Raw genomic sequence first — 144,179 nt, 5'->3', positions numbered from 1 at the left:
AATCTCTTTCCCCCCGCCATTGGCTGCAGTAGTACAATGAGAAGATTGATAGGAATCCTACACAAACACAGTACTTGGGGTTTGTCTCATGTCCATTTGCCTGGTCCAACAGCAAGTTGCACCTTTGTGCGTAAAGCTAATTCCTTCTTATTAGCCAGAATCCATATTTCTGGGTGGATTTTTTTTTTGGGGGGTGGCTTGTTTTCTTCTTCAATGAAAGTTCTTCTATTATCACTGGCTGGGTAATGCAAGTGTTGTGTTTTCTTTTGTTTGGATCATTGGAGCAAAGGATGTTTTTTCTGCCTCGGGCCTCTACTCCGGTATGTTTATACAGATACTCTATTCTGCATTTGGACTGTATTTTGGACCTCCCTGTTTTTATACCCCTAGTTTCTGGTTCCTGGATCTGCTGTCAGCAAGGGCCTCCTTTCCTCATCCATTTCTTGTCTCCAGTCATGGCCAAGCCTAACAAGCGAATAGAGTGGAGGGTCTCTTATTCTGGAGAGTGCCACATTCCAGGCCCACCGCTCTGCTCTTTCCAGGAGGAGTTGTGATGGGAGCAAAAAGGGACCAGGCTGGACTGGCTGTGGGATACTAACCCTGTAAATCTCGCAAAGGCTTTTCAGTGAGGGCTGTCAGGAAGAGGTGCCTCATAAAGCCAAATAGTGATTTCCTGCTGCAGCCGGCAGGAGTTGTTTTCTTTACAACACGCTGCTGAAACCGGAGAGGAGATGGTGTTTAAATATCTCAGTCCTGGAGGAGTTGCTGTATGCTTGAGACGGAGCCAGCAGCCAAAGTGCACAAGGCAAGGACAGATGCCAACATTTGAAAGCCATTAACCGAGAATATTTTGGGAGGATAATTAAGAGACATACCTTTAACCCACTTCGAAATTCACTGAATGGGCTTATGTCTCTGTGAGTTATGGAGTGAAAATATGGCAACTTTTTTTTTTTTTTGCCTTGAAAAAGGAAAGAGAATGGTCTGCCTACATTCCTCATACAACTTTGGCAGTTTGCTTACACACGCACACACCCCTCAGTTCTAAAAAGAGAGAAGCTCTTGCGTCTCAGGGTCTATCTAGAAGCCATGCATTTAAAACCTTACACACACACGCCTTCCAGCTGCGGGTGGAAGAGCTGCAGTTACTCACTGAGTGAGGGAAATATACTTTGCCTGTGCTTAGAAACCTAACCTCTGCTTTCTAATTAATGCCACCTCTACCAAGGCTGAGACTTGCCTGGCGTTGAAAACACAGGCACCAAGGCTGAGCCCTAGTAAACTCACTAGTTCTAAGCCCTTTGTTCTAATAGTAGAATACTTCTGGAAGATAAAAAAAAGGAACCACCTAAGCCAACAGCAACAGCAAAAGTCAAGGGAACAGTTCGAAAACCAAAGGGGGAAACATGCCATCGTAATCAACCAAATGAACAACAACAACAAAAGGCCTAGCCCTGGCACGTATGTATCTCAGACATCAGTCACAAATCAAATAGTGCAATGTTCAAACAGTAACAAAGTCAGAGAAAATTGTATTAAAACTGAACACATTTTCTATCCCAAATGGTTCTCCTCAGTGGTTAAACAAAACAACACAAAATCCCAGGCTGTGTACACATACCATTTACTCAGGCTCCAGCGCACTCCCAGGGCTGATGCTTGAAGCAGAGCACACATGACGTTAGCCACAAGCTATATGTATTCAGTAGTTTCTTGAGTTTCGGAAACATAGGCCACAGTTAAGCTTTGGTGTGTACATTTGAGACACCTGTTGTGCATGTGCAGATGACAGCACATGCACAGATGATTGCTTTGTTGAATAGGAGTTCAGGGGGGTTGCAGGTGTGGCGAAACAAATCAGGTAATGGCGTGAAGTAAAATGTGGTTTGAAACACAGCAGGGGAAACGACCTTGCTGCATTTTAAGGTGCTAATGTCTGCACACCCTCAGACTCCCTAACCAGCATGCTTGCTGATAACATGAACAAAGAAGGTTAACAATAATGGAATATATGGCACCTGGCAGCAGGAGGACCCAGTTCAAATTGATATAATGTGCAAGAGCCCAACCTGTGGTCCCTGTGAGGGTGTCGCAGGAGCCGCAGAATATTACTGACCTCACTGCAGGGGGAAAGTGGGGTCTGCCATCCAACACCTCCTCATTGCAGGTACAGAAAGCTCCATGGCTGTCCCTCTTCCAATGCCAGGGCTCCGGTGGTGCTAGAGTTGGAAATAAGGTGACCATGAGTGCTACGTTCAAGAGAACTGCTCTCTATTTGAAGGGTTATATGGACAAAGTCCAGTTAAATGAGAAAGAACCACAGGAAAGGAGAACAGGAAGCACTTTGAAGCTGCACCTAGATAGCAGGTTGAGCAGGAACACAGCTCCCATGACCATAGTCTTCCCCACAATTGTGAGAGGTATTATTTTTCTATTTTAATAATAATAATAATAATAATAATAATAATTGCTTTTTTCTGGGGGTATGCAGGGGTACACATACCCCTAAAATTTTGTGAATCTAAGTTTGGCCTCATTGAGGGGCAGTATTTTCAATATGAGTAGTAAAATGAGAGTAGCCCTAAACATTTTTTAAGAAAAAGAAAAAAAGCACTGATAATAATAATAATAATAATAATAATTTATTATTTATACGCTGCCCAGCTGCTCTGGGCGGCTCCCAACAGAATATTAAAAACATGATAAAACATCAAACATTAAAAACTTGCCAAACAGGGTTGCCTTCAGATGTCTTCTAATAGTCAGATAGTTGTTTATTTCCTTGACATCTGATGGGAGGGCATTCCACAGGGCGGGTGCCACTACCGAGAAGGCCCTCTGCCTGGTTCCCTGTATCCTCACTTCTCTCAGTGAGGGAACCACCAGAAGGCCCTCGGAGCTGGACCTCAGTGTCTGGGCTGAGTGTCTGGTTGTAGCCAATGTTAGCCCTACTCAGAGTAGGCCCACTGAAATAAATGTGCATGATGACTTTTATAGTGAACATTATACCCCAAGAGTGCCTCTCATTGTTCCCTCATAGATTCAGCAAGCTTGGGTCCAAAGTAGCAGGCTTCCAGGGTGCAGCAGCCTCCTCCAGCCACCAGCACCTCATGGAGTTTGGCTACCTCCTCCTCCTTGTCCCCAGAACATCTTTAGATTTCAAAAAGGACACATTTTTCTGTGACATCATCCCCTATTGCCTTGGCAACCTCCCAAATCTCTTGTCTCTGTCTACTTCTCAGAGCAGGAGGTGAAGGATGGCTTTTTGCATCACCAATTGCACTTAATGGCCCAGTACCTGGTTTCCCCATAGTTTCTCAATGGCTCTGCACTTAGCTGGCCTAGCCAGACTGATTTTCATAAGCAAACCCAGGAATTTCTTTCCTAGTACACTTCTGCAGCCTGTATTTTCCCTTCATATCTCAGTTATTACCTTAATACTACAATTTGTTGATTTCTACCATTCACCAGCAGCTCAGAACTATGACATTATTAAGGATCCAACAACATCTGGAAGGCCATGGCTTCCCCACCCCAAATCTAAGACTCAAAGGAAGATAGGGTGCCAGTAACTTTCATAGTCCTTAGAAGGGCTTTTTTGAGGTGGGGGGCAGAGTGTGAAAAGCTGCTCCTTCCTCTTCAACACGGCTGAACAGGGGTCTTGTCCTCCTCGGTGCTTAGGTTTACATTGTTCACTCAACCAATTTGAATCCCTCTTTTCTTTGGAAGTGAAATACACTGTTGCTAAGCATGTCAAAATGCATAAAATGCTTTAAAAGCACTAATAAATTAAAGCTGGGTCCGCTCCACTCCTTGACCTTGGGTTGCTATCAGTCCCAAGCACTTTGATAGTTGTCTGTGCTGCACACCTGACCTCCATATTTCCTAAAGCAGAGTATCTTAAGGAAGCATGATATCCAGGATTGAGGCACCCTTGGTCACTGAAAGATGCAGAAGAAAGAATCCAGTTGATTGGTGAGATCCACCAACCTCCTCTTGGGGAAACAGGGTCCTAAGGTCTTAAAGTACCCTTGTTCATGGAAGCTGAAGTCCTCTGGAAATTCTGCTCAGAGAGAGAGAGAGAAGGAGAGAGAGGAGTTTTCGGATCTCTTGGGCTGAGGGTAAAGCTCAGATGTGGTCTGAAATCCTGCCAAGTGGTTGAGTCTGGGGAGTGTTTGTTTGCAGTTGTACAGCCTACTGGAGGCTGTTTCCACTCTCTAAATAATTGATTGTTCTCCTTATCACTTCGGTTAACATTTGTCAATGAGATTTCTCTGTGAAACTGGATTATTTACAAACCACCCCCTGCCCAAGGAAGGATTTTAAAGACCACCCCAGACAGCAGCTCTTATCCCAACACAAACACGCCATCAGATTATCTTCACACTGCATGCTGGCCCTGTCCCCAACAAAAGGTGAGTTTTATTGCTGCAGAAATATTTGATACAGCAGTTTGCTCCTGCATATCCTAGCTTCCCTGGTGTTTGATAGTATTCGGATCCCTGTTACACTACATTAGTTTCATAGACGCTGGAAGTTTCTCAAGAGCAATCCCAAATTTGGGAGTTCGTAGTTAATGGCCACATGCAAAATCATGGATGCTCTGTAATACAAGTTCCAAAACACAACAAACACACCAGAATACCTGTGATTCCTATAATCCTTGTAATAAATCACTTACTGGAAAAAATTAATCAAAACTGGGAATAATTGTTCCACAGTTTCAGTGGACTAAGCAACCTGGCCATTGTTAAATGAAAAAGAGGGAACGCGGGTTATGTACACATTCCCACTTACTCTCCATCCAGTGTGTTCCCATCCCACTACTGGTTTGGAAAACAGTGTACACAATGCATTGGCCACAATTGCCTGTTGTTTCTTATGAAATATACTATTTTTGATGCATCTCCCTCCAAACCAGCTTCAATGTGAACTGAGAGAAAGAACAACCTAGCTGTGTCTTTCAGCTGGTACACAGCCTAATAGAGTGATCCAGACCTTTGATCAAATCGCGACATTTTGCAATGTATGTTTCTCACTTAAATCTTAATCTCTCCAACCTAATTGTATGCAGTTACAGAATTTTCCCCCTTGTAGATGCTCTGTGCCTCTTCTTGGAATCACTCTCCCAGCAGTGAGCTAAGATGGTGAGGGCCAACAAAAAATAGAGCCACCAAGAAATAACAGAGAGGCATTAGCATGATTGACACAAGGGGGCAACTCCCTCAAGAAAACAGTTCAGTGAGCAACAATCTTTTGAGCAGAAATAGGGGGAGGGGAGGGGAATGGAAGGAGGCCTGGCTGCCCAGCACTCCTGTTAGGAGGGAAGCATACATGGCAACGTTTTGTTGCAAGTCTCACTTTGTCATTTCAAATTTGCTGATGTCTTCTGCGAATGTTGCAGCCCAGAAATGAATACTGTATTCCAGATTAGGCTGTGGAGCCTGGTTAGTTAGGATGGATGGAGCACTGCCTCACCAACCTCAGTCTGCCTTCAGCCAGTCTTGTCTACCTCCACATTTACAGCCAGTCCAGCACTGCTTATCCTGTCCGCTTCCTCCTCCTTAGACTCAGAGCTGCCCCTGTAGAACTTAGCAGGCAGAAGGAAGGGGATGGAGCTGGAATTGGTAGTTGGTCACTCTCGCCTGCCTTTGGTTCTGGCCTACTGTTAAATCCATAACTGTTCCTGAACAGAGTCCTGTCCAAATAGGTTCCTCCAACGCTGCCTTTCCTGACCAGCTCAGCTAACATAAAAAACTGCCATGTTTCTCTTTACTTGACTTTTCTACCTAGCAAGAAACCTGTGTTTTGCTCACAATTGAAAACTGGATGGCCATTGGATTTTGGATTTTAAAAATGGGGGCGGGGGGAATTGGCCATTCCTTATTTGTTTCTTTGCCCCAGCAGTCCTGGGTGAAAACTGAACCTTCACTAGGTCCTAATTAAAAGCATTGTGCAATGGTGGATTTTGGAGTTTTTGTTATGGACCAACACAACTTCCGTTGCTTCCCCCACCTCCCTGACCATGTATTTGACCACTAACACATAAAGCTCTTGTGAAATCAGATTATTGCCAGGACACAGTTTAAGAGCTAAGTCCCTGCAGACAGCTAAGGGCCATTTGGATCCTTTGGAGCTGAGCCATCTTTACCCAGGGAAGTATTTCATGGGTTTCTTTGGCTTCCCATTCCTCTTTACTCCTGAGCTCAAATAGAAGTAGTTTATAGTGAATTGCAAATTAGATTTTGGAACTTTTTTTTTTAACCAGGGGGAGTCTCAATGCAGGAAACTTTGTGAATGACGCCCTGCTCTGTAAAGAACCGTGAAGTTGGGACTGAAAGCAGACAGGACTTGTTGGGAGAGGAAGGACACTGAGGAGTGAGTGTGTATTCAGCTGCTTCTGAGGTTTGGATGGGTTTTGTAATTAACTTGGGCTGTATCTTGCTTATTCAAGGCAGCTGGCCAAATCCTGCCTTTAATTGCATTATTGCAACCGCAGAGGCTCAAAAATGGCTTGCATGGGTATAAGCAAGGGCGAGAGGTGGCTTGCTGTGTGGTATTTATGCCTACATAGGTATTTATACCTATAGCAGCCAGCTATTTTGTGAGGTTCTTTTAAATAATGTTTTCATCCGACTTGAATGCCTGCTTTATTGACACCACAATAAGCTGGTGAGCAAGTGTGTGGACCAGAAAGACACACCACTGCCCTCTGCTGGCGGGAATGAAAAGCCTGGCGCTGGCAGCGGAAGAAAGGTTAGCTCAGAAAAAGCCTGAGAAAGAAACTTAAGACACATTCAGTCTCCTCACCCCCCCTTTACCATCAACTCTCTGGCAAAGCTTGAAAAAATATCTTCTTTGAGGTCTCAGTTCACACACACATGTATATACAGCAAAGACACAGCATAAGAGCATCTTTGCTCCTCAGCACAGACCTAGGAGACTGAATTGAACTCAGACTGGACGAAAAGGGGATGTTCAGTGTCTAGAGCAGCCCTGCCCAATCTGTTGCCTTCCAGGTGTTGCCATGCCTTCCTCCATTCCCCTTCTCTCCCTCCTAAAGCTGATGTTACCAGGATGCACCTAGCAGTCATGCATTCATGTGAACATGCAGAGGCTTAAAATGGGTAAGGTGTGGGGCATGCATGCAAGCCATATCCCCAATATCCCAGCATTCACTGGCTTTGCTGCAAACCTTTCTGTGTTTACTGGGGATGTCTTAATTAAGGGGAATTCTAAGCACATTGGATGAACATGCTTAGAAGTTCCCCTCTGGTTAGGAGTTTATGGGAAGCCTTCTAAGCATGATCATCTGAATACCAGAGCATTGGCTCTTGCTGTCCCCAGGATCAATGCCCCCTCATTATAACGGTGTTTTGTGTCTCTTCATCCTGCCCATGTACAAGGATCTCGGGGGCTGGCAATTTCAAGAGAACATGTTGTATCAGGTTGCCATATTTCAAACAGTGAAAATCCGGACAGAAAGGCTGCTGAGCTTCTTTGAGCAAAGTTGCCACGCTTTGAACTGCATTGGCAGACATACTCTAGAAAGGCTTACTGCTCCGAATGTTGCTTATTCTGTTCTACGCAGCTTCTGACTGGTGCCAGCACATCTCACAAGCCTTGGACATAGATACTTGAAAACAAATTTCCACAAAGCTACCTCAAATATGATCCATAAATTATTCTTAGTTGCAGCCTCGATGGCCCTCACTGGATCTCCAGGCCCTGGTGAAGCATAGTCTCTGCCCCATCCGATACTTGGGCCCTGGAATCATTTGAGTTTATTATTTCAAGTTCACTCTCTCTTATTTCTTTTTAGGTATTGGCAATAGCAGCACTGCTAGCGGTTTTGTACAGTAACTGAGTGTGATGCACCACAATTCTCCTGGCACAGGAGGTTAGCATTTTGGATCCAGAAGCTGCAGATTTCAGTCTCACTAATTACCTCTTCAAAGTCCCACATGAACTCTGTGTTCTTTTAATGCCCTGAGTTCTTTCCTCCCAAAAACAAACAAACTACAGTTTCTGCTTTGAGGATGAATCTGGATTTCATTTACTAGCTTTTTGGATTCATGTGTATCATGGGACAGGTTGTTCTCTTAGGACTGAAAAATGTTCCCTTTGTCTTAACCCCCAGGGATAGATTTCCCAAGGCCAAGGTGAGGCCTATTGTTGCTTGATAAAATCAAAAAGCTTCTTGAACTTCTTGTAACATGTATTTGTTGTGAATTGATTCGTTGTGGCGCTTCCTGTTGCCAAAAAAAGGCAGCACACTATTCTAATGGCCTTGTTGCTGTGGGGCAGAGGACTTCAATTTGTGGAGTGCCAGAGAACATAAGAGCCCTGAGGAATCAGGTCAATGGCCCATCTAGTCCAGCATCCTGTTCTCACAGTGGCCAACCAGATGCCTGTGAGATGCCCAAAGGCAGAAACCTGAGTGTATCAGCCTTCTTCCCACCCCCTTGTGATTCCTGGCGACTGGTCTTCAGAGGCATACTATAATAATAATAATTTTATTATGTATATGCTTGCCATCTGACTGGGTTGCCCCAGCCACACTGGGCAGCTTCCAGCAAAATATAAAAACACAATAAAACACCAAACATCAAACACTTCCCTATACAAGGGCTGCCTTCAGATGTCTTCTAAAAGTCATATATTTGTTGAGCTGTTCGAAATCTGATGGCTGGTGGTGGCTCCAAACCCCTCTGCTCTTCCTTTCAAACCCTCCCTGCATTATATCCAGTTTTAGAGTGCATACGCAAAAAAAAGGGAAATTGCTGAATGTGAATATAAATGATTTAGATTTAGATTGATTAGTAGTGCTTTGGCTGCCTGTCTTCCTGAGACTGAAGGCTCAGGAGTGACTTCCCCTTTATACACAACCCTCAAAGAAAACTCCATTGTTGGATAAGAGTCTCTATGGATGCTAGCACATTACAGTTAACAATGAAAGGAATCTTATATTCTGCCTACTACTGAAGGTGCCTCCCCTTTACTTTGTGGCCCACATAAGTGGGCCCTCTTACAGAAATCAGCCTAACTGCTGTGCTAATTCTACACCTCAGTCTGACTGGGAATATTGTTCATAAATGGCTTCCAGATGCTATCAAATAATCAGCTCTCTCCTTCCGCCTGCATGCTATTCTTCCACACGCCATTTGGGTCAGCAACTTTCTCGGCTCCTCCTCAGCTGCAAGAATGCAGCCGTCCTTTCCAGCATTTAAAAGATGGCCTGTCTCACATCTGACTATTAATCCAATCATCCTCCATCCAGAGGGCAGACGACTGACCCTACCATTTAATACATGACCTTGAGTTGCCAATAATACCCTCTGCATGTACTCGCCAGAAAGGAATCGAACCACAAAGCTGGGAGAGTGAGCTTATCTTTGAGGGAAAGTAATAGGCAGAATTTGGGGTAGCCCTCCTCCATGGGGAAAAATGGACTCATCTGTTCTGAATTCCATACAATAATTTCCAGTTTATGGCAGCTGGGGATCTGGGGACAATCTCAGACAAGAAACGTTTTGCCGAGGCAAGAGAAAACAAATGTTCTTGAATTTGAGACCAATAATATTCAAAATGGTTGTGTGGCAAATATGCTTCTCCCCTCTTCTGTACACTCAACATACACACACCACACAACACTTCACTCTCTCCACATTCCTGTACCAGTCAGCTACTCAATATTTCTAGGGACTATTATTTAACTATGATTTGGGCCTATCTCACAGCTGATGAATCCAGCTCTGGTCTGTCCCCGGCGTGTGGCTGAGTTGGTGTTCCATTTGCAGAACTGGAGAGCTACGCAAAGCCTACGCGATTCGGCAGCATTTCAGCTCAGTGTGTGAAAAGTCTACCTCTCCCTATAAGCAGCAGCAGCTCAAGCTTAACCTTAACCATTAAGTTATTTAAATAAAATAAAAACCCCAATAGCAACGATCTTAATACACTTTCTGGAAAATCTGGTTCTGTGTTACAGAAATGGCAACAAAATATTATTCACGGGCTTGGATTTAAAAGGCAGCAATGATATGCAGCATCTCTCAGTGCTAGTTAAAAAAAAAAAAAAGCAGCCGTTACAATTATCTGTGGTAAATGGTAGTGTGCAGACTGCTATGTTATGCAGAGTTTAGCTGAAGCGCTTTCTAATTCAGAAGCACAGAGACCCCTTTCCACTTTTTTGTTCTGAAAGATCAAGGACAATCAAAATACTGGGAAAGGTAGATTTTAAATTATTTTAAATTGATTTTTCTCAAAGATTCTTGAGTTTAGTGGCAGTAGTGATGTGGATTTTCTTTCAGAGCCTCTTTCACCAACCTTTTCCAATAGGGAACACAACTCCCAGAAGCACCTGCAACCATAACTGTGCTGTCTGGAGCTGACGGGAGTCCAAAACAGCTGGAAAGCATTCAGTTGATGAAGGCTGCCTTAAACCTATCACAGAACTACAGTTCCCAGGGTTCCCTGAGGCAAGGAATATGATGATTAAATCAGTTTTCATTTAGTTTAAGCATGCAGGCTTCAAGTATGCCACTCAAGAGTGGGAGCTGGTACTGCTGCAGGCCCCTAGCCACTGCTTTAAAACCCACACAATCTTATAACCCTTGCTGCTGTCAAAGGAAATTTCTTTTGCGTGCTGTGCTACTTCAGGAACTATGCGGAAAGAATAAAACGGTATCCTGAATCCAAAACAAAAAGCTCATATTGTTAAATTTAATTGTATCATGTGGAAAAACAAAATCATGGATCTGATCACTCCAGGATTTGAGAACCTGAATTATGTCACATACTTCCAGCATTGCTTGCCACATAAGTTTGATCCAGAAAAAGGTAGAGTTCATCCACATTAAAATCAAGGGGACGGTAAGGCAAAGGGCTCCAATTCATCTGGCTTGGAAACTGCAGGTTATCTCTCACACACACTTGTATGGGGCATGTGCAATAGAAACAAAAATTAGAAACAAGTTTCCCCATGCAAAATCTCAAGCTCTAATGTTTCCATCAATTTATTTTTGCTGGCTTTTTAGTATATAGATGTTGCAGTCATGTTAGCTCTGTTGATGTACCAGGAAACCGATGACCCACAGTGATTTCGCACAGACTGAAGAGGGGAACAAGGAGGAGCAGTGGGAAACAAAACTGAGAAATCCTGTTCCCGGCAGTGATGTCCTATTATTCCGCTGAGCCAGTGCTAATGGGAGGTGGTGTGGGATAGGTGGCTGCTTCAATTGTCTCATCTGTGGGATGGGTTTTAGAGAGCTAAAGATGCTGGTTCTCACTTGGTTTGTGCCCATGAGCCATGCAAAATAGAGAGCAGGGTTCAGGTGGGAAGATGCTTCACAAAAACTCAATGAATTGTTAAGATCTTCTGCTCTCACCTTTCTCAGCCGCTGTTTCAGAACATTTACTGCTTTGTGTGCCGCATTAAAGAGGCATCTGCTTCAGAAATCCCATCAGCCTATACTTGACTTTCAAGCAGCAGTTAATGACCAAACTTCAGGAAGAGAAGTAGCTGAAACTTTGCACAGGTTCCTAAACCAGGTCTACACTTAAGTCACTCAGTGCTCAGAGCGAAAGGGAGCCCTCACACCTGAAGGTGCATATACTCACTGAATCAAAGCAAAACTGACCCTAAACTTCATTAAATGGCAAACTTGTCAAGCTGATAAGGCATGGGTTGTTTTCTTCTTCTGCATGGGTAGGCAAACTAAGGCCCTTGGGGCCAAATCCGGCCCAATCGCCTTCTAAATCTGGCCCGCAGACAGTCTGGGAATCAGCGTGTTTTTACATTAGTAGAATGTGTCCTTTTATTTAAAATGCATCTCTGGGTTATTTGTGGGGCATAGGAATTGGTCCCCCCCCCCAAAAAAAAAAATATAGTCTGGCCCCCCACAAGGTCTGAGGGATAGTGGACCAGCCCCCTGCCGAAAAAGTTTGCTGACCCCTATTCTACTGCAATAAGTCCAAATAGAATGCAATTCATCTAGTTCTTAATCTGAACAAAAGTATACTGGATTGAGCCCATGGAAAAAAATCCAGCCCAAATACTTAGGCTGGAATCAGAGTCTGACAGTTCATGTATTTAGGCCACGTGAACAGGCTGTGAGACCTGCAAGACCAGCTCCCTATCTTGCAGGCCCTTTTTCACCAAGAAAAAAACTGACTGACTCCAGCTACAAAAACTTGGACTGCTGAAGAGGCCAGAGACCATCTTGGCCATCAAGCCTGACCTTCCACAGTCTCTGCCCATTAAGAACCACCATTGGCAGGACTGGCAGCAACAGCAGCAGATACCTTTAATGCTCATGACAATATTTTATTTTCTTGCTAACTATGCTGTTTTAAATGTGTATTTTATATTTGACTTCCTTTAGTAATGTTTCTTTTGAAACATTTAAAATAATGTTTATTGTTACCTTTGCTATGTTAAATGTGCATTCTGTAGTTAACCTCCTTTGTTTTATTTTGAAATCTTTAAGACAATATTTTAGTTTTGTATTAATGATTCTGCTTTGGATATATATTTTATATTTGACTTCTGTAACGTTTTCTTCTGAATTGTTTTATTTGATGTTTTAATGCAAGTTGTAAACTGCTTTGAGGGTTTTTTCTTAAAAATATAAAGCGGTATAGAAATGAAATGAATCATCATCATCATCCCTATGTATCTGGTGAGAACATGTGCTAAGCTTCCTGGCCTCATAATCACTAATTGCACACAAATTATTTCAGACGTCAGAGCCCATTTTTCACATTACATTGTTCCTATATGGAAGTATCCCCTGCACTGTAAATTACATGAATCCCCCAATATATTGATTACAGCACTTACAATGTATACAAAGTATACAATTGATGTATACTTTCGCCTAATATTTGCGTTTGTTTGTTTGTTTGTTTGTTTGTTTGGTGAGCTACACCACAAAATTTGGAGAAGTGTGAATTAGGTAGGTTTTCATTAAAATGTGATCTGAGCTTAATTTCTCCTCCGTCGCTATTGAGTAGGAGCCCTTTGCTGCCGATCTCCGTGGCTGCAGATTCCATGTGGGCTGGAGTCACAACTCTGCTATTTTATGTATTTTTTTAACATTAAACTCTGAGATAATCTGTAGCAGTGCTTCAGACAAAGCTGTGTGATCTCAGATAAATCATTCTTGCTCCGAGACCTTAGGAACCAAAAGGTGTTTTCTTTTTTAAACAGCGAGATATTTTGCAGCTGAAGAAATAGAGAAATAAACCGATATGCCTTGATCTGACAATATTTGCACATTACTACTGAGCTGGACTGCTGCCAAATATCTCAAGCAGCCTGAACGGTTCAAAATAGTTTTGGATTTTCATTTGCAAATGTGAATCCCTTGCAAAAATAAATTGTTTTTTAAAAAATCTCATGAGGATGTTGACTTTGTTCTTCAAAAATCTTCTTAATCAACATTCACTTATTGCATATTTAAAATTTAAAATTAAACTGGCCCACCAATCCAATTCATTCTTGGGTGAATTAAATGGATCGTGATGACTGCTGTTGCTATCTGTGGATCTGGCCTGCAAGCAGTGCACCACTCAGTGTCTCCTGTACTTGTCTGCTGCCTCCTCCTCCTCCACTGTTGCCCACCTCTTTCCAGTCTCCTTTTATTCCCCTGCTGACTCAGGTGGCTGCAGAGGAAGAGGAGGTGTTGGCGTTGGCAAGTGGCAGGTGACAGGGGTAGTGGGAATGGGAATTTTTAGTTTTGCCTCAAGTACCAAAACATCCTAGGACAGCCCTGCAGGGAGTCCAGCGTTATCTACAGGAAATCAGGTTCCCCACTGCTGCTGATAACAGAAAAGAGAAAGCCTGGTCTGGCCCAGTATACACTGAGGTTCCAGTTAAGTTGTGGGTGAACATATCAGACGAAAAGCAATTCTTCAAACAGCTCTTATTTATTCACAGGCCAGAACAGAACTGAACTGAAGGGTTCAGCCAGTCTGCTTATATAGAGCTCCAGTACAACGTAACTGTAACCATTTTCTGTAACTATCCAATCACTGAACGTCATTTTCAATCCCTTATTTGCATGTGTGGACCTGAGTGAAAACTATCTACAGTATCCCCCCTTGCTGGCCCAGGGTGAGAACTTCAGTACGTAACAGTTCCCATAGCTGAAGATGGATTGAAACAACTTGCATTTCCAATGGACTCCTATAACTCTCCCTCAGCTTTGTATCCTAGATATCCTTCTCAAATGGGTAAATAAACAGTGAGTCACTGAGGCTCACACAGCTCTGTGGCACAACGGGTCAGTGCATCTGGCTCTTAACCAGAAGGTGGGTGGTTCGAGCCCACGCAGGGACGGTTGTGGACAGGATTCCTTCATTGCAAGGGGCAGGACAAGACTGATCCTCAGGATCCCTATCCAGCTCTACAATTCTATGATTAATCTATGATATCTTAAGTATTTAATGCTTCAAAAGTATCTTCCGTGAAACAGTCCACCACAGAAATAATACGTCTAGTAGGCCAACAGAGGGGCTGGACCTCTCTGAAAATCTTTCTAGGCAAGCTACAATGGGAGCAACTGGGTGCTCAGCACTTTTTGAAATGTGTAACTTTGTAGTACTATCTAGGCGGGAACCAAGTCCTTGAAAACTGATCTTGAGTCCTTTTGAAACCCTATTCCGGCTTGCTCCGGGATGAGTCCAGGCCTCTGATTCATAAAGAAACCCAGAGGAGAGGTTTATATTCCTGAATAGAAGTAGAAGAAAGAGATTTGGGGGTGGGGGGTGGGGAGCCAGCGGTTAGAATTCTTCTTTTTGCCAGCATTGCTGAGTATAAAAGGAAAACCCTTGTCCTTTTGTCCCTACACTCGCCCTCTAAAGATGCACATGCAAAATCTAATTAAAATTTAGCAGAAGAGGAGGAAAAAAACCTGACATGGGTTTTTTAGTTAAAAAAAAAAAAGAGCAGTGAACGAGAGAGAGAGATCTTTAACAAAGGCCATAATATTAACGGGGCCGATTCGTCAGCCGCTACCTGATAATATAGAGTCGGGAAAGCTTTATTAACGTTGGAAGCCTGGGTTCTTTGTTAATTACGGGCTTTGCTAATGATTTGGAATATTGGCCAGTTCCGGGGGATGTTGATGAATAGAGACCTCGCTAAGATTTATTCCTAATTATCTCATTTGTCTCCCTCCATTACTTTTTATGGCTGAAATTTATGGAGCTATTACTGGGGACATCGTTGCAGCTCAGAGATGATTTGGGAGAAGAGAGATGTTTAATAATAATAACAATAATAATAATAATAATGCCAGATTAATAGGAAACCGATTATGCTACAATGGGCAGAAGGGTCTTCCATGCTTCCCCCCCCCCCACCGCCCTGGCTCCCCTCCCCACCCCACACTCATTGTCTCTTGGCTGGTGTGTAAGAAGTCATGTCCTTGCTGAGGAGGCAGAGGGGATGTTGAAAGAGCAGTCTGGAAATTCCTTCTGGCACTTGCTCAAGTCCCTTCCATGTCCCTTTGGCTCACTCATTCCAAAGAAGATAGAGGAAATCCATCATATTTTTAATATTTTGCCTCCCACACCCCCACAGCTGCCTACCGCCTTTATTCCTTTCTCTCCCCCTCCGCCCCCAAACTCATCGTTAGGAGGCAGTCTGTTCTTCTGAGATTCTGTTGGTGGGTCAGATCAACACATTTACGAGGAGTGGAAACGTCAGATTTGGAGAAAAATGTGATGTTTGGAATAGAGGCATCCATTGCTCATTGACATCCCAGCAGAGATATACAAGAATGCAGGCACACATATACACATGATAGAAATAAGTGAATGGTAGATAATAACAAAATAATAATAAGAAAAATAACAAAATAACAAAAAAGCTCCCCCCCCCCCCTTGCAGTTAGCTCATGGTAGCGATCTACAGTATAAGGAAAATCACCTTATAAACACCAAGTGCATTCTGGATAAGTGTAAAAAATAAATCCAGTACAGTGGTACCTCGGGTTACATACGCTTCAGGTTACAGACTCCACTAACCCAAAAATAGTACCTCGGGTTAAGAACTTTGCTTCAGGATGAGAACAGAAATTGTGCGGTGGCAGCGGGAGGCCCCATTAGCTGAAGTGGTGCTTTAGGTTAAGAACAGTTTCAGGTTAAGAACGGACCTCCGGAACGAATTAAGTACTTAACCTGAGGTACCACTGTATGTGCTATGTGTATTAGCACATGGGGCTGCGTGTTGAATTATTTACAACACTAGAATTTAAATGGGACTGTCTTGCAAGGATGTCTTCCAGTGAGGAAAAACAGCCATGTGAATTCTACCCAGCATTAGAGTTCTGTCTGTTGACAGCGGTTTGTAGTATTCATGCAGGCTGATGATGTGCACTTGTCATCTGGCCCTCAGCACACATTATAACAGTGAGATGCAAGTAGTCTGTAGATGGGAGATACCGTCTGACCACATCCACTTCAGTCTCTCTCAGGTTTCTCAAATGGAATGTTGCTTCCCACATATTCATTGGCACATCCTACAATGGGGTAAGGAGGGACGCGGGTGGCGCTGTGGGTAAAACCTCAGTGCCTAGGACTTGCCGATCGTATGGTCGGCGGTTCGAATCCCCGCGGCGGGGTGAGCTCCCATCTTTCGGTCCCAGCTCCTGCCCACCTAGCAGTTTGAAAGCACCTCTAAGTGCAAGTAGATAAATAGGTACCACTTTATAGCGGGAAGGTAAACGGTGCTTCCGTGTGCTGCGCTGGTGCTGGCTCGCCAGAGCAGCTTCATCACGCTGGCCGCGTGACCCGGAAGTGTCTCCGGACAGCGCTGGCCCCCAGCCTCTTAAGTGAGATGGGCGCACAACCCTAGAGTCGGACACGACTGGCCCATACGGGCAGGGGTACCTTTACCTTTACCTTTACAATGGGGTAGGGTGGGGGGATTCATGCTGTCCCATTGGGCTGATGAGAACATAAGTAGATCTAATGAAACTCAGCATGTTTGACAAAGCACTCGGGCTGTTGGTACAGTTTGTGCCTCACTGACATCCCAGCCCATAGTGCCAACATAGATGCATTTTCTTTGGGGAAACCCAATGGATTTTGTTGCAACAGCTGAGCAATGGCTTCACCATGTGCTGAGCTGATTTTCACTGTCAAAAATCTACACTGTAATATCTGATGGAAACAAAAATGCATCTATCAGTTCCTTTCCAGCACTGGGCTTCTATTTCATTTTGAACGGACATTCGAGATCCCTTCCAACTCTACAATTCCATGATTCTGTGTGTCAAAATCTTGTTTGTAGACTGTTTCAATGACCTTTAAGGTTTTAAGACCTTGATGTCTTGAGGCAAAGTAATGAAGTAATCCAAGGTTGTGATAAATTCAGATTTATGTCCATGACAAGAGAATGTCCTAATGTATGTGAATCCAAATTCCTTGTCCAATGGGTGTTATGGCTCAATGGAAAATCAGCAAAACATCACAGAATGGAAGGTGCTTCTAGATGTGGGTGACTTAGCAGCATCCAGACATTGTTGCTTGAGTTGGAAGTCGAATGGCAGACTTCTTACACTTCCAGAATTCTAACACTCTGAACAAGTATTTAATCCCTCTTTGCCCAGCCCCAAATGTTTTTTGGGGGGGCAAGGGGGGTGGCAATTCTCACTGGGACCATTGTGTGGAGGGAAAGTGTTAAATATTCCTTCTACTCCACACTGCACTACCATTCATGATTCTCCCTCTCCATAGTAGAGAGATGTTGCGGGGGGGGGGGGACGGGGAGAGAGGGGGGGAGGCAGGCAGGCAGGCAAATAGAGAGGAATGTATATGGAGGCAAAGCTATTTGGAAAGTGAAGAGTTAAAGCAATTTAGTTTATTCTTAGAGACCAGAGGACTGACTATTGAGAAGGAAATAGCTAAAGCAATCTAGCAAATGACTTGAGTGAACTATACAGGCTGGAATGAGCCAGAATAGCAGTGGGACGGGCCATCCACACTTGAAGAAATTTAACTGTGTTTAGAAAGTTGGATTTTCGAACTCTTGAAAAAAATGAAGCTGAATGGTTTATAGAAATTGAGTGAAGAAACATGGATGTTCCACAATAAATGATCAGCGTGGAAGCAAGCAGAAAGTAAAAAATTCACACTCTGAACTGGGTCATTTTTGTTAACTAATTGAATTTGCCACAAGTTTAGCAGGGGATGGTCACTTAAATCAGATATTGCACTCTATAGAAAACAAGCAGTTAACCTACTTGGGCCTGCAAATACAGCTACAATTCCTGGGTGTCATGAGAGTCCACTTCCTTGTATCCATAATTTCCTCACTTGCTATGTGACTTTTAGCCCAAACATTTGGAAGCTAATCTGAGCTATAGAAATCAATGCCAACAGCTCTGCAAGTCTCCACACCTTTCCTGGCATATAGATAAACTCTTAAGCTTTACCCTGCTCCAGGGAACTGTATGTTTTTCCTGCACATAAATATGTCCTGGCCCAGACAAAGCCTTTATTCATTGCACCTCGTAAGGGAGATCTGTGAGGGCCCTAAAGGCCGCCACCACAAAGGGTGAAGCTGCTGTCAGGATCGGGGAGCTGACAGTGCCATCTTCCCAGAGCAATGCAGCTGAAACAGACGCGCTCCATGAGCTTGTGCTGCTTTTATTGAGGGAATAATTGAGCTGGCAGAAGGATACCATGCTTTTGTATGGGACGTTATTCCTAAAAAGCAAATTCCTCCTTGTTGCTGCTATGTCTGGAGTGTTAATCCAGCATTGGCAGCTTTGATACCACGACACCAGGGCTGAGGGAGCCACAATCCCTCATGGACAATCTTCCATGAGGCCACATGCCAGCAGTGAGAAGAGCCAGAGGTTAAAAGTCAGAAGAGCCACACAGGAGACCCTTACTTTTCTACATGGCAGCTACAAAAAACCCCAGATATCCCCCCCCCCCCCGCACACACACTTACATCCAGGCAAGCAAGAGCATCATCACCACAAGGACACAAGCCAACCAGGCAAAAGTACTTCAGGGGAGTGCAGGGCAGACCTGTGAGGTGCATAGCCAGCCCATAGGCCTGGCCACCTGAGAAAGTCCTAAGACCGGGTTGGCTGGAGAGGGCCTGAGGTTCCCCATCCCCTTCTCTGCATCATAGATGTCTACCAGCATAATGCAGGGATGAGGTGGGAAGTCTTGTTGACGTGGCAAAAGACCGAACACTTTATTTTCCTAATTTGTAATTACAGCAGGATCATCAATGCAGCGGTACCTTTTGTTAGAGCAGCTTTCAAGCGGCCTCTGCTGTATTCAGTTTCACCCTTAAGGGAAATTCCGTACACATATTAATATGGGGATATGGATACATCCTATCACATAATGGAGGTTCTTTTTTATTTAAAGAATAACTTTTGATACAGTTCCAGACCGCTTTGAGCACTGGCAGGGGATGAGAGCTGGAGTTAAGTTAGAGTGTATTCCTTGTCCTGCCCACAGCAGTCAATCCAAAACATAACATGTATTATTACAGCAGTACCTGTGGGGACCAGTTTTCATTTTTCCAGTGCACAGTTGAAGTGATATGAAAACGTCCAACAACAATTTGACCAGCAACTGCGACAGGGCATGAACAATCAATTCCCCAGACATTGTTAAACAATGGTTCCCATCCTTACTGACATTGGCTTTGCTGGTTGAGGCTGGAGTCCACCCTCATCTTGAAATCCCTCAGATTCCCTGCTCCATGACGAACACTAATGGGTCCAGTTTTATGAAAAGCTGCCTATCTTTGTTAGACTGGCCCTTTGTGGATCAACTGGACGTACAGTACAGTAATGGAGTGCAAAATGTATTCAAGACACACTTTCAGTATCATCACAACTCAGGCTTCTACCACTAAAATCACCTCAGAGTAATAGGCCCATTCTCTCCTTCAGGCCAAACATCTCTGGGTAGACAAATGCTATTTATTTATTTATTTATTTATTTATTTTATTTATATTCCACTGCAGCCTCTGGGTAGCATTTTATTTAGTGACATCTGCATGAAAGGCAGATGAGACACCTAAAAAAGGACAAAAGGGAAAGGATGGTTTTTGAAGGATTCAGCTGAGGCCCTACGCAGGGAAGCCCTTCTAAGTCAGGCAGCTAACATGGGGGTTCCTCTCCCCAGTGCTTGCCATGGAAGGGGGGGGAATTGGGTTTTTGCTAATGAAACCTGCCTGGGGTAATTATTTTAATCTGGGTTATTGGGATGGAAAGCAGCTCTTTCTATGTCTGCAAATTTATAATAACATTGGGGGGGGGACACCCTTCTCTCCATAAGAGCCTTGCTTCCTTTGATCCTTTGTGCAAGGCCTCTTATCGGCAGGCGAGTAGGTTTACATAGTGAAAGATAGAGGAATAATACTCAGCTGAGATAAGCTGCAGCCCCGTCTTGCCTTTGTGTAGCAAATTTGATAGCACTGGGAAAATGTTTACTGGGAGACTTTGGGAGGGAATTAGTCCCCAATGCAGCTGAGAAAAATAATTGACTTGAATTATAATTAGAGGGGTGTCGGGTGGGGTTTCTGCCACCGTCTGAACTGCTGCATGCTCATCTTGGTTACCCCACTTCCTGTCCTCAACTGTGAGCTGCATTTGAAGTGAGGATTTTTAGGAGCAACCACTCTAATTTAAGAGTAATCACCTTCATTAGACTGGAAGTGTTTCTTTTCCCTCATAGCATGCAGATGGTGGCTGCTGGTGGGATTTAAAAAACAGAAACGACAGATAGGACAGCAGTTTTTAAGCATAACTTGGGTTCTTTGTGGCATTGTTTGAGTGGCTCTCTCTTTTAGGCTTGCAATTTAGGAAGGCTCTTCCAAGATGTGTTCATATATATATATATATATATATATATATATATATATATATGAGAAATACTTCATGGTTTTAAATGCATCTTTCTCTTTCTGAAGAAAGTAGGCATCAACTTTGGGGGATCTGCACAGTAGTATTAGACTACCCAGTTGTTGTTATTGTGGTAACTAGTAGAGCTGGTGGGGCAGCCAAGGGGGTCACTGGAGACAGGGCAGGTTTGTTCTGGTACCCCCCCCCCTTCCTCTCTTCCAAAGGATCCTGGTTGAGCTCTGCTCCACCTTGCCCTGGTGAGCAGCCTCCCAAAGGTGTGTTTCACAGCCTTTTTTCTGCACAAAAACCAATGACCTGTGTGCAGGAAATATGGGAGTTTCAAGCCATATTAGAATCTTTGGATTTTAAGCTTCAGTCAATCCCACCTCTTCATTAAACAGTGAGGGCTATTATCCTTTTCCTAATGCGGGGATCTATTTCTAGAGGATATATTAGAATCCATCCATGTTATGAAGTAGCTTCAAACATTTTGTTTGGTCTGCACCTTATTGTCTTCCTGTTTGCTCAGTTGAAGAACACTTGCTTGTGTTACTTTGCTGCTGTAGTTAAAGGCAGAAACGGAAAATCTCAGCTTTAACAGCGTTATGTTGTCGGAAAGGAAGCAAAACACCTTTTGATGGTACACCGACTTCCGAATGCCTTCTCCAAGTTCTCCTCAGAGTTCTACTCATTGAAGTTAATGGAGCCAATTTAGTAACACCCATTAATTTCAATGGGTCTGTGCTGAGTAGAACTAACATTGGCCACCACCTCAATAGTCAAGAGCTTCCCCACGGAGTGTTAGACCACTGCTTGAATGCCAGTTTAAAGGCATTACTGATACAGATTATGTTAATGATTGAAGCAGAGCCCAAATTATTCCAACACACACACCTGAATAGGAATCCAAATGTGTACTCGTACACACACACACTTTAAAAAGTTTTGCTGCAACATTTAAACACCAAGTTGTTTTTTAAAGATGTTGTTGAAGTAAATCAAACAAATAGAAATAATAGACCAGATTTTGCCTTCTTCTTTTCCTCTCTCATTCTGACACCTGAAGCAGGTCAGGTCACCCTGCTGAACAACTGGGACAGCTTTGTTCCCAAGCTGAACCCAGCTGCAAGATCTGAGCACTCAGCCATTATGACACTTGGACTCTTGGGGGGGGGGCAAGCATGGTATGGGGCACTGTCTGGCTTGCTAGGGTGCATGGGCCACAACAAATGCTTCTGTATGCTGGCTTGACTATCGATTAATATCAGAGTGCAAATCCGTGTTTACTCCAGTGCTAAATATTCAGATATTCAGATTACTTGTTTGGAGAACTGCTCTGCAAAATCTGGAGAAGTGCAAATTTTGAAGGATGGCTGTGTTTCCTGTTTGCATATTGTTTCAGAAAGTTCAAATTAAATAGGTTTTGTCGTAGTCTCATTGCAGAGTAACAACAGTGGAGTGGGAAGCCAGCCAACCAGAAGAGTCTCTGAAGATGTACTTACCTGAAATCAGGTCAAGTCCTAGGGTCGGCCAAATAGCAATCCATGTGGTCAGATGGTCCAGGGGTCAGAGAATCTGATGATCATGGGGCCAAGGATCAAGACAAGCAGGAAGCAGCAAGGTAGTGCCAGAAACTACAAACATTGTTACCAGCATCTGACTGCTGCTAGAAGCTCTGCTTAAGGAGACTGAAGCCAGCTGGTTTTCATCAGGGCCTTCTCCTCTGAGTCCTTGAAGGCTGATCAGCTGCAGGTGGAGTCACTCTGCCTTCTCCCCCTTCAGGCTGCTCTTCAGCAGGTGAAGCTGACTCCTAGCCCTAGACAGGTTTGCCTTTAAACACAAACTGAATCAAATTTCTTCCCATAAACACTCTTGGCTTACTATTTGTGTTTGGGAAACAAAACAACAGCCCTGTGTTTAGATGAAACAACAAGCCAGGATCTGTTTCTTTTCCTAAGCAACAAAAAACTGACAATACTGTTGATATAATTTGTTGCTAATGCCCATTTTTCTTCTCATATCTATACATTTTGGTATCATTCATCTGTGGTGTCGCAGAGGAGCGCTGTGGGAACTTTTGAGCAGCATGTGCCAGCACGCTGCTTGTTTGCATTAAACCATAGTTTGTTTTAAACTATGGTTTAATGTGATATGCAAACTGCGTCAGTGTTGTGAACGCAGCTCCACCTTCTGTGTTCTTATAGAGGCTCCACAGCTAAAAGTCTGGGCATCTCCTTTTTCACTGCTCTGGAAGAGATGCCAATGTACACCACCTGAAGGCCAATTCTACAAGCATGCCAGTCAGACAAGGAAAGATCTTTAAGCCTCAGTGGAAAAGTCCCACTATTTCCACCCCTGCCATGGCTTGTCAGCACAGATGGCAAAAGCTAAATGTTATGATAAGGTATTTCTCCCAAATTTCCCTCTTAATAGAATTACCAGCCTGTAATTACCCTACAAGCCTGAAAAACTGCCAGAATCCCAATTAGGAATCTGAGGATATAATTGGCCCCTAATTAGAAAGATTTGTCAAATGCGAATAATTTCCTTTGCTTCTTTATTCCTCCACCCTTCCTGTTGAAAATCTAGATATTTTCTCTCCCTCACCTCACCATCCCCTCATTCCTCAGAAAGCGGGAGCCACTTCCCCCCTTTTGCACTCTTGTTCCAGAGCTGCATTCTTTCGGATTCTTGTGAAAGTTGAACCATATGGCAGGTGTTAAGCCGCTTTTATATTTCCTGGAAAATGGTGCTTTAAAAGAGAGAGAGGGAGTCAGGCAGAAAGAAACTTTCAGTACCGGTGCCTTGGGGTTTTCATTTTGCAAAGGCGCAAGGACTGGTGCTGCAGGACCAGAAGCAGTGAGTGGAAATGAAAGCAACTTAATAAGAGACTATTGTAGCTGATTTTTTCGGCTGCCGAAGGAGGAAGAGGGTGTTTCAAAGGCAATGTGAGTCTGAAGTAGATCAGAGAGAGAGAGAGAGAGATAGAAGTGAGGCACATAGTAGAACATGGGCATAGTTCCTTAGTGCTATATACTACCAACACAGGAGTAAATCTAAGGCATAGGCACATCATGCACTTAAAACAGTGTTAGCAGAACAAAATGAACTTTAAATAAAGGTTGCTTCACACATCACAGGAGGCAAAAATGTATTCTTAAAAGGTTTTTTTTTTATATTAAAAAAACCCTCTTTGACCCACAGATTCCTGACACATCTCCCTCCCAGGTTACAGCTTTCTTGTGTGCACTGTATGTACCCGCTAAAAATATTGTATATGAAGCATCCCTAAAAGATGGTATTCTAAAGGCTTCGAAGTGTCCACTGTATAGAAATTACACAAAATAAAAGCAACCTGGTTGTAAAATCAGTGGTCATCTTCTAGGCCAATCCCTACATTAATAAGGATCTAACCTGGCATTTTTAAAGATACAGCCAGTGGCTCTTTAAAACTTCTGTTGATAGAGATCACATAGCATTTCTTATTCTGGTGTTGTCCAACAGTTCTTATATCCTGGGAAAATTCATCCTAATATTTAGGCTGGGCACAATCTAGCTAAAGTTGAGGATTTTACACATCATTGATTTCCAACAGGAGAATTAAGCATATGTCTAAATCTCTCCTGTTAAGATCAATGGGCCTTAAAAGTGATTCTCAGTCTGGTTCATGCCCTCTGAATGTATCTTTCTGCGCCTTAGGCCGTATCCAGATGACAGCTTCCTCCGTGATGCTGGTGGCAAACTAAAGTCAGGATGGTAAAAGAGGAAGCCACTTTCTTCTTTCCTGAGGAAAGGTAGCAGTGCAGGAAACAAGAGAAGAGGAACCTTCAAAAAGGTACGCTGAAAACCAATTGGAATGGCCACTTGCAGATATCAAACAACAGAATCAAGATGAAGTGGCCCTTGGTATGCTGTTTGAGACATACCTTTTGAAGTCCCAGCGCCACCATTAGCCTTGCTGAGGCAGTTGCTTCAGGTGGCACTCTGGGGAGAGCTGTGAGGGATGACTGATTTTGCACATTTGTTGGTGGAGGCAAAAAGGGAACTCCAGAGCGTAAGGTGTTTCCACTTCAGACCTCCCATCGCTTCCTGTCTCAGCATTAGCCCTGTTGTCCCTCGTGCCTTTGCTGCTCTTTCAGCCATGGATACAGCACAGCAAGAACCTTGGTTTATTTACACAGATATACATCCTGAGGGTCTCACAGCAGTGAGGGCCTCTTCTCTAAACTAAGCCCTTTTTATCTACAGAGGGGGGAATGTCTTTGTGAAATCAGCATGTTTCACATGCAAACAAAATGTGGAGAAATATAGAATGGCCAAATTTATTGAACATACTGTGCTTCTTTTTGCCCTGCAAACATTTTAGAAAGAAATGCTGTGCTAGGCCTTGCAGCCTGATAGTCCCACCTCACTCCCTTCTAATGTAGCTTTTGAACAGGAAAAGTAGACTTGTTGGTATTTATTAAAACAAGGAGTTCCTATAGGAGGCAGGTAGCTTTTTTCTCTTCCCTCTCCCCACCATACTACGAGATAACAAACAATTTCATTTTTTTCAAAAGGATTATTGTGTCAGCTTCCTCTAAAAGGTATAGCCACAATTTGTTCTAGTGCATCTTGTCACCGTAGCTGATATGGGTTGCCATGGAAGGGATTAAAGATTTAACAAGTAAAAACTTTTTAACCCTGCTCCCCTCAATCTTCAAATAAATAAATAAATCACAGTGCTTAAGAGGCTGAGTAGCATTAAACATCAAACACACATATCTACCCCCTACAATGAGTAATACAAAGTATGGAGACTATTTTTATTTATTAAATTTATTAACTGCCACATACTGATTATCTACAAGTGATTTACAATACCAAAAAAAACCACTCTCCAGATGTAAAATTCAACAATTTAAAAAACACAACAGAAAATTTGAATCTGGTGACTCTATGGAGGCAAGCAGATAATCTTCTCGCCAGATCAGAGATTTTAGCAAAATGAAAAATCTGGCATGTGTGAGGGTTAAACTGCTGAGATCTGGAACAAAAAAAGGGAGTGTTGGGTTGAGAAAGGCCTCAATACATGGGGTACTATCAGGACTGAGTGCAAACCCGGCACAGGAGTGGTTAATTGGCTGGCTCTCCAGATGGTAGACTTATGTTCTGTTTCTGACTAATAACCCTTCAATCATTCAGGAGCAGCTGGCAAGTGTCACTAGTGGTTGGAGCACCTTTCCCTGGAAGAGCTCCAGCTCCGTACAAGTGAGGCGCCTTCTGAGCCCATCCTCCCAACTCCCATCCTTCAGCGCAACAGCAGCGGAGCTGGTACAGCAAAGGCAGAGAGACCAGAGCAGCAGCTCCTTTCTCTGTAGAGGGATTTACCAGTCCTATTGTTCCTCAAGCCTCTCTTATACAAGAGGCTCTTTAGTTAAAAAAGACAACAGGGGGAGTGGGAAGGGGGGGGAGGCCTGGTTTTCCTAATTAACAATTAGTGCAGAGTGTGCTGCTAATTATGTGGTTCCATGTAATTAAGAAGCTAATTAGTGCAGTGTCAATTAAGATTTAATTAGTACCCTTGTCAAAAATACTTGAAAGAGCAGTTTATATGCAAGTACTTCAATATTTCAATGGCCGTGATCTCTCCGACGCAGGGAAGCAATCTGCTTGCCAACCTCCGATTTGAGTGTGTGAACAGCTCTCCAGAGTTTATTGATATTGTCCTCTAAAACACTGCGGCTTGTATCTCTGTAATAGACACTTTTATTGATTTCCGTGGGAAGCTGCTTCTCTCTGATGTGCCCAATCTCCTCGGCACAGATCCATTGGCATCTGTGTTTTCCCATGACAGATGGAATTAGTAGAAAGAGGGTTTCATTCTGTAATTGTCCGGATAAGGATCTCGGCTCGCAGAACCTGGAGGTGGGGAGACAGTGGTTGCCCAAATTTTGCCCCTCAGAGAGGTTTGACTGGCAAAATGCCAAGGCAACTGGAGCGGCGTGCGCCACTGACATAAAAAGAGCTTGCGGCTGCCCAGGGATGTCACTGAGTAGTTGAAGGGAGACCTTGGTCTAGTTCAGGACCCCCTAACCTGCTGCTGTTTTGGACTACAACTCCCATCAGCCCCAGCACAGCCTTCCTGGTTTGTCTTTCCTGTGTCTTTAATGGAATGAGATATTGAAATTCCTGGGATCTGGGCAGGTGAGCATTTTGTTTGGTTATTAGAAGCAGGAAGAATATGATCCATGTGATGTGGCACTCAGAGTCAATTTTTAAGCAGGGAAATGTGGTTATTCAAGTCTGCCTCCATGCATTTTGGATTTTAAAAGGAAACAGTTTTCTTGGGCGGTACAGGTGATAATAGGGGAAGATGTGTGAATAATTGGCTTAGCTCTTCCCTTGCCCCATGAGAAAAGTTGCTGGAAGAACAACCAAGAGAAAACTGCCTTTTAAATGTGATGTGCTGCTGTTGATGTCAACCAGGGTTGCATGACTGTGACAGCTCCTCATTTTGGGGGGAGCCTAGGGAAAGGAGAGGCACCCCCAGTGTCAAATTATTAACATACACAGTGGGAAGATGATCTGTTTGTAAAAATCTGCACCAGAAATCTTGGGAGAATCTGATAAACACTAGACATATTGGACAAGAAATGAACTTGCATCTCCTGCCACAAATATGGCAGCATCCTATATCTGAAATCATATGCTACATTCACAACATTATAATGTTGAATCTTGTGGGTCTCCGGTCAGCCATTCCAGAAGGGAAGCCCACACCCCACCAATTTATATATTAAATATAACTATAAAGAGGAATGGAAATGCCACCTTTTAACACCTGTCAGTATCATCCCTTTGATGTTCCTTTCTGACTTAAGCTGGATAATATGAAAAATTCTGCCTTCTTTATGCGTTGTGAGTTGCTAAATGGGTCATCAGTGTGTGGTGTGTTCTTTTTCCTCTTAGCTCAACCAACATAAGTGTCCTCTCTTTGATCTTTGACCTGGCATAGGGCAACTTCTTATGCTCCTATATTTTTATTGGGTTCCTTGACAGCAGTAACAAATGATGGCAGCATTTTCAAATTTCCAGGTAATCTTGTAAGTCTCTTTGGGTCACTTTTGTGAGGAAAGTGACTAATAAATCAGCAGCAGCATCTTGCTATAAAGTGGCCAAATCCCAGACTCAGGAGTGGTTCATGTGCTTTTATGTCTTATGTTCATGTCTTCATATGCAATCACACTGAACTTCGCTTGTTGTTGCTCTACACCAAGAGGTCTCTTCTAAGACCTAGATATGTAACCTGTAACTTTTGGGTATCATCATAACAAAGTCAGGCAAACCTACTGTTGATGCAAACAGCAGCCTATATAGACCTCTATATTGTTTTTGTAAATGCTTTATTACTTATAATAATGTTCCTGACTTGGTTTGAATCTTAATACAAGAACTTACTCTCATTCTTACAGAGGAGCTCTGAGGCTCCTCAAAAGCTTAGTTGGGGGTTCCTCAATGATAAATTAGTGGAAAAGGCAGCTTGCCCATTCATGACTGGTCTTCCTCTATAGTGTTCAGGTGCAGAAGAATGCTGTGTATGGTCTAGAGCACACACTTGGGCCTGACAGGTTTGACCAGTACCCATTATGAACTAAGGTCATACCTGATGATGTTTCCCAGAATACTTTGCACCTTGTAGGAGTTCTGTGGCAGGCTGCAAGGATTTGTCAGCTGGTGTCTAATCTAGTCTGCAGATGAAATGTAGCAAGACAGTCAGCAGTAGCTGGAGTTCACTTTGTGTGCGAGAATGAATGTTCAGTAAATGGCTGGTGTCCTCTTAAATTCCCTGCATTCTTTTTGCAAACTAATCATGCTAAATGCTCAATAAACAGGTCGTCTGGAAGTCACTTGTTATCAGAAGCATGAAACCAGGTAGGGAAATCATCTCCCTCTGGCATGTGACTGCTTTGGCTTGCTAAATTGAATTGTAGTAGCAGAAGACATCTCTCCCAAAGGGTTGTGTAGAGGTTAGGCAGACCCATCTGCAATCATAAGGTGGAGGAAACTGTTCTGCACTTGTTTTGTGAAATATGGAAGGGTTATAAGTTGTTTTCACAAGTGACCGTTATACCTGCTAGTCAAGAATGTGTTTCTTGTGAAAGTTCTTAATGGCAGCATAGAAAGTAGAAATGGGTCTTTTGAAAACTGTATGTACATTTTAGTCAATGTAACTGTACCATTTGATTTAGAAACACAAAAAATGCAAACGCTGATTAAAGCATCGTTTGGAAAAATGGATAATGGCTACAGTACATCTGTTGGGGTCAACCAGAAAAGCAGGTCACAGCATTGCAGCCAGGATGGAAGGGAAGCTCTGCTATCACAACTGGGTGTGTGTGGGGGGGGGGGGGGTAGGGTGGATGGAAGGAGAAAGGAAGGCAGAAAGCAGAAGAATCAAACTTTCAGCCTTTGTTCCAATAAATTCCTATTCTCCTAGCCTTTCTATGGACTTGGTGTCCTTTCAGTTCAACTGATCTGTGGCTTCTGGTCTTTGTCCTGATGCGACTGACCATTCTTCAGGAGGTGTAGAGTGAGAAGAGGGTACCAGCACATTCATAAGGAGTCCCATCTTCTCAGGAGACAAAACCAGAAGAGAAACCAAGAGAGATATCCAAGGCTGATTCTTCCAGTGGGCCAAGTCCAGAAAACCTGCTTATTGGAGAGGGGTAGGAAGAAGCAAAGGCTGGCCCTAGAGATGCAGAGAGTAGTACAAGGAATCTGTTTCCCCTCTTTCCCCCTCCTCCCGTGTATATGACTGAGCCGCCTGTTCTCCCACAACGGCTGCCAAAATACAGCGAGACAGGGTATAATTACAGACACTTACTGTGGCCATTACACCACCGGCGCGGGCTGCGCAAAGTGACACACGACCCGTCAACTCCTTATTCACGCCATTAAGGAGACTCATTAGCATCTTCACTCAGAAGCAAAATTACCCTCACTGCTCATTTCAAGATGTCATAAATTTTAATTTAGGACCCAAAGATAGCACAATGGGAGCGAACAGGCTCTCTCTGGCACAGCCGCACAGGCAGGGAGGGAGGAGGGAGGCCAGGGGTGGGTGAGGAAGAAAGAGCTTGCCTGAGGAAAGATGGTGGGCTTTGTTTTTTAAGAGGAGAGAATGAAGAACATGGAGCTGAGGAGACCCAAATGGAGGTATGCTGAACCCAAGAGAGGGAGGACACCATTGTTGTGTGGAGGAGGCAGCCTGCGGTGTGAGGCTTTATGGGTGAGGCTTGAGTGATCAGGATTGTCCTTAAGTGTCAGAAGATTGACACACATGCCAGATCCAAAGGGATCTGAGATCAAATGATCTCTGCCTGTTTTTTCACCTCATGAGCCACATTTTGCCCAACAGAGCTGCTAATTCCCCTCTCCTCATCTGAAATTATGTGGGCTTCATTATTTTCAGTGTGAAATACTTTACTATGAGAAAAACATCTATTTCATCCATTATTTTTTAAAGGGTAATATTATGGAAATGAAAAAGTTGTTTCATTATCACTTATCCCTTCCTCCCTCCCCCTCCTGTTTTTAAGGAATGGGCATACAAATGTTGATCTACATTTTGGTAGGCAACAATAATTATATTTCCTGATCATTTGCTCCATCATGATTCCTGTTCACTGTCTAGTGCTGTCAAGCACTGGTGCCAAATGTGCTTTGGTTCCACTTATCTGGGTGAACATGGAGGTAACCAGACCAGCTCCTCCCTGTGTTGTTCTTATTTCAAAGGACAAGGTTAAGTAGCAAAGCATCAGTGGGCTATGCAGTCAGTGTTCCCTGAGAATAAAGGAATCTGAACTGCACCCAAGGGCTAAACTCTTGAGAATCAGGAACCCTACAGGAATGAACATAGTCTCCATTACCATTGGGAAGCGCTCGTCCACACTTCTGCCTGCTCTGCACCTAGAAAGCACAGGTCTGAGCAGTTTTCTGCTTTCTAGGCCATTTTGCCTTTGCCCCACCACTTTCCCCCAGAAAACCACTCTTTAGTGCTAAATCAGAGTAAACAGCAATTGGGTCAAGCACTAAAGATTGGGTTTCCCTAGGGGAAAGCAATGGAGCAAACGGAAGTGTGGATAAGCCTGAAGACCCAAGCTGAGAGGACTTATCAGGCTACTGATATGCTTAGAGGCCATGCGCCAAATCATTGAAAAACTTTGTGTGCTTGTAGAACACACAGCTCAGAGTCTCTGCTGAATGTAGCAACTTGAGTCAAATTCAAGATCATTCAAATTAGCTCTCTTGTAATACCTTTTAACCTTCTAAGTGTACTCATTGGATAGTTAAAGTCTGGGCATTTTTTCAGCTGGAACTCACCAGAACTCAATGCCATTATATAAGAGAACAAGGGAGGCATTATTGGTGAGTTCCAGCACCTCCTTTTCTAGAAAAATAGTACTGGTTATAGTGCAGTCAAAGTGTAGGATTTTGGTACTCTTTGGGGGCATGCTTAAGGTGCATCTACTTTAATATGGAAGTACAGAATCAGGGAGAATTGGTGCACTTGCCATACACATCATAACAACATGGCATAACAACACAGACCCCTCTCCTGCATTTCTCAGGCCCTTGGAGCCAAGAGTGCAAATGTTCAGAGGTAGATTTCTACATCATTGCTTTGCTTATACCCCATGATTCGCTTTAGACCACAACATGCAATTTCTGCTCTTACTATGAGATTGCTAGAATTTGATTCCACATGTTAAGGCTGCAATCCTTTGCCCACTTACCCTATTGAACTCAATGGGACTTATTTCTGAGAAGACATGTCTAGAACTGCAAGGTAATTCTGAAGCTCACTCTCCATCTCATGCAAGATGCAAGAATTAGGGTGTAAGAGAAGTGCTTTCATATGTATCTATTATTATTATTATTATTATTATTATTATTATTATTATTATTATTAGCAAGTGTAGCAAGAAAGAAATCCAGAGGCAGGCAGGCAGGCAGGCAGGCAGGGAAATAAATGTAGGGGAGAGGCCTAGGGAGAGTACAAAATGAAAGTGAGGGTAGGCTTGTGAGTATTAATAAAGGTAAAGGGACCCCTGACCATTAGGTCCAGTCATGACCGACTCTGGGGTTGCGGCACTCATCCCGCTTTATTGGCCGAAGGAGCTGGCGTACAGCTTCCGGGTCATGTGGCCAGCATGACTAAGCCGCTTCTGGCGAACCAGAGCAGTGCATGGAAACCCCATTTACCTTCCCACCGGAGCGGTACCTATTTATCTACTTGCACTTTGACATGCTTTCGAACTGCTAGGTGGGCAGGATCAGGGACCGAGCAACGGGAGCTCACCCCGTTGCAGGGATTTGAACCGCCAACCTTCTGATCAGCAAGTCCTAGGCTCTGTGGTTTAACCCACAGCGCCACCCGCGTCCCTTGAGTATTAATACATTAAAGGAAAAAGGGGTTTTCAGAGTGGTTCCTCCCTTTCTGTCAAAAGTTGAAACATCTGCCAGATTATCATATATCAGTCTTCAGGAAGTATTTCAAATACTCATCACAACTGCAAGACCTCCCGCCAGCTCACAGCAGAATATATGAAGCTGGCTTATACTGAGTCTGGCTATTGGTGCCCCTAGCTCAGTATTGTCTTTACTGATTGGCAGTGGCTGTTCAAGATTTCAGGTTGGGCTCCCTTGCAGCCCTACTTGGCCATACCAGGGATTGAAGCTGGGACCTTCTGCATTCAAAGGCAAATGCTCTGCTACTGAGCTACAGCCCTTCCCATTCAGTCCCCTTTAAAGACTCCCCTTTGCTGTGAGAGACTTGTGCCTAAATTGCATGTAGACTAAACAGAGCCATACCAATTCCCCCCCCCCAAAAAACTCTTATTGTAAGACTGCGGCCTTTTTGGAACACAGGGGTGTGCAAAAGATAGTCAGAGGGTGTTTTATAATGCCACAATCCTAACCTGCACAGCTGGTTTAGTTGCTAGGGGGTACTTTATCTTTATTTGTTGCTGTGTGGATTGAGCTGGAGGTTCTTTCCTAAAGCTCCCATGACAAATGCGTAACAGTTTGTGAATGGTGATCATGACTGCAGGTAGCTAACTTCCCACCCACACAACCAAGCATTCCTCTTTGTATGGTGATACTACAAGATAACTAATCATATGTTCTTCATTGAAGGGTGCGAAATAGGCCGTCAGCCTTGCAGACTTCTCAGAGACCCACCATATTGTGTAACCGGAAGAAAGCCTTTGTTTGACAGGTGGTCTCCAAGCAAGGCAATTGATTAAATCTCAGAACCCCCCTCTGTTTATATGCATATTTGAATATTCATGAGGAAAAAGACACACCTCCACTTCACCCCCACAGACAGACAGTTTCAGGACAGAATGCAATTACAGGCTCTTAAACTTTACCAGTTTCTAAGGATCCATGATTAATGAGTTCAAATGTCCACATCTTTAAAAAGAGAGAGAGAGAGAGAGAGAGAGAGAGAGAGAGGTGGTGGAAGAGGAAGCTTTAAGGGGGGGAAAGCAACTCCAATTACAGTAGCTGAGGGAATCCAGCATGCTCCTCTGCTTATAAGTATATATATCCGGAAAGGTTATGTTAATTTTTAATGTACGAGGCTATAATTAATTTCAGTGGCTGGGTGGATTAGCCGAGAGTGTAAATTTCAGGCTTGGCTTGGGCAGCAGATAAACTAATGCCAGGGAACACCATGGAGCGAGGCACTTGGGTCTTAAGCATTTTGCTAGGCTCGTGGGGATGCTTAGAGCTGTTGCATGTGAGAGATAATAAAATAATAAAAAACGCTGGACACTTTATCTGCAAATCTTATATCCCTCCATAAAAGTGCCCCTCCTCTCTTTTTTCAGAAGAGGATTTTGAGGTATATAAGCATGCTCATACCTCTAGGTTCTCCCATCAGACCCAATTTCAGAACTCATTCCTATTCTTGAAACATGGTCAGAGAAAAGGCCAGTACTGAACAGTGACTGGCATTCAGAAAACTTGAAAAGGTGTTTCATAAGAAAGACGCGCACAAGTCCCTTCACGTTATAGGTGGGCAAAACAAATCTCAGACAATCAGCTGTATAAGTAGAGAAACTCAGCTTGTCAGCCTCACTGGCCCTGTTCCTTTCTTTCCAGCCAAAGTGAGCATGAGGAGATAAGGGGACAGCGATAGCTTGCTCTGCCGCAGAACTGCTGTGCAACATTGACCATAGCAGTTCTCAAGCCACTTATTCCCTGCAGAGGTCCAGGGGCTGCGTCATAATAATAAGGCCTAATGCTTCAATGGCCTATCAGTAAAATGATACTGATGTATCATTTGTATGCTTCATATGATGAATCCATATCATATAGCAAGATACCCCGGCGCTTGGAAAACAGATTTTAAAGAATAGATAGCCACCTACTGTCAACATGCAGAGTTGACTTTTCAGTAGGGTAGCCAACTATGCATTGCAAGACAAGAGGATTTGCATCACCAGAACAGGGTACACTGATCTCCATACGGTGATTTAGATATAATGGCTATAATTCAGATATAAATACAGTACACCTCACCATAATGAAGAAGAGACTTGGTGGCATGTGTGCCTGCTCAGTCTGTTGCCTAGGTGCTGCTAACTGTTGGTGGGCAACTTCAAGCCTCTGTAAACCAAACTAGGACTGGACAGCCCTCAAACAGAGGACAGGGCTGTCTTCTGTAAGGGAAGGCACATGATCACCTTATTCATCAGATCCTACTTACACAGCCATTAGGTATTTTGTGGATAAGGAGGAAATGCTGGAGAAGCCTACATATGGTGCCCCTCAGACTACGGCAGGGATGCGGAACCAGGGGCTCTACAGATGTTGATGGACAACAGCTCCCATTAGCTTCAGCCAGCATGGCCAAGGATGATAGGAGTCGTAGTCCATTAACATCTGGAGGATGACAAATTCTTTAACCCTGGCATAAATAATTGTTTTCCTGAATAAAACAATGGATATATGCTTACAGACAACTAGGAGAGGTTTTCTTCCAGGACCACTAGGAGAGACTCCCCCCCCCCCAGGTGAATCAGAATGTGAAGCAGTAATGAACAGCCATCAACTTGCCCAAGGCTTTCAGGAAAGATTGAGATGCTCCAGAAAATGAGACTTCATTAAAAGGTGCATCCTAAAAGCTAGATTCCAGTCATCTTGCTTACTTATTTACCTATAGAGCAATCCAGGCCTTGCTTGTTCCAGGCTGGAGGAGATTGGATTGGGTGGAGCTGTCCCTTGACTTGGCCCTGACAATGTCCATTGGCCTTGTGCCACCTGTGGAGTGATGTGTGCCACTCTACTGGTGCAGAGCTCCCTCTTTTGACTGCTAACTCTGTGTGAACTCTAAGAGCATTCCAGCCAGAGTTAATGGTCCAGAGTCTACTGGCTTCATTCCACTGGAGCAATAAGGTTAAAGATGATGCAAGTTCCATATGACTATCTCAATGGGAACTTTCTAATGTGCACAGCAGCTCACTGGCAGAGATTAATATTGTTATTAATCAGTATTATTATCCCATTCTTCTATTAAAATACCCAGAGTAGTGTACAAATTATCACGAAGCCATATAATATAATAAGTAAAAATGCAAATACAACGGACAGTTTCTAAAGCCAGTAGTAACAAGATGCACCCAAGGTTTGGAACAAAGCAAGAGTAAAATGTGCTATATATTAAAACTAGCAACAGCAAAACTAAATGTTGCACATTCAAAGCCCATTGAAATAAAAACATAATCCGTTTCTCATGACTTTCAGATTAGGAGGCTGATGTGCTGCCTGCTGCATCAATGAAGCTCCTGTGTGTTCAATTTCTGGCAAGAGAAATCACCAGAGAACAGGGACAGAAAACCTCAATGAGCAAGATGCACAGGTGGAGAGTAGGACTGCAGGTTGTACAGCTCTGCCAGACATGCTTACTCGGAAGTAAGCCTTACTGAGTTCAATTGGATGTATTCCTTAGGAAACAGGCTTAGAATGGCAGCCTTAAGTGACTCAATTGCTGGATTTGTCAGCTGAAGCTATGCAGCCTGGTCTTGTACCTTTTCAGCGGAGCTTACTCCTCAGTATATGTGTTTAGGATTGCAGCCATACATAGCCAAGTGGTTAATGACCACAACTCATTAATCTGCAGGGCTAAGAATTAAGTACACCCCTGTTTATTTTTTAAGCCTGTTTTAGTTTCTGTAATAAATGAAGATGAAAGCATCAACAATACAGTTAACATCTAATGCGTGACAGCTTTTCTATTAAATAATGGATTATCGCATACTTCCTTCAGTATCTCAAAAAAGGTCTATAGTCTTTATTGAACTGTTGTCAAGATGCACATTTATTGAAATGCAAGCAAGCAATTAGTCAATTAAAAGGGAGATAATTAATCAGCTAAAATGGTTTAAGAGCTCCACTGTTCAACAAGGCTCATGGAAGTCAATATATATATATTCCTTTACCTTGTGCTTTTGTCTGCGACATATGTATGCATATATATATATATATATATATATATGCATACATATCCTCCACATTCTGCTTTTGACCCTCATCCTAAAGGAATAATGGCCTCTGCTTTCTATGGGCTTTGGTGCAAGCATGATGAAAATGCCTAGCCAAAGAGCAGAAAGAAACTGGCCCAGGAAGGCAGGGAGCGCGTGGCCTTGAAATACAGTAAGTTTTTAAAGGAAAGAAAAGGCTCCATTATTCTTGCATTAAAGTGTCTCTCTCCCCCCTTTTCTCCCTCACTCTGTCAGTCTCTCGCTCACTTGCTGACTCCCCCAGCCTCTCCGAAGACAGATCGCTCCCTTAATCACTCTGGAAAAGAACCCCAAGCCGATATAATATTATAATTAATTAATTCACTAAAAAGGTATTAAATTTCTTTTCCCCCCTGTGGATATTATCTGAATTCATTGACCTTTAGAAAAATCACCCTCTAATTGTAACCAGGTTCAAGTGCATTTCCAGCCTGTCCCTTTTACATTAATAATATCTTCCAGGACTCCGCTATGCTACTTAAATATTGTATAAATTTCAGTGCCCCCTTAAAAAGGAGAGAGAGAGAGAGAGACTTGAAATGAAAACTGTGAGAAATCTGAAATGGCTTATGAATGGGGGGTGGGGAAGAGACCTGGTGGATTCCAGTACAAACTGAGGTGATCTATATAATGAGAGAGTGGAATGAACCCCAAAATGCAGAACCACTGTTCTCCCATACTGTCTAATGTGAATAGTAAGCTCCCAGTATACCTCCATTAATTATCTATTGTCCTCATGATGTTCCCCTCCAAATCACTGCCTTCCCACACTTCCCCCTCCCTCATTTCGGATTTTCTCATACCATCTCCTTTCGGAGTATCCTTGGTATCAAAAAATCTAGACTGAGGAAGGGGAGAGTGTGGGAAGGAAGTGATTTGACGGAGAATGTCATGTGGACAACAGAGAAAGAAGGTACAGGAAGTTTACTGTCTGCATTAAACAACAGTAAGGAAGAGCCCTTAGATTCCTGGTGCCTATTTCTGGGAAGTTTGGTTTAGTTTTCCAAGAACCTGATGGAAAGATGGCTGAAAAGATGACACATATCTTGCGACTTCATGACTGCTGGATGCCATCTATGGCCAAACTATAGGAAGGCATAAAAATGCTGAACATGACAATGGAATCCCTGTGGCTCTCGTCATCCCAGCAGTAGAAAAGCCAGTAGATTATCTCTAGAAATCTAGTGCTGCTGGCATAAGAGTAGATCCTGACTATTGTATTGATCTAGCATAATGCAGAGCAGCTCATTCTGAGTTGGAGAGCTGGGCTGGTCCAGCATTTAGGAAACTATCATCTGACCGAACAAATGCACATTTAAGTGCCTGTGGAATACAAGCCAAGACATTTGGAATATCACCAACTTACAACCTTAGAGTTCTCATCAGTGCTAATGTTGAAACAGGCAGGAAGCAACTCCTGGAATATATAGGAAAGTAGAATCATATATTACTGAAACTGTGGCAATAATACTGGTTGCCAGGTAGTTTCAGGACCCAGTCCAAAGAGCTGCTTTTGACTTTTAAAAACCTTTGTGGCTTGGGAACTTGTTATAGCAAACAGTCTCTCTTCATAAGAATCCCATCCTAGTATATTCATCAAAAATTCTTACCCAAGTTGTAGGGAGGAGCAGGATCTTTTCAGTAGTAGCCCCAAGACGATGGAATGAGACAATGAACTGACTCAGGAGGGAGAGTAAAGTCTATCCACTTGGGCAGACTTTGGGAGTAAAAATGCCGCAATAGGGCGGTAATATCTGTGGGGATGTAATATGCTGTTTTATTGTAATGTAGCATTTTAAAATAGTTTCAGTGCTTGGTTTTATGATCATAGTGCTTGCTTTACTTATTTTAATGAGGCCAGAGACACCATGAACAGATGGAGAGGCAGGATAAAACATTTAAGTGAATAATCAACTCAATTTGGGTGGTCTCTAGTGGTTTCGCGTATATTTGAAAAAGCCTGCAAACACCCTGTTCCGCTATCCACCCCTTTTTGTGACTTTTTGTGATGTTTTGAGGTCACTTCTGGGTTCAGGGCAATGCATGTATCTGCTGTCGCACACATACATTGCACCAAAACCAGAAGCTGTTGCACACCTATTGAACGTGTGTAAACAGGGGGTTGCCTTTAAATATATAATAATGATCATTTCCAATGCTCACAGAGGTCATTGCATGGCCCTTGGGATTATAAGTCTACCTTCTTTCATTTGAGGAACCCCAAGCATTAAAATGAAAAAAACCTGACTCCACTGCAACCTGCCAGGAAAGAGTGTACATGGTGGCCTACACCCTCATGACTCACACAACTGCTCTGGTATGTGGTGGACCTTTTTAGTTTCTGAGAATGGGAGTGAGATAAGTAGGTTTCTCCTGAGGAATAATAGGTGCCACCACATTTTTATATATGTAGGCAGGGATTCCTGTCTATTACAAACAGGCAAAGAACTGATAAGTATGGCCACCAAGTGATTGAGGATTGGCAGGCAATGTTCATATGAAGCAACTTTTGAGCTGACCATCTAATCCCATATTGTCTACTCTTATTGACAGCACATCTCCAGACTGCTCCCTTGTTTGTTTTTAAGCAGAAATTATGGGGGGTTGGGACCTTCCACATGCAAAGCTCATACGCGACATACTCCGTGGTTGAGCTGTGGCCCTCTCCTCTAAGTCTGTAATGACTTAAATGCAAAAGAAGAAATTACTTTAAAGGCAATAGTTATTTAGGGGTGGGAAGAAGGGACATAAATTCAGGCATTCGAGAGAACAAAAGAAATTGAAAATAGTATTATATTTTCACCAATTCAACTCAAGATATTTTGGTGTGTTTTTTTTTTAAAAAGGAACTCTGGCAGGCAAATTGCTTGAGAATTGATAGAGCCTATTTTACCTGAACTAGTGCTGCCAAAAGGAAATATCTGCCTCTGTCTTGAGACTTCTCATCCAACCACCCTAATTTCTGGCCAAAGAAATCAAGATACACTAAACACAATTGTCCTACTGGTAAAAAGAAAATCTTTTTATGGCGAAAAGGCTTTCACTTTCCTTAGCTTTAGCAGATAAACAAGCACATAGTCCATGTTATTTAATATCAGTTGAAGTTCTTCCCCCTTCTCCTTGTTACATTTACAAGTTACCTTTTCAGAAAAAATTGCCAAACATGGCATACAGGATAAAAATGAAAATATCAGTGAAAGCGCTGAAACATCAAGGAGGTGGTCTGCTTTTCTTTTAATCCCAAACAGGCCACAGCCATGTTGACACAACTGTCCTCTTCTTTCAGAGAAAGACCATAGCTTAGCATGTTCAGCATGCAAAAATTCCCAGGTTCAATTCCCCAGAATCTTTGTATGGGGCTTGGATTGTCCCATGTCTGAAACCCTGGAGGGCCACTGTTTGTTGTTGTAGACCAGGGTTACCCAAACTTGGGTCTCCAGCTGCTGTTGGGACTACAACGTCCATCATTAGCTAGCAGGACCAGTGGTCAGGGATGATGGGCATTGTAGTCCAAAAACAGCAGGAGACTCAACTTTGGGGAATCCTGCCTGTGGACACTACTGAGCTAAATGGACCAATGGTCCGACTTAGAATAATGCAATTTGCTATATATTCCAGGTTGTTACTGTGATATGCTGGGTATAGATTACTTTAAACATGAATTCCATGTCCAGGCCAGGATTTTGTACCTACTGTTTAGGAAGCTTTGTGAGGAGGAAGTAAAAGAGAGATTGAGATGACCCTTTCATCACCAATACAATGCAATTCAGCTGGGGTGAGTGGCCACACACTGTGGATTAGCTATTGGCAAAGGGGTGAAGGATATAAACTGGGAACACCGTCTCATTAATTCAAATAATCCAGTCCATAGCAAGGAGCAGTGTAGCCACCACTGCCTTCACAACCATGCTGCAGATGCCAACCAAGACAGAAAGTGGTGACTGGTAAAAAATGCATCTACACTTTGACAGATCCTTGGATTGGGCCTGCAGGGTTGGCTCAGGATCCAGATCTGTCCCCTCCTCCTTTATGATGGCTATCACCAGTAGTGATACATACTACCAGTGGCCGCTTGTTGTTGACCATGTGTTGGGCAGGTGCATCGAGGCTCTCCTCAGTCTTAGAGCACCCCCAGTGGTGGAGACCAACAGAGCTAAGGAGGCTACCCTGGTTCATCCAAACCCCCTTCAACATGGCAGACTGGGGGACTGGATTGCTCTGCCAAGTGTATGTTAGCACTGTGAATAGCAGTCATGTTGTCTTTGGGCTCCTGCAGTGACATGCATCCCAAACAAGCATTATATTGCAGCATTTCCCCAGCACTGCATCCCTTCTCCTTGGAATCTGAGATCTGAGCCAGCCAAGTCTTTCCCCAACCACACAACAGAGATGTCTGATGAGTCACAACTTTTGATGTCTCCTGTTCTGTCTTTAATGACTTGTGGCATTGGTCTCTGCTTGGAATCTCTCTCTTTCCATATAACCCCCAGTTGCAATTAAACTGTCTGAAAGGACCCCATCAGCAAATGCCTTTAAAAGCCAGTGATGGAAAATCAGCATGCCAAATGCACACTTGGCCTTGCTCCCCCAAAGCCAAAGGTTTGTCACCTGAGAGAATCCAGCCCTTTTCCTCTTTGGACACAGCTCTGGTTTGGAGAGACATCAGATATTTCTGGGTTCTTCACATTTCTCCTTCTTTTATTACTCAATGAGATTTACATGAAAATACCATTTTTTCCCCTGTCTTAAAAGCTGATCTGGCCTTACTGCATATCCCCCCACCTCGAGCTGCAGTCTCCATTGTGTGATCTCAGCTGTTTCCACAACAGTTTTGCAGATGAAACTAACAGAGAATTAGGCATTTCAGGTAGGGCAGGAGGAGGTGGAATAAATAGCACAAGGACTTTTCCTTACCCAGAAAGAAAAGGAACAACCTAGTAATCTGGAAAAGCACTTTTCACAAGATGCTTGAGCATTTTATAGAGCTGAATCATAGGGAGCAGAACAGGGAATGGGGGGGGGGGACATGGGGTACCACTTGTCCTTTTTGCTCTGCCATCGCCCCCTCTCCCACTTCCATGCCAAAGGCACTGACAGAATCTGAAAAACTAGAGGAGGGGAAACAGAGAGCAAACTCCATCCGCCACAACCCATGCCCCAGCAATCCTCCACCCACAATCCGTTCTTCAACTGCACCATGACATGAAAGAAGAAACTCTCCACCAATTATCATGAAGCACAAGAAGAATGCTTTAAAATAAGATGAAATCCCCCTCCCCCAATCCTTTCACCCTTTCCAGCACCTCCCCATCCCACTCACTTTACAAGCCTTCTTTCTCACTTTTGAGTAAATGAGGATTGGCTTCAAATCCAAAACATTAGAATTAACACATAACTTTTATTTAGCCACATTTGCTCACCAAACTGCAAGATCAGTGTTGCACTGGAAACTTTTTTGAAATATTCCGCATGCAATTTATCTTTCTATCAACTGAAGCAGAAGCCTTTTCTAGCCCTATTTGCAGGAAGCTTGTGCAACAGTTGCTGATTTGCAGTGGGAAAGAAAGGGGTTTCATCTAACCTACTCTCTTAGAGGCATAACTACCTAGAACACTCCTGCTGACATTACCTTCCTTGAGTAAAACAGGGTTCTTTATCCTACCACACAATTACCAGACATATGTGCATTTCATCAGCATCCCCCAATTCTCTTTCCCTCAAAACAGCTTGTATCAGGGATGATCCAATGCATTGTACTATGTGAGGTGGGGGTGGGCCATACCAAAGGCCCACACTAACTTGGAACCCTGATCCATTTAATCCCAGTACAGTGGTACCTTGGGTTACTAACTTAATTCATTCTGCAGGTACGTTCTTAACCTGAAACCATTCTTAACCTGAGGTACCACTTTAGCTAATGGGGCCTCCCGTTGCCACCACGCTGCCAGTGCACAATTTCTGTTCTCATCCTGGGGCAAAGTTCTTAACCTGAGGTACTACTTCCGGGTTGGCGGAGTCTGTAACCCAAAGTGTTTGTAACCTGAGGTGTTTGTAACCCAAGGTACCACTGTACTATATTGTATATTCTGGCCAGTACTGTAGATTTTTCTATAATAGTGCAAGCCAGTATTTCAACTATCCTCTCCCCATTAGACGAACCATGGACCGAGCTTAGAACACAGGGGCTGGAAACCCCCCTCCCCCCCCAAAAAAACCCAAAACAATATGAATCATCTTGTGGCACTATAGCATTAAAGTATTCCTAAAAGAAAAGCAGGTAAGGTGGAAAACTCCACAACAGTGGCATCAATCAGCTCTTTGGAACTGAAGCTGCTTTCTTTTATCTCCAGGGTCAAAACCCACCCAGAAATTCTCCTGTGGAAGCATTCATTCCAGAGGTGTGGGTTTCCAGTAGCCTGTGACCCACATCACTAAATAAGTGAAGGCAAAATTCCCAATTGTTTTGTTCTGACCAGCTTTTGAAAATTATTAGCCGTTCACATTTTGCAATTGAAATTCATATAATTAGGAGTTTCGTGTCCAGATTGTCACTAATGCAAATCCACTAAATCTGTCAGATACAAATGTCTCAACAACCATTCAGTTCAGCTCTAATAGCAGTGGCATAGTTAAAAATCAATCAAGGCACTATGAGTCCTCAGTGAATTATTTCCAGTAACTATCTGGCTCTCTCTTGTGGTCATGTATGTCCCATACAAGCTTTCTCCTTAACACCTGCCTTCCTTGCAAGATGCAAGGAGGAGGATTATTCTCCCAAGAGGAAACAGGCTCGACATCTGTCCCTATCAATTTCCGTATCCTGTTGGAAGTGGCTCCTGCCAAAAAGGAGCAATCCTGTTTGGGGCTGTGATGGCAGAGAGGCAACTGGAATTGTTTTCTGTGTTCGCTTATGAGAATAACCATTTCTTCCCTACTTGCAATTTCTGTGGGAAACAATCTGAGCTAAAGTGTCACTCATCCTCAACAAATTTTGCCTGAGCCAAGCTGATCAGATTTTTTTATCTTGTTACACTTTGGAACTTATATCACAGGGATTCTACAAATGTAAACAGGTAAATGTGCCATAAGGACCAAACTGCACATCAAATACAAATATATATAAGAATAGTCCAACAGGGGGGGTTTAATGAAAAAAGACATGTTAGGAGGATATGTTTGAAGGTGGGGAAGGAGCAAGAGATAAGAAAGCAGTTCCTTATCTGCTGCTTCCTGTTCCATATACCCCACATTCGCTCACCCCCTCCATGGCATTTCAGATGTTTTTGTGTGTTATTTTCTTTCTTTTTTGATTGAGCTGATATTGCTGTATTGGTATGCATGTGAGCAACTGAGGACAATTTTCTCATTCAGAAGTAGCATACAAAGTCAATACCAATCGAACCTAATTCTAATTTGGAACACCATAAGGAGAAAAGTTGCTGGACAGGGGAACCGGAGTTGAGAAATGATTGGAGAAAAGAAAGCTAAATGCCCTCCTGGCAGCCACCCACATTCGTCTATTCCTAACTGCCCCCTTCCAAGGCAGCATTTCTGCCATTTTAAAAGGGCCTTTGGGCTACTCTTATACATGGTTGCATGCAGTTAATTTGGCACTCCTGCTTCTTTAAAGTGATGGAATACATATGAAGCAAAACAAAAGCTGTTAGTTCCATGAAAGAGGACATGGAACAGGTAAGGGTACCAAAGCATGGAATCTGTCAAAGCAAGGATCCTCCCCCAAAGCCTACATTTTGAAGCCACAAGTATATTAAGAAATGAACTTTCAGTCCATGTTACAAGAAGACATTCAGCATTATAAAGATTTGGCTTTGTCCATATACAGACATAGATACCAGATATTGTGTAAAATGGGAGATTCGGAGCAAAGTATGGATAGAGGAACCTAACATTGCTTGTGATTGTATATCTAATTCACTAAACTATTAAAATCCATCTGTGTAGACTTGAGAGCACAAGCATACATTATGGTTAGCAGGTGGTATTTGACATCTTGTGAGTTCACCTTGTCTTAAGGCAAGGCTCAGATAAGTGCTGAGAAGAGTGAGAACAGAAGGACACTTATTCCCATCCATAGTGGATGCCATAAACTGCAGAAGTACTGGAGATCTATTTTGGCAAACATCAGGTCCCCAAAGTTTCTTCCTGAATCATTTTGATGATTCACATGTCTTAAGATGCTCCGGAGAGGATATCACCTGCTTATAGTTGGCAGTTATCTATGTGAGTAATGGTTCATTTAACTACTGCACCTCAAGTGCCAAAGACCAGCTAAAATATAGGACCGGATCTTTACAGAAAGACAAATTGACAAAATAGGAAATAGGACCTTAAGACTTAGAAAAGCCCATCAAGATGCTTTTGCTTCATGAGTGTAGCACAGTGTATGGACAGTCATCTATTGCTTGCTCCATTTTGCTGCTTTGATGGGTCTTTGGATTGGGTCCAGTCATCCTGGTACAGTGTAGGGTAGCATGTGCAGCAGTAGATTTTCACACTCTAGTTAGAGGAGGAAGCACAAGCTGGAACACTGCAATCATCACCTGTTAGTCTGGGCTATGCAGCATTCCTATTGCTGTACTGGGAACCATAAGGCTGGAACCACCAACTTTGATAGCATTGGTCATCTTTTGAAGGGAATCATATTGGCAGTACCACAGTTGACTGGCCACCTGACCAGTAGGTACACTCAAGGAGATACAAAGCAGTGCATGGGCACTTCAAAGCTATGTACACATATCTCAGAGCCATCTCAGAGAAACTATTAGCAATAACAAATTATTTCATTATCTGTGTTATTTAACAGGGGGAAACATTATTGTTAATAAATAGCTTAGACACCACACACACGACAACATTTAATTGAATAATCAATCAATCGATGGAACTACTGAGATAGTTAATAGGTTACAAATATTCAATAGATTGAAAAATAGTTAATAAATGGTTAAAATGAACTGAGTTCCAGTTATAAAGGTCCACTGGAATAAGTTTAACATGATGGCTAGAATCCCTACGCCTTTGCATGTAGGAATTTCAGGGATGGCAGAGAAATGTGTTTGTCTAGCATTCATGCTTCAGAAACCAATGTGGAAACTGAAAACACAACTATCCTTCAAAGATCCCCACTTGTCTGAATTTTGGTGGTTATTTTTCAACCCCCAAAATGTATACAGAAATGTGTATTAGGGGAAGGTTTACACAAAAACACTTCTATTAAGTGAAAATAATGTACAAAAATGCATTGTCTTAAAGGAAAGTGCTTGCAAAAATGTGTATTATCAAACTAAATTGTTTACAAAAATGTACTGATCTTTCTGTATAGTGCACTGTCAACAATCATATATGGCAACATATCAGCTGTTGCATATCAAATACTGAAATCAAGTAAGATTGTTGGCAGTAATAGATATACTGTAAAATAGTAATTAAATATTTCAAAAATATTTGAGCACAGAGAATAAACTGGGAGAATGCCCCTATATTCTCATTTGCAAAGGAGATTCTGAGGCGTGTGGGTTTTTGGGGTGTTTTTTTTTTAAGGAATCACAATTTTAGCTCTAACCCAAAACCATCTTCAACAAAGGATGTGTCATGGCTTTAAACAAAATAACTAATTCTTCTCAGAATGTAAATTTTCAAAAACACCCATATATGGCTCAAAGGTAATTATTTCAATAGCATGAACAAGTCTTTTCACAAAGCAACAGTGTAAAGAGGAGGAAACTCGTGGAAGAAAATCTACATCGCATCCAAGCTAAATTCTTTTTCAAATGGGGAAACAACCTTATTTTCAGTTTGGCCAGTACCTAGCGTAACATGGCAGAGAGTTTCAGAACATTCTATAAAAAGTAAGTAATAATGATCTAAATGTTAACTTCACTGTTCTCTCTCTGGGGGATAAGGACACTGTGTTGGGGATCTTAATGTGCCGTATACGTGTGACAGACTCTGCAGGGAAGTTATTAAGAATCTCAACCCCAAGCAACCCCTTTTTGGCTTTTTATATCCCACTTAGGGCCTTGACACAAATTTCCTCCCTTCGGGTGGCTTGTATTCTGTAATCAACAGCCCTTTCCAAGCCCTGCCTTTTGTGGCAGCTGTTTAACGGAAGGAAACCCCTTTCGTTCTCTCTTTCTCCCTTCTGATCGCAAAGGGAAGCCTGTGCTGTTAGATTGGTCTTTTGCATTTCTGAGTTGGTTCTATTAATTGGAAGGAGGGTTAAGAATTTGCAAGGTCGTTTCAATCTACATCTGACCTTCAGAGTAATCCTCTATACCAACACCAGAGCATGTCATTAAAATGAGGCCCTCTACCATCTCCCAGCATTCTTTTATTCTCTCCTTGTGCACATTAATTGCTCATAAGTTGATTTGATCTCCCTATTCTGCAAGAAGTAAATTGGCCTCTTATTTCACCATTTTCATCCTGTTTTCTTAATTAGGCCCTTAAAAATCTCTAGGGCCTCAGCCAGGCCGCAGGCCTCATCCTGGGAATAAATTTTGATCTCCGCCTGATAAAGAGTGAGCAAACCCTGAGATTGAACAATGTCATTCTTCCCCTCCTCCCCTCCTTGCTATTCTCCTGACATGAAAAGGCTATCAGTTTTTCCTCTGTGTTAATATAGGAAATAATTCACACTTCAGGCGTTGTTCTCTATTTAGTGTTCACACTCCCCAGATAAATCAGGATGAGGGGTTTTTTCCCCTTAAGTGTCTGAACTCTCTCTTTTCACTCTCCTTTTCTTTTTAATAAAGTTTCCAAGATTAGTCTTGGTAATTTTTTGCCCACATCCTGATGAGTCTATTTTAGGGGCTTTGTTGCAGCTGAACAATCTGAGATGTAACTGCATCTTTTCATAGGAAACTGACACAGTTCCCTGGACATGGTTCGCCTCAGCACATGTGTGAAAGGGGCATTTCTAGAAAGGAATGCCATCACTTTAAACTTTAGAACTGTGCTGAGTATGGCGGAGCATGCAGATCAGCACACTGCTGGCCTTACAATAGTGTTTAAACAACCCAAACCACCTTTTGAATAAAATAGAAATGCACACGGAAATAAAGAAGTTTTAATATGTTCCACAAATCCCAACAGATCTTCAGTGTGTTGCCATGAAACCAGAAAGATGGAAAATGTTCTTCCATTTCTGATACTTAACCTGGTCCTCACTAATTTAGTATAGCGCATATATGAAGTTTGTCAGGGAATCCTTTGCAGAGCAGAGAATCTAACTCAGCTGTTTCCAAATTCCATGGGAGGCCAACTAGCCAATAACAGAACAGAATTCCAGGGACAGTCCTGGAATTACAAAAGCTATCCCGGCTTCTGGTTTGAGCCAGGAATGTCCCTATTTCCCCTGCCAGTGCCTCTGCTGCTGAGCTTGGACAGGAGGAGCCAGTGCTTGTTCTGAATGACGACAGTGGCGGCTGTGAAGGAGCATCCCGTTGCCTCTCCACAGCCACCCCTGCTTTACTCAAACTTTGCTCAAACTTTTGCCAAGGTTTAAAACAGCCACCTTTCCCCTTCCAGTGCCTTTCTCGTCTCACTGCCCTGAAATTTCTCCCTCTTCATCTCATGTAAAAGAGATAAAGAATGAGGAGCTCTCAAATATCGCATAGCACCTTCATGCAATTCCCAGAGTGGCTTAACAACCAAGGCCTCTTCTCAGGGAATGCTGGGAACTGTAAGCTCCGCACTAGGAATAGATGTTTCCTAACAACTCTCAGCAACCTTAACAAACCACAGTTCCCATGATTCTTTGTCAGAAACCATGGATGTTTGAAGTGGTCCGATACTACTTTAAACGTGTAGTGCAGATGGGGGCCCAAAGCAATGACTTACGTACTTTAGTTTTAAACTTCCCATGTCCTCAGTTCACCGTTCCCATTTGTGCCCTTCCAACATGATGCTATGAGTCAGAGGACTTCTGAGTGAGCCTAGGTAGCCTGTAACCATGACGACACCTTTTCAGCTGCAGACCTCTGATTAGCTGCCTGGCTCAGTAATTAAACCCTCAGGGAAGGTGGTAGGTACATTTCTGACACAAACAATTCAGATAGGAAACTACCTGAGGAGCCATGCATGTGTCGCATACCCTTCAGAGTGTGTGGGTCTTTGCTGAGGAGAGGGATGAAGAGAAGGAGAAGATCAGTTTGGTTCAACAGTATGATGGCTGTACTTTTCTAGAAAAAATAGCTGCTGGTACTCAACATGAAGTTGTTACAGTAAGTGCCACACTTTTTAACAACAACAGAAAAGAGGTGCAGGTACTGCGTACCCCTGGAAGAAGAAGAAAACACTGGCTGCGCTCTTACACCCCTTGGAATAACAGCCATTCTATAAAGGTATTAAACTAAACGGTTGAGCCCACTTTTTACATAATTTTGCTGCATAACGGAGGTAGGGAACTTGTGGGCCTCCAGTTGTTGCTAGACTCCATCCCAGCATGGGAAGTTGTTGTGGGGGACAATACCCCATTGCAACCTCTCCACATTGCTTCTACCACAGACTACCCTCCACTGCAACTTCACCCCACCATTCCGCGCGCGCACACACACACACACACACTGCAAACCTACACAAAGAGGCAGGAAGATTTCTCTAGCAATACAGTAAGGAATGAACCTTCATAAGGCAATAAAGGGCAACGTGGGGTGTCTGCTGTTCTCATCCTCCGCAAATTGAGGCTGAAAGGGAAAGTGTAACCTTATGGAGGGTCCGCTGTAAGCAAGCATTTGTGACATTGCACACCATCACTATTACTTGCAGGTCACAATTGTTGCAATTAAGGCATTAGTGTCAGAATCAAGACTCTTGCTGTCATATTCCAGAACTAAAGGAAGAGCCAATGCACATAGCATCCACTAGGTGGCTCCCTCTGCAAACACCGAAATCCTGGTAAAACTTCGCTTCAAAATTTAAAATACATGCATATTTACATACAACTTTTTTTTTTTTATTCCAGCTTTCCACCTCAGATGTGGGGCAGGTAAAGCTGTGGCTGCAAAGGAGCAATCAGGAGCCTTAAAGTGCACTCACACTTGTTCCTTGGCAAGTGGGGGCTTAAATTTAAAGGTAAAGGTAAAGGTAAAGGTACCCCTGCCCGTACGGGCCAGTCTTGACAGACTCTAGGGTTGTGCGCCCATCTCACTCAAGAGGCCGGGGGCCAGCGCTGTCCAGAGACACTTCCGGGTCACGTGGCCAGCGTGACATCGCTGCCCTGGCGAGCCAGAGCCGCACACGGAAACGCCGTTTACCTTCCCGCTAGTAAGCGGTCCCTATTTATCTACTTGCACCCGGGGGTGTTTTTGAACTGCTAGGTTGGCAGGCGCTGGGACCGAACAACGGGAGCGCACCCCGCCGCGGGGATTCGAACCACCGACCTTTCGATCGGCAAGCCCTAGGCGCTGAGGCTTTAACCCACAGCGCCACCCGTGTCCCTGGGCTTAAATTTGGCACCTTTTAATTCTGGTGCCAATCGCAAGATTTGTGTGGATTGGTTAGGAAAACAGGCAATAGTGGTTAAAACTTCTAAAGTAGCTGCTGCCAAGACCCCACCCTGCACAGCCAAATCAATTACAAAGAGGATAATGAAGGAGTCTTTAGCCAGATCAGCCCTGCACTGAGAAGGGTCCTCAGTCAACTCTTTACTCAACAGCCACTTGAGCTGCCATCTCTGAGGCACGTGGAGTGATGTGATTAGCTTATGTTCTGACAAGACTGGCGATTAGACAGAGCACATCACATTAAGGGCAGTAGTAGCAAATGCCATGTGAGCAGAGGGCAGCTTATGAGGGGCCTCAGAAGAACTGCAGTGGAAGAGTCTGATGTTAAATCGACATGTCTTTGGGACCTCATATGTTAAACTCAAGCTGGAAACACTGAGGATGCAGCTCTATGAACCTGTGACCATTTTCTTTGGCCAGGTTTGCACTTAGGGAGTGGGAGACTAATCATTAATTGCGCTTGTGAGTTTGCATCAACAGTTTGGCTGAGGACTTTATTAAAGCAAGATTTTCCTGCCCTCCTATCTGAAGAGACCTCCCACCCCCTGCATTGCTATGTTGGTTCCCTGCATATCAGCATGGAGGACCCCTACTTTACTAATAGAGGAGTAACAGAGATATTCATTCTGTCGCAGCAGAAATCTGTTTGATTTAAATGGCTTTCTACCCTTTTATACTAAAGGGAATACCCAGAGATACCATTTAGAGAGTGGAAGGCTTCTCTTGCACTTCAAGCTAAGTGAGATTATTCCCCAGGGGAGCTATAGCTCTGATCATTAGAAGGGGGCAATTAATGCTCTTAAAACACACTTGGGTTGTTTGTTTACTTGCAATTTAATTGTCGGTATATCCTTAATTGTGCACTGAATGTTTCATCTCTCTCACTCACGCTGAAACCTTCTCCCCCCCCCACCCAAGGAAAACCTGATGAAAATGATGCCCTCTAGAATATCCATCACCTAAAACACATAGGAAATATAGCTGGCCAACTGCAATATGGTGAGCTGGAAGGATGTACTAGGTTAGGGGAATGCTATCAAAAAAGAGACCTTCTGGTAAGTGAATGAGAAACGTCAACATTTATGTATTGTGGGCTTTGGTGGGAGTGGCACCTCAAACTCTACCCCCTCCATGCCCCACAGATACAGGAGAAAATCATGTATTGATCTCCAGTGCCCAGTATTGCTGTTTCCTTATCCCACAGGGAAAGAGAGAAAGTATATACATTTCTTCTGTACCTCAATGATCAGGGTTTTTCCAAGCGTTACTAGTTCCATAACCACTGAATGAATTGCCATTTCAACCACATTAAACAGGTGGCTCCAGTCTTTCGTTCCACTCTTTGGGGATGTGTGTTGGGCTTCCCATTAGCCCCAGCAGAGCATGGTCAATGGCAATGGGTGATCAGAGTTGTAGTTCAGCAACTTCTGGAGGGTCAAAGTTTCCCTGCACCTGCACTTTATCATCACTGATGACAAGTGAATCCACTACTACTTCTGCAGGTCCCATTGGGTATGGTGTAATGGAAGCAGCCAATTGGGCCTTAGGACAGCCTGGATAAGTAGCTACCCATGCAGAGATATGGAGAAAAGCCACAAGGTCACCGGTAGGAGCAAGCAGAATAATTTCATAGCGAGGTTCGAGATGAGATTCAGACTGGGATTTCCTGATCATAGCTCAGTCTCTTCACTATACTAGTTTTATGTTATCCTCCCTGTCTCCCTTTAGACAGTAAAGCTGCAGACAGCATGATTTTATTAAAGTCCAGAACATTTAGGTGCCTTACATCACAATCTTACATCAAATTTAAGTTGCCTTACATCATATTCTTTAGAAATGAAAGTCAGGAAGCCAACTGGTACTACCAGATCTCAAACAGCAAGGTATTAACAAATATTGTGTGTTTCTTCCCCATTCTGACCCTTAAAACTACACATATTTAATGGGATTTGGGCTCAAATATTAAAATTGAAATGGGGGCGGGAAGCAATAGGAAATGTAGCACATAACCAGTTGGACTAACTGTACACAAAACAAATTTAAATCCCTCTTTCCACACTGCTTGCTATTCATGGGCGTGCATAGATAACTTGTCAGTTTCGCATGCCATAAAGAAAGTATGACAAAGTTATGTTCATTTGTGCATGAAAGGTAAGCCACCGATCTGCCAGACGGGAGTTTTAAAGCTCTGGGACAGCCATGCCAACAGCACCACCTTGTGCTCTTAATCCTCAAGCACAATTTGTTTAAAGAGCATAAATCCATGTAAGTTTCCAGATTTGCAAGGGAAATGGTTTACCTGTAGCATCAAAGATAGCATCACCTTGCAAATTGCTGTATATTGCAATTTTGTCCCACTCCGCCCTGAAAAGGCTTGAAGTCTTCCTCTCTGAAAGCTACATCTGGTGAAGTGGATGGAAAGTAGATCCCCGGGTCTCCAGTTTTTGTAATTAGTTTGTCCTTCCCGTTGTTTCTTCTGCGCTATTTTGAAGACAGTCTTTCTCAAAAGGCTTCACCCTCCCTAAACTACTGTACATTGAATGTGCCACTTCTATAATCACTATAGCGTGGCAGTTCCTACTGAAATGCTTTAGTGTGCTCCCTTGTATCCCAAAAGAATCAGATGTTCTCAATCGATTGTAAATAAATAAATTTTAATGATTTTTTTCCTCTGTTCCAGTCCATTATTTTATACATTTATTTATAAAACAGTAGTAACATTTCAGAATCAGAGCGTGGTGCATTTTTCTTTTTCTTTGTTTTATTAAAAACAACATTCTTTTAAAAATTTGTGACTAATTCTCAAAAAAGGCCAGCCCCTCACTTCTCACACTGGAAGAGATTTTGGTAAAGTACCTTTTATCTGTTCCAGTGGGGAGCCATATATAATATATACTTCATAGTTTATAATTAATCCTTGCCGTGTATACAGTATACACAACTTCACCATATAAGTCAACAAAGCATGCTGTGCTATGGCATATACTAGCATGTAGAAACAAAGGTAAAGAGAACATATAAAAATCTTTGCCCCCCAAAGTTTAAAGAAATGTGACCACTGATTTCAAGTACCTAGCATGAGACATCTCAATAGTCTAATATTTGTAAGAAAGGAACTTATGAGTACAATACTTTGTGAAAATTGGGTCCCTTTCAGTTGTTTGAGACTGATCTTATTTGCAAGCTGAGGCATCAAAAAAACTGCTAGATTTTTTTTGGGGGGGGGGGGGAGAAAACATTCTGGCTTCTATCTCCAAATTCACATGTTTTTCAAAGCCTACTGGATCATGTTGAGTTGAAGATTACAAACAGATCAGACATTAAAGCTACAATCCTGTGCACACATACCTAGGAGCAAGCCTCAATGAGCACAGTGGGATTTATCAATAAACAGGCATAGTGTTGCACTGTTAGATTGTGCTAGCCTATGCATACTTATTTGGAAGTATATCCCATTGGACTTAAGGGGACTTACATCTGAGTAAACGGGCTCAGGATTGTGCTGTTAGACTGGGTTTGGGGGTTTTTTTAAGCTCTAGTTTTGCAGATAACATGATTTTTCTGTCCCAGATAAGGAAGAAATACAAATATGCCATAGTTTAAAATCCTGAGAAGAAAAGAGGCTGAAAACCACAGGCTTTTTGAACAAATATTACATTCACATCCTATACCTATATCTTGTAAATCAAGCACACTGCATAATGCATGTAATAACCGCATTCTGTCTCTGCAGAAGCACTTCATGAACATGAGAGTTCTAACATGTAATATAATGAATTGAGAAAGAACCTTCCAATAAGTCATTTTCTCTATTCCTCCCCCACTCAGTCTTTTCCAGGTATCTGCGCTATAATTCTGCAGATCCTTCCAACATAGTCTTTGTACAAACGGAAGCTTTTTCTTAATACATATTATTACATGCTTAATACATTTACAATTGATTGTAAAGCACCAACCCAACCTTATGCTCTCCTTCTGCCCCCAAACAGGGTTTCTAATATCACCCTGCCTTTTCAAAATTCCCCCTCAAACTCACAACATGCACTGAACGCTTGCATTCAAGTTGCCATACATTTTACTGCCGATAACACAGCTTGCACACCCATTGGCCTTTGGCAGGAGTTCACAATACTTTCTAGTCCAACAGTGTACAAACTGTGTCTCAAAGGGCCTACGTCTAATGCCCGCTATCCTTCCACAGATACTTGAAATAAACCAATAGTTATGGAACTACTGTACATATGTTAGCAAAGAACAACGGAAAGTGGGGTGGGGTGGTTCATGAAAGTCTAGGCCAGTCTTCCCTAACCTGGTGTTTTGGACTACAACTCGCAGCAGCCCCAACTAGCACAGCCATATTGGCTGGCTGGCTGGCTGGGAATTGGGATCCAAAACATCTGGAGAGCACCAGGTTAATGAAGGCTGCCCTAGGTTGTCATCCAGACCATACTTGGTTCTACCAAATTCCTCTTTAGGAAATCTGCCAAATATATATTTTATGATAAAAATATTCCAACTTTGCAAAATGCACTATGGTGCAAAATCAAGTCTGATTGGTTTTGGTCTCACATGGCTGCATGTCTAGGTATGTTCTTCTGGATGACTAAATCAATACTTGCTACGTTAATTACCAAAGCAGCACAAGCCCTAGTCCAGCACCACTAGGCACTGTCATCCATATCCCCCTTTATGGGCAAAGCAGGAGAAGTTGCCTTACTGTGGGGAATGATGTTTTTTTAAAAAAATAGTGGGGGGGAAATGTGCTTGATCCACTGCTAGACCTTTAAAATACATTTAAACGGAGGAAAATAAAATAGCATTGCATTTGTAGGAAGAAGACAGAATTGTGTTGGTTGCAATTATGTCACAAGCATCTTCCAAGATGTGTACCATGATACTAGTGTAACCTTGTAAGGCTGTGGTTGCTGTGGGCAGAGGAAAGTGCATCTCCTACATCAGTGGTTGCCAATTGGTGGTCCACGGACCCCAGGGAGTCCACATAACCCATGCAGGGGTCTGCAGCACCATCCACATAACAAAAACTACCACAGAGATATTAAAAAATTCAAAGTAGGGGATCCATAGTATTTGGGTAATTGAGAACCACTGCCCTACATAATCTGTTGGTGAAAATCTGCTCAGTTCTGATTCGCTGTTTTCTTGCCCAGATGTTCACATAGCCTTAAATCTTCTGTTCTTCTGACTGAGAAGCAACAGAAGTGAATTGGAAAACAATCAGATCAGTTTTAAATGGGTTACTGTGGCACAAAACTGTGACACTGCATGCGTTTACAGAAGGTGCTTTGTCACAAAAGGATTGCAATGTTTTCAGAATACAGATACCTCAGTGATACAAAATGCTCATTGCTGTGGCACTGAAAACACTAAAACAAGCCCTGGATGAACTTGGAGCTGAGTTGTCTAAGTGGTTTTACCAAATTCCTCATTTTTGAAATATTCCAATCTGCTAGAGGCAGAGCCACATACTCCCCACCTGAATTTTGCTGCAGATAAAATTCAGCAGGTAGCTTGGAGAAAGAAGTACCACCTTCCCTAAACAGCGCATCTGCTGCATGGAATTTGCTTGCAAGCATGTCACATGCTTCTACTGGATAAGTGATGACTGACTAGTGATTTACTCTCCCTCCAAGCAGACACCAATTTGTGAACTTTTGGGTTGTTTATTATTTTCACTCTTTGAAGGCTGTACAATCCCTTGCTGTACAGCTCCAGCAATTGAGTAGTCATCTAACCATTTTTTTTTTTAAAAAGTAGCAAATCCCAGAAAGGCTACACACCATTATTTTGTTTAGCTGAGTTTTTTAAAAAATAATCTTTGGATGTTGTGTCCTTTCCCTCTCCTACATATGTCTACCTCCCTCATTTCTAGAGTGCGCAGATGGAACATTGTAAGAAGGTGAGTGGGGAGGACTTGCAAGAGCATCATAAATAGCTAAATATACAGCTAGGACTTTGTTTGACCGATTGTGCAGAAAGACCCTACAAAACTATAGAAGCACAGGAGACTGAAGGCACTGCTTTGTCTGAAAGGAATATGCTGATGGCTCTTTGGCAGATGGCTCATGGTTATGGAATTGAAATCTCTACCAAAAAAACATGTTTCAGAGAAAAAGGAAGCTTTTACCTGAAATGCTAAAGTTAGTTCCCTTTCGTTCGGGTTTTTCCTCAGTTGTTTAATAGGGGAAGTTGTCATATAATCAGGTCAGATACTTGGGTCCATCTAGCTCAAGTCTTGTCTGCTCTGACTAGCAGGAGGCTCTTCAAGTTCTCAAGCTGAGGTCTCTTGCATCACCTCCTACTTGACCCTTTTGGGATCTTTTGCATGCAAAGCACAAGCTCTTCCACTGAACCATGGGCTCTCTAAATATGTCAATAAGCATTCTGAGAAGAAGTCAGAGCTTCCTTTCTCCATAGATCCAAAATGAGAAGGAGATTCTAGATACCATCAAGGCATGCACACTGCAAGTCCAAAAAGACTAGAGCAGACTTAAGAAGCTAAATGTAACAATCTGAACAGTATCACTTGACACTTCCCCAGGCTCACAAACACAACATGTCCCTGTCCCCATGTGACTAGATTTTTCCACTTGCTTATCCAAAATATCTCTATCACACACGGAGCAACTTAACCAAGGAACTGAGATTCAGTTGGAGCCAAAACTTCACAGCCTTGGTGACACTAGAGGCTCATCCATGACTCCTTTTGCCCTGCCACTTTCCCCCAGGGAAAACCCATGGTTTAGCACAGAATCAGAACAAACAGCAACCAGGTCTTCCACAGATTGCTATTTGTTCCAATTTAGTGTTAAAGAGCGGGTTTTCCGAGGGAAAGGGACAAAGGCAAAAGTGCTCAGACCCACGCTTACAAGCCCTGTGGCAGCAATCTACCCTAAGGCCACTAAACATTGATCCATCTGTGATTACTTACATTCAAGCACCACCAAGCATATTGATCTTGCCAAAAACATCAGGCCAAGTCTCTGTGCAACATACACGTGAAGAAGCTCGCAGTGCAATAGAGGATTTTCATCTGATGCAACATACAAGGTGCCAAGCAGTCAGAAAGGAGGTCCTCGCTTCTTTTGAACTTCCTGAGTACCAGTGGGACTGAAGAAATGTAGAGCATACAATTCAGCCACAGCTACCAGGGGCTGGTCAAGGACAGATAATGTCAGGCACTAATGGGCTGGACCTGCAAAGCACCACAATTCCTAAGTGACTGGAAGGATTATTGAGCCCTGACCAAAATGCCCTGAGACATTGAAGCACTGATGGTAGGCATAAAATCTAGTTACTCTGAGACCTGCCCAAGACTGCCTGGAAGAGTGAGGTGCAGAGAACTTAGGCTGCAAAAAGAAACAGCTGGTGATCTTATCAGTTCTAGGAGATAGCAGTTGCCAAAACACTCAAATAAAGCTATGAAGTAAACCAAGGCACACACCTTCAGAACTGATAGAATTTCTCATTCATACATTGTTTGACAATAGGGGGAAAAGAAGATTCCTTGCTGCAATGTCTCCATCTTGATTTGAATTGTATAAGAGGGTGTCCAGGATAGGAAATGCAAGGTCAGGAGAGTTGTGTATGTTAGGGGTGTTCCTCACCACGTATATAAGTCCATGTGCAAACTACCAACTTGTGTTAACCACTTAAAAGTAGCAGGCCACAAATAATAGCAGCTTTTCATGGCATTTTGATTTGCAGTTGTTACTGGAAATAGGCGCACCAAACATTTGCACATGTAGTGGGAGAGTGACACATACATTCCAAAATAAAGAGGCATAAGTGAATGTATGTATGTATTGTTATTATTATGATTAATTTGATTTCTTACTCGCCCTTTGCCATAAGGTCCCAGGGCATGTTACAGCAATTTAAAAATACAATATTAAAATCAGTTTAAAACAAATGCGCTCAGAACCACACTAGAGTTTGCACTAGCTTAGCTGAAGAAGCTTAATCAAACTGGTGCAAAGGAAGATTCTTTGAGCTCCTTTCAGGGACAAGGAGGGCTTAGGGACACGGGATGGAATTTGTAAGGTTCTAAAAAAATGTATTCATTTGTAGCAAAGTTACTGATGTATGGCATCCAGCATGAAGGGGACACAGATTGAGCTGCTGCCACCTAGATTGATGGGCTGTGGCCTCAGTCCTCAACTACCATACACATGGGTGGTGGTGGGAAAGCAAACATGCAGCTGGAGATACTTTGCAAGATTTTTTTTCTGCAGCTAGCAGTGGTTTTAAATGGAAGGACAGCTTACCCATTTTGCTAGGTGAATGATGGCAATAGTTTGAAATATATCGAGGTGCACACATGCACTCCATAGGGCTACCCAGGATGACAGTCAAAAAGACTAAAATGGAGGATGGACACAAGCCAAAATTAGCCATCAACAGGCCGAGCTTTGGACAACTCAGACTAAAGGTCTAATCGAAATCTAATGGAGTGTGCTTTTTGAAAGCCGTCAAAAAGTTAATTAAGGCTGCCATTATCCCACTTGGGCTTCTGACGTTAGCAAAAGCTCTGCAAGAGCAATCACATTATCCTTCCATCTCTCCAAAGAATTGATACAAAATCACCACCCATCGCACCACACTGCTAAGTGGTAGCACCGCACTATCTTGCAGGGTCTACTGGATATCCCTGTCCTGTACAGTGGTACCTCTGGTTATGAATGGAATCCATTTTGGAGGTCCGTTGACAACTGGAAACAGTTCTCAACCTGAGGCGAGCTTTCGCTAATGGCGCCCCTGGCGCGCGATTTCCACTCGCAACCTGGGGCAAAGTTTGCAACCAGGAGCGGCTACTTCCGGGTTAGCGGAGCTCGTAGTGGAGCATACACAACCAGAGGTACCACTGTATAAGGAAAGGAGCCCCAATATGGGAGTCAGCATGACGACAGGAGTTTTATTTATTTAGCGAACTAATATCCCGCCTTTAAGAAAAAACAGTTTCTCATAAGGCGGTGGTTAAAAAGGAACGGGGGGCACAGTGAGGCTTAAGGGATGTGCTAGTCCTCAAGAAGAAAAAGAGATTAGCACCAAGCCTTGGTTAAAGCTGCTTCTCAAACAGGACAAGCTGCCACCCAGCCGTCAACACTAAAATCACATTGTTGCATAAATGCTCAAACTGGATCTGCAGGACACGTAGTATTAAAGGCACAGGGCCCTGAGATACACCTGCAGGGATCTGAAAGGCCATAAAGGGGCCATAAGAAAACCATGATCATCCCGTGGTCACGGCAGAGGAGGCAAGGCTGCTTGGGGGTGGGGGGGTGTTTGGCAAATCAAGGCAGAAGAGAAACTTGGGGGTAACATTCCAAGAGCTGGGGTGAGCTTTGTGCAGAGCAATTCCTACCCCACGCGCGCACACAAACACAATCTCCTAGTTCAGGAGGCATCTCTGTTCAGTCTCATATGCCCTTTGAGTAAGCCTGCAGGGATAAGGCAGAGGGACGAATCTTCAGAAAACAAACAATATTTTGACTCCAAGTCTTTTCTGCCTTAGAAGCTTCTCATCACAGCATATCTGTGTCCTCCATGCTGAAGCTGCTTCTGCGACTGCTAGCCTTTGAAGCCTCCGGGGACACGGCAGAGAACAAGGGGTCAGACGCCATGGGCAGCATGGTATCCTCCATCAGCATCAAGTCCAGCTCCTTCTTGGACAGGGAAGGGAAGGAGACGTTTTGGCTGGGGTCCAGAGGGTCGTGGAAGCCTCTCGAGTTGTCGTCAAAGCTCAGGCCGTGAGTGAAGTCCAGCTGGTGGTAAGGGGACTGAGGAGGAGCAAAGTGAGGCTGGTGCTGCTGAGCCTCCTGCTCAGGGTGGAGTGGCGGCTGTGGTGGCGGCTGGATCTCTGTTGTGTCCTCTTCTCCAGGGGTTTCTTGCTTCACAACTTGCTGAGCGAGTTCAGCCATGTTCAAACCAGAAGGTGAAGCAGTTGGAAGGCCATGGACTCGGGCCTGCATCTCCAGCTCCTTTAGGACAAGGCACACAAACATGACAACAGTCCAAAAGGTGAGCAAGCAACAAGATCTCCACCCACCCAAAGTTCCAATAGGCATTACCAATGGCAGTAATGCTTTCACGTGGGTGAAGGCCACAGTAAGAATCAGCTTTGCAGCCAAGGTTGAGAACCTCTTTCATCTATTGCCTGAGCACAAGATTATGAGACAGGGCTACCAACTGGAACGGGGGTAGGGATGAGGAAAGTGATGGTTGAAGGAATGAATGGGTAAAAGGAAGGCAGTTGCTATATGCACATAAGAGATTTAGGAGGTGCGAGCACAAGACAAAAAGATGGTGACTCACCTGTATGCGGAGCCAGAGCTGCTTATTTGCCATTTCCAGGTGCCGAGAATGGTTCTCAAGATCTCGTGACCTTTGCAAGTCTTTCTGCATCCTCCTGATGTAATCAACAGAGGCTTTCAGGATTGTCCCTTTGTTCCAGCGCACATCCCTGGAAAAAGACATAGGAGCAGAATGTTAAGAGAATAAAAGGATGATGTCCAGATTCAGGAAAGTTCTGGAGGCAATTATGCTCAGAGCATAATTAGTGTTGAAACACAAATGAAGGGGGGAAAGCTCAAACATCATACTAAGTTTTATCTGCCTCTAACAAATCTTTTCTTTAAGGCTTAAAGAAGTTTGGAATTTTAGCTGAGACAAAAGGTGTGTTGTGAATATTTGGGAGGCAGAAGTGAAAGTAGTGTTTTCAATGAATATGGAAAAATGAATTCCCAGAAGGCTTTATTCCCGTTGCCTGTTTCAGAGCATGAGGCTCTTCAGGAGGCATTAGGATAATTGAACATTTGAGCGCAACTTACAGGTCTCCAGCTTTGGGGATCAGCATTCCTAGTTCCTTAATGCGATCATTGATGTTGAACCTTCGTCTTCTTTCAACTAAGAGAAAAACAAAAATAGTGGGGAAATGGAATATTTATTATACAATAAAAAATGAACACAAGGGTGCCAAAATAAATGAATAAATATCATCTGATGAAAGAAATTATGAATCAATTGAGAACTGTATCTAATGTTGCCGTTCCACTCACTCAAGGGAGTTCCACTTATGCAGCAGAACTTCCCCTCCTCTCCCTTGTAGCACCCCCACACCCTCAGAATCTTTTTAACAGGTTTGGGGGACCCTCTGGAGTAGTTTTGGGAGGTATGTGGGGGAGAGGAGAAGGAAGTCTTATTGCGCAAGTGTAACACTGCCTGTGCTGCCTTGGATAAAATCCTAAAGCTGCATATATTCGCATCCAAAAACACACACACAGTGACTGTGTGCATAACAAAACCAAAAAAAGGCAGTTTTGGTGTAACAGAAAGAAGGTCACAATTAGAGACAGAGTTAGCCAATAGGATAGAAATAACTTGCAGTTCAGAATGCCTTTTTCTGGCTGGCTGTTTTAGCTAATGGATCTGTCTGTTTGGAGTTAATATGCTAATTGCTTTCATTTATACACTGCTTGCATATTTTTAAATAAACCAATACAAACATTATACTACATATGACAAGCAATTTCTCCTCCAAAAAAATCCAGGTAACACCGTGACTAAAATGGTTATTCCCCAGATTGGCAGCATGGCTTTCTTTCTTCATCCCAAGAGCAGCAGCATCGAACTGATTATCTTCCATTCTTATAGCTAATTATATTAAAACAGGTGTCTGCTTTTGAAATGAAATGTAAAAAGAAACACAAAGTTGTAGTTGCTGATTTCTTCCAGACCAAGGCAGCACAATTACATGAATCCATGCTTTAGCAGTGTTGGAAATAGCTGCCCACCTCCAAACCCCACGCCTTCTATGAACCACTCAGGTGATAAAAAGGCTTGCTGAGTGTTCCAAGTTGAATGGCTGATGGCAGAAGGATAAAACACAAAAGGTCCACATGAAGACAGACCCAGCTCTGTGCATATGCAACAGGTACAGAGTGTTCCTAACATCTCCATGTTCTGGGGTCCTTCTCTGCACCAAGACAGTCAGATACTTGCATTAACAAAGGAGTGAAAATTTAAGACTCCTGCAAGACAGTGTTTCTTCTGAAAGAAGCCAGTACACACTGGGTTGCCACACTGCCCATGAAAGAGAGAGATTTCTCATATCTTCTCTAGAAGGAATAAGGAGGAACAGAGCAGGGATCACTGTAGTCATTTGAGAAGACGTTCAGGCCACATGGTTTTAACCAAGCACCACTCACTCAGATTGTGATTGTCCTTCTTCTGGCGTTCCTTCGCCAATGCACGGTTCTCTGCATCTAGATACAAAAGACCAAGCTGTCAAGCAAAGCAGTGGGTCAAGAGAAACAAGAGTGCTGTTGCACATGTGCATATATGCTCACGTGCGCACATGAAAGCAGACTTCCCAGTGGCCTACAACCTGAGTCAAAGCTGGGGCTGGATACAGCCCCAACAAATCAACTCAGGCATGGATCCAAGGATCATAAGCCCTGCCAAGTTACCCGTGAGCTCTCTCTTCTGCGTCAGATCGGCCGGGCAGGAGCTGCTGGTCATGCCCACCACAGAGGGTGTCATCTGAAGATCGCTGCTATAAACATTCATGTGGCTGCTGGACAATGGCAGCTGGAAAACAAGGGAAAGGAACAAAACACTTTTTGAAAAATTGCATAGGAATAACATACAAGAGAATGGAAGGGGCAAAGAAATAGGATTCCAGCCAGATGCAAATTATCATAGTAAAATCACTGTACTGTAGAGTTGGGAAAAACCACGAGGGTCATCTAGTCCAACCTCCTGCAGTGAAGGAATCGTTTGCCCAACGTGGGGCTCAAACCCATGATATTGAGATCAAGAGCCTCACGCTCTACTGACTGAGCTCCTGGTTACAAAGTGGGGGCTGCCCTCCAGATGTTGTCGGACCACAGCCATCATCACTGCCCATGACCACTTTGAGATTTCTTGAAATATAAAGTGGTATACAGGTTAAATAAATAAATTGGCCACGCTGGCTGGGTCCTGGGAGTCCAACAACTTCTAGAGGGCATCGTTCTGGCGCCTTCTGATTTAGAGACAGCCAGCTTCATCCCAGTGATGTGAATCCAAGAAAACTATATTGACTGCCAGGGTTTAAAGAACATTAGAGACTCCACAGCCTCTAATGTTGTAGCAGGGTATGCTACTGTTCAAACTAGCATCCCAATAGGCCCACAGCATGGACACAGTGCAGCTTATTTCCCCCCCATTAGGATAGTTTTCATAGCTTGACCACCATTCATCCAGGAGATGATGATCTTGTAGCTTTCCTTCCTCCATCATTCCCTCCCTTTCTGACAATAAGAAGCAAAAACCCAGAGGTACTCACAGTATTTGGCATATGAATTTCTGGATTAATGCACCCCACAGTAGTTGTCAGCTGCATTATGTCTTCAATGACGTCATCTATCTGGAAGGAAAAGTAGCCTTTGAGATATAAGAACCATTTCCTCTATCCTGTCAATACTGACTTTTTCACTAAAAATAAATAAATGCATCCATGTACAAAGACATGAGAAATACAACTGCAGATTTAAGTGAGTCTTACAAAGGTTTGCTTCTTTCATGTGTTCCTACAGCACCTCCTACCAAAAAAGAATGGAGATGAAAGTTCCCCAACAGTCACCATGTTCCTTTATTATAGTCCCTACAGTGATACAAAACTTCCATTTTGTCCCTTTTTCTAAAACTTGAAGCTGCAAAACTAGAAGAATACAACTATATAATGCAACTATATAGCAGAACCTTCTCAATTCAGTTTGCAGAAAGAGGAGGTGGTTGCAAGCTTGAATTCTCCCCCACAACAAATGCTCCTACTTCCTATAATACTTCCTACTGTACAGTCTCAGGAAAAGTGCAACTGGATTCAGAATTATCTCCCAACCCTCCCAAAAGACCCGCCGTTCCCCAGGAATAGAAGCCACTCACTCACCTCCCTTTCTGGGTTGGAGCCAATGTTGAGCATTGCCATTGGGCTGTTGGGGGTGCTGTTGCCGGCAGAGGAGGGCATGACATGGCTCGGCCTCACGCCAGGCGAGACAGAAGGAGGAGGCTTAGGAGACGGAGCGCTGAGCAGTGGAGCAAACTTGTTCCCATAGGTTTCAGACAGAAATTCTTGGACCTTCTTGTCTCGTGACCGTTGCAGGTGGTATGTGGTAGGGTTCTCCAGGAAGGACTGAACCTGAAAGTGTCCAGGAAAAAGGAGAGGAAAGACACAGAAGCAGAGGGCTGTCATATAAAAAGTAGCAGGAGATTTCAATTGAGCAGCTCTTCGGGAACAAAAATGCTTTATTTTCTTTTATAGTATTGAATCCACACGACTATGGCTTGCCTGAATCCCTCCGCCCTCATTTTGAATCGTAACCATACTCAAAACTGTGTGTAATTGCAATTGTTCACATTTTCCTCTACCTCTGTCTATCCTTTTTTGAACCCCTCACAATCTCTCTTTTTTTAATCACACTGAACAATTTGGCATCGTCAGCAAACTTTACCTCACTGCTGAGCCCTAACTCTCTAGATCATCAGTGAACAAGTTCAACAGCACAGGTCCCAAAATACTGATTCTTCTGGGACTCACTTTCTACAACCCTCCATTGGGAGATGTATTTCCACAGGCTGTGGCTCAACCAGCTCATCCTAAGATTTAAGCAGACAGGCTGGTCTGCATAGATTCAGGTCTTCTTGAGTTGTTCAGGGCTTTATATGTCAATAACAGAATCTTAAAACTGGCCCAGCAGAGGTTTCGCAGGACTGCAATAGGCTGCTCCCATTAGCAACCTAACAACCGCATTTTGTACAAGCTGCCCAACGTAGAGCACACTACAATAGCCCAGTTACCTGCACGGGGATCACTATGGCCGAGCTATCCCTGTCCATTACTTGTTGATTTGCAAACACAAGACATCCTTCTATGCAATTTCCATAGCATAAATAGTGCCTCCATTTGGCTTCCCAGCTAGGCATTGCCAAGACTTTTATTTACTCGAGCTGTACCTTTAAGACTTCTCCCGGCACAGACGGTGGTGACTGGAAATGAACTGGTGTGTTGATGGCAGGGGTTGGAGCCATTGGCATCTGCTGCTGTTGCTGCATGTAATGCATCATTGCCTGCTGCTGCATGCGCTCCCGCTGCTCCTCTTGCTGGACTTGCTCTCGCATGAGCTGCATCCGCAAGCCAATTCGCGACGCCATGGCGGGTATTTTGGATCTATCAGCGTTTTCCACGGGACACTTAAAATCCTGAGAAGGAAAGTGGAAGGATTTAGACACAAGCATTTAGCATCAAAAGAAGGCTATAAAATGTGGCCTTTGCCCTTATAGCAGAAATATGGCCATGGACTGTGAAATATGCTTCTGAATTTTACCAAGACTGAAAGTTGCTTAGCATAAGTGATTCTAATAGGTACAGCAGCAGCAAAACACTTGGCTCGACTGTGTTAATGGACTTGAGCTTAGTGTGGACACTCTATGACCCCACGGTTGCTTTATGTATCTTTTCTAACATCTTTTGTCATCTATGCGAAGCTGACCAGAACCAAATACGTAATTCTTTTTTCACTGAACTTTCCCAAATATCAAGTATAATGGCAAAAGCTAGGCAAGATAAGTGTTGCATGAGCTGAACTGCTATGTCAGTTCAGAGTTTCTTGCAGGAGCTCAGATCATTACAAGATGTTTTTCTAGATCCTAGTTGCACATGAAGTACAATCAGAAACTACAAAACAAGAGCAGAACAATAACATATTTTGAGTATAACAACATGAAGCACATTACTGTGTTTTGGGTTGTTGTTTTTTTTGTTTTGCTTTTTACATGCACATTTGAATGAATGCTTGTATTCTATAAGTATTCTAATTTTATGGATTTTAGATGTTCAGGGTGGGGGGAATGCATTCATGTGACTCTTGGTCTAATTTCACAAGGGTAGGACAAGCTCATATGGACAGAAAAACACATTTAGGCTCTATATCAGACATAATTGCAAACAGTGACTATACAGTGGTACCTCAGGCTACAAACGCTTCAGGTTACAGACTCCGCTAACCCAGAAATAGTACGTCGGGTTAAGAACTTTGCTTCAGAATGAGAACAGAAATCGGCGTGGCGGCAGCGGGAGGCCCCATTAGCTAAAGTGGTGCTTCAGGTTAAGAACAGTTTCAGGTTAAGAACGGATCTCTGGAACAAATTAAGTACTTAAGCCGAGGTACCACTGTAATGTGTTTGTTCCATTAGATGAAGTGAACTTGCAAAGAGGAGCAGGTGGTCATGTTTCTTTGGCTGTACTGGTGTCTCTCCTTCCCTCAATTTATATGATTCTTGGTGCCCCCCCAAAAAACCGCCACAAATATTTCTTATTTTCACAATAGTTCCTTTTGTTACAGTCACATTTTTATGGATCTTCTCAGTAGGCACCCACTGCATGTCTATTCAGGAGGCTTGTCCACATTCCACTAGCCTTAGCCCTTTCCTCCTGGGGAAATCCACTCTTTACTGCTGAATCAGAGCAAGCTGTGGGGCAAACAGAAAACTGCTTGGACCTGTGCTTTCCGGGTATTAGCCCAGAGTTAAGTCCAGCTGATTTCAATGGGACCTTCGCCTAGCAAAAAGAATACAGGTTTGCAGTGCCGGTTCAATAACAGCCACACAATTGCTCTTCCAAGATGCATGTTAACAACCTAAACAAGAAATCACAGGCACTCCTGAAGTCAGGAAAAAACTTTCCAGATCACCAGTGCTTTTCAAAGACTGGACTTGGTTCTTTGATGGCAAGTTAAATGGTTTACTTTAATTTCTTCTTCTTAAATTTATATAGCCATCTATCAATAAATAGCTTACAAGCAAAACAATGCTAAAAACAAAACACCATATCATAATTAAAATCAACAACAAGAAAAACAGCAGTCTCCCCACCAAACAACTTTCATTAAAGCAAAGACAACGTAACATAGCCCTCATTTAAAATGTCTGAATAAGCTATAGCTATCTTTCATGAATTCTTGCTCTCCTTTCAAAAAACACAACCACAAAAACTGCTAACAAAATGGTGTTCCCAGTGTTGGCCTCCTCATTCACTCACTTAAAAAATAATAAGTTTAACATCAAAGTGAGTTAATGATCCCCTTTCCTTCTACATTAATCTTTGCCCTGTAATGACCCGGAAAATGGAAACCCACTGCCCTCATTCAGATTTCTTATCATCTCCGGTCAGGTGACAAGAAGTGTATATTAAACTTTGCTGAATGAAGGCAGAGGTGGTTCCCCGAGTCCCTGGACTCCAAACATGAGAGACAGATGGAATTCAAGAGAGATAAGGGCCTTGTTTGCTCTGGCATGAGGATGAAATATGGTTCAGAGTATCACTACTTAGAGAACTGCAGTCCTGCCACTTCTTCCCATGTTAGGGATAATAGCGCCCAGCCTATGCCAGGATCATGAAAAGATGCTCAGGCTGCAAATAAAGAAAAACACCAAAGATAAAACTGTACTGATTAGATGCAACCAATTTGCTGGAATATTTTGCTAGAGAAGTAAGGGATTAAGCACATTTTGATCAGCTAATAAGAATAATAATACAAGCACTTAGGAGAGGGCAAAAACTTGTTTGCTACTACCCAGAAGGCAGGACTAGATCTAAGAGGCTTAAGTTTACTGAGGATAGAGTTTAGTTGAGCAGTAAGGGAATTTCAACAATGGAACCAATTACCTAGAGGGGTGGTGGCCTCTCTCTTGTCCACTGCCCCCCACCTGCCAAAAATTCAATCAATCTCCCATCCAGCAAACTTCTCTCATATTCCAGTGGTCTCCAATATAGGTAATAATTTTGACTGTCAAACCAGGACCATTTCAGGGGTAAATCAGTTCTATTGAACAAAGCCCAGTGTTATGAAGTCCATAGTACAGGTAGGAAGCAGAGACGGGAAAACCGTGGCTTGGCCAAGGTTCACAGCAAATTGATGACTGGGGTGACATTTGAATATCATTCTTAAATTGTGGCATCTAGAACTGGACACTATATTCCAGGTGTGGTCTGACCAATGCTGCACTGGGGGGGGGGGGGATGCATCTTTGAGATTATTTCCTGGAATAAGCAGCTGGTTTATCAGGCATGCAGGGTGCTTTTGATGGGTAAAAAATAAATAAATTCATTTAGGTTTAACCCATCCTATGCCTTACTTAGGCTTAGGGAAGCAAGTAACCATATGTAAGCTCTTATAGCGAATATGCTTTCAGAGCAATTTTGCATGGCCTCCTCAGCACTTCAGAGGAAGAATCCAGCTGCTTTTTCAGATTCCTAAATATGTAAGCAGGAGTTTGCACCCTGCTGGTTAAGCTTTTATCCTCAAAGCGCCTCAGCTCTTTTACTAGCTGCCTTCTTCAGTCAGGGAGTGTGAAGAGCTTACAGGCCCTATCTGGGCATAGATAAAGTGATCATATTCCTTCTTGCTGTCATAACACAGGCAGTACATAACAACTGGCACACGATGGTTAGCTTATTCATAGACTACAGGCACTCTGGCTCAGAAATCAGCTTAACCTCAAACAAACTGAAACAAGAACATTCCTTACACCGTAGGAATATATGTTCCAACTTGTGTGATAAGTCTCCCAAATTCATACTTGGGAAACTCTCCCAGGATCCTCCTTATGACCTCTCTAGATTTTTCATTCTCTTCAGTATAGCACCCAGTATCTCTCGAAATATAGTGGGCGCTTGGGTTGCGAACGTGATCCGTGTGGGATGCATGTTCGCAACCCGCGTCTGCGCACGCACGGGTTGTGATTCTGCGCATGCCAAAAGCCGGAAGTAACCCGTTCTGGTACTTCCGGGTTTCGGCAGTCCGCAACCCAAAAAAACGCAACCTGAAGAAGCTGTAACCCGAGGTATGACTGTAATTGGGACAGACAAATGAGCCAAAGACAATCTGAAAGAGAACATCTCAACACATCTCAGCCTTAAAAATAATACAGAATGAACTGATTCACTTAGGTTGAACCTATCCTATGTTCTAGGCTTGGGGAAGGTAACAACCATTTGCGTGTTGGTAAATATGCTTTCATCGCCAGCTTCAAGTCAATGCACAATGCATACAATTTTCTATGGTGCCACTTTTATGCATAAAACATGTAGATGACACATTATGCACATTCTGGTGCATAACCCCTGATCCCTCATACCCCTGCTTGACCACCAAGGCCATTGGGAGAGTCACTGTTTGTGGTCCTCCATGGCTTGGCTCATATCCACAAGCAGCTGTGCGTTCAGTATTGTGGGCACAATGTTGTGCAACTCCTTTCCAGTTGAAGTAAGAGAGGCACTTACTGAAGACTTAAAATAAAATTTAAAAACCCTGCAAACTTTTTAATGGAATCCTGACATTACTGCATGGGTGGACTAGATGATCCTTGGGGTCCCTTCCAACTCTTTCATTTACAGGTTTAACTCATTTTTAATACTATTGTATGAGGTCTCCTATACACTGCATAGAGACAGCTATGATGAAGCAGTAAACAACTGCAAAAATGAATTGCTTTCAATAAATTACTAAATGCAAAACAAAGTGTTGTTTCTCCTTAGTACTCCATCAGCGGATTCTAAGCACACAAGACCTGCGGTCAGAGAAATGCAACCCCGTTCCACACTCCCTGTCCGAGTTATGTGAGGTTGGTGTGTTGTGATAGGGTGCTGAGATTATGGTATAGATTGCTGTACAGTGGTACCTCTGGTTACGTACTTAATTCGTTCCGGAGGTCTGTTCTTAACCTGAAGCACCACTTTAGCTAATGGGGCCTCCCACTGCCGCTGTGCCGCCACTGCACGATTTCTGTTCTCATCCTGAAGCAAAGTTCTTAACCCGAGGTAATATTTCTGGGTTAGCGGAGTCTGTAACCTGAAGTGTATGTAACCTGACGCGCATGTAACCTGAGGTACCACTGTACTTCATGCGCTCTCCTGGTGAAGTGGCCTGAGAGATTATTGCTACAGTGGGAGGTGCCAGGTACTGGCAGGGCTTTGAGGAGTGTGTGGCAAAGGCAGGGCAGTGATGATACAGGCAAAGGGGGCAGTGATTTATGGGGTTCTGTGCCACCCATGAGGCAGCAGCCAGGGCTGGAGGAAGGGAGAGAGTTTTAGTAGTTGGAGATGGGGGAGGAGGTGCAGGAAGTGTCAGAAGAAGAGGAAGAGACTGATCTTGAGAGAGGCAGGCTGGTAGAATCCCCTCTATCCCCTTCATCGCTGTCTCTAAGGTCCAAGAGAAAAACCCCTTTTTAACACTCAAGGCCTACCCAGAAAATAAAAGATAAGCATGCTTCTTGCTTCAAAATAATTGCTTTCATCCATATGCAAATCAACCAAAAGTCATACGACTGGTTGACTAAGATTTCTTCAAGCAGGTGACACGGGGCATTCTTTTGTTTTGAATATGATGCATCAGAACCGGCACTATCTTATAAGTGAAATTCCCTGATGGGTAGGAAGTGAATGAAGAATGAATTCCTGTTCTCAGTTGCTATTGCCTATGGTCATTTTAAGTGCTCATATAAAAAGTAAATATTCCTTTTATTAAATCACTACCCATTGAATTGAGGGAAGCTTTTTAAATGCATCAAAAGATTATTAAAACTGATAAGTTTAATGGTTCATTAAATGTTAGAGCCCTAAGTGTTTCTTTCAGTTTCGAAATTCTTAACAATGTACAGCCTTCTAATTTGTTTTGTGTGTGTGTGTGTGTGTGTGTGTGTGTGTGTTTTAAGGAGTGTATTTTTATTTGTTTCAAGAAGTTCTAACCTGCTTTTCCTTATAAAGCACCTTCAAAGCAACTTGCAAAAAAAGGACAAGTGTGCATCACATTTTACGTGCACTGCATGCAATTTCTATACAGGGCTAGTGCTCTATTGCAGGTGCATCAATACAGTTCTATTGATGCTGTAATAGTGCATTAGTGGTGGATTTATTCTGCTTTCGATCCTTCTGCAAAGATTCCTCCATGCCACCACATTATTGCTATCTGGATGGGCTGTAGCACAATGAAACTGGGACAAGAAAGGCCCAGAACACGTGTGGCATAAAAACCTACGTGATGTCAGCAGAAAGCTATGGGATATGAAGCATCTCGTCCTCTGTCGTCCTCTTCTCCTTGTCCCCCTCTTCCTTGTGCCTACTCTTTCAATAAAGAGTATTGAAAGCGGGATCGCGTGTGAAGGCTCCAGTAGCATCATGACCACAAATCATCATGTGTGCAATAAGAAGGACTGATAAGTGAATTCCATTCAGCTTTGATGGACTTACTAACATTTAGTTTGCCAATTAATCTAAAATTACATACTTTGTGATCTCCATTTAGGACATTCCTGCTTTTCTGACTTGTTTGTAAGAGAGAGATGTGGGGGTAGGCAGGATTACCCGGCAATGGCAGCAGGAATGATAATTTGAGCACTGCTGGGTAGCTTAGTCTACCCACCATTTTAATTTTTCACAGCGTCCTGGAAAAATGCCCAGCCTAGCACTGCTCAGAGTACCAGGGTGATTTTTACTGTTGTGTTAAACAGGGGGCAGCACCTTTTTCAGCCATGGGCCGGTCCACCGACCCTCAGATCATGTGGTGGTCTGGACTATATTTTGGAAAAATAATAATGGACAAATTCCTACGCCCCACAACCCAGAGATGCATTTTAAATAAAAGGACACATTCTACTCATGTAAAAACATGCTGATTCCCAGACTGTCCGCAGGCTGGATTGAGAAGGCGACTGGGCTGCATCTGGCCCCCAGGCCTTAGGTTGCCTACCCCTGTGTTAAAGAGTGGCCCACACCACGTGTCAGTGGGTTCTGCTGGAGTACTGGGCCCCTAGCAATTGCCCAAAGGTGCTGTAGGACACAGCCTGAAAGGCTTCCAGAATTTGAACCCATTCTTTACTCTGATGTAGCTATACTGTGCATTCCAAATAAAACGACGACTGCATGAAGAAAGGGTTACAAAATAGTAGACAGACATAGTTACAAACCTCTATATGCAACGATGACATGTGCTAGTAATATACCACTATGCAGATCCAATTCTTAAATTTGCCCTCAATAATAATCCCTTGACCAGCAAACACCTCAATGACATGGAGTATGAACCAAACTGTTGCCTAGGTAAACTTTTCCCTTTACCCAGGATGCATACTAAGTCAGACCACTGCTCCATCTACATCAATATAGTCTACACTAGCTACATTGCAGCTGTCCAGGTTTTTAAGTGTTTACCAGCCCTACGACAAGGATTGAACCTGGAATCTCTGCAAATAATATCTCCATTACAGATCACTACAGCCCTTCCTCCCCACATCCAGCTGGGCTTGAGTGCAGATGGAAGGAAGCTTTAACTGTGTCCATCACTTTGCTTAGGGCAGTGGTGGCCATACTTGGCCCTCCAGCTGTTTTGGGACTACAATTCCCATCACCACTGGCCACTGGCCATGTTAGCTAGGGATGATGGGAGTTGTAGTCCAAAAACAGCTGGAGGGCCAAGTTTGGCCACCACTGGCTTAGGGAAATACCTTAATTTGCTTTATTTTTGAGGTAGCACATAAGGTTTCATGTACTACAGCTCTATTCATTAGGCACAAGAAGTATTATTCTCACTTGGCGGATTATATATCTGGGGTGAGGAGGAGAAATGCATGTGCACACAAAGTTTAGAGGGGAAAGAAATGCAAACAGAGCAGCCAAAAGGCCATGGAATGCAGAGGTACAGTCTGAGATTTCTATGCAAAACAACAGTGTATACAAGATAAGGACAGCATATCTTGTGTACATTTCAGATTTGCATGGAGATGTCAGAGACTGTACATCTCAGTCTCTTGACCTTGACCTCTCTCTCAGTGTGTGTGTGTGTGTGTGTGTGTGTGTGTGTGTGTGAACTCAGTACAGTGGTACCTCGGGTTACATACGCTTCAGGTTACATACACTTCAGGTTACAGACTCCGCTAACCCAGAAATAGTACCTCAGGTTAAGAACTTTGCTTCAGGATGAGAACAGAAATCGTGCTCTGGCAGCGCAGTGGCAGCAGGAGGCCCCATTAGCTAAAGTGGTGCTTCAGGTTAAGGACAGTTTCAGGTTAAGAATGGACCTCTGGAACGAATTACAGTAAGTACTTAACCTGAGGTAGCACTGTATAACACTTCATGTACTGGATGATAAAGTGGACTCTAGCTGGCCCATGGAAGTTTATGGCACAATCTTTCAAGCCACCACAAGCCCTTTTGTGCATACAACTTGTATGTTTATTTTTCTGGAATTAAATTATTGTTATATTCTCATGGACCACCTGAAAGCATACCAGAAATTACACACAGCCATGGGCCGTGTAATAACCAGGTACAAGTAGAAAGGCAAGTCCCATGAGCATTGCCTCCCTCAAATCCCTAAATCCAGAGATCAGCTGAAGCCCTGTTACCTTCTGCAAATTTGGATGAATTAGCAATTTAGAAGGTATTCTTGGCTACTTCAACCTTTCACTGGTTCTCAGCAATTTCTCTGCTTCCACTACTATGGGTCTCTTCCCCACTCTTTTTATCATAAAAGAAGACTCACCAAGGTCACAAAGCAGAGAATTCTATGCAGGTTTTCCCCGAAGGAAATTCCAGCACTCATCACCTCAGAATGAGAACTTCATCTAGAGCAATAGGGCAAGGCAAGCCTAAGCCCTGCATAAAAGACAGGGAGAATTGGAAACCAATAAGAGTTTTAAAATAGCCCTGCTGGCTCTGCTTGGCTTCACCCTATGTAACGTTCATCAGCTTCTGCTTTCACTCTGACTCATTCACAGGATGGGCGGGGAAAGAGAACAGGACGTCTGAAGGAAGGAGAATGTAAACCAGCAGTGAAGCCACATGGAACACTAACAGAAACACCTTATGCATGTCTGCTTGGAAGAAAGTCTCGCTCAGATTTCAATGCTAGTAGGCATGTTTAGACTTTTAGCCTAAGTCTGCAGTCTTATGCTCTTAATGAATTGAGGAGGGTTCACTTTCTGTACTGCACATGAATTGGGGATCATAGTGCACAACAGTTCACAGGGTTAGCCACTAGCCGAAGGGACATTTTGTAATGTATTCCACTTATAGAAGCAGGGCACAAGATTCTTAGAAATACCACTGGAGGAAATGTGCAGTGAGAATTATCCTACCCTTGAATTTAGATGGGCACAGAAGGGCAATCTTTCATTTAAGAAATTAAATAATAAAATGATTTTTTTTCCTCTGCCGCCTTTAGATCGTTGTGGGGGGGGGGGCAATTTCATACCATCAAAACAAATTTACACAGCCCACCTAGAGTTACCTGCAGATCATACAGAAACTTAGAGGGAAGGACAGTTACAGTGGTACCTCTGGTTACAAACTTAATTTGTTCTGGAGGTCCGTTCTTAAGCCGAAACCGTTCTTAACATGAGGTGCACTTTCGCTAATGGTGCCTCCTGCTGCTGCCGCGCTCCAGTGCATGACTTCTGCTTGCATCCCGGGGCAAAGTTTGCAACCAGGAGTATCTACTTCCGGATAGCGGAGCTCGTTACCAGAAGCATTCGTAAGGAGGACGGTACATAACACGAGGTTCCACTGTATTGTCAAAGCATTACTTCAATAATTGTATGTATTTGTGCAACATTTCTCCAATGAAAATAGAGACATCCTACCATACCCTCCATCATTTCTCCATTGAAAGTAGGGACATCCTAAGCAAAACCAGGACATTCCAGGATCAAATCAGAAACCAGGACGGCTTCTCTAAATCAGGGACACCCCTGGAAAATAGGGAAATTGGAGGGTCTGCATTGGGTTTTCCCGGAGAAAACAGTGGAACAAAAGAAAAACCTATCAGACCCATGCCTGAAAACCAAGAGACAAACAGAAGTGAGGATGAGCCCTCAGAGTTTGCTCTCCAAACCACATCTGGGCCTTGTGATTACTCACACAATTTACCAGGCCACAACAGTGTGCCATGAAAGAGCCTAAAGTGTGCCTTGAAAAATTAAGCTGCACAAAAAGAAAGGAATGGGTTAAAGTGACACCTGAACATACACCCACACACAAGGGAAGAAGGAGTGGGCATTCGCTAACAGAATGACAAACCTTCACATCCTGATGTGAATCACCACAGAAACAGTTAGTGAAATGCCAGAGTACCAAGTCATAAGTACAAGGCCAGGGCTATGAGGCCTGTGGCCCTGCGCCCGCAGTCTCGGGGGACCCACTAGCATTATAGACCAACTTCCAAAATGTCATGTCCATGGCTGTTCTTACAGCGTAGTATTTGTTTCTGCTGTACAGTGGTACCTCAGGTTAAGAACTTAATTCGTTCTGGAGGCCCGTTCTTAACCTGAAACTGTTCTTAACCTGAGACACCACTTTAGCTAATGGGGCCTCCCGCTGCCGCCGCGCGATTTCTGTTCTCATCCTGAAGCAAAGTTCTTAACCTGAGGTACTATTTCTGGGGTTAGTGGAGTCTGTAACCTGAAGCGTCTGTAAGGTACCACTGTACCTTAATACATGCTCTCCTTTCTCATCACTGAGTGTCCAAATGCACAAAACGTTTGAGAGAGAGAAAATGTCAGTATTTTCCACTCAGAGCCCACTGAGTAGCTGAGTAGCATTCAAGACTCTTTTAAATAAATTATTTTATATTTAGTTTATAAAATATCTTGGGTTATGCACACACACACATGTAGGCCTCCCCTATGCAGATGTCCCAAGTATGGACACCTGAGGGACCAGTTAATTGTGTGACAATGGGTGGGGCCAGCAGTGTGACTCCATAGCCTCTTGTACTATCCTGAGGAGACCCCTCCATGTAATAAACAGGTGAAGGGGGATTAAGAGTAATTTGCTTCAAGTGCAGAATATGATGATCCACTAATACTTGTAGTATTTCCCCACATTTGTGTATAACATAATTTGCTTTACTGTGCATATGTGCACATATCATGTGTTTTTGAGTTCAGAATAGGCCCAGCTTTCACGTTACTGTAATCCATGGTAAGCAATAAACCATGGCTTACTGTGAACAAGCAGCATGTTAGTGCATAGTGCTCAATTGCTCCTGCTTTGAACGACCCTGCCTGGGCCTGGAACTAGAAGAAACAAACCATGAGGTTTGGGCTTATTGTTACTTGCATGTGAACCAATGCTAGTGATTTGTTTGTTCCAAGCAAAATACGAGCAGTAAGGCAACAGCAAACCTTAGCTTCTCACTCATGGTTTGTTGGGGAAGCAGCAAACCACAAGCAATGATTTGTGTGTAATGCCAAGCTTCATAGTTTGTTTCTTCCAGCTCCAGGAACAGTGGAGCAAAGTGGGAGCGATTGGCCAGCATGCACTAGTAAGTACTGCAGCTCATCATGGTAAGATACAAACCATGGTTTCCTCTAGAATGAAAACTAAGCCAAATGCTAAATGTATTTTTTTGCTCTATAAGACGCACTTTTCCCCTCCTAAAAAGTAAGGGAAAATGTGTGTGCATCTTATGAAGCGAATGCAGGCTGCGCAGCTATCGCTGAAGCCAGAACAGCAAGAGGGAGAGCTGCGCAGCAATCCCTCTTGCTGTTCTGGCTTCAGGGATAGCCGTGCAAAGGCTTTTCCACAATATTTGATTTAGAATATTTTTTTTCTTGTTTTCCTCCTCTAAAAACTAGTTGCATCTTATGGTTGGGTGAGTCTTATAGAGCGAAAAATACGGTAACTAGTGTGTTGTTAAAATTGATCTTGTACTACTACTTACATCTCAGGAAGTGGAGCAGACTGACAATGCAAGTTCAAAACAAATAAATACTGTTTTTAGATTATCATTGATTTAAATTGCTTTTTGAATGTTTTAAACAGCAGCTTTGATTGCTAATTTTATCCGTGTATTCTTTTGTAAACTACTTTGTAGTTTGTTTGTTACAAATAAGTGGTACATAAATTTTATGAAATGAAATCAAAGGTTTGCACTCAAAAGAGGATGTGAAGTTTGCAAACTCCGATATTCTTCAGTAGACTCTAGCTTTTCCAGTTGGTGAGAGCCTCTTAAGTATCATGCAGAATTCAGTGCCTCAGTGCAATGCCTTGGAAAGTTTCAAAACAATTAGAAATGCCTGATGGGATGCCAGTCAACTATCCTGTTTAACATACCATTATTCATGAGCACGCAAAAATCAATACAACACCACAGAAGGTACTTTGATGAAGCAGCATAATAATCCTTAAATCGCTCACTGGCTTCCTTAGAATACTTATACAGGCATAACAGAAGTATGTGACTTAACTAACTGTGACATTTAATTGACTATTTATTTAGTGATTTGCATTCGAATATGAAGCTTTAAGCAATTACGACATTTTACTAGCAACTGCTCCCTCTTTTCCCCCTCATATATATCAAAAAACTAAACTGCTGGTAGTGGACTTACCAGGATATTAAAAGGGTTTTACAGCCTATATTCCCACGCTTTCCCTGCTGGTTGCTTTTGTGACTTTTAAATTCTGCTGGGGGGGGGGATCTCTCTTGCTGGAGAGTGTGTTTAGCCCTGAACTTTGGATCTAGGGATCCAGCCAATTATTTTGTTAATTTTGTTTATTTTTGCTAATTTCCTCCCACAAGTGATCTACAGTTGTACCTTGGAAGTCAAACGGAATCCATTCTGAAAGTCTGTTCAACTTCCAAAACATTCAGAAACCAAAGTGCGGCTTCTGATTGGTTGCAGGAAGCTCTTGCAGCCAATTGGAAGCCGTGGAAGCCCTGTTGGACGTTCTGCTTCCAAAGAACGTTTGCAAACCAGAACACTCACTTCTGGGCTTGCAGTGTTCGGGAGCCAAAATGTCGAAGTACCAAGGCATTCGGGATCCAAGGTACGACTGTATATCTTTATCTATATCATCTATAGATATAGACATAGACATATTTATAACTATATATATTTTCTCCCTGCAACTGCATGGATGGATGCACCATTCTATGACTACTGGAGCTGGAAGAACCTATGCAGCACTAATCTCCGCCTCAATTTCTGTGCCAATATCTGGCCACTGGCATCATATAGGGAGGCAGTAAGGATGTACTGTCCTGGGTCCTGTGCAAGTCTGGGAAATACACATCATCTGAATGGCCTGAACTTCCCCACCGATAGCCACTTCAAAGTCCAGTTCCATCAACAACAACAGAATTGGCATTGACTGGGATAACCACACTAATCATGGGTAAAGCTCTACTCATTTCCTAGATCTAACTAGATCTAACTAAGTTTGTGAATAGGTTGCCTGAATCTCATTGCAATCTGTGTTGGGGTCACAGAGGACCAGACAACAGAATCTAATACGCCTGTCCTTGCCCATTCAGTCTCAGACCCTCTTGTGCTGAGCAGAAAACGACAGAAGGAGGCTTTTACCCACACTGAACACACTAGAAGCCACTGCAGAATCAGGAGTCCTGGCAGAAGCCACCTTCAGACCTTCCTTTGCTCAACACAAGAAGGTCTGGAATACAGAAAGCAGTGCAGAGGTAGATGAGGACATTTGGCATGCACAGCCCTGTGTCCCCAACAGAGGTGGATATTTCCTGATCGGACATGACACCTGAGCAGTGGTGCACAAAACATTCAGCTTGTGGCAAATGAAACAAAGCAGCCAAGTAGATATCAGTAAATGTGAAGATACCCAACCAATAGGTGGGCTGGGAACCAGAGGTGAATTTGCCCCAGGGACTTCAAGGTGAGAGAAACATGCCTTGCTTGTTCTGAACCCTTTGGCTATAACTGCCTCATGTGATCCACATGCCTCATAGAATATTTACCATATTTAAAATACCAGTAGCAAAGGGGACAAAATGATTGCTGTCTGTTTTACTATAGGCACAAGCCACCTCACAAAAGGATGCTAACAATTTGCCAAAGGCAACATCAGAAAGGCATAGAGAATACCATGGATGGTGGAGGAGGAACTGTCCTATTGACCAACCTTCCTTCTTCCAGAGCTGCTGCTCTTTTTGTATGCTTTTCAGGTGCCTGATGCTACCCCACTAAGATAGCATTGCACTGTAATGGGCTCAATTAAGGAACTTAATGATTCAGGCTCCAGTCCTTTTCAGCAAAAACTACCGAGAAGGAAGAAAAAGAGGAGGAGGTATGATATACTTGGGATGCTGTCCTTGGAGTCTGACTCAGATGTTTGAAATTCAAATGTTGAATGGAGGCCCAAATACTTTTCTGGGTGAAAATCCTCCTATCTATAAAGTGGTCAGTATGCAATCATGCAGCAGGAGCAGAATTCTACCCTCTTCCACTTTCTCATATTTCTTACTGAGCAGGAAGGAAACTTCTACTCACAATCACGGCTAGCAATTACCCACTCCCTACATGTCCACTGTTATAAGTTACTGCTTGACAAATGGTCACCAAATATTCACCCAGTATGTCTTGACTTCATAACCCCTTTCTTGCCATTCCGTAATACAGGCTAATATCTCCTCTCCCCCCCCCCTCCACATCTCCCATCCCAAATAGAAAGGTATGGCTTATTGAATGATGATCACAGAAATACTTGTGGCAAAAGCAGAGGCTAAAGCACAGCTGCCCCAAATGCCAACCCACTACCCAAATCACTCTCTCATCTTTCCTTCCTTCCTGAGAACCTCATGCCCCAGAGCTATAGAAACTTTTGCAAACTCTTCTTGCTGTGGCTTAGACAGCACACCTGCTTTGGAGGAAACTGAGGCTGGGCCTCAACCCTCCTCCTAGCAAGAAAGGCTGTGATTACAATCAGGGCTTTATGACACCATGACCTCCAATGTTTGCCGGGCAAGAACTGGGTACACTTTATTTTACGCTGGCTAAAAAAGTGGCTCATTTTAAAAAAAAATCTATCTACACCAGAACCCTCTTCTGTTGTAATTAAAGTCTTTAAAAGTAATAATAATAAAAGCTTAGTTTTTATTTGTCCCCCATGCTGCCCAATCAAGTCAGAAAAGAAGATAGCAGGAAGTTGGTACCACTGGCACTCCTTGAGGACGGCACAGAATACAAAACACAGATCTGCCCTTGATGAGTTGCTGAGCATCCTAGCCTTAGTAACTGGAGCTTCTGGCTAACAAAGAACTAGTGTGTGCCACACTGAGCTGCATACAAAAGGCAGCTTTGCAGAACTAGGCAAGGGTTAAGGCCAGGAATTTTGACAGCAGGGAAACCATTGCCCCTCCTCAGCTTTTAGCCAGTGTCAGCTATGCCAGAATGGGGATAAGCCAATTTGCATTGCCTTGGTCACTCGGACTAGTGTTGCAGTACAAGCCTCTGACTTATTAGGCTTGTTTCATACCAAATGCCAAACTAGTCAAGAGTTACAATCCAGGCTCTCTTCTTTCCTAAATGCTGAGGATTTGGATCAGTTACATCAAATGCAGGAAAACTGTATCAGAACCCACAAACATTTCCATTCTCCTTTTGAGCACCTGTTACCAGCCTTCAGACATTCATTTTCCACACACATCCTTCCACAGGAATCATTCCGGAAGTATTTCTGTGGAGGCAGACAGTATACGAAAACCAGCCCTAAAGTTATGGACACCTGATACTTTGCTTTTGATCCTCCATAGGCCGGAGAGATGATACTAAAAAGGGACCCGCCCACCCTGCTTTGTGTTTTCTGAAGGAACTATACCTCTGGCTGCCTAGTCTGGTTTTTTGAGGAGCTTTTGATTGCAAACACTTCTAGTGATAGTGAATTGGCCTTTATGTAGTGCCAAGTGGCTACTATGCAAATCCTGTCAGTTTCAGCTCTACGATGTAAAAAGTTTCAACTGCCAACTTTCTCTCCTTTACACAAGAGAGCCAGTGTAGTGTAGTAGTATCAAATCCCCACTCCACCCATGAGGCTCACCTTTGGCCAGTCACTGGCTCTGAGTCTGACCTACCTCACAGGGTTGTTGTGTAGATAAAATAGGCAGGAACCATGTGTGCTGTTTTGAGATGCTTGGGGGAAAGGTGGGGTGGGAAACCCAGTCAGATGGGCGGGGTATGAGTAAAGTAAAGTAAAGTAAAGTTGTTATTATTTATTGTGTTTATGTGCCATCTTTCTTCTTAAAAGTACAAGCAGATAAATAGGCACCGCTCCGGCGGGAAGGTAAATGGTGTTTCCGTGCGCTGCTCTGATTTGCCAGAAGCGACTTAGTCATGCTGGCCACATGACCCGGAAGCTGTACGCCGGCTCCCTTGGCCAGTAAAGTGAGATGAGCGCCGCAACCCCAGAGTCGGTCATGACTGGACCTAATGGTCAGGGGTCCCTTTACCTTTACCTTCTTCTTAAAGGAGCCCAGGACAGTACACAATGTATTGAAAATATTACAACAATAAGAAAACATATAAAAAGATTCAAAACAGAAACAATACAAACACAGCAGCACAAACCTAGCACTGCTATATTGGAATTATTGAATTTATAGGCTTTGGACAAAATATGATGCCACAGTTAATCAAAAACAGAAGCAAACCCTTCTCAACGCCTCATGGCTGTGTCGATGGAAGAGAGGGGAGCACATGAGCCTGGGGAGATGCTGGTTTCATTTTAAGCACACTAAACCATGACCTATCATGACATCTGAATATAAACAGCATTGGTCTAAAAAAAAAAAAAGGCTTTCGATAAAAGGACGTTCTTGTCCCTTGCCTCAAAGAACCTGGAAGAAAACACGCACTCATTGGGAATGCCACAAAATATAAAGCTGGTTGTTACTCACCCAACTGTTAGATGGACGGGGCACCCACAATAGGGCCTCTTCCAATGACCTCAAGGATTGGGAAGGCACATATGGGATGGGAGGAAGCGTTTGTTCAGATGTCCCTTTGGTATGACTTTCTAGAATTCAAAAAATGGAGAAAAGCATGGGAAAAACCAAGATCAGTAACTGGCAGGAAATTGTACCATGTCTTCTTCTTCTTTTTTTAAAAAAAGCATCTATCCCAGTCATGAAAGCCTAGGTAATGTAGAAGAGAAGCTATAGCATTGCAAATTCATCCCAGCACATTCATTCCTAATTCCACCTATTATCCAAACCATTGTAATTTTTCAGGATTCACATCACTGGTCTTAGATACAAGGTTTTAAAAAGTCAAGATCAATATAATGCCAGGCAAAAAGCTGCTGGTCCCCATATGGCACTTAGCTTTGCAACCATCACTGAGAATGAATTTGTTGGACAGGTAGTAAACACAAGCATGGTACGCTAGAGGAGATTTTGTGGTTAGGGGAAATCCAGCAAGAGCAAGCCATGTATTAAAAACCCACAAATGCCACCATAACAGTCTGCAATTCAAGAAGTCATGAGTTTGTGACACCTGACTTGAAAGTTCACTTCCCACACCGTCACCAGAGGGACTGGCTTCAGATGGCCAAATAAGGGAGCCGGCCTTTGATAAAACTGTCAAAAACATAGGAATTTGAGGTACATCAAGTCAGACCATTGGGTCCATCTGGCTCAGATCTGCCCATGCTAACTGGCAGAAAATCTCCAGGGTTCTAGGAAGGAGTCTTTCCCAGCCCTAGCTAGAGACACCAGAGACATTCTGAACGTAAAGAAAATGCTCTGCCCCTGACCTATTGCCCCTTCCCCTATCAGCTGTTTACCCATCTGCAGTTTCTCCTGTCTCTAAATTTCAGATGAGGGCATTTTAAAGCTGAACAAAAAGCTGCAATCATAGCCCAAGGAGAAACAGGATTGTTTCACAGTGCCACCCACAAGGAGGCTGAAACACCCAAACAGTTTTGCACACTGAAGAGTCCTTCACAGCTGTTCAAAGAGGGCCAAAAGCGCAGGTGGGTGAACATCACTGTAGGTGTAAGCAGAGAATTCATGCTGGGCAGCATGTTGCACCAGAGCAGATGACACCACCAGTTGCAAAGTGAGGAAGATTCAACCTGGCAGTCCAGGCAGTGCCTTAGATATGAGGAGTCGTTTTCATTCACAGTTCATAAATCTAGCAGCAGACTGTATCTCCCATTACTTTAGCTCAGTTGTACGCTCAAGTTAACTGTTGTGCTTGCTCAGGGGAGTTAATGATTAATGCAGTCAAGAGCCATCCCTCCTCAATATTTAGTAAAAAGAAAAGGGGGGGTCCTTTAGTCATTTATACAGGATAACAAGTACAGTACACATGTTCCTTTTTCCTATAGAGCATAGACTCCTAATTCCATCAGTTACTCCTATTTTGAACCTTTGGTGGGGGTGGGGGAAGGGGTGTCTGATGGTTGCAAAAAATATATTTACCAAGAGGGATAAAAACAAACTTCCAAGAGGCCAGCTACTATATATAGCACAGGCAAAACATCCAGGGGTAGGTTGGGTTACAGATCCCTCACCCTACTCAAGAAGGAGGTGTTGCCAGTCTCCTAAAATCATTCTTCCTTGGGAGGTGATAGGAGACGGATTCTATTTCTAGTTATTGGCTTGCCAGAATATATATATATATATATATATATATATATATATATTTGCTTTCGTAGATTTTCACGGGTACAGGAATGCAGGTTTTGGTGTCCTCGGGTGTCTTCCCGTGTAAAAGTTGGGGTGTCTAGGCGACGTTTCGACGAGGTCTCACTCGTCATCTTCAGGCTGGTGCTTTCGGCTTCTTGTTACTGGAACAGAGCAGGATCTCAGTGTTTGAGTTCCTATAAATACTGTTGAGGAGGTGTGGTGTATAGCCTCCAATGTTCTGGGCAGAGAGGAGGTTCCCAGGCTAGTGTGCCTTTTCTTCTTTTGTTCCTTAATTACTTGAGGGATATCTTGAGTGATTTCTTGAGTGATTTCCTGAATCCCACTTAGGTGGGTCATTAGGTGTGGATTAGTTGCTAAAGCCTTCGTGTCTTGAACTCTTGAACTTTGTGAAGAGTTTTTCTGAGAAGATGGCTGTACTGCACTTGGTTGTGCTCTGGCTTGGCTTCGTGTATAGGGGCGAGCTGTGGTTTTGTGGCCTGTGCCAGCCAGATCTGTGTAGGGATTGCAGGGGGGTGCAGCATCCGGAGGTGCCACCCTGGTTTGGCTACTGGATGGTGTCTGTAATTTATCTGTGGAGAGGGTCTGGGTTTGGGTCTGGTGTGGTTGATTGGTGATGGCGTTCTGTGTGCCTCTGGATCTGGTGTCAGATTTTGTGGGGAGGGCTAATTTCCAGATGTCTGGCAAGCGGGATGTGTCGTCACGCTTGTTCATGTTGTGAGGGTGTTTCTCTATCTCGATGGCTTCCATGATTATTCTCTTGTGGTGATGTTCCATGTTAAAGAGCAATTTGGAATCTGCAAAATTAATTTCGTGTCCTGTTTCTTTCATGTGTTGGAAAAGAGAGGAAGTTTTTTCTTCTTTTTTGACGGCATTCTTGTGTTCTGCGATACGTGCATTTATTCGTCTGTTTGTTTGTCCAATGTACGTGGCTGGGCAGACTTTGCAGGGTATTTCATAGACCCCTTGGTTTTCCAACTGAATTTTATCCTTGGGGTTTCTGAGGATATTGGCTATTTTTTGGTTGGTGCAAAAGGCTGTTTTGATATTGTGTTTATGGAGGATTTTGCTAATTTTATCTGTAGTGCCCTTGATATAAGCTTGATATAACCTTGATATAAGATGAAGCCAATAAAATCAGACTTGAAGTCACCAACATCCTCTGCTCCAGCAAACCACCCAGAAGCAATTTACACAAAGAAGAACAGAAAGCACTCACCAACCTGAGGAAAGACAACAACATAATCATTCTCCCAGCAGACAAAGGTAATGCCACTGTTGTGATGAACACATCGGACTACCAAGCAAAACTATCAAATCTACTCCAAGACCCTACCTACCAACCTATAAAAACAGATCCCACCACCTATCTGGAAAAAACCACCAAATCCAAAATAAAAGCCTCTCCTATCAGTGAAGAAATCCAGCTAAGAATCATCCCCAGAGAAAAATCATCCAGATGCCCCAAACTCTACGGCCTCCCCAAGATACACAAAGAAGGAACACCACTCAGACCAATAGTCAGCTCCATAGGCTCACCTCTACAAAATCTCGCTAAATTTCTCGCCAAGCAACTTCAGCCCTATGCAGAATCCATCTCTTCACACGTTCCAAACTCCTTCCAGTTCATAGAAACAATAAAGAAGCAAAACCTACAACCCAATGACCTACTTGTGAGCTTCGATGTTGTATCTCTCTTCACACAAGTGCCCATTAATGAAGCCTTGACAGCCATTCAAAACAAATACAATCCCCCCGAATACATCTTGGACCTGACCAACCACTGCCTAACCAACACGTACTTCATCCACAATGGACAAAGATACAAACAGATAGAAGGAGCACCTATGGGATCACCCCTCTCACCGGTCATCGCTAACCTGTACATGGAACACTTTGAAACCAATGCTTTAGACAAGTCAGAACACAAACCCAAACTTTGGCTCAGATATGTTGACGACACCTTTGTAATTTGGCCACACGGGAAGGAAAAACTGGATAGCTTCCTCACACATCTCAACAGCCTACACCCCAAAATACAATTCACTATGGAAATAGAAGCCAACAACCAACTTCCCTTCCTTGACGTCCTAATCTACAAAAAACCTGATGGCTCCCTAGGACACACTATCTACCGGAAAAAAACACACACCAACCGCTACTTACATGCACAATCACACCACCACCCTGCACAAATAAACTCCGTAGCCAAGACTCTCATCTCCAGAACCAAACGCCTGGCTGACGAAGACCACTTGACAACTGAGTTACAGAATCTCTCAAATGTGTTAATTGCCAATGGATACCAGCAAAACAGGGTTACGAAGCTAATCCAAAAAGAAACACCCCCCAAAAACCAAGACACAGAAGAAAACAATGGCATAGCCCTCCTTCCTTATATCAAGGGCACTACAGATAAAATTAGCAAAATCCTCCATAAACACAATATCAAAACAGCCTTTTGCACCAACCAAAAAATAGCCAATATCCTCAGAAACCCCAAGGATAAAATTCAGTTGGAAAACCAAGGGGTCTATGAAATACCCTGCAAAGTCTGCCCAGCCACGTACATTGGACAAACAAACAGACGAATAAATGCACGTATCGCAGAACACAAGAATGCCGTCAAAAAAGAAGAAAAAACTTCCTCTCTTTTCCAACACATGAAAGAAACAGGACACGAAATTAATTTTGCAGATTCCAAATTGCTCTTTAACATGGAACATCACCACAAGAGAATAATCATGGAAGCCATCGAGATAGAGAAACACCCTCACAACATGAACAAGCGTGACGACACATCCCGCTTGCCAGACATCTGGAAATTAGCCCTCCCCACAAAATCTGACACCAGATCCAGAGGCACACAGAACGCCATCACCAATCAACCACACCAGACCCAAACCCAGACCCTCTCCACAGATAAATTACAGACACCATCCAGTAGCCAAACCAGGGTGGCACCTCCGGATGCTGCACCCCCCTGCAATCCCTACACAGATCTGGCTGGCACAGGCCACAAAACCACAGCTCGCCCCTATACACGAAGCCAAGCCAGAGCACAACCAAGTGCAGTACAGCCATCTTCTCAGAAAAACTCTTCACAAAGTTCAAGAGTTCAAGACACGAAGGCTTTAGCAACTAATCCACACCTAATGACCCACCTAAGTGGGATTCAGGAAATCACTCAAGAAATCACTCAAGATATCCCTCAAGTAATTAAGGAACAAAAGAAGAAAAGGCACACTAGCCTGGGAACCTCCTCTCTGCCCAGAACATTGGAGGCTATACACCACACCTCCTCAACAGTATTTATAGGAACTCAAACACTGAGATCCTGCTCTGTTCCAGTAACAAGAAGCCGAAAGCACCAGCCTGAAGATGACGAGTGAGACCTCGTCGAAACGTCGCCTAGACACCCCAACTTTTACACGGGAAGACACCCGAGGACACCAAAACCTGCATTCCTGTACCCGTGAAAATCTACGAAAGCAAATATCTCACCTCTACGGGGAGGAAACCTTCCAGCTGACAAGAACCTACGAGAAACTAGAAATCCGAAGAGCCACCATCTTATGTGATCTCTTGTTCCTACGCAACTGCCGAGACAACAACTTAATTCCCACATGCTTCCAACTTAAATTCCACTCTAAAACCCCAGCTACCGAAAGGATCCTGAAACGAACTGAACTATCTCTAATCAGAAACGAACTACACAAGAAAAGATACCTACTAAACCAAACCAACAAAGATCTACTCACTCTTCACCTCAAACTCTGTAACAAAATCCACCCTGCACTCTGGGACAAATGCAAACAACTAGCCGTCTGGAGAGCTGAAACGGAGACCTCACACAAGACAGACACACACACCAACAAACTCCACAAACTAGAGAAACGCCAGAAGCCCAGCCACCCTCCACAACAACCCATGAAACAAACAGTACATAACATATCAGACAGGATCCTCACCTCAACTGAAACCAAAGTACTCTCCAAAGGTTTCAACTTTGCAGTCGCCCCGAGACGCATCCCCACGGAAAACATCATATGCGGAGTCGAAGCTAGCCTAACCAAAATCAATCCAGATGAAGCCAATAAAATCAGACTTGAAGTCACCAACATCCTCTGCTCCAGCAAACCACCCAGAAGCAATTTACACAAAGAAGAACAGAAAGCACTCACCAACCTGAGGAAAGACAACAACATAATCATTCTCCCAGCAGACAAAGGTAATGCCACTGTTGTGATGAACACATCGGACTACCAAGCAAAACTATCAAATCTACTCCAAGACCCTACCTACCAACCTATAAAAACAGATCCCACCACCTATCTGGAAAAAACCACCAAATCCAAAATAAAAGCCTCTCCTATCAGTGAAGAAATCCAGCTAAGAATCATCCCCAGAGAAAAATCATCCAGATGCCCCAAACTCTACGGCCTCCCCAAGATACACAAAGAAGGAACACCACTCAGACCAATAGTCAGCTCCATAGGCTCACCTCTACAAAATCTCGCTAAATTTCTCGCCAAGCAACTTCAGCCCTATGCAGAATCCATCTCTTCACACGTTCCAAACTCCTTCCAGTTCATAGAAACAATAAAGAAGCAAAACCTACAACCCAATGACCTACTTGTGAGCTTCGATGTTGTATCTCTCTTCACACAAGTGCCCATTAATGAAGCCTTGACAGCCATTCAAAACAAATACAATCCCCCCGAATACATCTTGGACCTGACCAACCACTGCCTAACCAACACGTACTTCATCCACAATGGACAAAGATACAAACAGATAGAAGGAGCACCTATGGGATCACCCCTCTCACCGGTCATCGCTAACCTGTACATGGAACACTTTGAAACCAATGCTTTAGACAAGTCAGAACACAAACCCAAACTTTGGCTCAGATATGTTGACGACACCTTTGTAATTTGGCCACACGGGAAGGAAAAACTGGATAGCTTCCTCACACATCTCAACAGCCTACACCCCAAAATACAATTCACTATGGAAATAGAAGCCAACAACCAACTTCCCTTCCTTGACGTCCTAATCTACAAAAAACCTGATGGCTCCCTAGGACACACTATCTACCGGAAAAAAACACACACCAACCGCTACTTACATGCACAATCACACCACCACCCTGCACAAATAAACTCCGTAGCCAAGACTCTCATCTCCAGAACCAAACGCCTGGCTGACGAAGACCACTTGACAACTGAGTTACAGAATCTCTCAAATGTGTTAATTGCCAATGGATACCAGCAAAACAGGGTTACGAAGCTAATCCAAAAAGAAACACCCCCCAAAAACCAAGACACAGAAGAAAACAATGGCATAGCCCTCCTTCCTTATATCAAGGGCACTACAGATAAAATTAGCAAAATCCTCCATAAACACAATATCAAAACAGCCTTTTGCACCAACCAAAAAATAGCCAATATCCTCAGAAACCCCAAGGATAAAATTCAGTTGGAAAACCAAGGGGTCTATGAAATACCCTGCAAAGTCTGCCCAGCCACGTACATTGGACAAACAAACAGACGAATAAATGCACGTATCGCAGAACACAAGAATGCCGTCAAAAAAGAAGAAAAAACTTCCTCTCTTTTCCAACACATGAAAGAAACAGGACACGAAATTAATTTTGCAGATTCCAAATTGCTCTTTAACATGGAACATCACCACAAGAGAATAATCATGGAAGCCATCGAGATAGAGAAACACCCTCACAACATGAACAAGCGTGACGACACATCCCGCTTGCCAGACATCTGGAAATTAGCCCTCCCCACAAAATCTGACACCAGATCCAGAGGCACACAGAACGCCATCACCAATCAACCACACCAGACCCAAACCCAGACCCTCTCCACAGATAAATTACAGACACCATCCAGTAGCCAAACCAGGGTGGCACCTCCGGATGCTGCACCCCCCTGCAATCCCTACACAGATCTGGCTGGCACAGGCCACAAAACCACAGCTCGCCCCTATACACGAAGCCAAGCCAGAGCACAACCAAGTGCAGTACAGCCATCTTCTCAGAAAAACTCTTCACAAAGTTCAAGAGTTCAAGACACGAAGGCTTTAGCAACTAATCCACACCTAATGACCCACCTAAGTGGGATTCAGGAAATCACTCAAGAAATCACTCAAGATATCCCTCAAGTAATTAAGGAACAAAAGAAGAAAAGGCACACTAGCCTGGGAACCTCCTCTCTGCCCAGAACATTGGAGGCTATACACCACACCTCCTCAACAGTATTTATAGGAACTCAAACACTGAGATCCTGCTCTGTTCCAGTAACAAGAAGCCGAAAGCACCAGCCTGAAGATGACGAGTGAGACCTCGTCGAAACGTCGCCTAGACACCCCAACTTTTACACGGGAAGACACCCGAGGACACCAAAACCTGCATATATATATATATATATATATAAAACACAACATAACATCTACCTAAAATAAGGATTTGTACTTTAACTCTTCAAGAGACCTCAAAGAAATCCCCTCACCTCACATTATATACATTATGCCTATAAACACGCACAGAGAGACATCTTCAGGCCCAGCACTTTTTTTGTTATGACACAGGGCACCATAATATCTCGGATTATGCTGCCCATGACACCCATTTTATGCTGCTGCCTGCAACACTTTTACCAAAATGTGAATGTCAGCACCTCCTCATGTTTTTTAAAAAACAAAAACCCACCACTGCTCAGGATTAGTGTGCAGACACTGTGGGGGCCCTGCAAGGCGGAGAAGTTCTCTGTGCATATTATAGCCCTAACCCTGCAGAACGTAGACCCCGCAGAATGACCTTCACCGCTCACAAAACTCTACAAGCCATGGCCCTGAGCATGTGGCAAGCCTGCACTTCCCACCAGCTTCTTGGGGGGGGGGGGGTTAGTAGTATGGGGCAACAGGCAAAGTTAATTTAAGATTGTCAATCTCTTCCGCAACCGCAAGGTCCTACCAGCTGAGCCAAGTAAAGGGGAATGCAGCTGTGCATTCTGCCCTACCTTCAAGCTGGCAACACTGCTTGGCTCAAAGTCAGTGCTCAGCCAAGCTCCAAGTCAATCTGCAGAAGACAAACCCGCCTAGGATGCCGTTGGGGGGATGCCACAGTGTCCCAAACAAGTGCTGTCCATATAAGCTGCACTCCCCACTGGGACCAATGGATGCTCCCTGGTCACCATTGACCCATGACAGTGCCTTCCCAGTGGCAGTTCCCCCATTACTTGAATGCCCTCCCTGGTGAGGTACACCTGTCTTCCCCATTAACAATATCCAGGAGGAATTGAAAAACGTCATTCACCCAGGCATATGATGGCTGAAAAATACTTTTACAGAAAACCATGAAATTAGATGTGGTGGTGTGTGTATGTTTTTAATTTCCTGTTAAATGCTCTTAATTGTTTTCCGTTTTTTAAATAGGTCTTTGTTTCTAACTGTATCACTTTACTACTGTGTTTGCTGCCCTGGGCTCCTTTGGGAAGAAGGACAGGACAGAAATTTAATAAATAAGAATAAGCAGCAGCAGCAACTGCAGGAAAACAAAACTCTGGGAAGGATCGCACTAGGATGAAATACTAACCTGGCCTGAGTTCTCTTGTTCCCTAGTTCCATGGAAGCACCAGGAAAAGGGAAGTAGCAGAGAGCCCATGTGTGTGGTTCCCTCTACCAGCCTCTTTCTGCCCTTACATTTCTAGGGAAAATAAATTGTCATCCACAGAGCTTCCAGACAGGGACGGGTCAATTCCCAGGAAGGAAGGAGCATTACTAGCCTTATTAATCCAGTTAAGTGTTTCACAATGGCAAAATGAGGGCTTGTGGGTTTTTTCAGCAGTGCAATAGGCATTTTGATTTTTTTAAAAAAGATAAATTTAAGGCCTTGAGCAAAAGTGATAAAAGAAGTCTAGCGCAAAACTTCTGTATTAACTTAAAACAACTCCATGATGTACATGCTGTGATTTCTGTCCTGGGATACACTCAGCATTTACTGTGTGGATATCTTAAGAGAATGGGGTGCTCTCATTCGTCAGAAAGAGCCAAGAGCCACCCCCTCAAAACTGAGGTGCTATTGTCCCCCCCACCACCACCACGGGATCCATACCCATCTTCCCGACCATTGGGAAGCTGACCATCCCCAGCACCTGCTCCCAGGTAGACTGCTTTGGTTTTCACCCTGTTGGAGGTCTAGGATCAAAGTTGGTCAAGGTCAGGAATTTGCTATATTGGGGGGAGGGGCAGCAGATTGCAAGGGATTGGCTGGGGGTGCAAGGAGCACTGACTGGTCTGGGATCCCCAAGTCTAACAGTTAATTGCTCACCCCAGTTTCCCCCTTTTCTGAGGCTGTAAGTGACCTATAAAAAGAGGGTGGTGGCAAGAACTACCAGATAGGAAAGCAGTGCTGTGGGGCCAGGAAAGGGACAAGAGAGACTCTCTTGAGCATCCCAGCTTTTCTGTACCCATCTCCTCCAAAGTCTGCTGCAATAAATGGAAATAGGTTCCTTTCCTTTGGTCTTTTGGGCCTCTAGAAACAAAAATGGGCAAGCTGTGCCCAGGTGAGGAGCCACTGGAAGTAAAGGTATGACAATAAGAGGCCACGCACTGAAATACAACAACATGCATGACAGACCACACACACACACAATGTGGCTACAGATGCATAATAGGTTTTGTTTTTTTACTTATCAGATTTCAGGTGGTATGGGAAAATACAGATTAAATGTAAAAAATAAAAAAGGGAGTGAATTCTGAGGAGAACATTGTGTGGAAAAACAACAACTTGTGGCCATGAGCAGCATTAACTCAGCAATGAACTCCTGTCTGGAAGAACCCGTGGGTCAATAAGAAAGTCAAACTTTTGCGCCTCCACCCAAGCCCCAAAACAAAAGAAACTCTGCAGAGCAATTGCTTCATCTCAGAGCCATGTCCCTGCTCCCTCCAGTTCCTGTGCTTAACATTTGACAGTGATGTTTTATGAATGGAAAAATCAATTTCACCGTCGAGTCCATTTCAAAAAGAAAAAGAAAAAAATTGCCAGCGCAAATGTCCCAGGAGGGACCCAGTAATTATTGAATGCTCCAGGAGAAAGGAGGTAGAGGGGAAAGTTTCACCTTTGCCCTTTGTTTTGTGAAACATCTTCAACACATACACAAGTCTTCAGAAAAGGAAATAGAGGACAAAGAAGTATAAACAACGGAGTGTAGCTCCCCCCGCAGCCCTCTCAACAAGTCTTTCTTCTTGGGTTTTCTTTTCTAAGTGCCACTAAGAAGCAAGTGGAGAGCACTGCATCCTGGAGGGCAGCGTTCCCAAACTTTGGCCAAGACCAACACACACAGAGAGAGGCTAGCTGTGGTACTTTCAAAGGCAGCCTGCACAAGCCCACCAGTCCTGCTGCACAGACTCATTTTAAAAGTGTAAATACTCCAGCTTTCCAAAGCAAGAAGGATGCCCAGGCAGAGGCTTGTGTGAAAAAATACTAGGCATGCCAGCTAGGTTCACGAGTGCCTTTGGCAAAAGGATGGTCTTTTTTTCCTCTCAGGGCTTCCTCTGAGGGTGGCTTGGGATGCAGAAGTATATATTACTGCGAAAGTTTGCACTTTCTTGCAATAGTGGCTTCCAGGCAATGAGGTATATGCACTCAGTTGTAGGATTACTTGTGCAGTACAAAAGTTTATATTTTACGTATAAAGAGGCAGGTGTTATTTTTTTTAAAAAATGGAACAGTTCTCTTTTCTTTTACATGTGAAACTGTGGGCAGTCAAATGTTCAACTGTGACTTTGACTAAACTCAGTTGGGCTGCCAAACAACACCCTAATACTTGATATGTATGGACTTTATGGGTTACAGTTAAGAGTGAGGGAAACTCTGATACAGAGAACTGTGAAGCAAGGTCTTTTGACCAATCCCTCTCACTTTTATAACACCAGCCATTAACATCTGTTTAATAGTTTACGCTCAGCAGGTTCTTAGTCATTCTGAGGCATGTAGCTGGCAAACAGGAGTAAGTAGAGAGGATATTTTAGCAGTGGGTTTTTAATATTTTTTGTTTTTATGACACAGTAAAAATAAACCCTGAAGCTTTGTAACAGTGCACGGCATAAGTTTAAGTGACAACAATACTGCTTGATGAATGGTTATTCCATTCTCTAGCAGAAGTACTTCAGGGTAAAATGGAGCTATAAACACCATGGGAAACACAGCTAGCATATAAGCCAAGTCTGTGCCTCTCACATCTGGCCTGGCCAGGATACAGTTCAATGGCTTTCCCAACTGTTGACTATCACAATCCAAGGCTCTTCTTACAGTTGCAAGTTTGAAGTACTCTTTTTCTTATTTGCACAAACACTCATGGGCATTTGAATTCAGCACTGGGCAGTTCATGTGTAGAAGCTCACTGGACAACTCTAATGTGGCATAGTTTGTGGAAACAAAGAGCTTGCTTTGATCAGTTTGAAGAGTCAGACAAAACTACTCAAGCTTGCAATTTGAATTTAAGAATTTATAGAATTAAAAGTAATACTCAAAATTTGAAATATAGCTTAGGTGAGGCATGCTTATCGTACTTGCAAGCATGCCTGAAGTGCAGCAATCAGGGCACTTGACTGACTTGTTTTCTCACATCAACTGTGGCAGGATCTCAACTCTCATATTCTACTGTTCTCCTGAGTACATCGGACTAAACTAATTTAGGGCATTTTTAATTGGCACACATTTTAAACTTTCAAAAACAAGAGATTTAGCATCTTCCACACAGTCCAGAAAACAGAACACGCACTCCCATCTCTCCTGCAAAGAAGAAGAGAACTTCATGGGAGCTCCTTGAGAGCCATCACACAACAAACTCATGCACCATCAAGCTTCCAAGCTGATCTCTAATTCCAAATGCAGATGCACAGCACATTTGTGAATCCCAAAAGTTTTTACCTTAGTGATCAGTGCGCCAGGAAGAGGAGAGAAAGGAGGAGAGAATTTCACAGTTCCCAAAGAAAGAAGGTGACCGGCCGCATCGCCTCGTAACCAAACAAGCTCTTTCTCTCCAGTTCTCACACAGCACCCGGCATTTCCTCATTTTTCAGGGTCTCGCTTTTAATTTAGTGCTCAGCAGCCGTGGGGAGAGGAAGTTGCAAAACTGCAAGGCTGCTTAGCTCATTCTTTTAAATGTGACCAAGACATCACTGGTGGGGCTAAACACCACGAGTTGGGAGCTGCCAGTGCCAGCAAGTCTACGCTGCACCTCCCACAGAGTCTCAGCTCGGGGCACTCAATGAAAAGAGCCACATTTTCTCCTTCCCGTACTTGTGCCTACAACTTCAGCTGGGTTTGACATGCCTCCAGGAATAAGTAGAAGAACTTAAAAACTTTGCCATCACTCCCAAATGCTGCCAGTGCAGAGATGTGTGGGTGATGCTCCAGCAAACAGGAGGAGGAGGAGGAGCAGGAAGAGGTTTTCCTGTTCCACTTCAATCACTCAAAGCATCTGGGGCAGAGGAAACTAATTGCCTGGTTTCTTTGCCCCAGATCTGAGGCACCTCCCATACCTTCAAACCTTGCACTGATTTGTCCAGGTGTTAATATCATTATTTGTGAAAATAATGTCATTGTTATAGAGGCATGACCACCTCTTACATAATGGATATCATGATGGCAGGCCTGCCACCTTATTTACTTAAGGTGGGAAATAAAACAAAAGATTTTAAATTCAGGTAGGTAGAAGTGTGAAGAAGTGTGCATGCACATAAAAGCTTATACCCAGAACAAAGTAGTTTCTAAGTCTCTTAGTCTCTAAGGTGCTACTGGACAATTTTTTATTTTTTTATTTATTTCAAAAGATTTTAAGTCATTATCTTTGTGTGAATGACACAGATCATAAGCAAGACATCCCCAATGGAGAAACAACCATTGTAATTCCACAACAAATCCAATCATCTCCCTCACTTTCCCTTCCTACTTGCAAAGCTGTGAACAGCCACATGCAGAAGAAAATGTGGTAATCTGCAAAATGCAGAGAGAGCAACAGTATTTTTTTAAAAAATTGACCAATATTTTGTATTATGGCAGAGAAACTGGAGGATACCACACACACACACACACACACACACACACACACACGCGCGAGGGGGAGAGAGAGGGAGAGGGAGAGGGAGAGAGAGAGAGAGAGAGAGAGAGAGAGAGAGAGAGAGAGAGAGAGTTTGCAAAGCTTGCTTTATTTACTTTTCCCTGGGGGAAATAATTTACTTTGGCTATTATTGCATAAAAAGGTAAAGGACCCCTGACAGTTAAGTCCAGTTGCAAATGACTCTGGGGTTGTGGCACTCATCTCACTCATCTCGCTTTACTGGCTGAGGGAGCCGGCGTTCAGCTTCCTGGTCATGTGGCCAGCATGACTAAGCCGCTTCTGGCAAACCAGAGTAGCACACGGAAACCCCATTTACCTTCCTGCCAGAGTGGTACCTATTTATCTACTTGCACTTGATGAGCTTTCGAACTGCTAGGTTGGTAGGAGCAGGGACCGAACAACGGGAGCTCACCCCATCACAGGGATTCAAACCACAGACCTTCTGATCGGCAAGCCCTAGGCTCTGTGGTTTAACCCACAGCGCCACCCGCTAACAAGTTAAATTATTGCAAAGTTCTCCAACATCCCTAGTCAAGTCACACTCTTTATGCCCAGGCCTTTTGCTGAGTGGATGCCTTCCTTCCTCCTGCATTTCTGTACATTGCTGTTTTGTGCTGCTGCTTCCTTATTCTGATATCGGTTGTTTTTTGTGTGGTTTCATTTTATTATTTTACACAGTATTTCTTTTAATTGTGGCATTTTTTGTAACCCGCCCTGGGTCCATTTGGTGAAGGGACAGCTGTTAGTACAACAAAATAAACCAGCTGTGACTGAGAAACAGTCAGGATACATATGGAAATAACATTTTAAATCCACCACTACACATACAACTTTCCATTTTAGGATGTAAGCTGAGATTCTCATAGTTCAGTCAAAATTTCCCCTCACAACACCCCCCCCCCCGAGATGGTAGATCCAGAGGTTTGAGCCAGGTATGCAGCTACACTCAAACTAACCCCCTCTTACACAAGAAACTCCAACTTTTCTGTGTTAACAATTACAGCACTAGATTCCCAGAGTTCCTAATGAGTCTGCATATAGCAAAGGCACAGCCATCTATGAACACATCCCTTGGAATGGAAATAGAACTTGGATTTTTTTAAAAAAGAACCTCTGGTCTTTGGTACCTGCCAAGTTCATTTGTACAAATGAGGGCTACTTCATAGGATATTTTTGTGCGCACGCTCCTAAGACAAACTACAAGATGCACGTGTTGTGTATCAGTTCAAAGTAGTGGGCACAAAAATTATTAAAATAGGAGTATCGTCACCCCTTAAAATACACAGGAACCAGAATCTGACAGTTTCCCTTTCACAGTTCATGTGCAGAATAAATGAAACAAGCAGTTTAATATGAATGAATGAAGGAATGAATGAATGCAGTGCTTTTTTTCTGGGGGGATGCAGGGGTACGCATACCCCTAAACATTTTGTGAATCTAAGTTTGGCCTCGTTGAGGGGCAGTATTTCAATATGAGTAGGAAAATGAGAGTACCCCTAAACATTTTTTGGGGAGGAAGCATCAAACGAATGAATGAATGAATGAATGAATGAATGAATGAATATCACAAAAAGAAATCCTGCATGGAGTGAAACCAAGACGCTTCCTTTGTGATAGCAGCAAGACTCGCTGTGGAATCTTCAACTGGGGGGAAATGGTTAAGCACCCTTCTCTTGCCTGTTGCTTCTTTCCTACAAATCACACATGCCTGCTGCACTTTGCCTTGAAGAAACAGCAACCAGGCTTCTCAGACACACAATGGCTGCCAAACAAGTATTTTTTTTGTTTTCAAACAATTGAAATTCATGCACCTCTGGATGGAATTCTCATCCTCTAAGGTTTTCAAAAGAAAACTGGACTGGCACCTGTCAGTGAAACTTATTTATAGGACAAACTGAATTCCTTTTAATTCAGGGATGCTATGAACTACATAGGGCAGCTACTAACAATTGCTGGTGGACATTTGCTCCCCTTTCCTTTGAACCCAATCAAGATGTCACATTATTTTGCAACATTTTGCCCTAATAGGGAATTTGGGGGGTTCCTTGTGAGCCATCATAATGACTGATGAACAACACTAATAGAACAATCCTAAACATGTATACAGTACGCAGAAAAAAACTCAATTTCTCTTTCATTTTCCACTGTTATATATTGTTATAAAAGCCCAGTGCCCCTCCCTCCCTCCCTCTGCTAAGCAGCGGCAGGAGTGCATGGGGCCACAGCCACACACACAGGATCTATGTCCCTTTGGAGAATGGAAGACATAGCGGAGACTGCCAAGCTTTAAAAAATATGGGTTTATTCACATAATTACACCTTCAGTCTGCATGGAGGGGGTCCAGATCTTACAGCATGGCCCAAAGCACTGCAGGCAGTCCTTCTTTCTCCCCCTTTCTTCTTCCCAGAAGCCCCCTGCCCTCCCCCAAAGCAGTTACCCTGGCAACCTTCCAAATCTCCAGTCTCTAGTCACACCTGGGGCTAGAAGTGCCATTGTCTTGTTCAGGACACACAATGGCTCTCTTAAAGGCCCTGGTTTGGCTACCTAGGAATTCATTTGCATCTTACATTCTCCCTTCATATCACAAATAACCCCAAATCCTAGCATTTATTAATTTTAGTATTTAGGGGGATTCCCCCCACAAGTTCTATAACAATATTTTACTGCTAGTTGGGCTCCTAATGGTTTTGAGGCAAATATTGCCCCAGACACTCACATTTGCAAAATCACCACTGTCTGCTACAGTGCTCATAAACATACTGACTCACTTATACCCAGAAGTCTCACATTCGGGCATGGTGTGGGAGGGAGGCGACATTCTGGGGAGGCAAGAGACAGGGGGCTCCTGGCACTAACAGCTTATAAGTGCCAGGAGCCTTCGTGCTCACAACCAGAAATTCTAGGAAGCCCTGCTGCAAGAAGATAAGGCTCTTGTGTAAGAAGGCTTGCCCAGCTGGCTTCCAATGCCAGGGAGAAACTCAGCACACTCCCTCTCTTGTAAGCTATGAGCCACATCTTCCTCTTTGTGTTTGGGATTCAGAGAGAACCCCCAAGGCAGGCCTCCCACTGTGACATGTTCCTAGGGCCAGCTGAGGAGCCTATCTTTAGCTCCTCACTTATCAGAGGCTTTAAATAACCATGAAAAACATAGAAGGCTTCAGTTACTAAACACAGAACACAGTTCTATGCAAGGAGGCTTCCCTGAAACCACTGAATTTGAACAGACTGGAGTAGGCCACAACTCCCTTTGGTTTTTACCAGTGCCAGGCAGACCATAGGTATCATGCACAGTCAATTATGTACCTGCTTATTTTAAAGAAAGGGTTTTTTATGTTGAAAACGCAAGAGATACTGGCTATGAATCTACCAAGCCACACCTATACAGTGAGCCGTGGCTTTGCATATAATCTGCTCAATCAAGTTCTGCAAGATCCTCCAGGATCTGCCAGCCTGTGGTCAGGGTGCTGGCATTTCTTCAACCTGCTTTGACCCTAATGCATCCAAGAAGTGAGAAGTCCTCAGGCTTATACTGTACTAACTCTAATGAAAGGCCAGGCAAGCACTCTCCATTCTCAAGTATGGCTATGACCCAAAGGCCTGGAACACCCAATTTTTGCACGGTGGTCCCTAAGGAAACAAACACAAAACAATATCCCCCCCCCCCGAACCCTTGCTGAAAGGCAAAGCACCAAGTGGATTGCTAGTGACACTCAGGCTTTTCCCAGCGCTTGACAGGACTTGCTGAAAACTTCATCACAAGAAAGGAATCCCTCCATTTAGGATTTAGTCACAGCAGGCTGGTGCGCTCCTACGTGCTTAGCCAGACTAAATAGGCAGGGCAAGGAAAGAGGTGGGGACCAGCTCTGAGCAGCCTATTCCCTCCGTTCCAATCTATGGCTGTGACAGGTGCACACTTATGCAAAGAGCTATATTAGGTAAGGACTCTATGAGGCCAGGAAAGCTCTTGCAGAGAACATCGGGAAGAAAAACTGTGCAAATTGTACAGCACAAGTGTGAGACGTTGTATGCCCACAAACTTGTTACCAAGGAACTGTCAAAAGTAAGGTCACCATGAAACCCCATTAATTTCATTTTTGAAATTGCTCTGTCAGGGCACACAAACACCCCACGAACAAATGGTACTTACCACAACACTATGCTACCTGACATGGTAAATGTCAACTCTCACCAAGCAGGATCACTTTCATAAGAAATATTATTTATTTACTTATTACAGTATTTCTTACCTGCCCACCATTCACCATTAAGTCCCAGGGCAAGTTGCATATAAAATGGTGCATATATATATGGCTTTGTTCATCTAAAAATATATGCGTGTGTGAGCGCAATGTCTTTTGCTTGGATGGTGGGACTTGTCCCCGCTCTCCTCACCCCTGCACACTCCGCACCACCCCCAAATCCAGGGGGGGCGGGACTCCAGAACAGATTTAGGGTGCACAGAGGGGGAGAAGAGGGAAAGTCACATTGCACAGCAGAAGTCACCCACTCCACTGACAGTCCATTATCACCTCAAAAAATAATGTGCTCTGTGAAAGATGCACCTGGGGAAAAATCAGGTCTCAGTTAAGTTATCTATGGAAGAAATACTCCCAAGTCTGCCTATGGAGTGTCCAACTATAGAATGCCCTCCCTTCAGAGACACAGCTTGTGCCGACTCTTTTGTGTTTCCATTGACTGCTAAAGACCTGCTAAAGACCTGCTTGGGTGTGTGTAGCTTTTCAGTGCTTGTTTTCATTTGTTGCTGTACTGGCTTGTTTCTTTTTCCATATTTATATTGTTTTATCTGCCCTTGTTTCATGATTTCATATTGTGGCTTTAACTGGACCTAGAAGCACCCCACACTATGCAACCTCAACTGGAACAGGTTACACATCTAATTCCTGAGCACACTAATCACCTACCTAAAGGACCTCAATCGGGATTTGGCCTCAGCTGGTTGGCCCTCATCCATCCCACCATTGCATCCAGGCACTGGTCCAGAACCTGCACAGCTCGCTCAGCTTGGATAACATGGATCAATGGCTCTAAATCCCCTGATCACTATGTGTAAGTGTGTACACACATACTTTTTAGTATATAAAAAGGAACTTGTGGATCAACCCTTACAAATGGAAAAGATGCAGGAGCTGTCCTTGCTGGAGCCACAGTCCTCACCCTACACATCTCCATGTTCCATGTAACATGCAAGTACTAAAGCTATAATCCTAAAACATGTTTACTAGGGAGTAAGACCCAAACACATCCATTCTGAAGGAAATCAGCCCTGGGTGCTCACTGGAAGAACAGATCCTGAATACTTTGGCCATGAGAAGAGAAGACTCCCTGGAAAAGACCCTGATGTTGGGAAAGACAGGGGGCACAAGGAGAAGGGGACGACAGAGGACGAGATGGTTGGACAGTGTTCTTGAAGCTACAAACATGAGTCTAACCATACTGCAGGAGGCAGTGGAAGACAGGAGTGCCTGGCGTGCTCTGGTCCATGGGGTCATGAAGAGTCGGACACGACTAAACGACTAAACAACAGCAACAAAGACCCATTGGAAAATGGCAAGTCTTATTCTTGAGTAAGCATCTGTAAGTGTATGCTGAAAAATGGCCTGTGGTAGTCGTGCACAAACAAAAAGGGGATAATTAGGGGAAATTCACACTCCAAGGGGTGGTTGTGGTGAAATGCTTTACTGTCTTCGCACTACTTTACCACTTAAGGCAGCAGGTGGGCGGGTGGAGAGGGAACTGCATGCCTGAATACTCCTCCCACATTAAAAATACCCTGCCTGTGAAAAGCTAGCACATCAGGAAGGAGACTAGTCTATTCTAGGCTACGGCCCTTCCCCAATGCGCTAGCATCCCCTAAGCAGAAAGTTCATTACCTAGGGCTGATGAGTATTCAGCTGTGGCCTGACATTCATCAGCATTCAGAACAGTGGTGGTGCTGGGGGGAGGGGGAGATTGAGGCAACCTAGGAAAAGGAAAAGGGCATCCGTGGGGGTGGGGGCCTTTGCCCCACATTACATTTCTAAAATAGAAATAATGGAACATACACTTTAATTATCCCATCTTAAACATAATTCTATGGAGCAAGTCCTATATACAGTGGTACCTCGGGTTAAGTACCTGTACTTAATTTGTTCCGGAGGTCCATTCTTAACCTGAAACTGTTCTTAACCTGAAGCACCACTTTAGTTCATGGGGCCTCCTGCTGCTGCCATGCTGCCAGAGCACGATTTCTGTTCTCATCCTGAAGCAAAGTTCTTAACCCTAGGTACTATTTCTGGGTTAGCGGAGTCTGTAACCTGAAGCGTATGTAACCCGAGGTACCACTGTATTGTGTGACAAAGTTAACTTTCAAGTAAGCATGCTTAAGACTTCAGCCTTATTTTAATTTCTAAATGTATGGCTCTGCTAAAATTTCCTATAGGGGTCCAGATATGCAGGGCTACTTGTCAGCAAGGGCACTGCCCCCTCCCCCCAGCACCACTTATCAGGTCTAGAGTTTGGTACCACTGGGTACCTGTCGAAGCCCACACCTGAACAAGGAACCTGTTGCCACCCACCGTCCTTGTTGTTGTTGCCTGTTCAATTTCCCCCTCTAAGTGAACAGTGTCAGAAGCAAGGAGGAGGAGAAACATCCCCTGCTTGCTTAACCCCCTCCCTCTGGGTGGCTGGACCGTGTATGGATAGTGTAATGATGTAGTTCTGTCACCAGGTGGCACTGGACTTAGTTGTATCTGGGTTTAAGTTAGGCACCTTCTGTTGCTCATAGTCACAGAATCATAGTACTGTAGAGTTGGAAGGAACCCTGAGGATCATCTAGTCCAACCCCCTGCAATGCAGGAATATGCAGCTGATCCATACAGGGATTGAACCTGCAACCTTGAGTGTTATCAGCACCATGGTCTAACCAACTGAGCTATCCAGGCTCTTCTGCCTTGGAGCCGAAAGAGAGACAATTAAATTATTGTCTCAGTTCCTGGCTGGGGTGTCTTCTTAAGCTTTCATTGATATGGTGTCAGAAGTCAACTTTTAAACTCACAAACTTCTAACAAGACAAAGAAAACGGCACAGTTCCCTGCACCAGTGTGAACTTCAGCTTAGTAATCCTGAAGGGAAAGAAAGATCCCCTTGCTTTCGCCTAAACACAAAGCACCACATGGAGGAAGTTAAAGCTTACATTAATGCTTTGCACACTTCTCTTCCAGGATCTGAAGAGGCTTCTTCAAATGCAGCTGCTCATGGAAATCCAGAACATCAAAAAGTCTTAAACTAAATCAGATCAGGATGGCCTAAGCATCTCAGCAATGCTTCTAAGTCGACTAGAAAGTACTTTGCTGCCTGTGCACAACTGAGTGAATTGGAAGGCCTCATAACAAAACAGAACTGTAACACTGAACCGCAATCTAGGAGGAAATAAATCTTCTTTATCACCGGGGAAATCAATATCTAACCAAATGCGACAAGCAAATCAAGCACACAGTATTGTGGCTGGTATTGGAAATGGTAGAAAAAACAAAATCTTATCCTGTTAGTACTCCAGAAGAAATAAATCAAAACAATGGGAGGAACTTTTATCACAGCCTTATCCGAAAGGCCTTGGAAAAAGCTAGCAGTCAACCTGTGTGAACGGGAAGGTTGACACTACAGTGATACCTTGGGTTAAGTACTTAATTCGTTCCAGAGGTCCGTTCTTAACCTGAAACTGTTCTTAACCTGAAGCACCACTTTAGCTAATGGGGCCTCCCACTGCCGCCGTGCTGCTGGAGCCCGATTTCTGTTCTCATCCTGAAGCAAAGTTCTTAACCCGAGGTACTATTTCTGGGTTAGCGGAGTCTGTAACCTGAAGCGTATGCAACCTGAAGCATATGTAACCCGAGGTACCACTGTATTTGGTTGTTGTAGACTACTATTCAAGGTGTATTGAGGTACTCTCTTTGCCTTGCAGGAACCGCCACAGCATTATCGCACAATGGAAGAAAGACTTTGGCTCATTTTGGCATTCCAGATGAACTTGCATTTGAAACTCCAGTTTATAGTAGCAGAATTCCAGTCATTCCGGACGCCTTACAGCTTTTGCAGCATTGCCACTAGCCATCACTATCCTCAAGGAAACAGTGAGCAGAGACAGCAGCGCAGATGGCAAAGAAAATCTTGAGACAGAATGACCTACATGTTGCTCTTCTAAGCTGCAGGTCAACACCACCACCAACAGCTTCTGGATGTAGCCCAGCAGAGCTGCTAAGGCAGGTCACCCATTCGATCCCTAGATAAGAATCTTATTCCCAAGTGACCTGACCTGGAAAACGTTGCTTCTTCATATTACAAAGCTATGAGAGGTTATGAGCCTTTATATAACCAGGAGAGAAAGTTTATATGCAAACTGATGGAGAAGAGACCTGCCAAATGCCAGCTCCTATACAAGGAAGGTGGGATGAAACACCCAAATTATATTTTGCTGAGACTGAGCATGAATTACTTAACAGAAACAAACACCTTCTTCCTAACTCTGATAAGTACAGTCACCAAATGCAGGGGCAGTCTGTCCCATTTTGCCACCTGAGGTGAAATGGGAAGTTGATGGACCCCAGCCAAAGGTGACGCCCCCCCCCCCTCCTCTGCTGAAGCCTCACTTCCTGGGTTCATGCAGCAGTGGCTTCCAGCAAGATGTTGCCGGAACTCAAGAGAAAAAACTGCTGTCACTGCCATTGCTACACAACCCCAGCAGCTGCTTCAGACTGCCTCGTGTGTGGGCAAGTGCTGACCAAATGCCACAAGCAGCCCCTCAAAACCCAAGTTCACCTCCTGAGATTCTGCATCAGCCACCTTGTACAACAGATAGCAATATTGTGACTCGGATCATCACTCACTCTACTTGGTTCATTCAGAATGCTTCTCAAGATTTAGAAATAAGCGGCTGAATATTTCAACTAACCAAACTTTCACCTGTGGCTTTTTACCGTAATTGTTTCTTTAAACAAAAGTCAGCGTTGTTACATAGTTATATCACTAGGTAGCACTGAACTTAGTTGCATCTGGACAAAGTCAGGACTTTTGGGTGGTTGTTTCCCCCCCTGTTTTGCATCATTGAAGAGAGAGAATAAAGTTCTTGTCTAGCTTTCTGGTAGAGTGTCCTCCCAGCTTTCCATGATTAGCTGATTAGACTCAAAGGAAGACAGCATGCAGACAGATAGCAGCAACAGCACTGAGGAGGGTAAGCCCACTGAAAGCATCTTGCCGAAAACGAGGAGCCAAGACTGCTTTAGGTCTGACTAATGTAGTTTAAAATACAAAACAAAAACCACCTTCAGAAACTCTTCTCCACATTTACTTGCCTGCTGGGGATAAGGGGGAGTGTTTCAGGATGGGTGCTATATTCATGTAAGACACTGGCTAGGCCTGTTGAGTCTCATAGTTGTATCACATGAACTGTGATCTGTGTGAAAGTGTGCCCTAGACCACACTCAGTGTTCTCTCTTGTGACTACACATTGCACAAGAAGATTTGCAGCAACAGGCAAACTGTCTATCACGGACATTTGTCTGATGCTGCTGATCTTCTCATTGAAGTTTCCTCCCAGCGCAACAGAGTCAGGTAACTCCTAATTTTTAAACATTTGTGAGCACAACAGCAAGCTGTGAAGTTCTGCCCTTTCTGTTTTGACCAAGCGAATGGAGAGAAGACAGAGGCGACATCAAGGCCCTTAGTCTCTGTGACAAGGACACACAGGCTCAAAAAGGAGAAGCGGCCCATTAATAGGCACTGCAGCAGCTCCACAGCCTCTGCAGATTGGAGAAGCGTTGCAAATAAGGGCAGGAGTTTGAATGGTAAGGCCAATGAGCAACTGAATCACCAGGACTGTTTTAGCTGTGGCATTTCAGCAACGTAGGCTGCTGTGTTGTTAACAAGCAGTTGGGTCAGAGGCCAAATGTTTTCCTTTCCATGCTTGAAATACCATAGCCAGAAGCAGCTCAGATATTCAGTACAGTGAAAACATTACCGCTCTGGGTGGGCGGCAGATCCTGAAAGATAAAGCCCCCAAAATGAAGTAGGAAGACCTATATGAGCAGCAGACCTCATTTCCCACCGTTGCATCTCCTAATGCTATGAAGTCAATAAAATCCCTGGCTACCTGAGACACAGACTCCTTGAAGCTTCTTCACCCCTTCCACACACAAACCTGTGATGTTTCAGGAGAATAAATGGTAAAAAAAATAAGAATACACCAAGTACATTGAGCATGGCTTTTGTCTAGAAAACTGCTGTGCAGGTACCATCTAAGCCAGGGGGTTTCAGTTCTTTGTGAACTCCGTTCCACATTGCCTTGTGCACTGAAGAACCTTGGCACGTTATAGAGAATTCTAGTGCCTATTTTTGGCTTAGGATTGCCAACAGACAGGATTGCCTACCTGGTCCAGCTGAGCCAATTGCCAGATTTGTGTGCAAAAAAAAGTCAGCCCTGTTCCCACTTAGCAGTCATGCTAAAAACTAATGCACATTAACATCTGTTCCACTGTCCCCAATTTGCCCAGGGCATCCAAGATTGCCCAAGTCCTGCCACATATTAATCACTCACTGTCCCCTCCCCCGAAAGCCCAAATTTTTGATCATGCTTAAAAACCAACAACAATTATATGCATGCACTGCCAAGCCAAAATCTAAGTAAACAAACTATTTCTCCTCTGCCCTCCCTGTGAAAATCCCTGTGACACAAGAATGCACACGTAAAGGGGTGCATCACTTATAACCCAAGAAGGGGGAGTTGCTCAGTGCTGCCACCAGCCAGGGAGAATTGGAGCAGTCGTCTGAGAGCAAGTGGCTTTCATTTTATTTTTTGCTGCAAGCAGATGAGCATGGCTCAGCTAAACATTTTAGCTAAACATCTTTCCCTGTTTTTCCTGCAGCCATGCCTCCTCCTCTGTGCAGGAAGAGACGGTTGACTGCTGAAAAAGGAAAGCCAAGAAACACAGACTGAGGCTGAAAGCCCCTGAATGGAGGTAACACGGCATGAGTGAGTGACAAGGCAGAGGTGGATTTGGGGAATCATAACCGGTTTGGTCGCACTGGGTGCAGAGCCTCGAGGGCGCTGCAGGAGAAGCCACAACAATGATGTGGAATGGAAGGTGAGAGGTGAGAGTGCCACCGGCATTTGAGACCCCAAGGTTCACCGCTGGACAAGGTTGCTGCTTCTAGTTCCGTTTGGTATAGGATGGCTATGGGCAGTCTCCAAGTAATTCTTTCAGTCAGCACAAGGATTTCTGCTTGTACAGTGGAATTCCCCACTCCACCCACCTGCCCCACTAAATTTGGGGTTATTCCCAACCCTCCAGAGCATATTTAGGGAGGACAGAGAGTAAAAAGAGAGGGTAAAAAGAAGTTCCATTGCACATGCAGAAATGCTTATGCTGGTGGAACAAGTTATTCGGATTTGTCCTGCTTTACAGAGGCAAAAGGCTGTCCAAGCCTAGTTTCAAGTTAAAGAACCATGAGAAGAAAGTTCAGGGGCCATCAACAGTTAGTACCTGGACAGAAGACTGAGCAGGCACACTATGATGAGATTCACAGTATTTCTATTTAAATAATACCAATTATTTCTAAATTTGCATTTATTCATCTAAAATTAGCATATGTAAATTCTGTGCAAATCTATGTCCTCTTGAGCAAACTCAGTAAATTCTATCCTGTATCTGTATCCCATTCCCTTAGATTGGGAGATGCCGGCTATTGGAATACAAGGATGTGGTTGGCTGCTTGCCTTCTGCATTAGCAGTTTCATCTGAAATTGCCATTCCTTGCTCACTCACTGTTTATAAGCAACAACAAAAACACAAATGGCATAATTATCGAGCAGTGGCATTCCATTGTTTTCTGTGGTATTGTTGTCCTGTCCCCCTGGTGATTTCCCCCCTATTATTCACAGCACAATTGTAGTGCAAGCCTTTTCAGTATGAGCAGGCAAAACACTATACAGGGCTTTCAGGGTTATTGTGCCTTTAAGTAGTAGCTTCCTCTTTGCAGCTTCTGACTCTTTCATGGCTTCCTGTTCATCATGGCAGCATGCACAGATCCAGTTGTATCCCTCCATGACAGAAGGCTCTTTGACCCAGCAGAGACTTCTGTTGCCCGAAGCTAGGTTGGGCAGATGTTTATAAATTCTCCTATAGTGTCTCATACTACCTTCCACAATGTTTCTAGGTGTCCCCTCCACAGATATTCTGGAGCAGATGGCAGCAAGGGCATCAGTGAAAAATCACCTCACACATCCCTTTCTGCTAACAGAAGCTTCTCCTGGATTAAAGAGTCTTTTGTCAATGACAGAAATAATGGGACAACTCAATAATTTTTTAAGAAATCACTGTTAGCTGTCTGAGCAAAGTCAAACATCAGTTTTTTCAGACTACCATGCAAATGTCATTGGAAGGCCTAACATCCCTTTGGTTTGCACTATCAACAGTTGAAAATACTGCTAGAACTATCAAACATCTAGGGTACTATGGCATATATCAGCACAAACTCTAATTCAGGTGATTCTGATTCAAACAACAGCCATGGCAGGTGGGCAACACACAGAAGAATGGCACTTTGGAAATTGTTAACCGTCTTTCTAGAGATAGAAGCAAATGAATTTAATTATCCTATTTGTACAAATTACGGTAAAACACCCTATAGAACTTTGGGTGCAGAAGTATCTGTGTTATCAGCCGCCTCAGCAAATTGTTCAACAGCATCCTCAGCAAATGCTTATCTGGTACCAAACAAAGCACACAATCGTGAAAACTGTATTACAAAGTTCCTCTCTGGCAGAGAGATGGGCATAGGTGGCAAAAAGCCTCCCATTCACACCATTGCAGCCAGATAAATAAACTGAAGATGTGAAATGAGCTCTAGGCACAGTTATTTGTTTATCTTCATTTATCTGCCGAAGCAACTTGCAGGCCACAAAAGCTTATGTCATCACAAGTCTTTAAGGTGCTGCAATACTCTCCTTTTTTCTTTACTTGGAAGTTCCATTGAATCACACAAGATGGACACATACTCCAAGCCCTGCCTCCTATAACAGTGCCACAATGCCCTTTCTGTCTTTGTGGAACACTGAGAACTAAAGACTTTCTATATGTAGATGCAGTAGGCAAAAAAAAAAACCCCCAAGCCAGTCTCAGTTTGGTTTCTGGGTTTAACAGCAACCACCCATGTGGCTGCTAGCTACACCATAGTGTTTGCACCAGCAGCATGTGCCATTTAACATATGCTAGTTTGCCAATACACGTATTGTGCCAGTACATTTTGGGCTTCCAAAATATTTTTGCAGATGTCAGGATCCGTTCTGCTTTCATGATTGCTAACCACAGGACAGCCACTTCAAAAAAAGTTTATGGTGTATGGCAGTTCTAATTGCCTAGTTGCTAATTGCTATGCCTGATCATAGCCTCTATTTAGGTGGTTATTCAGCCTTAGCATGCTCTCCCCTTGGTCCAGATTTTCAAGTGGATGCTGGATTTTTATCTTGCAGCTAGGGATGGTAGAAGCCATCATTTTCAAATTCTCTGATTTTCTCATTTTTCTTAAGTTTGGCTCTCCATATTTCCGGGTCAGTTTCCAACTATTATTTTTTAAAGTCTTCAAAAGATGCACCAGAATTTTAGTGTAGACAATTTCCCCTAATATACACCAAAGAATTGTTTCCTAATATAACATATTTTTGCATGTTATTTTCACTAACCTGTGCATTTTAAGCACATGTAACCCTTGTGTATGCTTTTTGATATATGTATATATTTGATATAATTTGTTTATTTTAAAGTTATTGTGACTTTAATATTGGATCAGATTGTTACTATTAATCTTTCATGTTTTATTATGTTTTTGTGTTGGAAGCTGCCCAGAGTGGCTGGAACAACTCAGCCAGATGCGCGAGATATAAATAAATAAAAATGTTGTTGTTGTTGTTGCTCCTGCTGTTGTTATACATTACTTGACTGGGGAACAGAATTTCCAAATTCAGAGAAGTGCAAATTTTGCAGGAGCGTTGTGTTTCAATTCATGTCTTGTTTTGGAAAACTCAGCTTAGATAGATTTGCCTTTAAATGTGAACTGAATCAAATTTCTCTACTGGCAACTACAGACCACCAAGTTTCCAAGAAATTAGAACACTGGGCCTTTCCCTGAGCCCAGATTTCAAAACCCAATCAGCTTTTGGAAGGAAGAGCAGGAATAAACTCAGGGCAGAAAGATAAATGATCAACCAGGATTCAAAGTAGCTCATTATCAGGCACTGGAGAAGGTTGCAGCATGTAGTGGAGCGGGGAAATTGTTGATTTTATCCCATCCCTGATCTTGGCTTCCTTGACCTTGATGGCACTGGAAAAAACAGATACTGTTGGAGTGTTAATGCTGTGTGAGGCCCTCCATCTTATGCTCAGGTTGCATATATGTGTAAATAAAACCGTATATCATAGAGACATCACTGTCTCCGCTGACCTTCATTCCAAGGAAACAGAATCTGGGTAAATGTGTGGAACCCCTAGATATTCTCACCACTCTGAAATTGGGTTGGCATGTAACAATATTTTTCACTGTGGGAGGCGAAAGAAATTTTCCTTTCTTCCCACTACTGAATTCTCATCCCAGCTATCCTAAAATTAATCATCAGAATTATATCACCCCTGAAATTGACAGGACGACAGTATAAATAAGGATACAAAGGCAATTCAAAGTCAGAAAGATTGGAGGAACTGGATTTTGCACTTCTCCATTTTCCTTTTGCACTATCTTGGGACTGCTTCAAATGTAATCAATCCCTTCAAAGAGAGCATTTCTGTAAAAGCTGAAGGATTTTATATAATTTGAAGGAAAACCAGAGTTTCAGATAAATTGAGTTTCACTATTTATCGGAATGATAAAGGGCAAGACTTGATCAATCTATATGTATCATTAGATTGTATGTATCATATATGATACATACAGTAGCTGATTGCCTGGATATGAAGAAAATAAATTATATTGAAAGAAGGGAAATGAGGTAGGGAGGGACGAATGATGATATATTCATATATCAAATATTTTCAATAGTATTTTAAATTTCACATTTATTCTTTATCATCTATATGATATTTTGTATGCAAGTACATAGTACCTGTAATATTCTATATTAATAAAAACAGTTCTGTAAAAGAAAACAATATGCAAAAGTAATAGATCACCTGATGCAATATCACACTTGTGCATTTTGTTGCATGTACAGTACACACACTAGGGTGCTGCAACAGAAAATAGTTTCTTCACACAGGTGCATACCATGAAAGGCTTGTGCATGCACATCTGATATGATAGCGTGAATGCTATTTTGTACACAGAACATAAGGAGCTATGATCCCAATTGGATGTGAAATTTAAGACTAAGGACCACAAACTTCAAGTTCATTTCAAGCCAGAAAGACAAACAAAAGAAATCATAAATCTTCCTTATCAGCTTCTGAAATAATCCAAGTTAACCAATATATTAAACTGGGCTAATACAGTGGTAAAATGAAAGTGCAGCTTAACCTCCATTGGCAGACAAAAAACTGATGTGTGTCAAAAAAACATCCATGGTGGCTTCCGGAGCAAAACTGTGATGGTTAGCTATATGAACACTGTGTGTGTGTGTGTGTGTGTGTGTGTGTGTGTGTGTACCTCACTCAGGTAAAACCAGTCCTCCTGAAATTATAGCCTGCCTCTTTGCTTTCCCTTGGTTATTTAGAAAGCAAACCACAGTCTTAGGCAGCAGAATATTTATAAATGCGCAGTTCCCAGCTGGGAGGGCTACCAACATGTAATTATATAATGGTTGTATTACCCTCTCTTGTGTACAGGGGCTGCAGCTGTCCTTCATTCCCAATAATAAACAAGTGAAAAGGACAGACTGTGACTTCTCGAAAGACCTCAACTGTTGCTCTAATCCAGGGGTCACAAACTTTTTCAGCAGGGGCTGGTCCACTGTCCCTCAGACCTTGTGGGGGGCCGGACTAGATTTTTTTTGGGGGGGGGGATGAACAAATTTCTATGCCCCACAAATAACCCAGAGATGCATTTTAAATAAAAGCACACATTCTATGCATGTAAAAACACCAGGCAGGCCCCACAAATAACCCAGATATGCATTTTAAATAAAAGGACACATTCTACTCATGTAAAAACACGCTGATTCCCAGACCATCCATGGGCCGGATTTAGAAGGCAATTGGGTCCCTTGTTTGCCTACCCATGTTCTAATCAAACTCACCAGATGCCTGACGCCCTCTTCTCACGGCTATACATTAACAAATGTCAGTTAGGCACGGGTTGCCGAAAAACAAGGTAACAAGAACTCTGTAGAATGTTTTGGTACTGTTAGCTCTTCTGGGACAACCTTTTACATTTTAGGAATACCTCACCATCATGCCGGACAGCATGCAAAGTTCCTCCACCATCGCCGCCTCCTCAGATTTCATTTCAGATATATTTACACCCAAATTCTTGTTAGGGAACAGGGACAGGAAGTGGGTCAAACATTGCGATAGGGGCTTGTTCATCTTGCCAAATCGATTCAGGTCAATAACCCCATTACTTCACATAGCAGTTTGGGTGAAAGACACAGGGAGCTTCCAGACAGGATGTTTGTTGATCATTCAGATGGATATGTTTACACAAGACTCTCACAGAGGTTATATGACATCACCTGCTAATTGAGCATTCGTCCCAACATGTTTGCATGAAGGTTGCATGACATCGCCTGCTATTATTATTAGTATTATTAGCAGTGTTTTTTTCTAAAAAAAATGTTTAGGGGTACTCTCATTATCCTACTCATATTGAAATACTGCCCCTCAATAAGGTCAAACTTAAGATTCACAAAATGTTTAGGGGTATGCGTACTCCTGCGTACCCCCAGAAAAAAGCAGTGATCACTAGCATTAGCATTAATTACACACCCTTCACCCTAAAGTCTCATGGCAGGTTACAACATTAAAACACCATGTTAAAAACAGTTTCAAACAACTTACAATCACAAAAATAAGGTTGGTCCTAAAAATATACAGCTCGTGTGAAAATCCAGGATAAAGAGCTATGTCTTTAGCATTCACCAGAAGCTATATGATGAAGCTACCAGGCGTACTTCTATGCGCAGGGAGTCCCACAACTTAGGGGCTGCCGCAGCAAATGCCCTATTCTGGGCAACCACCTTTAAGGCAGAAGAATTACCCTTTGCTATTCCTAGCACCCAAGAAGGTCTGTAGGGAAGAAAGAAGCCTTTCAGGTATTGGGTACATCAGAAGTCATTTAAGGCTTTACTTTGCCCTGATGCCCTCTTCTTGTGGCTAGTAGTTGTTACCCAGCCCTTTCCGGTGCAATTTTCCATCACTTTTCCTAGTGGACTTTCTGCAGTTTGAAAAAAGAATTGGGATATTGTAATTGCACTAGAAAGTGTGGAACAGTTTTGTGCAAACAAGTGTCCTTTCTGCAACACTAGCCCTGGAGCTGGTTAGACACAATATGTGTCAATTATAGTGGCAGACCTGACCTCAGTTGTATCTTTCTAGCAGGGCCAAACAACATTTTACCATGCTAGTTTCATTTATGCTGCAGCCCACAAAAATCTTCAGGCATTAAGAATCAAGCTGTCTGCTTTTGTTCCTGCATTTTCCTAAATAATACCCATACAGAAAGAGAAAGACCCACAAAAAGAAAGGGGAATCACTTTCTTGTGATGTAAGAGCTCAGTGCCACAAAAAAGGTGTTTGTACCAAGTTCAGGACGGACAGATGTACTCTTTGACAAAAATGGGAAAGCTACCTTGTGGAATTCCCTGCCACAACATGGCAATGCCTTTGTAAGCTAGAGCCCTTTTAAAAATGGTTATCAAAATGAGTTTTTGCCTAAAGGCATCAGGTTGGAACTCAGAACAGAAAGCAGGACAAGAGAGAACTGGGTCTGAACCCCACAAGGCAATTTTAAATGTGGACTCGTGTTAAACACTGTCAGCTCATGAACAGAAAAACCAGGGCCTGCCAGACGTCCTGTAATCAGCTTCAAAAAAAAAGTAGGAAAGCTCTATTTTAAGCTTTGGCAATTCATAGCAGTAACAGCAAAAAACACCTCAGAAAGCTGTCCCAAACGGAGCTCATACTACCCCCAAACAACACTTGACTTCTTCCTACATGTACAAAAAAACCATAAACTTTTTTTCATAACCCCACTGTTCATAGGAGACAGTATTTAAACAGCCATTCCTATTTGCATTGGAAAACTAGCATCAGCAATGGGGAACAACAGGGATGGGCTTCCTTTCAGCACCCACAATGCCAAAAAAACAGTTTCACCCATCCTGTGTCATATGGCTTCCTGAAGCAAACATTTAAGCCACTAAGGTTTTTGTCATGGGAGGAAAGCCTAACGCTGGCGAGATTTGTGTTGGTTTAGGAAGCTGGACAATTTTCTCACCCAATAAAATGAACTTGATCACTAAATCTATTTTCCCCCAATGGCCCGGCTGTGATAGTCCCAGAAAATCAAACAAACCACAGTAGATTGAGAGTGGCCTTTGACTGCATGCTTATCATGCTTTTGCTGATAAGAGCATCAAGCTTTTGATCATCACAAAACTCACCTTTAGGCAGGAAGACTATGGAAGTGCCTTGAAGACCCATCTGTGGGCCTCAAGCATCTAAATCTCACTACTATTCGCTGGTACAGTACAACTAGATTTAGTTACAGAAGGGGTAAAGAGCCACAGACCCAGAGGGGCAAATGCAGCCCTACATGCCTCTGTTTGGCCCTTGAGACTCTGTCCTGGCCACACCTCCTACTGGGCCCCTCCTCTACACCCTTGTGTGATTTTACTTGGCGGGAACGTGTCCTTGAACTGTGATAAATCTTCTTGCTTACCTGAATGGAAAGTTTTGAGGATGGAGAGGAGGGTCTGCATGGAATCTCTCACTTTTGTGTGGCTGAAATGTAAACTACTGTACAAAGGTAAGATCCATATCCCCCCTCCCACTTTTGCTTCTGACTCCGCCCACCACTGGAATGCGGCCCCCATAAAACTGTCCATGAGAAATGTGGCCTTAGCCTTTAAAAATGCCCCTAGCCCTGAGTTACAGCACCTCCTTGCCCTTGGACCCTAAAAGCATCCATTGAGGCTACCAGGGCCACCCAGTGGCACAAACCCATGACTGAGCCTTTTTAGTGGTGGCTCTCCAGTTATGGAATGCCCTCCCTAGTGAAGTGTGCCTGTCTCCATCATTATTAACATTCAGGAGGAATTTGATTTGAAAACATTCCGGTTTACCAAGGCATCTGGTGACAGAAGACTACTGGCCCTTTCAGCCCCAATTATCATTGGATGATGTCAGGGAACTGCCATCGGAGCAGGAGGAGGTGAGAGGGCTCTTGGACGATGGTGGAGAGGGTCCCAGTAGGAGGAGGGATAGCCCATACGCTGGGGAAGGAAATCAGCGTAACACCAGTGGAGAAGGGGAGGAGATAGAGGAAGCGGAGAGCTGGCTCCAAGACTCTTCGCAGGAGACAAGCGGAGAGGGGACAAGTGCTCCGTTGCCCACACCCACAGCGCGCAAAAAGCTGTCGCGCAGGCAACAGGGGAGGAGACTGGGCGTCAAGCAGCTTTTATGTTGGAAGCGGTTTAAGAAACGCCCACTGACGGATTCTGCCAGCGACTGAGGCAGCCACGAGATAGAGGCTGCTCTGCCAGAAAGGGTTCAACCATGCCAGACAGCCACGAGTAAAGGCAATTTACGCACAAGCAATCCCTAGAACCACAACAGATGACTAACATTTTAACTCAAAAGTATTTTGATCTGCAATGTGTACTTAAGCAGTTTCTCATTGCACTATTATGAAAATGTGTATTTTCCCCTATGCATTGCTTTTAGAATATTTTGGAAGTTTTAAATTGTAATTATTTTTAGAATGCTTTGACTGTTTTACAATGTTCTGCTTTGTTTTTGTTTTTAAATTGTGTGTCTGTTTGCTGCCCCAGTCTCCTTAGGTGGAATGGAGGGGTATAAATTCAACAAATTAATGATAATGATTAAGGTTTTGATGAATGCATGATGCACACAACTGTATTCTTATTTCTACCCTAGGCCATACGGTTTCTGCATCAATAAATTAGCTTGTTGTCACAAAGGTACATATTTTTACTTCTCTCTCGGGATATCATGGGAATATTGACTAATATTCAATAGTAAATGTTCAATAAAATGAAAAATAAATAAAACATTATTAGAAAGAGTTTCTTGGGGCTGGCATTTATATCACAATATTAGCAATGGCAATTAGCTAGTTGAGATCCCCTGCATTCTGCAGAATAGTGGAGGAAACGCACACGAAATAATGATTCTGCAATTCTAACTACCATGAGATACTGCAATTGCAACTTAATGTTGAGTCTCAATTTTATTTTTAAAATAAGGAAATAAAACTAGTTTTATTCACAGTTCTTTTAAAAACAACAGCCCTTTCCTTTTTGAGCTACTGTATTTGCAACCATTCAAATATGGAAGTTCTACTCTTGTGAAATTCTACTCTTTGTAAACCAGAACCACTCCCATGGTCTTTCTACTGCAGGAGATAATGGAGGAATGAATTTTAAAGCAGCATTCAATGAAAACCTTTCAAACGTTTTGGATTTCTATGACCCACTTCTGTGAAATTCGGGCCAGTGACCTCAAATTCCACAAGGAATGAGGGAATGGGCTTGCCTCAGTACTCTGCAGGTTATGTTTCTGGTTTCTGTCTCTGGTAGGGCTTAGCCTCATAGCAATGAGGTACAGTTAAAACACCATTCAGTGCCAAGGGGAATAAAGATGGTGTGATTAATAGGGATGGATGAATATGTCAGTTTCAGATGTCTCATTTATCCAACGCTAAATTCAGTTCAGCACATTTCCACATCAGTTTGCAATGAAAATAATAATAAAATGTTCTCTTGAAAATTCATCAGCATTTTAGTTCATATTTGTCTCAATATATGTGTTTTTGCAAGCAATTCCTTCTAATATTTTTTGTAAGTTGTTTCCACTAATATACACATTTGTGCACCAATTATTCGCTCTGAGAATTGCACTGCAAAATTTCAAAAATTGCAGATTTCGAAGTATAGATGCATTTTAGCCCAAATATAGTTTCAGGGAGTGATAGGTAGTTACATTAAAAAGTGAAATGAACTAAGTTTCTCCCTCACCCCTAGTGGTTAATTCTATATATTCCATCTTCAAACTGTTTCTCTTTCTAAAAGTTCTAAGGGAAGTTCCTGGTTCAGAGGTCAAAAGAGTGAAGCACCCAGAGTAGTCGGGAAGAGCTAGGAATGTCCTAGCAGTCAATATTATTCACTTCCCTTAAGTTGTGGAATCTTTTGATCAAGAACACTCAGTTCTTTGAAGTAACATATTAATGACCTGTGCATTGTTCCCCAATTAAGAACAGAAGTCACTATGTCCTAGCAAGGAGGGTGTTTTGGTGCTATTACATACAGGGCCAGATTTAGGTTTGATGAGGCCCTAAGCTACTGAAGGTAATAGGACCCTTTATACATCCAGCTGTCCTTTTTCAACAACAAATGTCACTGTTTTTTGTATTGAATATATGTTATATGGTAATTTATAGACCTAATACAGTGGTACCTCGGGTTAAGTACTTAATTCGTTCCGGACATCCGTTCATAACCTGAAACTGTTCTTAACCTGAAGCATGACTTTAGCTAATGGGGCCTCCTGCTGCTGCCGTGCCGCAAGACCACAATTTCTGTTCTCATCCTGAAGCAAAGTTCTTAACCCGAGATACTATTTCTGGGTTAGTGGAGTCTGTAACCTGAAGTGTATGTAACCCGAGGTACCACTGTAGGTCCATACACAACACAAAACACTGTTGCTGTATGTAGGTGTTATTTTATTTGCTTTTTATCTTATATTTTGGAAATGTACATCCAGGTTTTTTTTCCTTTAAATTTTTTTGGGGCCCCCAAAAGAGTGGGGCCCTAAGCTATAGCTTGTTTAGCTTATACATAAATCCGGCACTGATTACATACATTACACACAAGGGTGCAGTGGGCAACTGTTCTGTGACCCCACAAAGCTGTACCCCCAACATATTGATTCAGCCATTTTATACAAATAAGTCATTGTGATCCCTTCTGAGTTATTCAGTGAAACATAGCCAAGAGATGGACACCATGGAGCAATGTGTGAAGAGATGTGGCTTTTCAATAAAAATATTTTGTTAAAGCTCAGGATTGTGAGAAAGCCCTATCGAAAACTGATTGTCTGGAAGCTTATTCTGTCAGGGAGGCTGCTGAGCAACAGAATGGACGGTACACCAGCAGCGGGCACAATCTACCTCTTGGGCTGGATATCAGATTCAGGCCCTCAGAGAATGGAGAGGTCTCCTGGCAATGGAATCTTTACAGACCACAGAAAGCCCGCCCCAGCCCTCCAGCCTATGTTGATACTCCATCAAGCACACAGGTGAGCACAGCGGTTTAGGTCTACCCCAACCAGCACACCCACCCAGGTCTCGGTAACACATTCCAGATTGGCTCCTCTCATTCATTAGCAAGTTGTGGGTAAGCACAATCTTATTACAAACCAACCTGACTTTAAGTAACAACACAACAAATGGAGGTCTAGAAAAAGTGATGACCACCAAACATCTATAGCCTCTTCTTCTCACATACATTTATTCTATTGCTATTCTATGTGCTTAAGCACACTATGTGTGGTCCCAAGACTATGCAATGGACACTGCAGTTCTGTTAACATCAATATCTTCCATGAGTGCAACAGAACTTCCTATTCTGTCCCCTCCAGTTCCACCCCCGCCCCCCAAAAAAACCACTGTCAAAATCATTGAAGGAGGAGAGGAAACGGAAGTCCTGTTGCACAAGTGCAACTCTGCTCACATCATGTTGGATGCAACCCTGTGTTTTGCCCTGGATTTCATGTCTCCTCTCTGTGGCCTTGATTACATAGCAGCAAAACTAATTCTGCAGTCAAGTATACACAATAAGGGAATACAGCCTATCCTCAGGAGTGCACCTCTGATAATAAATGTTTTCAAACACCTCTTTATCACATTCACACTTGGGGGGGGGGATATGTATGCCTAAAATATAAAGTGCACACCTTTAGAAGAAAACAAAAGGAGGGGGGACCCTAGTATACTGTATGTGATCATGAAACTTCTATGAATGGAACAAACTAATACACTTAGCTGTGGATCTGTTGCATTCTTTTCCACGTTGCTGTGCAAATTTTATATTAATCGGATGGAAGCATTTCCGCAGAAGGCATATAAGCCTATATGGAGCATGACCTTTTTATTATGCATGCCGGTTGCCATAGTACAATTCTGGGGTCCTTTGCTCAGATACAGAGCAACTCAAATAACTGAAGGGGAAACAGATGCACCAAAAGGGGAAATCCCTTGTATGCCGGGTCAGCAGGTAACAGAGTCGGGAATAAATTGCCCACCCTTTTGAGTCTCCTTTGATGTCACGTCCATGATTCTCTGGTGTCTTGTTTACAGAATGGTCCCTTGGAAAAGTAGGTATTTCAGCATTAAGTATGGGGGGAAATGAGGCCCAGGAAAGCTACAACATATGAGGGTACCTGAGTAAACCTGATTCTGAACAGCTGACAAAGATGAAATGCAACAAGATCACAAAACTGGACACAGCAGAAAGAAAATCTTTAAAGGCTTTCAAAACACTGGAGGAAGGTGCACTACACAGTTTGTTAAAACACAGATAAAATGTTTTCCATCATTGTTTTATTGATAATCACTGTGTACATTGCATAGAGATTTTTCTGCTTAAGCAGTCTATCATTTTTCCTGGAAGCTAGGAAGGATCTAACAGAAAGAACACAAAAAATATTAGGAGTAATGCTAACTGCTGTCCAAATGATGAAAGCAGACAAATGGCATCCTCTGACAACTCCAACATAAAATGGTTTAATAAAATTTGGTCTTTTGCCACAATGATAAAAATTGACGGAAATGGTCTAGTCAAGGGAAGTTAGACAAAGAAATTAACACTTTGAGAATCTATTGTCTTCTACATACGTGAAACATCAACTAGAATTATTTAAAGCCTTTTCACTGCAGTTATACTCAGCCACTTATAGAAATGTAAACAATTTTTAATATAAATCCTTAGAAATTGGTATATTTCCTATTTTTTATTACATTTAAAGTGTATTTTAGAAAGTAATATGGTAATAAAAGACACAAGCATATGATCTCCCCAGAGCATGTGGCATGGCTCACTTGCTAGCTACCTGAGTTTTGCCACCGCCTTCCTTGAATTCTAGCGGCACCTCAGGCATGTGGCTTGATATAATGTGGATAACAGGAGCTAATGTCTTGCAACAGCCAAGGATTAGCTGAGTGGCTACGGCAACTCCATGGATAGTTTTCCTCTTTAAAGAATCAAGCTGCCTGCTTAAACACTCGCCATCCCTTCCCCCCTTCCCAGTTATACTATTAATTAATATTAATATTATTATTACTACTATTAGTAATAATTATTACTTATTATTACTACTATTAGTAATAATTATTACTTATTATTATTACTATTAGTATTAATTATTACTTATTATTATTATTATTATTATTATTATTATTATTATTATTACTATTAGTAATAATAGCAGTAATTACCAGGGCAGCAGTTCTACAGCAGTTCAGCTTCTCCTGCTGGATTTCCTCACCCTACCCTTAAAACCCTGTAGTGCTGTCTCATTGTGAATCCTGCAGCTTTTGCTGCTGTAAAGTTCCCCACAAATTTCCCAGCGCAAAACAAAGTACATTTGGAACTTGTATATAAGCAGCCATCATAACCAAATATATGACTCATCCTCAGAAAAGCACCACTCAACCACTTCTGTTGCACTTTCTGTGTTTGGGATTCTTACAAAACCAGAAAAACCCATTGCTGGCCTCGTGCAATGCCAGTATGCGAGGCCAAGAAAATAGTGGGGTGTAGCAAGCCACAAGGCATCACACTGGTGCACACACAGGAAGCTTGTGTTTTCATCCAAGGTCTGTCACTGAGCTGCGGCAGAACTTCAGGCAATCCCCTTAATTTCCTTTATTCTAATTTTAGTTCAAATATTTTGGTGATGTTCCAATATTAAAAAAAGCTAATATTACACTTACTGAAAACAACTCCCGCCAAATGATGTATTCTTTTCCCCCAGTGTTCATCAAATAAGCCTGAATTTTAATAACTTATCTATGGAAAGGATCAGTTTAAATCAAGGGCTTATCTATCATTTAACTGACATGCCAGGTACTCCCCTTGGTGTTATACTGTCAGTATTCTGTTCTTACAGAATGGAATGGGTAGCCTTCCCTGTCCCTCAGCATCTGCTACCTGAGGCAGTGCCTCACTTTGCTTAATGGTAGGGCTAGCGCTGGGCTCTGCTATTTGAGAAAAGAATGGTATTTCCCAAGTCCCACTAGATTGTGGCTTCGAACGCTGGGTATCTCAGAAAGATAATCACATTCTTGAGGAGAAGACATCAAAATATTGTGCAACAGCTATGCTTTTGTGGCTCACGAAACTCATTGCCTGGCAGGCACTAAACTGTATGAAGAGGCCACAACTTGAACTTCACAATCTTACAGTAATAATAATATACAAAAAAATTAAAAAAAATGTCCAGTAGCACCTAAAGACCAACTAAGTTTGTTCTTGGTACAAGCTTCTGTGTGCATGCACACTTCTTCCATCATTTCCCCTTCAGCTGTCCCTTCAAATTACACTATTATAATGATGTACATAAACACACATTTTCAACCCTCTGCTATTTTTCAGGCAGACTTTTATTTTATTTTATATCTGAAATATTTATCCAGTTAAATATTTATTCAGTTTTGCTTTTTCAAGCCAATCGTGTGTGTATTGGTTTTTTTTTGGGGGGGCGGGTGTTGGGAGAGTTGCTTTGACTGTCACAAAAGCTAACCAATCAGAATTCACACAACCAACTTCTACTGGAAGTAGGAAGCACCTGCTGCTCCCTAGAATGAACCTTTTAGCAAGGTTGTATATTTGATTGAAAAGAGATGAATGTGAATCATGTTGTATGCATCTGTACGTACCCTTTTTACACATGAGAGGGGTCAATCGGTTTTCAGTCTCACTCCTGCTATTTATGTTAGCAGCTTACCCTTATTCATATGGAGGAGAATCTGGGTACAATTTATTTCTAATGTGAATTAGTCTTTCAGGCAATGAAGGTCACACATTACAAAACTAATTGAAGCGTGAGCCATCTTAAGCCTTGTGTGTCAAAACTGAAGCCTGATTGTGTGAGCAAGCTCTTCGGTAGTTTATCTGAGGTAAAGACTGGTGTATCAGATAGCGATTAACAAAGACCACTACAATAATCACACACGGCATTGATAGCACATTTCCTGTGGAACCTCAGCAATCATGTTCATGAACAATTAAATGTCTCTAAGGGAAAGCCTGTCCTGTGACAAATTCTTGAGTTTCTGGTGCCTCTGCTGCAGCTCCTTGCAAGCGAGGCTTAGCATGACTTACTCCAAAATGCCATGTTCATGTCTAAGTCAGCAGTTCATAGGCTTCTTGCCAAAAACATACTCTATACAGCGGTAGCTGCTAAGCAACTCTGGAAAACTCAGCTAATGCCATTAAAGCAATGAACAAAAGCTGGGGAAGGCTGCACCAAAGCCCACACAGCACTAGTGATGTAAGTTCCATGCAATGCATACAACTGAAGGAGATCTTCATGCCGAACTGCTCATATACTTGCAAAGGGTTCCATGTTGGAATCACTGCAACAGCGTTTGCTGCAACCTTAGCACTGCTCCAGCCAGTGGATGAAAACAGTTTTGCATCTCTCTGTTGTGTGTCACACATTAAAGGCAATTAAGTTAAGCTTTTACGCAAAATTGTAAAAAGAAATTGACATTTTGGAGCTATTTTTCAGGGAAATCAGCAAAAACAACACTGGGTTGCCATGCATCCGGATTTTCCAGGACATTTTTTTTTTTTTTTTGTCAATTTCCTCCTGGACACTGCTTATGACTGCAGTATTCCAGGTTTGTCCAGGAAATTCTGGATGTACGGCAGCCTTACATAACAGCATTCCCAGGGCCTTTCTAGATTATTATTGTGTGTGCGCAACTGTCATTCATTTGCTGTCTCTACCTAGACTTCTTCTGTCAAGGTGAAATCCATAATATATCCCAGAATTCCAAAGCACTTTATAAGCCAGGCCACAAGCATACCAGGCCAGATGTCTGAAGAGACTTCCTGGTTATTCTAAACCTTAACAACTACCCCTCGTTTCAGAAGTGAGCCCTGAACTGCATAGGATCCTGCAGTCCTGAAATTTTAATAAAGGATGGCTGCCACCAGAGAACAGCAGCAGTAATAACCATGACAGATGATAGACTTCCTGCAATATGGTTCTTCCCTAGTTTAAAAAAAATACAATGGTGAGAAAAACCGGTGTGTGTGTGTGTGTGTGTGTGTGTGTGTGTGTGTCTCTGTCTGTGTGTGTGTTTAACCAAGCCTTTTTGTCCGTTGCATAAATCTTGGGTAAGGAGGGAAAACCAAGTCCAAATTTCAAGCACGTCACCATGTGCAATGCTGCTATAGAATGAAAACAAAGGCACATGGAAGGGGGGAAAGAAACTAGATTCACACCCTCCTGCAGCTTCCTGCTGATAAGAAGAATCCCTGGACTTTAGCCACCCAATGTCACTTGGAAAGCATCACGAATACATACCATGGAAATTATATCTATGTGTTTACAAGGAATGAATATAAAATTCTGTTTAGTACCTCTTAAATAAGTTATATAGTGAAACCACAGCATCTGTTTCATGGATCACAAAGCAGGGATATCCTGATACCACAGAGTAACCAAAGTAGCAAAATGTTGCAGCATGGAATGAGCCTCTTTAGTGTTCCAGCAAACCATGGCCCTTTCCAGGATATGCCATTCCATATGCTCTCCTCTGTTTTCTGGTTTCTCTCTCTCTCACACACACACACACCAGTCAGCCAGCATTCCATGTCCATCCAAGCATGTTCAGTCCTCATTTGACTGTTTTAAAACTTGAGGAGAGCAAGGAAGGTCCCTCTTGGTGATTTTTTTTTTGTTCTTTTACAATTCTTGAGGCTCCTCCCAAATTGCTGATACTTTATGTGGATGGTGCCATTTTGAATTTCTGACTGTATCCACACTCAGCTCCGAACTTTGGAAATAGAGGGAATGATTACTATAATGTAAATACATCCCTATGACCATTGCTGGAAAATGATGGCCTCATCCACAATCTGAGGCCATGGTGGAGAACAGTCCAGGCACACTGCAATCCCAAGAACCACAAAGTAATATGGGGAAGGTGGTAGTGAGAATCTCCCTGGCATGACACACACTTTTAACTTACTGTAGCCAGAAAGAAAGGCATATTTTCAGATACTCACAAGCTGCACTTACGAACACTGAATAAATGACTGTAGTTCAGATATGGTTCAAACATAATGCTTATCCGTGATTTGGCTTTGTTTGAGGGAGCCAGACTTGGACCCTTCAACTCAATTGTTTCTTCATCCCCATCACTTCTTTGTGCTTGGCCTGCAAACCAGGATCCCATCCCAGTTTATAATCCTTTGTGGCAAAACAAGGGCAAGCCATTGCTTGCCAGTTCAGCAAAGTATGGTTTGCCTCAAACCAAGAAAGAAGGGAGGGAATCGCCAGGCACAAAGGGATAAGAAAGTGCATGAGCTAATACCAACCTTTGGCCCCTCCATGTGAAATGAGGGGTGGGGAACCTCTTGTTCTATAGATGTTGCTGGATTCAAACTCCCATCACCCCTGACCATTGGGCCATACTGGCTTGGGATGATGGGAGCTGGAATCCAACAACGTCCAGAGGACCACAGGTTCCCCAGCCTATTAGCATATGTGTCTACATGTGTAGAGGCAACATATTTATGTGTGTGTTTGTGTATGAGCATGTGCGCACATACTTTTTGTTATTATTTCCTTTTTTTAACGAAGTAATAGAAAGTAGCAGAACAGCGCAGAGGATAAGGATACTGAGAAGAATAGAGGGGTAGGCACCGTAAACTTTTTCCTGGACATCTGCTGAAAACTTTTAATTTCTCTCTTGAGAGAAATTGCCTTCGACTGGGGTTGAAAATATGCTACTAGGTTTCCTATGCATTTGAGCTGAAAAGCAACTGCATGTTTTTATGTTATGGTATCAAATCATGCTCTGCCAACTACATATCACTGAATGACTCAACATTTACAGTCACTGCTCCTTTTCCCTTGTAGTAGTTTGGAATTTCTCCTTTGATACTGACAGGGAATAAATGGTTGCCTCAGTCACGTGTTTTCTGGCTAATTAATCACCTAGTGCACATGGTGTGCTTTTTCCTAGCTCCTGCCGACAAGAACGAGTGGTGCACCATCTCAGTAAGATGCATTGGCACAGCTGTTTGGAGAGCTTATTATGGGTTCAGGATCTAGCTATCTTTAAAGTGGCACTGGCAGTCTGAGACAAGGGCTCCTTTACCCGTAGTCACACATGTCACGAAATGGATCTTTGAGCCTCTTTCGCCTGATTTTGTGTGCATGTGAGAATGCTGTTCATGCCAGAATTTTAAAAAAGTGGAAGAGAGGCACTTTTAAATGGCATAGACAGGCTTTTTTATTATTATGTTTTTATTGTAATTTTACTGATGTTAGCCGCCCTGAGCCCGGCTCTGGCCAGGGAGGGTGGGGTATAAATAAAATTTATTTTTATTATTATTATTATTACCAATGTAGGTTTTCTGTTCTCACTAAAGATGCCAAAAATTCAAAAAGCATGTGTGAAAGTGGACTGAGAGACCGTTCATAACAGCAGCATTTCATCACTATCTGCCTCAAGCCTTTATGCAAGGAATGTGACATTTTGGGGGCAATCTCACTCTGTGGCTTTTTCTGGCGATTTTGGTAGGACAGTTGGGTCATCTTTTATTTTGAAATCAAATGCAGTTTCGCCTACTGCAAGATGATAGCAAACACCTTTCCTCTTCTAGCCAATGCTTAAAAAGATAAAGGTGCCCCGTTAAGAGTTGCCAAATCCAGGCCCTGTCTATAAAAGACCCCAGGTATGTACATTCAGTCACGTAAAATCCCCCATCTCACTTTTAAGATGAGGCAGAGGCTGCAGAGCCTTCCACTTACTTAAAAACTAGTCCAGGCTGTGGATTCTAACTCAAGAGAAGAAACTCAGCTTGAATTTACATCCAAGGAATAAGAGCTCTGAAGGACGGACCGCTCTCATTATTTGCCAGATCTGCTTGTCTGATACAGAGTCACCTGTATATCTAGCATCTGTAAACAGAAAGAAAAGCAAGGGGCCCAAGAAAAAGCAGGCAAAGACCTGTCAACGCAGCCCCACTCAAACCCCCATGCTGGAGATGGAGGGCAGCCATGCATGAAGTCAAACAAATATGATAGAGGAAATTAACAGCACAGAGGGGGAGGGAATATCCACACATTGGCCATCTGTTCAGTTTTCTACCACGTGCGTTAAGAAAAAAAGTCACCAGGTCTCAGAGCAGTTGCCCTCAAAGTGTTCAGAAAGTCACTACAAAACTATTCAGGAAAAGAAGCAGTTTTCAGAATTCTGAAGTTTTCATGACACAAAGAAATGTGTCGAGAGTACCATATCCCATTCTATATAATACCTATATACTAAACACACACTTTTGCTGCTCATCAGATTTGCTGTAGTTTAGATGGCTGAACTAAATTTTGAACTAAGCTTTCTTCCACTTTTTAAACTGGGCCTTCTCCACTGCCAGTGAAGAGCAGCCCTATGACTATAAATTAAGCAGGTGACGCCTATCCTGAGCATAGAAGCCAACTCCTAGGTGCCTAGGTCCTTTCAGCCTCCCTAAAATATTTGAGGGGGCTGGACCCCCCAAAGTTGATGGGCATTGCCATTCAAGTGGTGGGTGTGAACCGAGTCCGTCCCCCCAATATTTTATTCAATTTGGCACCCCTGCTCCTGAGATTTTATTTCTCTGGGTTGGGCCACAGCTGGAAGCACTGGAGCAGAGGCAGTAAAGGAAAGTTGGCAACCCTACTCTGGAGGAAGAAGCCACAGGTCTTGATCTCCTCTTGCCTCAGACCAAGGCCTGCAAGGTGAGACACGTGAAGGCACCTCTTCCCAACACGGAAACAGCCTGGCTACAAAACAGCGCCGCGGGCGGACTGGGTGGCTGCTCGCAGGACGCGCCCTGTATCCCTTTGCGCCACCGTCTCCTGACAGCGCACGTGGGAGCTTCCCGGGACATGGAAATTAACAACAATGAGCGCTCATTAAACTAATGAGAAGCCTTGCAGCGCTTGTCATCGGGAACTTCCGTCTCGCGCCAAGAACGAGGCAAGCCCGGCTCTCGGAGATCGCGCGCCGACGGAGCGCAGCAACCAGCGCAGCCCGACTCCGCCCCCGCGCCGGACTTTGCAAACTCCGCCGCTGCCCCGCTCGGAGCAGCCGGCACTTTCCCGGCTTTTGGCCGCGGCAGTTACGTAAGAGGCCCCCCGGCGGCTCCCCTCTAAGCTCCTGGCGGCGCTGCTGAGAAGGCAAGAGAGAGGAGGGCAGAAGCGAGCAGCCCTTCGCCAGCCCCTCTCCGCCTTGGAGCGGGTGGAGTTGAGCGGCTCTCCTCCCTCCCTCCCCCCCAATTGTTTTGCTGCTTGACTTCTCCGGTTCCGCCATCGGCTCTCCCCTCCCCCGCGCTCCTCCCCCCCCCCCACACATTGACAGTTCCCGGCAATGGGTCATCGGCATCGTCCCCCCTCCCGTCGGGGTGGCGAGAGTCGATTCGGGACCCAAGCACACTGTGATGGCTCCATACCCGGCTTGATCTCTTGCAAAGGACTAGGGGGTGGAGAGAGACCGCGGAGAGAGCTGCTTGCCCTCCACGGTCCACCCGCACCTGCCTACCGTTCTCAGCGACCCAAGTTACGCACACAAACTTCTGGATCCTACGACGCGTCTCTCACCCCCCCCCGCTCCCCCGCACTTTCCTTCCGGCTAAACACAAAGTCGCGACCCCCGCTTCGACACCTTCTCCACTCTTCTTCCACCTGCTCCGCTTTAAGGCGACCTCGCGCGCCTCGTCGGTGAAACGGAGCGCTGGGTCCTTTAGGGTTATCCCGCCTCGCTCCCACCAACCACCTCCGCCGGGGGATTTCTGTTTGTTTTTTATTTTATCCCCCACCCCCACCCCCACCCCCAACGCGCACACAGCGGGTGTTGCTGCCGCCACCTCGGCGGGCAGTTCACACGCCCGCCCGCCCGCCCCAGACGGCGCCTCTGGAGATTGTAGCTTTTTTGCCTGGAAGTGGCACGCGCGTCCCGAGTCTGCCCGCTCTCGGCGTACTTACCCTCCCGTGAAGGTCAGAGTCGGCTGCTCAGCCGCTGGAGGGGAGGGGGAGAAAAACACGCCACTTCCCCAGCCACTTGGCCAACTCGGCTCAACTTGGGTGCCCTCTGCTTGTCCCGCCGCTCTCCTCTGGCTTTTCTCTTGGCACCAGGTAGTTCCAGCTGTTGCAATCCTCTCCTGTGCGCTGCCAGGGGTGCTTTCACCCCCCCAGGACCCCTTACGGACAGCTCTCCCTCCCCCTCATTTACTGTCACCTTCTCGCTCTTCAACTTCCTAGATGTACCCAAGAGAGGGCAGCACTCAACCATGGCTGGCCACGCCCCCTTTTGCGTAGCCTGCCGGGAAATGGAGTTCCCAAGAGGTCCTCTCCCAAGCGGAATCGCGCTGGTTCTCAAAACAATTCCTGGGAGCGCCCACGCAGGGTCGGCGGTAGGCAGGCGGCGGCGGTTTTGCGTGTTCTTTACGCGTTCGTTTTCTCTCAGTTATCCACCCTGTCGTGAATGAGATGCTGTTAAATGAATGTTACACGACTTGAAAAGGGCAGCTTAAGCAACACTGTAACTGAAATGAGTTAACTTTATAAAAACTAACGCTTTAAAAGGTAATATGTTGCCATTCCCAAGCAATTTGGAGATGATTGTCAACACAAAAGCTCCCCAAAGCACAGACTACTCTGCTGATCAGAACAGATGCTCCCTAATCTTAAATATGAGATCTGATTGAAGAGAGAAGGGAAAAGGTGCCCTAGGATTTTTATTTACTACTTGCTTATTTATTGCATTTATATCCCACATCTTTCTCTTAGGAGCACAATGTGACATACATGGTCCTCATTTGAAACACACAACAACCCTGTGAGGTAGGTTACGCCGAGACTCAGTGAGCTTCATGGCTGAGTGAGGATTTGAACCCTGGTTTTTCAGGTCCTAGTCCAACCCACTAATCACTATACACCAATAGCGTAATGGAAAACTTTCCTTTCTCCAAGAAATATCTGCTTATAACCTTGAGGTTGAAATACATGAGTTCAGAATGAGTTGATATAAATTGCACAGGAAAAGGTGAGAATGCAAACTGTTCACATAATATATTTTTATAATATTTTCTCTCGAGAAGTTCTTTTAAGAGTTGGGAAGAGATCAAATGTGCCAATCGTATGAGCATTTACAAGTACACTATCTAAAATCATGGCCACAGAATGGCAATTGTTTAGTTCAAGGGTGGGGGACTTGATTTGGTTACAGGCCAGATCCTTAACTCTTTTATAGCCCCCAGTTTGACAACTGGGCATAGCTACTCACCTGTCAAATTACCCAACATCCTGATGATGCCGGATCATCAGCTGGCCAGCTGGGCCTCACAGCGCAGCGCAAGTCTCTTGGCATGGCATTTGTACCACTAGAGGAGGTACTGGGAGCAACTAAGAGGGGCAAATTGTTGTGATTTTGCCTTGTTCGTGGGAACCAAAAAAGACAGGAAGATAATTTCCTTAAGACGAGTATCATGAATGAGTAACCACAGCATCAACATTCCAAAATTGTTACTGAGCCGTTGATTATAAGAAGTGGTGCTTCTAATTACAATGATGCACAGTGAATGACAATGTATAACCATTAGGACTAATTATATAATCTTTCAGTTAGAGTAATCTATTTAAAGCATTTTAACTGCTTTAAAAGTGCCATGTATTAATTGGATGGCAAGTTATTTTAAAACTAGATAGATAGATAGATACACACACACACACACACACACACACACTGTAGGTTAAAGACACCATAGAAGATGCATTCTGTCTTCTCCATCTCACTATATGGAGCATATATTCGCATCATCTAAAAATAAGGGAAGTATTCCCCCCTGGAAACACACACCTTCAGAACTACCGTTTTTATTTATATGTGAGATTTAGTCGACTCAGATTCATTCACAGATTGATTTAGCCCTCATAACAATGGTATACAGCTGTATATAGTCCAGCATCTCAGTAAAAAGACAGAATTATCATTGTGTCCCTATAAGCAAGGATCTCAGATCAGCTAGCAATTCAATGCTAGCAATTAGGTGGATGTATGAAAGCATATCTCATCCCTGTGGTAAATTCCTGTGTTATGGAGCATATCCTCTCCTCTGTAACAGCCCATCTCAACAAATTCTCCTATCATGAGTTACATATGTGTTGCAATAAAGTTGTGGACATCATTCACATGTATGGATGAAGGAAAGGACTAATGAACAGGAGTGGCAACCTCTATAGGCCTGTGATAAACTTCAAAAGCATCAAAGGTACATGGATGCCTACCTGTGCCAGTAACTGAGACACCTGGAGAAGCTTTGAAACCCTAAAGTGTGACTCAGTGTTGTTTAAATCCGTGGCTCTCAAGTGAGGGGTGGAGACATTCCAGAGATTTGTGGGAGACCTCACAGTTAAATTGCCAACCAGCTAATAGTAGGAAATAATCATACACCAAAAGTTGGAAGAAAAGAGGTGGTGTGTGCTTAACGGGGAATCAGTTGCTTAAATAATAGCAGTTGTTGTTAACTGTGCTTAATCTGAATCAGGGTTCAACCCTGGAGCCTATTTTGACCTCTAAGATTCAATGGTTATGATGCAAAAAGAAAGTGGTCTGGCTCTCAAAATGTGAATGATGCCTTCCCGCTCAACACCTAGTAGTAACACTAGCCAGTTGCTTCCCTCTTCCCCATAATAACATAAGAAGTGTGCTATGTACTGAGCTGAATCCTAGAACAATAGGATCCAGAATGTAGCAGTCTGATTGGTCCGCAGGAGCCACCCAATCCAGCTCCAGGTGGAAGTGAATCAGCAACCTGATTGTCCTGCAGTGTGATGGCCTGGGACTCGGGCCTGGACTTGGAACCAGAGGAGAGACAGTCTGCATTGGCTCCTTTGCCTCAGGCATCATCTGAACCAAGTCTGGGGCCTGATCCTGAAGGGTCCCAGTCTGCACAGGTTCCCCTGCAACAAACACCAGCTGGGCCGAGTCAGGGACCTGAGCCTGCCCTGGCTCCAGATGCGGGGATTACCTCATTGCCTTCAGCTGGGCCATCACTTACAGCTGCTCCACTACCGGTCGAGCTGCAGAGACTCAGGTCTGAGAGAAGGAGAGACCTGAGTACTCGCAGGAGGAGTGCTCGTGTAAATAATGTATATATAGCTAGACGTTTTGGGGAAAGATTCATTCATTGCTACTACGAGCTGAATAAAGAGCATGAAATTCACACTCAGCTCCAAGTATATTTCAAAATGTCTGCTGGATCAGGCCAATGGTCCATTAAGTCTAGCATCCTATTCTCACAGTAGCCTATCCACACACCACCACCGCTGAGACAGCTATCGCAAGAACCTAAATTAGCTGGTTTTGTGGGATACATTTTTAAAAAATGAATGTGTATCAGGTTAGCCTATGGTTTCCAAAGAATCAGGTAGGAAATATTAACAACTGGTTGTTGTAGTATCTACTACACCATATTCAAAATATTTGCCAAAAAAAGGGTGAGAGATATAAGAGCTTAAAGGTAAAGGTAAAGGTACCCCTGCCCGTACGGGCCAGTCTTGCCAGACTCTAGGGTTGTGCGCTCATTTCACTCTATAGGCCGGGAGCCAGCACTGTCCGCAGACACTTCCGGGTCATGTGGCCAGCGTGACAAGCTGCATCTGGCGAGCCACCGCAGCACATGGAACGCCATTTACCTTCCCGCTAGTAGCGGTCCCTATTTATCTACTTGCACCCGTGGGTGCTTTCGAACTGCTAGGTTGGCAGGCGCTGGGACCAAACGACGGGAGCGCACCCCGCTGCGGGGATTTGAACCGCCGACCATGCGATCGGCAAGTCCTAAGCGCTGAGGTTTTACCCACAGCGCCACCCGTGTCCCCTCTATATAAGAGCTTATTGACACTTAACATTTGGCCCTGTGCTTTCTAGACACAGGTCCGCACTTTAAAGCTCAGTGGCTAAGTGCTCTCCTTTTTTTGCCCTGGAGCTTTGCCCACAAAAACCCGCTCTTTAAAGCTACAGCATTTGGGGCTTTTTAGGTTAGGGAAAAGGCACGCAAGATGTGACATGATAAAAGTTTATAAAATTATATGTGGTATGAAGAAAGTGGTTAGAGAAAAGTTTAGCTCACTCTCTTGTAACACTAGAACTCAGGGACATAAAATGAAGCTGAATGTTGGAAGATTCAGGGCAGACAGAATAAAATACTTCTTCATGCAGTGTATTGTTAAACTATGGAACTCCCTCCCACATGAGGCAGTGATGGCCACCAACATGGATGGCTTTAAAAGAGGATTAGACAAATTCATGGAGGATGGGACTAACAATGACTACTAGGCAGGATGGCTCTGCTTTGCTTCTGAATATCCCTGAAAGGGAGAATCATGTCATGCTCAGGTCCTGTTTGCATCTTCCCATGGGTATCTGGTTGGGCACTGTGAGAACAATACACTGGCTTAGATGAGCCACTGCCCTTATGTTCTGGTCAACTAGATCAAGGCCCACTAGGTGGCAATATTGTAGTGCACCGTCACGTATCTTTCTGTATGGGCTGAGTGAGTCTACAAATTGCCAATCCAATCCAACAAGAGGGATCTGCTAAGCTAAATACATTTCTGCACACATATGACTTGCTAGAGACCGAGAACACAAGCAATGGGTTGCTGTTCATGACTTTTTAAAGGGTGCAAATTCAGACGTGCATATGAATGGGCATCCCCATCTAATGTAGGAATGGGGAAGTGTGTGCATTGAAAGCAATGTGCTGCAGGGTATTGATTCTCACATGTGTATTTACACCTACAGTTCCCAATCCAGCAATTGCTGTGTGTGCTGAACTTTTTATCTGAAGAGGGGAAACTGAAATTCTTTACCTACTTGGGAAGGAGTCCTGTGGATGGAATTTATTTCAGAGTAAAACATGGCAAGAATCAGGCTATAATCATAAGCTTAGTAGGAAATAATCTCCGTTGGGCTCATTAGGAAATATGTGTCGGTAGCATAATTACTACTTAGAAAAACCAGTTATTAAAACATGGCCAGCGCTGGGAGGAAATAGATACTGCTTGAAGCAGGGAACTCACATGTGAGCTATCTGTTAAATAGCTTACAACGATTCATGTTGCTGAAACATAGGGTTCAGTAATGCTGTTCTGGTGGGAAAATGCCCTAGGTAGTAATATCATTGTGAATTGATAAATTGTAATGTCTCACTAGCATGGTGGCATTACACCTGAGCCTGTTTATTTATGAGGCAGTGCCAGGGGGCTTTGCCAATGGATCCCTGGCCTTCTGCCACTTCCCCTCCCACTCTTGGTTAGAAAACTGCATTATGTTCTCTTGCTTCAGAAACACGTGTGAACTGCACAGAAGTAAGGCAGGGTAGAGTGTACAGGGATTGCACACTATTTCAAATCCCCAGAGAGGTTTTGTGCATGAATAAGGAGCAGCTTGGCTCAGGGAAATGAGTCAATATAGCAGGTCAGGTGTGTTTGTGTGTGTGTACGTTCATGCTTGGGTCCTGTGTATGGGTAATCTGAATGCATACTGGTCGGTAAGAATCTCCTGCTGTGTACCTGACTTCTTTTTGGGAAGCACTGTGGTCTTGTCTCTCAAGAGCATCTATTTACCTATGGAGGTGGTGTGGATGGATGGCTCTGTCTTTGGTGGGGTGGACTGGATGGCCTTGAGCAATCCCCTGTGTCATTTATCTGTGGATCCAAGAGCAATGCTGCCATAACAAGAGCAACATTTGGCATTGCTCCTTTCCAAAACATTAACAGTGAGCTGAGGCTGCCCGCGTCATTTAAAGGAGCTACCGTTATTTAGCCTAAGATTTATTCCAGGTATACAGATAAGAGCACTCTTCTTTAATGTCCTCTGTAAATAGCAGAACAGTAGCTGAGCAGACTTGAGCACAAATATCTCAGGTTTGACCATTTATTATCCAATCTGCCACAAACATCATTATAACAGCAGCCAGTGATTCAAGAAAGAAAAAACCCAGGGCCCCAGAGTGCAGATAGTTCAAGGAGAATGGTCCAAGACAAGCTTAAAGGGAAAGAAAGAAATTGTAACGGAGATAAGGGCAAGCATTTAAACTACCCCTTTTATCTCAGTCAGAATCTTAAAAGAAAGGCATTGTAATAGATACAACTCAGGTGTAATAGCAAAGAAGCTTAGGCAGCAGCTGCAAAGCCAATCCTGTTGTTGCCCATGTCATAGACGGAATAGTACTTCCTGAGGAAGACATCTCCCAGGATCCAGAGAGGCTGACCATTTTGGGAAGGCAGATAGGTGGGCTCAATCCCAACTGTGCAGTAGCCATTGTTCTGTAAAGCAATAAATAGAAAGGGGAAAGTGAGTAGGATCCATAAAGATGCTAGCCCAGTTATTATAAAGACAGATGGCACTCAAGAGAAAGCCCTATCTTTCTTCTCCTGTCCCAAACCTTAAGTTCTAATTCTTTCTATTGGTTCTTATGCTAAAAGAAAACAAATGAGTTAATGATGTCCAGATCTCTAAAACTTACATTGAGGATGTAGGCACTGGGGGGCAGAGGGAAGGAAACCCCATTGATGTTGAAGGAGATGGTGGGCAAATTCTGAACATTGCTGCAAGCAACCGCATACTGTGAAGGAAGAATGCAATGACTGGTTAATCTCCTATAGGAGGACAGCTAGGACTGCATGGAACTGAGATGTAGTCATTCCGTAGGCATCAATTACTTCTATAATGGCAGGATTCTTAGTGACTTCGAGGCCATCCACACAAACTGCACATATGCCAGCTATATCCCACATCACCCTGCATCCTGTGTTACCCTCCCAGCTCTTCAAAATATGTAATTTCACCTACCTCTCCGTACTGATTTTGCTGAGCACCCACAGCCTGCGCAAAACTCGCTATGTACTGCTGAGGAACGGTGAGGAGGGATGTCCCAGTGTCCACAATAGCTTGGCAACCTTGGCTGCACCATCCAGTAGCTCTTCCCCCAATAGAAAACCTAAGAACAGGGAACACATTGAAAATCCCACCAAACTTCTCATGTGCAGTCTTGCCTATATCCTCTGCAAAAAAATGTATGAAGTCCTTGCTGGCCACTAAATTTCTTTAAAAAGATTTATTACTGTGAAGCTCATGCCTCCCTTTCACTGCCTTCTGTTCTGATGTGGGAGGACCAGGAGGTGCCATGTGCTTCTCTATGCACCAAAAAGAGTGAATTGATTCCTTGCTGATACTGATACAAACCTCATGCTGACTCTTAACAAGCCAGTCTTACCTGCAGTCTTCCTAGTTTGTCATTTGTGTATCATAGCTTTCCTATAGATTAGTACTCAGTCAATGCATAACTATACCATAACATGGTGTGGATTGTCCTGAAATCTAATATGATGGAAGTTGCATAACAATGTTTTACTAGGGGCTGTACCCCTGCTCACTTCACTTATCAACCTCACCTACATTCACCCAACCTCCACCAACCACCCTTGCCAAAGCCATCCACTGCTTCCCTTTCCACTTCGTGGTGCCAACCAGCCACCTTTTTCCTTCCTGTGCTGCTCATTCTGCCACTCTTCATGAGGATCAGCCATGGCAGCAGCAGATTCCAAGGCCAACCATGAAGCAGGATGGTGGGCAGTAACAGTGCCAGCTGGTCTAGGGATCTGGATGCTGGTGGGCAGAGGAGCTGGAACAGCTGAGGGGCTGCCCTGGCCTGTTTGGGCTGTCACTCCGTGGCTTGCCTGGGCTGCCCATCCACTGCCTCTCATGATTCTGCAGTTCACAGCACCACCTGCAGCTGCGGGAATTGCAGCGTGATGATAACACTTAGGTTTTTATAATATGGTAAGATGTTTTTAAATCCTTCCTAGCTGCCCTCTTGACGTAGAAGGGGAGGATAGAAGTTATAAATATAAATTCCCACTCAGTGCTATATGCTGTTCACCTCCTTGGCCCTATTAATCCTCCCATCAACATCTCCATGAGATAAAGAAGTTCCTAGCCTAAGTTTAAACAATAAGCTTGTGGCATGCAAAACATCTAGGCTTGCAGTCCAATTTTACATATTCAAGAAATAATCTTCCCTAGGGACATCAGTGTACTTTAGATTGTAGCTATGTGTAGCCAGTTCATGCAGATCCCAGAGAGGAAATGCTGAATACACAGATGACATAATAATACATAGCTGTAGACTCATGAGCAAAGCCACATCTGACTTCAATTTTAATCCACTGCAGTTTGAATATTATTGAACATAAAGTGACAGTGCAATCATTTACTTTGGTGAAATATCTATGGTGCTTTGAGAAATAATGTATATCTGCATTCCTTCTAGAAGAGTCTGGCTCAAATCCAAGAAGGTGTCGCCATGAGTTCAAAAGCACAGCACTATACAGATATTTATGGGAATTCTCCAATGCTCTTGAATTATTTTTTTCACAATTTCAACTCACTCTTGAATTCCAATCTGCCAATAAAGTTCTTGGGTGACTGGAGCCCAATAGATCTCTCCAGAGTACAGTCGAGTGTCTACACCTCCAAAGACAACCTCACCGCCATACTGAGAGCTTGGTTGGCTACAAACAAAAAGAAAGGATTAGGCATTCAGAATTTGTTCTGGAATGTTTAAAGCAAAGAACATTGTGTAAAGGGGTGGCCCTTATTTGGGTTGTATAAATGCAAAATTCCCTTCAAGGAAAATTAATGATCTGAGATAAAGACGCAGTGAGAGTACAGTACTGTACATATGAATTTCTTGTGTATTGTTGGGGGTTTTTAATGGCTGACTGTATATAACATTTCATGCAAAATTATACCCCAAAATATGTATATGTGTGAGAGTCAAGTCCCATGCAATATGTTGTTTCTGCGCTATAATTTTATAAGTATTAATATATATGTATTTTTCTACAGCAATGTACATTGTTGTACGTATGATTTTTTTGCTGGTTACTTTAGGAAACCTGGAGTGAATATAATCTATGCATAATATTAACATGTATAGTAACACATACAATAATGTATATAAACATGCATATAACATTTGAGAAGTGTTTGCATTTATAGCAGAAGCACACAGGGACATAACTTTCTTCTCATCAAAATCATGGAGTGAGAAGGAAGTTTGAAAAATTATGTGCGGAGAAGCTTAATACTGAGATTTTCAGAAAATTCCATCCCTTCATGACTAACTGAAATCTCATCTATTTCTGTGGCAGTAAAGCATGATTAATTTATTCTAGATCCAACCCATTTATATTTATGCTATGATGTATGAAAAGCAAAGGAGTGTGGGACATTAAAGCTAAAGGGAAAATGGCTTCTTTTTCTTACGAGCTCAGATAGAAGCTGAAGATTGGCTGTGAAAGCAAGTTTTGCTGCAACATCCCCTCTAAGGCCGTTGTAGCACCCCCAACTGCAAGAGAAGGATACGCCATCCCCAGGATGCCATCAAACTGGGCATAAACGAAGTTGGAGCCAGGTTCATTTTCACTCAGGCCGAATTCTTGCTTAGTGACAACAATGTTCTGGAGCTAAAGGAGACAAAGAGAAAGTGTCACCGTAAAATTAATAGATAGGATAGGAATGAAAAGAATTATAAATTGTCAAAAGAAGGTGTCCACCATCTTAGTGGCCTGCTTTTGAGCTTCTAGAACAGAGGTAGCCAACATGGTGCCCTTCAAATATTGTTGGACCACAATTCCCATCATCCCTGAATCATCCCTTAGCTTATGATTGTCAGGAGTGCATGCAGGAGCCAGGCCCTGTGACCAGTAGGGCTTTGCAGGACTGGGGCCTTCCTAAGTTTGTTCTGGAGAGGCAAGGCATGGCCGCACAGGTGAGGCCACTTGGTAACTTGCTGCACCTGGTGGCAAGAGCCGGGAAGGGATATAAGGTCAGCATTTCCCTTCGGCTCTTTGCCACAGCAACACGTTCCCTGCCTTGCTGCGTTTGGCTTCTTGCTTCCTGATCCTCGGACCCTTGACTTCGTTCCTGCTCCCACCCCACCATCTTGCCCCCGGTCCCGACGTCCTCAGCCGGGACTTCAATCACCCGTAGACCGGACCGTGACAATGACAATGATGGCTAAGAGGGATGGTTCTCCACCCCTGCATTAGCAGATTCACTCGACGGTGATTCATTGGCAGCATTAGACTAGTTCACCCTCCCCCCAAAAGACCAAGTGACACTTACTCTCATGGTGTCAAAGCCAAAAAATCCATCAAGGTTACCGCTACCATACTGCAGGGAGAAGGTCTGTCCATTGGTGGAGTAGGTGGAGGACTGGCTGGGATTGAATCTTGAATGACCGGCTGTGGGGAGAAATATAATAAAAGGCTGAAAGCTTCCTTAGGATATACCCTAAATGTTACACAGCATCAGCAGAAGTAGTACCGTTAGAAAAGCTTTTGCTTGGCATCATGGATAACAGAAATTCAGTTTCTTGGCAGCGAGGCTCTGTTGAAGCTCTGTCTGTATTCCATCACACCACAGCTGGCTTAGCTGTAGCTATGAATAAAGCTGGATGCAGATGGCGCTGTGGTCTAAACCGGCTTGCCGATCAGAAGGTTGGCGGTTGTTCGGTCCTTGCTCCTGCCAACCTAGCAGTTCGAAAGCACATCAAAGTGCAAGTAGATAAATAGGTACCACTCCGGTGGGAAGGTAAACGGTGTTTCTGTGCGCTGCTCTGGTTTGCCAGAAGCAGCTTAGTCATGCTGGCCACATGACCTGGAAGCTGTCTGCAGACAAACGCCAGCTCCTCGGCCTATAGAGTGAGATAAGCACCACAACTCTAGAGCCATCCGTGACTGGACCTAATGGTCAGGGGTACCTTTACCTTTACCTTTTATGAATAAAGCTAGCTTTTGAACAGTTGGGGATTGCTGACTTACTGCACGCCTGGCTGTTGCAGTAGACAGAAGGCACCCACAAGTTTGAAGAGCCAGTGTCAAACAGCACCAGGAAATTCTGAGGTGGTGTTCCAATGCTGATTTCTCCATAGTAAGAAGCCTGGGGATAAAATATTTCACAATGTGAATTCCATAAGAATTCTGGCATGAACTGAGCTCTGTGATTTGCATGGAATGAGTGATTCTGTGAATTTTAAAAGCTCCCAACCTGATCAATTTCCCAAGGCTTAGGATTTCTCAAAAGACACACACACATTGGCATTACACATTGGGATGTTGTGATCACTCAAATAGGGGGGTTTGAAAGCCCTCAGATAGGACTGAGGCAAGAAGGACACAGCTCATAGCCTACTACATGCAGGGTGAATGGAGCCTCAGATAGCTTCACCACCACCTCAGCCTTTTCCCCCTTCCCTAAAGGACTGAGCTTTTGACCATAGATGGAAGAAGATAATCAGCAACGGCAGCAACCAGTGGTTTCTCCATCATGCAGTGGGGATTCTTCCCAGCAGAAATTGGGCAAATAGCATCTTTTCTATGCTTAGGTAGTTCTCCAGCCTTATATCATTGTGGAATCTCATGCTGCTGTGTCTCCACAGGGCCCACTGTCAACTCTTCTGCTGCTGCCTTCTTCCCCTGGTCCAAGGTAAGTTACACACACTGGGGTAGGGGGAGGCAATGGTGCACATTTTGAGTGCTTATAAGTCTTTTGTGAGCACTCAGGCCCAGCACTCACAAAAAGGCTTGAACTGTTATGAGGGTTGAGCCTAGAAATACTCATGCATCCTTAAACAGAATGCTACATTCCATGTGGCTTCTCAGCCTAATAGCATTCTGCTGTAGTGATGAAAAATATAGGCTTGTTAAAGAGAACATCAAAGATACAAAGACAAGTTAACTCAGAAAGGACGGGAGACTCACATCCATGTACGCCATTGGTTCATAAGCAACATTGTACTCATTGAAGATGTACTTTTTGGCCGGGTCAAGTTTGTGGTTCTTCAGGTAATCTTCCAGCACACCCTTCTCCTTCATCACCTCTCGGATAGACTTGCCCTTCTTCAGAAGGACACTATATGGAATTAAAAAGCAGAGCATAGATATATAATTAATAGAGTGACACTTGCCATTCAAGGACCCCACACAACTTGGATGACAAAGAACCATCACCATATTTGTTCCTGTTGCTGCACTGAGACTGCCCCTTGGCCACTTGTTGTTTTTCTACGGCAATTGATGGTAGGATGCACATTCAACAAACTGAAGAAATTAGGTTTACTGAATATGTGAGTATTATTGCATGAAACACCATTTATACATGGTCCTTACCATGTGGAGGAAAATATTCTCACATCTTCACTCATCCCTGTACACTTAGCTAATTCTCTGTGCTATATAATTTTACCTTACTCCTGACTTACACCATGAAAGTTCAAAAATTCTAATGCTACCTGATTAGCAAGTGAACAATTTTTGCATCTTATTGGTCTCTGTGCTGTTCTGTTTAATATATAGTATTAAACTGAGTAAGAACACTCACTTGACTAGTCCATCTGACAGCTGGAAGCAAGCCAGAACCAGGAGCACCCACTTCATGATGCTTGGTTTCTCCCACGACAACACCTGATGAGCTTAGTAGACCTCAGAAGGTGGTCTGAAGTCTCACTTTTCAGCCCTTGCTTTTATACCACGGATGAGCCCCCCTCCCCAACCAAAAAAATGAAAACACCTTATTGGCTTGCATTGCCATTCCTTGTAGCCTAGTACCCAACCACTATCAACACAATCAGGTATGCTAAGAAATGTTTTTTATCCTTTCATTGACTTTCCATTAAAAGTAATAATTGTGTATATAAAGCAATTAAGATTAGATAAGAAACAATACATGTGCTGATACAGCAAGAGAAAAATTGGGGTTATCAAGAATGAGAAAGGAACAATCACTGTTCTTCACCCCATTTCACTTTATCTCAATCCCATTGTTTCTTCTAAAATCAAGGGATTCAATGTTTGTGCATGTGAGGGTATATATGTATACTTGCATATAACGATGATAGATTAGATAGATAGATGATAGATAGATGATAGATAGATAGATGATAGATAGATGATAGATAGATAGATAGATGATAGACAGATAGACAGACAGATCCACTGCAATATTTAATAGTTCACCAAATGGGTTATGTCTGCCACAGATTTTTCATGATATTCCTGTTTCCTAGTAACAATTAAAATAATAAACATTTGAATGATTAATCAATGTAGGGATTTATCCAGCCTGACTTTTGAGATCAAGGATTCTAGAAAAAAAAATATTCACGATTCAGTTCCTCTTCTGGACTGGTAACTGATTAAAGGCCAGGAAATGTTGCATTCAAATAAATAAATAAACCTTCTCCACAAATGAAGGAAGTAAGAAGTAGGGTCCACCAAGGACTTACACTGAGGCTGATGCTATTTAATGTCTTCATAAATGATCTGGAGTCAAGGGTGAATTGTGGGGTAGCCAAGCTTGTGGATAAATCCAAGTATTCACAATGCTGACATTCTAAGCAAGCTATGGGGAGCTTCAGAAGGATATTCTAAAAATGACTCAATGCACAACAAATGAGATTCAATGTAAAGTGGGACAACTCATCTATGTGAAAAAATATTACAGATATATGTAGATATCTCTCTCTCTCTCTCTCTCTCTATATATATATATAGATAGATAGATAGATGAGCAAGAGGGGACATGATAGAGGTGTATAAGATTTTGTGTGGTTGTGGTGTAGAGGAAGTAGACAGAGTGATGTTTGTTTCTTCCATTTTCCTAATACTAGAACCCTAGGCCCCCCAATGAAGCTTAATGTTGGAAGATTCAGGACGGACCAAAGAAAGTACTTCACAAAGTGCTCCCATAAGAATTAGTGATTCCACCAACTAGGATGGCTTTAAAAGAGAATTAGGCAAATTCATAAAATATAAGGCTATCAAATGACTGTGCTCTACCTTTAATGTCAGAGGCGTTATAATAATAATAATAAATAATAATAAACCTTTATTGTCACTACACCATCTGTGAGCAGTGAAATTAAATGTGCCCCCCCATATACTCAGTTATGCTGCTGTCTATCAGTTGCTGGCCATTGCAAGTAGGGACAGCCCTGTGCACACAGGCCCTGCTTACAGGCTGCTCACTGGCTGTACTAGATGGGCCTTTGGTTTGACCCAGCACGGCTCTTTCCATGTTCTTTTAATTCTGTTGTCCTTTCTTCCCACTGATGGAACCATACAGTGCAGGAATCACTGCTAAAGACCTTCATGGACATTAGATTAACAGGCACCATTTATACCGCTCTATCGTATCAGCATGGAAAACTATCCTTATCAATCCCAAAGCCAACACAGGGTAAAGTGACATAAAATTTATCCATCAGAGTGAGCAATGAAAGCTATCGGTCATCAGCTGAATAAACAGCTGAAAGGGCTTGTTGTGGCTTTTCAAAGATGTAAAGTGGACTCTTAAGGGCAAATGAAGAGAAAAACCCTCCAATTCAGTGGAGTTTTTACCAAGTAGTCAGTCCAAAGCATTGAGACTACACGTCTTTGGGCACAGGAATGAGGCAATGTTTCACTTGTGTATTTTCTGTTCAGTTTCCTTCAAGGTCATCCACTGGCTCCACAGTTGGGGAGGGAGTGAAAAAAACAAAGATACTGAATGGGTATTCAGTATGCTTGTTTATTTCACTCCCTCCCTAACTGTGGAGCCAGTGGACTGTGCTAGTTTTAAATGTGGGAAGCCAAGGTTCGAACCCTTGTGTATAATGGCAATCACTTTGTGCTTTGGGCAAGTCACCCATGCAGTTAATATTAATTTGCCTCAATTTCCCAGACTTCTGCATCTTAGTATCTTAGTCCATGTCCTCCAATGATAAACATGTGCCACTTGTTCTAGGCATCTCCTCCAGGAAAGCCCATTTTTTAGCCATATAACTGTACTTAATTGATAAAGCCATTTAAAAAGAAAGAAAGAAAGCATCATTTGTTGTTGTTTAGTCGTTTAGTCGTGTCTGACTCTTCGTGACCCCCTGGACCAGAGCACGCCAGGCACTCCTGTCTTCCACTGCCTCCCGCAGTTTGGTCAGATTCATGTTTGTAGCTTCGAGAATACTGTCCCACCATCTCGTTCTCTATCGTCCCCTTCTCCTTGTGCCCTCCATCTTTCCCAACATCAGGGTCTTTTCCAGGGAGTCTTCTCTTCTCATGAGGTGGCCAAAGTATTGGGGTCTCAGCTTCAGGATCTGTCCTTCCAGTGAGCACTCAGGGCTGATTTCCTTCAGAATGGATAGGTTTGATCTTCTTGCAGTCCATGGGATTCTCAAGAGTCTCCTCCAGCATGTAAAGGATCATTTACATTTACACAAAGTGAGCTGTGCAGGAAAGGCCCATTCTGTTTCGCCACCGGAGGTGGAACAGAAATTGTTTCCACCTCACCACTTCTACCGCTGCTGCACCTTGGCTCTCAACAAACTTGGCAGGAGCTGGAGCGCTTCTCCAAGCATTCCCAGTCAGCTTCTCCCTTGCGGGCAGGGAGAACGAACAGCAATGCCACACACCAAAATGCTTCCCTCTTGACAATGGCAGAAGTGTTGGGGTGGGCAAAGTGCCACCTCTTGCACTTCCATCACCTGAGGTGGGCACTTCATCCCACCTCATGGATGTGCCAGCTCTGCTGTATCATCTTCAATCTCCTTCTGCAATTCCTTTTCATATAATTTTTTCCCATTTGTTTATAGACGTTGTTTACGAGGTCATTCCTCTGTAGCCTGAGTTCACCACATTCATATCAACCTATTGGCCTAGTAACTTGTTACCTTTGTAAGTCCTTTTTCTGCACAAGACTTTGAATTGCAAGTATAACAATCAAGTTAATGGAATTTCTGTTGAAGATTGCTATAGCCTTTCTGCTATATTTGTTTGTTATTTGAATGTTCAGAAAACCAGGGAATAAAAATATTTGTTGGTTCTTCTGTATTTTTTTAAAAGACTGTCATAATCTGTGCAAACATAGCAAATTAGGATAATGGTTTAGGTCTATAAAGTTTTTTAAATCCTCCTTAGCCTAGGATGAGGATTGGTTGAAAAAAAATA

General features: G+C 43.3%; 2 protein-coding genes across 3 annotated transcripts; both read right to left on the bottom strand.

The window, feature by feature from the left end:
• Positions 1-52,621: 52,621 nt before the first annotated feature.
• TFEB (transcription factor EB) lies at positions 52,622-128,400 on the bottom strand. Of its 2 annotated transcripts, none has more exons than XM_083447209.1 (10): positions 128,115-128,400; positions 81,742-81,860; positions 64,997-65,242; positions 63,933-64,181; positions 63,330-63,410; positions 62,470-62,590; positions 62,209-62,265; positions 60,832-60,907; positions 60,317-60,464; positions 52,622-59,982 (listed from the first exon to the last, which is right to left on the bottom strand). In XM_083447209.1, the coding sequence occupies exons 3-10, from the start codon at positions 65,192-65,194 to the stop codon at positions 59,527-59,529; spliced, it is 1,386 nt and encodes a 461-aa protein (XP_083303335.1). In that variant the 5' UTR covers positions 65,195-65,242; positions 81,742-81,860; positions 128,115-128,400; the 3' UTR covers positions 52,622-59,526. The 2 variants fall into 2 exon arrangements, with proteins under 2 accessions (XP_083303335.1, XP_083303336.1); XM_083447210.1 differs by lacking the exon at positions 128,115-128,400 and adding an exon at positions 94,445-94,593.
• A 5,653-nt stretch (positions 128,401-134,053) lies between these two features.
• LOC310679908 (gastricsin-like) lies at positions 134,054-140,731 on the bottom strand. Its single transcript, XM_083445853.1, has 9 exons — positions 140,581-140,731; positions 139,962-140,112; positions 139,023-139,140; positions 138,325-138,443; positions 137,464-137,663; positions 136,584-136,706; positions 134,986-135,133; positions 134,660-134,758; positions 134,054-134,459 (listed from the first exon to the last, which is right to left on the bottom strand). The coding sequence occupies exons 1-9, from the start codon at positions 140,634-140,636 to the stop codon at positions 134,307-134,309; spliced, it is 1,167 nt and encodes a 388-aa protein (XP_083301979.1). The 5' UTR covers positions 140,637-140,731; the 3' UTR covers positions 134,054-134,306.
• Between the last annotated feature and the right edge of the window lie 3,448 nt (positions 140,732-144,179).

This window comes from Podarcis tiliguerta, assembly GCF_965153285.1.
Source record: "Podarcis tiliguerta genome assembly, chromosome: 6".
Classification (NCBI taxonomy): Eukaryota; Metazoa; Chordata; class Lepidosauria; order Squamata; family Lacertidae; genus Podarcis; species Podarcis tiliguerta.
This window is presented reverse-complemented; position numbering and strand designations above follow the sequence as displayed.

What these genes read in the sequence shown, in the direction of transcription:
- TFEB (XM_083447209.1), bottom strand. Translation starts at nt 65,194, where the DNA reads ATGGCGTCGCGAATTGGCTTGCGGATGCAGCTCATGCGAGAGCAAGTC. An exon ending in TGCCGGGAGAAGTCTTAAAG is followed by an intron (nt 64,182 to 64,996) that starts GTACAGCTCGAG and finishes GGACACTTTCAG; the next exon opens with GTTCAGTCCTTCCTGGAGAA. An exon ending in GCTCCAACCCAGAAAGGGAG is followed by an intron (nt 63,411 to 63,932) that starts GTGAGTGAGTGG and finishes TTTTCCTTCCAG; the next exon opens with ATAGATGACGTCATTGAAGA.
- LOC310679908 (XM_083445853.1), bottom strand. Translation starts at nt 140,636, where the DNA reads ATGAAGTGGGTGCTCCTGGTTCTGGCTTGCTTCCAGCTGTCAGATGGA. An exon ending in AACCAATGGCGTACATGGAT is followed by an intron (nt 139,141 to 139,961) that starts GTGAGTCTCCCG and finishes TTTTATCCCCAG; the next exon opens with GCTTCTTACTATGGAGAAAT. An exon ending in AGCAAAATCAGTACGGAGAG is followed by an intron (nt 134,759 to 134,985) that starts GTAGGTGAAATT and finishes CTTCCTTCACAG; the next exon opens with TATGCGGTTGCTTGCAGCAA.